Source organism: Calonectris borealis, chromosome 12, assembly GCF_964195595.1.
Source record: "Calonectris borealis chromosome 12, bCalBor7.hap1.2, whole genome shotgun sequence".
In the NCBI taxonomy this organism is placed as follows: Eukaryota; Metazoa; Chordata; class Aves; order Procellariiformes; family Procellariidae; genus Calonectris; species Calonectris borealis.
In genome coordinates this window covers 9779005-9922526 of record NC_134323.1, presented here as the reverse complement: position 1 = coordinate 9922526, position 143522 = coordinate 9779005, and the positions used below count along the sequence as shown (strand labels likewise).

General features: G+C 43.7%; 4 protein-coding genes across 17 annotated transcripts in view; 2 read left to right on the top strand and 2 right to left on the bottom strand.

The window, feature by feature from the left end:
- Nucleotides 1-9512, bottom strand: part of URI1 (URI1 prefoldin like chaperone) — a 42576-nt gene extending 33064 nt beyond the window's left edge. For 2 of the 6 annotated variants that reach the window (XM_075161293.1, XM_075161292.1), the window contains exon 1: nt 9124-9512. Coding sequence is in view for 3 of the 6 variants with exons in the window: in XM_075161292.1 (XP_075017393.1) it covers nt 9124-9195 (72 nt within the window). In the remaining 3 variants the exon portion in view is untranslated. Of the gene's footprint in view, nt 2559-8190; nt 8711-9123 lie in introns of those variants that run through there. The other 4 variants (XM_075161297.1, XM_075161289.1, XM_075161291.1 and 1 more) reach the window with 4 other exon arrangements.
- Nucleotides 9513-58224: 48712 nt separating this feature from the next.
- CCNE1 (cyclin E1) lies at nt 58225-71751 on the bottom strand. The gene is made up of 11 exons (XM_075161278.1): nt 71645-71751; nt 71441-71531; nt 71116-71184; nt 64490-64632; nt 64274-64409; nt 63301-63447; nt 62367-62462; nt 61864-61998; nt 61663-61774; nt 61419-61576; nt 58225-60593 (listed from the first exon to the last, which is right to left on the bottom strand). Exons 1-11 carry the CDS (start codon nt 71656-71658, stop codon nt 60471-60473), a joined length of 1224 nt encoding a protein of 407 aa, XP_075017379.1. The 5' UTR covers nt 71659-71751; the 3' UTR covers nt 58225-60470.
- Nucleotides 71752-72288: 537 nt separating this feature from the next.
- LOC142087253 (uncharacterized protein F13E9.13, mitochondrial-like) lies at nt 72289-99308 on the top strand. Of its 3 annotated transcripts, none has more exons than XM_075161279.1 (8): nt 72289-72379; nt 72552-72627; nt 73785-73867; nt 80889-81069; nt 88621-88771; nt 90885-91012; nt 97115-97210; nt 98065-99308. In XM_075161279.1, the coding sequence occupies exons 2-8, from the start codon at nt 72555-72557 to the stop codon at nt 98229-98231; spliced, it is 879 nt and encodes a 292-aa protein (XP_075017380.1). In that variant the 5' UTR covers nt 72289-72379; nt 72552-72554; the 3' UTR covers nt 98232-99308. The 3 variants fall into 3 exon arrangements, with proteins under 3 accessions (XP_075017380.1, XP_075017383.1, XP_075017382.1); XM_075161281.1 differs by having other exon boundaries at nt 72346-72369; XM_075161282.1 differs by lacking the exon at nt 98065-99308 and having other exon boundaries at nt 97115-98063.
- On the top strand, nt 90925-131636 carry C12H19orf12 (chromosome 12 C19orf12 homolog). 7 transcript variants are annotated; one of them, XR_012675395.1, is made up of 4 exons: nt 90925-91012; nt 127089-127265; nt 130056-130372; nt 131538-131636. XR_012675395.1 is itself a non-coding variant. In XM_075161284.1 (4 exons), exons 3-4 carry the CDS (start codon nt 127106-127108, stop codon nt 130319-130321), a joined length of 426 nt encoding a protein of 141 aa, XP_075017385.1. In that variant the 5' UTR covers nt 121447-121681; nt 122222-122323; nt 127089-127105; the 3' UTR covers nt 130322-130769. The 7 variants fall into 7 exon arrangements, 6 of the variants coding, with proteins under 6 accessions (XP_075017384.1, XP_075017386.1, XP_075017387.1 ...); XM_075161284.1 differs by lacking the exons at nt 90925-91012; nt 131538-131636 and adding exons at nt 121447-121681; nt 122222-122323 and having other exon boundaries at nt 130056-130769; XM_075161283.1 differs by lacking the exon at nt 131538-131636 and having other exon boundaries at nt 130056-130769.
- The last annotated feature ends 11886 nt before the right edge of the window (nt 131637-143522 follow it).

Sequence of the window (143522 nt, the reverse complement as noted above, 5' to 3'; positions counted from 1 at the left end):
CTGGATTAAAAACCAAACCATTAAAGCAGGGGATTACATGTTGGGTCTGCTCTCATTACCACTAGATTGAGCTACTTAAAGGGAAGAGTACGTTGCTGCTTTTAGGGAATGTCTTGTTTCTAGGTTTCACAAGCAGAGTCACAGCAGAGCCGAAGGATCAGCTTTAGACCTGTGATCACTTCCCAGGTGTCCCCCAGCTCCATCGTGCCAATCTGAACACAGGGCAGCTTGCAGGCTAGTGACTCCAAATCACTGCCAAACAACTCATATCATACAGCCAAAGACTTTGTTAGCTGTGTGAAGGCAGAAAAATCCTTTTATCTTCAACATTTTCTCTCTTTCCAGTCTATTTATACTCCACCTTCTCCGGGATCTTCCATCTGAAGAGCTCAAAAACTTTTCCATGAATTTAAGTGTACAGCACTTGGGAAAAGCATTGCACCAATTTTACAGGCTGAGTAACTTAACCATTAACACTGGTCAGGAACAGGGCTAGAAACAGAAGCCAGATCTCCTAACTCAGCAGCCAGGCAATACAATCACTTGCAGCGTTTCCCTGGGAATAGGGACGGGTGAGAAGGATCCTGTAGCACAAAGCTGATTCTTACCTGTACGTGCCCATGGGTCTCTAACCTGTCCCCCATTACCCCACCTTTCCCCAGCAGGTCCTCACCCTCACGTGCAAGGGCACCTCTTTCTTCCACCTCATTTTTCCTTACCTGTTGCTTCTGCACGTGCTCCCATTACTAACAGCCAAACATAATTTTCCGTGGTGCTTCTGATTATCACGGTGGTGCACAAATAGTTCTGTTCTCCTCTCCAGTTCAAGACTATTTTGTTTTATTTACGTAGTTCTCTAAGGTGAAGTGCATGCATGCGAATGTCTCTCTTTACTAAGCAGCTAGGCACTGCCTACAAAGGTGATGGTTTTAGCACACTAAGGGTAATTCTTCTCTCTCTCATCTGTTCTGAACAGCAATAAGGCAAGCTGTCAAGTCAGAATTTTATTTATGTCTCAGCTCGTGAAAAATTATAAGCAACAGAGCTGGTACTGGTATCATCTGTAGACAGTTACCAATGCTAAACCTGCTGTATCTGAGTCACACAGTTATGTTCAAGTCTAAAGAACTAGAAACTGGTATTTTTAAGATGAAAGTTAATTTCAATGAAAATGATGAAAATAAAAATGCTCCATCAGATTAGGAAGAGTTCCTAAATGACTGAGAGGCTATTTCCACACTTGGGGGTATGAATGTGGAAATACGCAGCATGGCACAAAAGCGAAGTTTCTGTTTAAACAAACTGCAAGTTAGGCATCTAAGAGGCCAAGCAAATGTGTGCTGTTTCTACGTGCATACTTGTGTATTTTGCTTCAAAACTGTGGCTCACAATCTGGCTGGTCTTCTGAAATTAAAAGCTAGGGACACAGATCTAATCCCAGCTCTGATTCTATTTCTTCTATATGGCCTTGAGCAAATCACAACCTCTCAGTCTACATTTCTTCATCTGCAAAATGGGGATAATAGTATTAACCTACCCACCTCAGAGTGTTTAATGATGATTAATTAATGTGAGAAAAGCACTCTAAAGATGTAAGAGCACTATATAAGTGATAAAGCATTATTTACCACTTGAAAAGTAATCTGAATAAAATGAGATATGCAAGTAATTTGTTTACATGTAGCAATAATATAATTTGTGACTATTTAATCTTGAATTAGTCTCACTTTAAACATCCCTTTCAATCACATTTCCAGTTACTTAGGGAAAATGACAGTATGGAATACTTTTTGTGGAAGCAGAGCAAGTAATGAGGTGGTAATTAAAGTAAGGGTCTAATAAAGTCTAAAACCAACGATTTGCCTTCAGGAGACTATCCCTGCCATTTGGGAGGACATTAAAGATCTCAGTCTCGACCTTGGTTCTGTTGTTCAGAACCTTCCACAAACTACAGTGGAAGTGTATGCTGGTTTTCTGAAATGCCGATCCATGTTTGCAAGGCTGATGATAAATCCAAGATAATTTCCACAACTGACCTAATTCAGATGATTCCAACTCTGCACAGTTTTAACTGCTTAACCCTGACCACTCAAGTATTTACTGCAGTTGATACATGCACATGAGCTGCCTCCATCTGTAAATGTTTGCAATATCAAGACCCACTCTGCCATGCAACTCATGCATGAGATTTCTCTGTCGCACCCCCAAACCCTAAAAGTTTTCTGATGAAATAACCAGTTCACAATATGACTTTACATTACAGAAGAACACTAATGGGTGGTCAAATATTTAATCACCTCTTGGTAACAAGGATGAAACAAGCCACACGCAAAATAAACATTTAAAATGAATTTTCATTTTTTCCTCTAGGAAACTACACAGTACTTGCCTAAAACGCAGCAATCACTGATGGAGAAAGAGAGAATAAACATTTGCACAATTGTTTTTCCTAAAGCCCCATTTTCAATCAAAAAATGAAATAAAACTATTACAAGTTCTTCAGTCTGTTGGCACACTGTATGATCTAATGGAAAAGGAAGAAAGCATTTCTGAGCTTTCATATTCATTTATTAAATCATATTACTCAAAACCACTACATTTCAACAAATTATTAACATAAATTCCCCTTTGGGTGGAAACTTTTGCCTTTTGAAGAAATGTGTTTGGGAACAATACTGAAGGAAAAGAGAGTCTGAAAGAAATTTGAATCATGGCAAACATTTCTTTCTAAAGGAAAAAATCTTATTTAAAAATATAAGCACAATTTTTACCTTTCTCTACAAGAAAACAAGCGAATATCTACTATTTTTATATTAATTGTGCACACACAACTCTGTCTCTCAGTTTTGCAGAAAAAGTAGTACATAACTATTATTTAACAATAAATAAAAACTAAATTCTGACCAAAAAGATTTTTGGGAGCTTAAAAATTCTACTTGAAGCATCGAAGAATTATAAAGCAGACAGAAAATGCCTCATCTCTTCTTTGCCAGCTGGGAAATTCTGCCCTCTCAAGACTATTCTACGTTGTGACCACTGCTGCGGTTATAGGTCACGTAGGCAAGTAACTTGCAGTTACCTTGCAGTAACTGCACACACACACGTAAGCATGGCAGCCCACTCCCGTGTGACAGCCAGGCAGGCAGAGTCGGCTCACGTGAGCCAGCACCCTTCTTCCTCGCTTCCAGCCGTGAGTTCCCAACACCTTTATGCTCTTTTGCTGTTTGTCAGTCCCCTCTGGGAGTCATTTCAACTCACAAACCCAGCAAAAATCCCAACGGCAGTAGGACGTTTTCCACTAAGTGAGTGAGTTTAATTCGCTCTGAACCAATTGAACTGGTGCAAGCGAGGAACAAACTGGAGTGAGGGCTCATCTCTCCCTGGTAGCAAGTCAGTACCCATGTCAGAGACAGAGCTAAGGAACTTGTAACTTAATATTTTAGCTTACTTCAAGTAGACATATTCATGTGGCTCTACCATATCCAAGCTAGCTCATGTACCAAGACAGCAGCGGACAACTGGAGGAAACAATCCCTAAATCTGGAGCTTTCACAGGGAATGCCTACATGGCAACCTCTCATATTCTTTTGCTCTGTGTCTTCTTTGCTTTTACTGAACCATAGAACTCCCACAATCTAACTTACCAAACATCTCAAGCAGGTTTTGCAAGCTTTGATGTTGTCTATGGTGCAACAACTACGCTGCTAGCAATACCTGAGTTAACTAGCTTACAACTGACATGATCCATGGCACCTGCCTCACAGATGTACCTTCAGGCTGTGGTTCAACATTCAGCCACAGTCCTGAGTAAACTAGTCATCAATCCCTCCCCATCTCCAGCTACTCAGTTCCACCGTCTTATCCTTCCAACCCTGACACAATCTGCTGGCAGATGTTTGCCCTGCCGCACAATCAACCAGATTAGGGAACCACACTGGCTGAAAAATAATCCAGAAGAAAAAAGAAGCAAAAAGTCAAGAACAAAGTTTGTTTTTAAGCTGGATCCCAACCCGGGTCACTGAGCAGTATCACAAATGTGCCACCCTAAAATTGCTCAAAGGCAGAAGCAAGCAGTCACAACAAAACCTAAGATTAAAAAGTTACTCACCAAATTAAAGTCATCTCCTTCCTGGATAACTCACATGATCATTAATTAAATTTTTGAACAAGTGACTGAAACCGCTGCACACAACTGCCCTAACTCAGTATAAGCATGGCCGCGGCTCAAAGAACCAGTGCAGTGTCCCCCATCGCTGGCTCTGCATTTCCCCTGCCACATTCGTGCTGGCATTTGACACAACCATTTTGGCACGTGTTACTGGATTCCTCTCACCTCACAGCACTCTGATCACAAGTGCTGGTACAAAAGCGGTGGAGGGATTTTTTATAGCAGTCAACTCACCAGTCAGCTTACACTAGCAGTGACATTGCAGCCTATGCTAACAGACAAGAGGGACCACAAAACCAGCAACTGCACAGTGCAGCCCAGTGTCCTAATGCCCCACTACAAAAAAAATGAAGTCTCAGTGCAGCTGCTGCTCCGAGAGCCTCAAGATGGCCAGCTCCGAGCTAGCATATCCATCTGCAAGACTGGAACTTCAAATTAAAACAAAATACAAGATCACAGTCTCAAAGGAGGAAAGAAATACATCAGGCAAGGGCTACCCGAGTCAATCTGAGAAGACAGGTTATGAGCATAACTTCTGGAACGAAGACCTGCAAAGATGCTAAAGATACTAAAGATAATTCCCAAACAGTACTCTGGTCACTGCATCTACTCTGTAGATGTCTACAGGAGCAGCACAATTCAGTAACATTTAAATTTTGTGGATATAATCTCATCTACATGTTTTAGTTACCGATGAAGCAGGACATATACAGACTTGCCTACTCCAGAATAAAGGCAACACTCTTTGAACTCTTTTGTGAATGGTTTGACTTTAATTACCATTAAAAACCCTATTTAAGATCTGTTAACTTATCTCACAATTCTTGACACTATATAAATTAGTGGGTATTTAATTCATACTAATAAGAACATAGACAAATATTGACTACAAAAAGCAAAAGTAATGATCAGTTAACACTGGCGGAACAGTAAGTATTACATTGAAAGCTTCCAGATAATGACTGAATTAGCCCTTTTACTTGAAAGCAGCACATGAGAAAACATTATTGGAACCCACTGTTACAAAAAAGCACTGGACAGGGTGGAGTGGATGTCATCACAGGTTTCTGACGAGGTAATTGTCCAGGTACCTTTTAAAAAGGAATATGGCAAATAAAGTTTCAGACAGGTCCTTTTAAAAAGGAGCCCGCCAAACCAAGCTTCAGACACTATGTTAACTTTTCTCAAACAGTTATTGTGCAAAATGAAGTCCTACTGCACTGGTGTCTTGTACCTAGGCCTTCTACAGATTCTGCTAACTTGGATGCAGCCTGGAAAAAGTGCAATACCCTGGGAGACACTGCACTGGAAAGCACACTGAATCTCATCTGCTGAGTCCGCAGGCAAGCAGTTCCAGATTTCCAGTGACTCTTGCAGCAGCGTGAAGTGTACAAGACCCTACTCAGTCTCACTGCTCTGTTTCAGACTGCAGGAACAGCTTTAAAACTGCCAAGTTGCTGATTTCATAGCTCAGATATTACTTGTAAAAGACTTAGACAGAAGCAGCCAGCCCCAGAAGTAACTCATATAGGAAGAAGAGAAAACAATTTAAAAGAGTGTAATTTTATAATTCTGTGATTTGTTTCCCCACATCCCACCTATAAGTTGTTTAACTGTTAAAAAAACTGCAAGTACCCAGGATCTTGAAAACAATTTGGAAATTACAGATCATACAGCTCCACCACTTAAATTCATAAAAATGAAGAACATGTCATAATACACAGTGGCCAATGAGTTACAGTAATAACTGCACTAAATCTAATTGTGCTTTGTTGTCACGATGAGTGACAGGAGAGTCACTTCCTTGTCCTAATTTTCCTGAAAGGGAAATAAAAAAATGTGTTTGTCAGTGCAATACCAAAAAAAAAAAAAATCATATTGCCAGCTAACACCAGAATCCTTTAAATTCTCCATGCCTGTGTTTGCACTCTACAAACGTCTCTTGGGTCTAATTGGTTCTGTAATGTCTCCCATTACGCGTATCTTCATTGCATTGCTCAGAAACTATAGAACATATCAGCCCATTGTAAATTCACTGTCTACACAAGTCTTACCAAATCATACAGATCCGACTTGTCAACTTCCTATCAGTTAGTAATCACAATCCATTTGATTGTAGGAATAAAGGTATATCAAATATTATGTTTAAACGCAGACTCTATAGCATGAGAACCCACCTATTTAAATATTCATTTTATAATTCCTGTACTAACTTGCAATAGATTTAACGCAGTATTTTCAGCTAACATATATTGCTTTTGCAAGTAATCCGTGATACATACATTATATTCTTCTTAAAGAAATATTCAAAACTTTACGTAGGCACTGTGCTTCCAATGATGGTCTTTATCATGAAAATTACTAGATATTCTTCTATAATTTATCCCCAAGATACACATTCTAAGTCATGTTTTTATACAAAGTGCCTTTAGTGGGAGCACTGAAAATTGCTTTTAACAGTTTGGTCTTACTACCACCACAAATTTACAAGATGAAATCTGTCCAACAGGCAAGCAGTCCTAAATAAGAATTAAAATTACTTTTCAGCAGGGGTCCTAAACCTGGAAGTTGCAGCCTCAATCAGATTAAAGATAGAAAGTCACGAACATCCTGTTCTTTTAATATTTTTAAACAGGAAGGAAGCCTCAGTTCACGTGTTCTCCAGAGCAGCTCTTTAGCACTTAAAAGCTCAAACTCGTAGCTGAACCAGGGTTGTACAATGGCCTGGATGTTAAAATAATCAACCATGATTCAAATGTTATCTTTAATTCTGCAGATAGATAACACTGTATTTCACTATTACACTAAAGGTTGCCTTCAGACTAATGGGAATAAATAAGTTTGTTTATACTTAATCAAGCGTCACTGGGACAGCACAACATCACAGTAATTAAAAGAAATACATGTGCCTGCTTAAATGCCAGTATATGTATAGTTCAGGCTAAATAACTTTACTATTTGTTATGACGCTCATACTACGATTACTAGTTTATCGAAGTACTAGATAACTAATTCTCCCTCATCTTTGTGCTAAGACCAAAACATGAGCCTTCAACTTCAGTAACTTTGTGAGAAAAATATGAAACTCTGAAAAGAGGCAGCTGAAATGAAAAGACCTCCTCCATCTTAAAATACAATATTTTCATAACTGAAAATACTGTTGTAATCCAATTATATATATTCATTGCATAGAGGGAAAGTCTACTGTATCTTCATCATGACACTCCATTGTAACCAAGATACGTAGTTCTTTAGTATAATTTCATATTGAAGCTGAAGTGTACAATTTTTTTAGCCAATTTGCAGAAATTATGTAAAGTTTCCCTATGATAAAATATAATTTTGGTACATCAGCCTAACAGAGGTTTAATTAATGGTCTCCTGGGCCGCTTTTCTACTGGAGCAGATCTGTTTAAGAAGAGTCTTAAACTTGCTTACAGAGGGGTCTTACCATGAACTGGGAATAATTCTACGTGGTTATGACAGACATCCGCTTACATAGCAGACGGGTTACTGTCACCAATTATCGGTATAATGGGCTACTCTCCGTGCAGAATGGACGACGCAGAGTATTCCAGATCCTCTTACTGTTCATCCACATTAATGGTCAGTTGGTTACGTAGATCTTTTAGTAATCATCTAGTGTGCTATTCAAAAGTAGACACACCTCTGCACGCAGTATTCCACACAAGGCACATTTTTCATACCACGTGCATGTTATTCAGTTTTCTTACTCTTAACTAAACCAGTGTGTGACAAAGCAATACACACTGAAGATATTGTCCTCCATTATAACTGAGGAGCTTTAATGCATATCTCAGGAGCGGCTTTAAAAAATTTTAATCATATGAGAAAAATGAGCAGAAAAATTGAAAGGCGTGCAGACTCTGGGCAAACCTACTTGTGCCAATAATACACTGAACATGGCCACGAGTTCCACAGTGCACCCACACAGAGCTCACTGCAAGGCTGGGACCTACAAGCCCAAAATGGCACTCGTTAAATTAGCAGGGCCCACTCACCTTAGATCATGAGTGTAATCTCCAGGAAAAGGTACCTCGAGTTTTGTACTACGGCCGCATGTGGAACCAGCCTCCGAATTCTCAGGGATCATTTTTGCAGAGGGGTTTGGCTCTTTCAAACTCATTTCAAACGTAACCCATGTTTTTTACAGCAAGCCACAAACAATTTTTGATCACCCGCTCTCCAAGTTGGCCCGTGAGGTGACACAGCTCTGAGACGCCCGCTGGGCCTTGCACGGGGCCCCCCTGCGGGACCACGTTTTAAAAAGGTGTGGGATCGGCCCTGCGACTGGAAAAGCCACCGGGGAGCAGGAAGAGGGTGAAAGAGAGGCGTTCAAGGGAGAGCCCTGTGCGCACGTTCTGCGCTTACGTAACCCTAACGGTCTCCAAGGCGCGTCAGGGCAGAGCGCAGGGAGCGCGAGGGCAGGGTGCGCTCACCCAGGCCGTCACTCCCGCTAACTCCCGCTCAGCGGCCCGACGTCTGTCGTTTTAAAGGGCATTTCGGCAACAACCGCCGCTGCCGACACGCAAACACCCCGCCCCTGCCCGCCCGCACGCCTCCCGGCGCCCCTTCTCCCCGTGGACCAGCTCTCGCAGCGGGCTGGCGGGGGAATGCCGGCCCGGCGCGGCCTCGGGGGGTGCTCCGGGTCTCCCCGGCCCGGCCCGGCCCGGCCCGCCGGGGAGCGACGGCCGCCACGACCCGCCTCAACCGCCACCCGTGACGTCAGCGCCGTCACGTGCCCGCCCGCCGCACGCAGGCCCCGGCGCGTGCCGCCCGGGGGCCGCCAGCCCGGGGGGGCTCGCCGCCCCCCCCCCCCCCGCGCCCCGGGGAGCCGCCCCCCCCGCCGGCCCGGCCCGCCTCGGCCGCCCCGAGCCCCCCGCCCGCGCCCCCCTCCTCACGCTGCGGCCCGGCCCCGCGGCCGCGGCCCTTACCTTTTCGTGCTCCTGGCGGAGGCGGCCCACCAGCGCGGGGCTGAGCGGCGAGGCGCCGCCGGGGGCCTCCATGCCCGCCGGGCCGGGCCGGCAGTCTGCGAGGGAGCCGCTCCGCGGCGCGGAGGGGGCGGCGACGGGGAGAGGCGGCCGGGCCGGGCCGGGCCGGGCCGATCTCCTCAGCAGGGCGAATGAGTCCTATAGAAATGTTTGTGGAGGGCGAAGCGCCGGCTCCAGAGCCGCATCCACGCGGGGGCCGCCGCCGCCTGGGCCCGGGGCGCCGCTGCCGGGGGAAGCATCTCACACTCGCATTCTGGGCCGCGCCGCCACCTGGGCCCGGCTCCCGCTGCGCCGGCGGGCCGGGGGAGCGCCGGCAGCTCGGTGCCGGCCGCCGCCTGCCGCCGCCTGCCTGCTGCACTCTGGGTAGCCAGCCAGCCAGCCAGCCAGCCCGCCAGGCGGCCCGCCGCGCCCGCGGGAGGCACCCGGCTGCGAGCCGCGAGAGGCGGGCGCTCCCCACCCCCCGCCCGGCCCGGCGCCGCTGCCGACGGCCCCGACGGCTCCCCCCGCCGCAGCGCTGCGCCGGGGGGCACGGCCGCTGCCTCCCGGGCCCCGCGAGGGCGATCGGCGGCCCCCCCGGGGCACGGCCTGGGCCTCAGCCCGCCGCCTGCGCGGGGACCCGGGCTCGGCGCTGCTCCGGCCTGGCAATGCTCCGTCTCCCCGGTGCCCTCGGTCCTGCGCTTGTTGGGAGTGCAGGCCCAGGGCACGTAGGCCTTAGGTTCGAAAACTGAACCATCTTGTCAGGTGTTTTGATCGGTCTACAATAATCCTGCGTAAACACAGCACTGTATGGCTTTTATAACAGGGAGGTGGTGTCGCAACAACTGCCGCCTCTGTAGAGTTTACATTGTCAGGACGTCTGACAGGGAATAAGCAGTAGGTTGCTGTGACCTGAAGGACTGCAAGGTATTTTTAGATTCACTGAAATCACTTGGTGCAGCACTCAGGCTTGCCTACATGGAAAAGTTACTGCATGGGAAGCGAGTGGCAGACAGCCACTCTTGGAGTGCCACAGAGTAATTCACGTGCAGTTAATTAATTAGCTAATTTCGTGAATGACATTAGACATGTACAAAGTAACATGTTGGTAATGGAATGGAGCCATACTTTAATGACATGCTGGATCGCAGCACCACTGAAGACCTGAGTAACTTCACATGGTGCTTGATTGTTTGCTGCAACTCTAGCAGGTGTATTTTAACTTCTACACCCTAAACACCACATAGGTGGGTTCAGTTATAGATAGACCTTGTGTTTAGTGCTGCACCTTTCCCTTGAGTGAACAGGGGTTTGTGAACACCCTGCATATATATTTGCCAGCTGGGTAGAGGGGCTTACAGTCTTCCCTCCAGGCACTGGCAGGCATGTCATAAGATGGCGGTACAAAGGTGCATCTTCCCTGTGTTTAGATCAAGGGTTTCCTTCTCCTGCAAAAGAAACAACACTTCCTTTCCATGAGCAGAACTAACCCTGTATACACCACAAAACAACTGTTTATGTTATATACGTGACACAGTATGTGCTGTGCACTTTTCTAAATCCAGGTTCCCATCCCCCTGAAAGAGCTTGTTAAAGCTCTACAGATGAGGAATTTAGAAACAATTTTCAAAGCATGGTTACTCAAGCTGGAAGTTAGCTTTTAGCCAGACTTTAATACAGCTTCCAATATTGCAAATAAAAATTTGCAACTGCAGCTGGGTAGTTTGGTTTATGAAATAACTACATCCATAATCTTCAAGAATAATTGAAAGTTAGCTGAAATCTCTGGCATGTATTTGTCACCAAGGGATTCTGGATCCTCTGAATGGGCAAGAGGCGTTTATATATTGTCATCAGAAAACAGCTCACCAGCAAAAAAACATCTCAAGTTTAAATGGGTTATAGAAGTCCTGTTATCCTTCTAAACGCTCATAGTAACTAACTCCCTTTTAGTCTGCTTAGAACCTCTTCTAGAAAACTTTTCTGCAGTTAGCAGGGCTTGCAGAGGAGATACTACAAATACAGGTCATTTTTAAATGCTCTAGTTTGATCCCATTTCATCTCAACTCGATTGGAGGACAAACCAGATGCATAACATAAATATCTTAAATAAGATTTTAATTTTTTGCCTGACATAACAAAAAAGCACTTAACAAGAGAAGCCACAAAGTAGGAATTTTATATCACAAGACACTATTTTCTAAGTAGAATGTAAAGGCATGCAATCGTTTCTCTTGTTTCCTGTTCCAAAGACTTTGCCATTTCATGTGCCACTAGTACATCGTTTAGTCACTAAATGTATTGCGTTGAAGACTTCTGACAGTTGGCCAAAATAAGAGGCTACATCATTATCAAAGTAATGACTGTATGCATTTGGTTGTACTAACGATAGTATGGAATAGTTTACTGGATCCTTTTGTACATTTTGTTTTTCATCTGCCAATGAAGAAATGTTCTAATAGTGACAAACAGATGGGAGACAGCATTTGCCAAAGGGGAGCACGAAGCCTGCCTCTGGGTCACATTCTTTTGCACTTATAACCTGTACAAAACCATTGTCACCAGTGAAACTCTATGGAATATAAAATAAATCAAATTGAAATTTGGCCTTCTAAGTTGCAGATTTTTGTTTACTTGTTTACTACATTAAATCTTTTAGATGCCCTACCAGATGATTTTCATAAAACCTTGGGGAAAACTCTGGAGAACTCTGTAATTAAGTGAGGGAAAGGCAAATAAGCAAAACTTACATGTTGTCTTGCAAGTGGATGGCTTCACAGTCAGCAGATACGCCTATTCTGTAGCCGAAGATGTGGCTCCTGGCAGAGCTCCTACCAGAACCCAAGCTAGTTAGATTGGATGAGCTTTTGAGAATGAGAAATCGGTGTCAGATTTTTGGTTTTGGTATAAATGGGTCAGCCCTACCTGTGAGAGCAGAGGATTAGAAGCAAAGTTTTGGAGCGGTCGAGTAAAGTTTGCAGTAGAGAACCTCATACCAAGGCTCTGGGTCAAAAGACATTCTGCTTTGGCAAAGAGGTCTGTGCCTTCCCCCGTACTCTTTAAATGTCGTTCAGCACCACTCCACAAAGAGGGCGGGCACAACGGAAGAGAAAACAAGGAGAGGACAAAAAGAGGAGACAGATGGGGGAAAATGCCCCAGCCAGTCTTTCTGCTGAGAGAAACACCACGACACCTCTGTTTTGCAAGACCAGAAACTTAGGTCTAAAAACATGGATTGCAACAAAAAGTCATCGATGAGGACAAGAGGGTTAAGAATCTGGTCATCCTTGGAGCTCACGCGTGTGTGCACGTGCATGCAAAGCTACGCAAAGAACAACAGTTGCGTTTGGATTGGCTGGAAAATGCGTACCGGGGAAAAGCGACAAAAAGGAGCTCATCGTTACCAAGTTATCCTGAGACAGACCTCACGTGAGAGGAATGCATCTCTGGAAAACAAGACGCGACCTACAAAGACCACCTCAGTTGTCAGCACATGGAGGCAGTCTGACAACGTGAATAGTGCATGAACTCCCCAGGCCAACAGCAGACTCCCTGATCTGCTTTAGGGAAATTTCATACTCCGTCTTCTGGCATGAAATGGACATGCTAGAATTGTTGGGTTTTTTCTTGGCTCCGTCTCTGAACTAAATGTTTTCAGGCGGGTTTTTTTTTTTTTTAACCACAACTCTTACAGCATAGTACATCACTGTGGTTGTAGACAACCTGCCTTCTACATAGCTGACTACAAGACTTGAATCAAGGCATAGCACTAATTCTAATGGACAGTTTATGAAAGATATTGCTGCAGTTGGAACAAAAAAAACCCCAGTATCCTCATGTTAAAGCTAACTCAATCAAAATGCCATAAGACCAGGTCCATCTTCGAATTTTATATAATTCTGGCTGTAACACTCACCGGGCATGCTCATTTTGAACTTTTAGCAACTCTCTTAAGTTCCTTTTAAAGATTAAAAGCCTTTCTTTGTTGCTGTGACTTGCCAGGAAGATAAGTGCAGCAGCAAATATCTGAGAATAACTGACTCCCCTCCACCAGCAATAATTGAATTTTTTCCTATCCAGAAGTTTTATTCTGAACAAGACCACTATTGACTTTTCTAATGAATATTCTTAAGATCGCAGATATGTCCTTTTGGAGCTTTCTCTTGCAAAAAAATTATGGCCATGTGTCTCCCTCCATCAGTAAATCTGGAGGGAAACCCAGTCCCTCTGGGCTCAGTGGAACTACTTAGACGAGTGAAGCTACGCAGTGCTTGCAGACCCATGGTCAAAGCCTGCATCTCCTTCAGTCTAATCAGTCTGAAACAGCCAGTATTTTTTGTGTTTGGATGACGACAATGGAGTCAAACTACTAGACACCTTTCATTGCGCAGGCGTAGAACGAGTAACATTTTTAAATGATTGTTGGTCCGAAACACATGATACTGACATTAGCACGTTCCTCTCTCCCACCTTTTCTCATTAGAGAAAGATAAGAGGCTTCAGGGATGACACCAACATGCTACTCGTTTTTCGGTTACATACTTAAACACCTTAATTCATGCTTAAAATATAGTTTTAGGGGCACTAGGTGACAGCTAAGTATTTATTTGATCAGTGTCACCAACTTATCCTCTCCCTTGCCATCCATCCACCCAACTATCCCATGCTTAACACTCTGATATCTGAGAACCATCAAACTGATGTGCCCTCAGGTTCGTTTTTTTGGCAGGATCATGTATTAAGTAGGTTGACGTTCATTTGTTTCTCCTCTGCAGGGAGAACAAGGGGCCTGATTTTCTGTCACATTAAGGTTGAAGCTACTAGACCTTAAAGGCCATCAATACAGTTTGTTGTGTTTCTACATTGCTAGTGATGAAGAGGTGCCTGAATTTGCGTATTGGACTCAGTCAAGATATACCAAATAGTCAGAAATTACCCATACATATGCACACACATACACATATTACCACATATATCTGGGAGCAGCTATTTAAAAGCTGGGACAGACTGTAAGTTTTCTAGTGGGACCATCTATAGAAATTCTGTTTCCTGATCCAAGAGGCATTTATGTAAGATACATGGTATCTTTGGAAGGCAAGATAGCCAACTATTAGTGCACATTATGTTTTAATGTTATGTTCTTGCTAATAATAATACTAACATAATTTATTTTTATGCCACTATCACGCGGTAAAGCTCCGGGCCCCTCGCAGCAACACATCTCACTGTATCCTAGCTTTTAGACCGCGAGCGCTGTCCTGGTTGGTTTAATACATGAAACTTGGATGCTTTATTTGTATGCTTCGTAGTTGCTTCTGCCATCTTTGATTAGTATCACCTGGAAATCCCAGCTTTTCTGCATGTAGTCACACCCAAGAGGAAAGCCTGACTCAGAAAAGATTAGTGTCACTTTGCTTTCTCCCCCTCATCTTTTCTCTGTAAAGGAGGAGAGCTTTCTGATCACGGCAGTATATTAGTAAAGATAGCCTAGATAGCTGAATACCTTAAGGACCTCAATCTCCTCACATATGTACCAGGATTAAAGCTGGTATAACTCTGTTGACTTCAGTAGTGATTTATACCTGCATTAGTGAAAGGAGAATCAAGTTCTGAGGTTTTTATGAGGAATACGATGAAATTTGTTCTCTTACCTTGTTAAACAGACAGTACCAAAATCACATTTCCATTAAAGAAAAGTTTGTGACATTAAGGATGTCTTTCTCCCAAACTATTTACTCCTGCACTCATTTGCTAAGGTGATGATGAGGGTGGCAGAGCTAAAGCAACCCTTATCCAGACCCGGGGAGCAGATTTAGAGGACTTGCCCACTGCAAACGCATGACTTCTTTTCTACTGGTTGGACACAAACTCTCTTCAGCGTAGGAACTGGCAAACACGCACACGCAGTCTGCACACACAAACCAAAGCTAGTAGCACATAACATTTGTATGAAGGTCTGCATTTCACTTTCCCAAGCTAAAATAAGGCTGTCAGACTTTGGCCCATGACAGTGTGTTTAATACAGGTTGTGCGTCACGTCCAGGCACCTGTACCAGACCCATGAATTCTCAACCAGAAGGCCCCTTGTTAAATACTGTTACTAGGTACATTTTTCTGCTAATTCTTGATCAAGAGCAGGTTATAACCATTATTTTTTGCTGTAGCAGAGACAGCCAGTTTGACACCGTTAAACTCTCAGAAAGCTGTTCCTTTGGTTTCCAATTTGAAGGCCCAAAAGGAGGTGTGCCTGCTAATTGGGTATTTCACACTGTCTTGTTTCAAAGTGATAAAGTGGCATTTCTCCTGAATTAGTAGATTCTCTTTACACTGCAGCAAGCCAGCATCGCAGCCTTAAATTGCTTCCCGAACTTTTTACTCAAGTTTCTAGGGCTGAAGTAAAGCTTGTAACTACAAAGGTTGGGTTTATCATTACTTTCAATTAATAACTTTGTCTATCCTTTTAATTGTAATTTCTTATTCACCTCAGGGAACTATTTACATACATTTACATATACCTATTTATACACTTTAACAAATGTAGTCATATGAAAACGGGGCATTTCCCTGACAAGCTTAAACCTGCTTTCATATCATCCAGCTTCCCCTTAATTTCACCTTTTGTTTCGTTTCTTGATATTTGTTCTGTTCTAAAATACAGTCATCTTTGCTTTCCTGATACCCTACCAGCTTTGTTTAATTCCTCTTAGTAAAATTCCAAATGTTATTGAGCATTACATTGATCTTTACTGAGAAAACAACCGGGATAGGACCATGACAAACTGAAGGAAGCCAGAAACCAGTCTTCTACTTACGCTGCTACAAAACCAAAAGCATTACGATTCACTCCTGCATGCCCTTTCTTAAATGTGTAATCCCAATTACTGAGACAGTCCTCGTGGCTTCAGTGGAAGTACTTACATGATCACAGACTCTCCTTAAGGGAGGAAAATTCAGATGACTTGTCTAAGAAAGTTTCTCTGGAGGATCTGGGCTAAGGAGACTCATAGCACAATTTGAACTCTTTTTTGCATCACCAAATCAAATCTGGCCTTGGTAATAGTGAGAAATCATTACCATCTGAATTCTAATCCATGGCATATGTAATCGGGGCTGGGTGGTCTCATTATAACTTCTAGGAGAGCAAACCTCATCTCATAAACCACCACTGCAGGTGGCACTTAAAATGGAGGTCTCTAGGCTCAGTGGTGTAAATCCAGCACTTTTTACCACTGTTGAATTCACACGGCATCTTTAGAAAAGAAAATGTAACAAAGTCAGTTAGCTTTGTATTTTCTGACCCCTGAAGATTTCCACTAGATTTTTATCATCATTATTTAGAGGAAGAAGAAAAAAAAAAGGCCTTTAAGTGCATATTTTTTGTGGAATGATGTAAGCTACAAATGTTTGAGCAAATCTCAGTGAGATGACCCTAGCCATTTAGGCTAGCAGTCATGGGCCCCGAAGAGGAGAATGGTTCCAAAGATGCCATCTGTGTTTTCAGGACACATATACAAATAGATCTGATTTTATACAACACAACAAATTAGGATTGATTAGACTCCTTCTATGCAAAAGATAAACAGGTATTTCCACATCCTTCAGCATACCAAATGTAATTGATCTAGTTGACTAATAGTTTTGGAGACATTCAAACTATTTTAATCAGCCTGAACTGGGCACCATATCAGTTTACAAGCTGAGCCTTAATCTACGTCTATTTACATGCATTTATTGCGTTACATTGCAAGAAAGTTATTGCCTGGCCATCTTGGCTCATTTCTGTTTCCAAGTACCATGCAAACCTGGTCCACTCTGCTACAGCAATAGCTAGCAGACATCCTTGAGGTGGCATCTCCATGGTTTAAAATTTGGATGGAAAATTATAGCTAGCGCAAAGGAAAGCCCAACCAGCAGCCAAAACATCATTGCCCAAGGTGGCAGGACTGGAAGGACGGCGCTTCTGAACACCCCCTCAGCAAGAGTTTTGATCAGCGGTGGTAGCTCAATGAAGAGCAGATGCAGCAACATTTACCATCCTCAGAAAGCAAAGTACGTAGGACTTCCTGCATGAAGAACCCCCAACTTTGGAGGAGACACGTTTGCTCTTGGCTAAAAATAGCCAGGCTCTCTTCTAAAAGAAGTTTTTGACATGAGAGGGCCATGATAGGGGAGCTGCTGTTTACATATAAAAGTGATGCTGATGAACAGAGGGGATATTATTTAGTTCAGTGAAGAGCAGAGGCTATTTTTACTATTTGACTACAATGTATTTTGAATTTTTTTTTTTCAAAAGCATCTAGAATTTAGGAGACGTATTTATATATAATAAATCAAAATAAGTGAGGAAATGACAGAATAAGGAACTGAAGACTTTCAATAATATGTTTCATTTTAAAATTACAAGAGCACAAATGCACAAAATCTTAAAGGCCTCCATCCAACAAAGCACTTACATGTATACTTAATTTTAAGTCTCCCTACAGTCACGCTTTGCTGGATTGAGGCATAATAACGGTAAACTTCTGGGCCAAATTCTGGACTGAATTCAGTAGATGCAGATGTCTTTAAAAGGAAACAATATGTGTCTGTAGAAAGCACATCTCTAGACACGCATGCCTGATCACTTGCATTCATGTTCTGAAATTGTCAAACGCATGAATATTTGTTTCCCCAGATTTAAAATACTTGCCTTATTTAACACAAAGCCACAGAGGTGCTGTGCTCTGCCAGCAGAAAAAATGGTCTCTGCCCAGAAGACCTTACAGTCTAAAATTTAGGCAGATGAATAGCAGGTAAAACATAGGAAGGGATGAGAATGGAGGAGAATTGGAGCAATAGACTCACACGGTTATTCATTATAGACATATGCATTTTGTGGTTGCCAAGTTATAAGTTTTAAATATAGAAGTTTACTTTTATGTAGAAGTAATAATTATTAACAGAACACAAATCTTAGGGGGCTCTACAGATCATTTTGACAATCCAGAGTGAATGGGAGTTTTGCCACTCATTTCAATAGAGTCAGGCTTTTATTTTCAGTCTCTGCTTTAACCCATGTCTCCCCAAAAGAGAGTGCACGCAAATCTTTGTAGCCCACAGGTCTGCCCTCGGGCAGGAACTCGGGCGCAAACATCTGCTAATTCCCTGCTTCAGAAGGAGGATGTGTCATTCATCACACGGCTCTAAACAGCAGCATGCCAAGCAGCAACAAACCCTTCTCCAGCCTTTCTCCTAATTAACCTTGCTATCATCCAGAAGCCGAGTAGGAGACTCCTACAGAAGAGGAGTTGCTCCACGATACCTCACCTGCAATTCTGCAGTGCTTTTCTGAGACAAAAGGCATGTGGAAACCCAGCAATATAGGACTGCTAGGGTAGGAACGGTCCATGCAGATGGCCGTGCTCAGAGCTCTCGCCCGCTCCCGCACACCCCAGGAACCGCGAATGCTGCATCCCCCTGGCTCGCGTAGGGGAAGGGATGAAAACTGTCAGGCAGCAGCTTTCGCTATTAACTTTCAGTTTTGAAACAGCTGAGAAGTGGAGGCTTTGAGGAAATCTGGGTCTGATTTTTATTTTTAGATAAACTGCCAGGGAAATAAATCACATGATAACGATTTTCAGTAATTTTTATAGGAGAACTGACAACTCACTGTGGTGACTCAGTATTTGCCGAGTACTCTACAATATTGTGTAAGCACTTTAATTTCATCCTTGATTAAAAGAATTCAAGGGACCTGGGCTTCGTTCCTTTAGCCCTTTGGAGGTGTTTGAGCCTGAGGTGGGAAGACAATAGCAATGGCCAGACTGTCATTCTTGTTGCAGGAGACACTTTTAAGGAATCATGCAAAGTTACATGGAGTTAATATTTTTCTAATATTTCAGAACTTGTACTCCGCCTAAGATACACAAAATTCACTTATTACAGAGATAGAAACTAACCTTAATAAAGTCACTGGAAAAGTTGGAGTAGTACATGGGTTGGTCATGCTCTTGCCCAGGTTCAGTGGATCTGCTAGGGAGGAAAAAAGCTTTCCAGAAAGATTATTCTAGTAGAAAAATACCTTTCTAGTATTAGTAAAGAATTCAGTACCCTAAAAAGTGGGGGTTTGGGTTTGCAGGTTTTTGGGATTTTTAACCTTATCTGTCAAAAATATATCATGTTAAGGTCAAAGAGGAGGCTATGATGCCCCTCTAAACCGAGGCACAGGCTCCATGGGCTCCGAGTAAAGAAACTGGCATTAGTTCAGTGACTTCAACCCGGCTCCGTGCTGTCTGAAAGGTCCATTCACAGGGAAGTTAATGCAATATCTTAGCCTGAATTACCTCCTTTTTATCACTACTTCCATGCTATTTAGATATAGATTTTTTAGTTAAATGTACTTGTTAAATTTTAATGTTCTTTTGAAACACTGATGAATTCAAATACCACTATATGCAGCTTGCTGGGTCCAAAGTCACACAGCAGGCGTAGAGCTGCACTCCAGCCATGCTGAAGTCGTTTAGCTACAGCAGAGGATCTTTTTATTTCCAGTATAGGCATGATGTAATAACCACCCAGCTCATAAGCTTTAACTAGTTAGCAGTGTCCCATTTTATTCTTATAAAACACTATAGTAAGCTATGGTTGAAGTGGATCTTCCCCCAAATTGCTGTACACTGATCCGATTCGCTCCCTCCCACCCAGGCAGATCTTCGGTACCTGCAGACGTTCGGCTGTCTGCGCAAGACAGACGTGCCCTTGTCCAAGGGGTTGCACAGGCAGTCACTGTCCCCTTTGCAAAGGCAAGGCTGAAGGCAGTCACCGCTGAGCGCACGCAGCTGCAGAGTGCACTTGTAACACTGCACAAATTCAGGCTTTTGAGAAAATGCACTCTTAATGTAGCAATAATAGGAGCAACCAGATTGGGAATGAGAGGAAATAAATACTAAATTCTTTAGTTGCAAATGTTCTTTTGGTGGGGACAATGCTTTGTTATGCATCCGAAACCCTAGAAAAATCAAGGAACCAGTAGTTTCCTCTTGCATTCACAAGACAGCACCAAATGTTTGTTGAAGTTCAACTGCCGTGGACAAGGAAGTACAATATATGAATCTGGAGATGTTATGGCAAGAAAGGACTGTTAGATCATCTGTCCCAACTTACACAGCAAAAGCTACTAGACCACCAAAATATCCTTGCATTAAGCTTGATATCCATATACTTTGATTAATAGCTTCTACATAACTAAAGAATATCATTCAGAGACATCTTGCGATGGTCTGAAGACACCAAGACAGGTAAAACCCATTGCGAATCCCAGCAGAGAGTTCCAGTGAGTACTTTGAAACCACTGCTTTATTTCTGATTTGAACTTCAGTTTTGAGACATTGGTTCTTCTGACACGTTTCCCTGCTAGGTGAGAGAGCTCTCTAGTACCCTGTGTTTTCTTCCCATGAAGGTGCTTATACATTATAATTGAGTCACTTCTCAATCTTCTTTTTATAATGAAATATGGAATAAAATAGCCTGTGGCCTTTAGAGCATAGGCAGGTTTCCAGAAGAGTTTATGAAGGAGTAGAGGAAGTCTTAATTTGACTACTTACAATGCAGTATCAGTCATCATCTCCCTTTTCAAACTTGCCAGAAGCTTTTGCTTCCTTTTGGAAAAAGCAATATACTCACATTAAAAAGTACGTAAGCATGTAACAGTTCAGATAGCCCTTGGTCTCTCAGCCTGTTTTTGTCGACACGAGCACTATTTATGACAAACCAATTTGGAATTGCACAGTAGGTAGATATTTAAATCTTGTCTCAATCTAAAGCTCTAGTACTACTTCTAGCAGCAGCTTTTGTTTCACTGAAGTATTTTCTTTTCATAGAAGTGGATTTCAACTAATCTTACACTGATTTGAGAAAACCCTTTGCAGATCCCAATGTCATTACAGACTGTTTGCAAGGGCTTGCCGTGATTGTTGCCAACACGGTCATCAGTGGACAGGGGCTCCTTCCCCACCCAGCATCTTCTGGAGGGACTGCCCGCATCTCTGATATGCAGCTATTTTCTGAACACAAGAGCCAGCGTGGTTTGGTTGGTGACTAGCACAAGCACCCGCATGTGATCTTGTTATTAGAGAAGGAATCAGTGTGGAGAAGTGAGTTGCACCCGTGGCAGCACATGCAGCACCCCCTGAGCCGAGCCCGGGCCACCCCTCCGGGCAGCCAGCCGCTGCCGGGGCGGACCCGCTCCCGGGCGGCCCCTCGCACAGCGACCTGCCGAGCCCGGTGATGGTTATCCCGGCCACCCCCTGCCCTCGCTGGTGCCCGCCTGGGGCTCCAGCCCCTCGCACCGTACCCGAGAGCTCCATACAAAAGCCATTCTCCCCGCTCCCTTCCCACTTTGCCGCCTGTGACAGCAGCTCTCCCTGCTCATCACCCGAGACCCGTTTCCCTGAAATCTAGCAGGGGGAGGCTTCCCAGTCTTTTTTCCCCAGCGCCCTCGCTAGCCCTCGCACCTGGCCTGCGACAGCCCTGCGGGGGCCAGGCAGCAGTGACCTGACCGACCCCCGGGAATCGCGGCTTGGAGGAGGAAAACGCTGCTGCGTTCCCTGACGCAGCACCACCACCGGCATCGCAAATCCTGTCAGGGCTTCCCTGTCTGGCACTAAAACCATACCTATTATTTATGGATATCCCTTTTTAAAATTAGATGATTACAAATTAGAAAATACACGTCCTTAAATCTGAAAGTGCAAAAAGGGGTTATAAATACGCTAAGTCATTCTTTTATGTGACCTGAATAATTATGGAAACTGTAAGAGTTGCAATTTAAAAGGATTTTCAGAACACATCATCTTTCAAAAGACACATCAATAGAAGGTCATCTGTGACCCCTGCATTGTGTGGGTTTTTCTGATAGAATAGATAGACCTAAAGTAAGATGACAGCTGCCCTCCCATAATTATCAAGTAGGAAGCTGAAACAAACTGAAAGCCACCCAAAATATCAATATCAAAGTACACTCAAATGGAATCAGCATAAGGATATGCATTACACTTAAATCTCTATAAGATGCTGTATCTGAGCTTAAAGGAAGATGCTGATTTTTAATGCAGACACAATACATCTGTAATTATTATATACTACAATTATAGCAGCGTATGCAAATCTTGTACGTTGCAGTATGAGACTAGGCTGCTCACGCAGATGACTAGTTTGTGCAGTCACGGTAATCACAACGCAAGCGGGAGAGAAAACCGCGCGTGCACGTCCGTCTTCCCACGTTTGGGAGCCCAGGCAGATCCACCCTTCTGTCCTATTAACCATGTGCCCATCAACCTCACATCGGAGCCGCGTTTATATATTCAAAAATCAGGAGTGTCAGTTCTAATGCTAAGGGACAAGTCCCATTGTCTTCTGGCATATCACATTTTCTTTGAAATGACTTGTCCTAGATTTCTAGATTAAAAATAACGAGTATATAATTCATATATACCACATAAATTTTATATTAAAAAAACTTAAAACCATACCTACAGTACTTTAGTACCTGACTTGTATATTTATGTGACTATTGTTAGAAGTGACTAATTGGGTTTGATTAGCTTCATCATTAATATTCTGTCCATAATTTAACATGCTTCAATAAAATACCCTAAAGCAGTATAATGATTAGATTTCAGGAATATGTGTTTTGCAATTAAGTTGCTCTTGATTTTGATATGCAGATTAAGAAATGGTGGTCTCATTTAAAAAAAAACTGCCCTTATTAACTCAGCAGTATACTCTGAAGATTAGGTAAGAAATCCAAGATTTTCTCTTTGTATATGCTAGTTAAAATGTATTTCAATCAAGCATATGTGGGCAAATCAGATTTGATTAGTTTAAGTTCACAGTCATTCTATCTAAATGAATAATGTGTCACCTAACATTGCAAAAATTTGATTAATAGTTTATCAGTTAATTAAAAATGGGGTTTAATTTTTCTTTTTTAGGAAAATGCAAGGTAGATATTCCTTGTCTTCATCATAAATGCAAATTATTTCAGCTTGAATCTATTGTTCCTTGCTCGCTTCTTAGCCAACTGGCAAGAAAATAAAGCTTTTAAAACTATCTCTTTTAGAGAGAAGTAGTAAAACTTTGTTTGCTTACACATATGGCTGCCAGTTGTCTGAGTTCGAGCAGGATAATCCATGCACATCCTTATTCCTCCCCCAGCCTCTGCAGGGACTTCTTGGAGAAGGCCTCAGACCATCTTTGCGCCACCCCACAGCAGGTCCGGGAGGACTCTGCGAGTGAAGCGGCCAGCTGGGACCCACCGAAGGTTCGGGGAGAACAGAGGCGATGCCGCCCACCCCAGGGAGTACAAGCAGAACTTCAGAGGGCAGGCGCTACTGGCAGCCCCCGAGAGCTGAGCTCCGAGCCGCTGACGGTCCTCAGCGTCCCCGCTGATAGGCAGCAAGGGCGCCGAGCCTCCCTCTTCGCAGCTCCTGGGGCCATCAGCCCCTCACAAGCCCGGAGGAGCACAGGGGCAGGGTGGCAGGTGGGAACCCAAACCAGGGGCTCCTGAGGAAGGGAGCTACTGGGCAGACTGGGTGTCTGAGCACAGCTGCTGTAGGGTCGCACCTTGGAAAGAGAGAGAGATATATATAGATACATAGATATATACACACACACTCATTCTCGCTGGCGGACCTCCATCCTGCTTAGCCAGAGAGGGGAGCAGGGCGAAGCCGTTGGTGGTGCCTGCGTTTGTGCGAGCAGCCTATACATGTCTGATCTCTGTTGCCAGCTGGGTATGTATGTGTGTGTATATATATATTCATGTGGTGTATGCAAGTGCCTACTGGGAATACATCTTCAGCCTCGCTGCTGGTTGGACCTGGGAGCATGGAGCTGCAGCAGCCTCGCCTCTCTCAGGCTGTCAGATCCTGCTCGATACATTTTCCTCCAACATTATCTATGCAGAACAACTTGGGAAGGAAGAGAGGGGGGATTTCCTCCTCCTAAAAAGCTTAGAAAGTTATTTACAAACACCAACATTGAATAAATGATAGTGCTACAAAAATCAAGCATGAAAACTTAAAAACTGGCAAAGTTGAGGTTTCCTTTGAGACCTCAGTTTGGTTACTTGGTGCAGCCACATCATATAGTTTTAATTATATTCTCCCATATTACACTTTCTACAGGATTTTACATTATCCAGTGCACAGCATGAATAGCACTCTCTGAATTAGCAAGCGTGAAACATGTACATCTACACATGACATTATCCAAGTACACAATTTAAGATGCTTAGCAGAGCCTCTTTTAAGGATGCTCTTATGAGTCCCCGTTATACCCTAGGGAAAGCAGCCAGGACTTTAGCAGGGAACATAGGACGCTGCAGAAAACAGTCACAGGAGGTGACTCTCATCACTCGGGCTAAGCGTGGGACTGCTACGCAGAGCAGCCTGTGTGCTCCCTGTAAGCATCGCCGTCAGAGCAGGTGAGACGGGCAGGATGGTGGTTTCTCTGGTAACTGCTCAGCAACTACCAAGAAAAGTTGCCTGCTTTTCTTCAAGAAGTCTGTTCCTTTATTTTTGCATTTGAATTTTAATGTTAAAACCAGTCCAGAATATTAAAAATACCTACTGGAAAACAGCCGGCTGAGCTCCTCATGCACCCGAGTTCCTTCCTCCTCCCCTCCGGCACCGTCCTCCCTGTGGCTCATACAGTCTCCAGTGCTCTGAGTATCCAGAACATCCCACCCTTTTTTCTTCCACCCAAACTTTTCAACATCCATCCTTTTCAATCTCGCTGCAACTCAAACCTCTTATTTTAGTCCTTATAATTGACTCTTCTGTTCCCTTGTCACCTACACTTTCCATACTTTATCTCTTTATTTTTCTGCATAAGGCAGCCTCCCAGAACTGATCGAGAAGACTATTACCCTTTCTCCTTCTCTCTATAGCCACTATTGCTGCCACATGAGGAAGAAATCAGCTACTTAATTACAGCGTATGAGACAGATAAAATGCCAATTTCGCCTCCTATTTATAATGATCACTTAATTCTGCAGGCATCCCACAAAGAGCAGAATCTGCATGCTGGTCCCTCGTATTTTCATATTGTTATTAATAATCTGAGCATGAGGGGGGTGAAAGACAGAAGAGATCATATTTGCTGCTGTACAGTTCTACACTAAATATCATAACTGTAACACGATAACCCTGTTTGTGAGCAAATAAATGTATCTATATTAATGAAACTCTGCAAAGCGTCATGCTTTCCTGACATAAGCAGTCCCTTCTGGCTTTATAGGCCATCTTCTGATTGATCAAGTAGAAAGCTAAAAAGGGAAAGAAAAGCCTTATTTGATTATCCATTGGATAAAAATGGAAGAAAACAGTTAACAGTAATTAAACATAAAACTCTCCAACTGCCAGTGGAAATATACAATTACAGTGACATGCTCCCAGATTATATTAGACAGAGGGCTACGAGTAACCCTGAATAATGGATCCATCAAGAAACACAATTCACTTCAATGGAAGCTAGGAGTACTCAGACTTCTAAAACTCAGGCCCGTAAAGACTAACACCTAGATAACTGTGTCCCTAAGATAGACAGAAACTAATTGGTCATGGATAATAATATAACATGCTTGCCCTCCGCCATTAATATGTGGCTATATTAATATATCATGGCTACGTAACGTGGTATGACTGGGATCTATATCAAATGATTATGTCAATGGCCCATTAAGCAAATAGTGTATTAAACCAGTGGAAGTGCATCGAGTGTTTGCTCCATAAATGGGTATATAACAGCAGGTTTAGGATTTAACTAGCCTCTCCAATAAATGAAATACTATATAAGCTGCAGGTTAGCAACAAATTTGCTCTACCTCGTTGGTTTCTATATAGAACCAGACATGAGGAGGCATTTTCTATCCTAAGATTTGTACTGTAGCCAATTAATATGAAATATTTACCTACGAAAAGCCATACAAACATGACCATGTAATTCCCTTTTATCCATGTTCCATTAACATTTCTGATAGAGGTCATCAATTCTTCTTCATGACATTACTTTCACCATGTCCATCTGTAACACTGAGGACATCAAACATGCCTCCCATGCTTTTTTGCCTTCCAATGTTTGAGTTCAGCTTGCCACAGAAGCTAATAATGATGAAAACTCCTGGGCAGGAGCCCGTGCAGCCTGGAAACAGGGCAAGCCTCCCTTTCCCATAGTGCCCCAATGTTGAAAGGCGATTTCCCAGATGAAAGAGGTTTGACTTCTGCGCCCATTCCCCCTGAAGCCTTGATATGAGGACTTCCAAAAAAAAAGAAAAAACCAAATTCAAGTTGTAATGTAGATATTTATCCATCGAGGAATGTATTAAAATTGCAACACTTGCATAGGTCGCCAAGCCATTATCGTCTGGCCACCGGTCCCCAGCCACGCCTGGCAGAAGCTGGACTTGAACGGGTGGCAGGGTGCGAGGTGCCACGTAACAACGGGAAAGTCACAGAAGGAGCCACTTCCCTCCCACGCTCAGCTTCTGGGCGCAGCGTTAGCCCTGACGCTGCTCCGGCGTGCGGGTTCTGCTGTACAGCCCCCCGCCAGTGACCTCCCGGACGTGCCTGGCTTCTCACGGCGGCTCTCAAGAGGACCCTCACAAGAGGCTGGGTTGCTCTGTACCTCCCCAAGCCTTCCAGCCCGCAGCTTTAAACGAACTGCAAAGGAAACTCCTTCCACCTTATAAAGAAAACACAGGACCACTTTTCAAACAAACAGAAAGAAACTACAGTTGAATTATAAAAAGCTTTAAGCATGTCCCGGTGTGCTGACCCACCGAAGCACAGGGCTGATGCCCTTCAGCACGCAGCTAAGTCATGGCAGCAGTCGCTCCCCGCCAGCGCCCAACCTGCCGCTCCTGGATACAATATCAACAGCCACCTTTTTTGTGTATCCTTTAACAAACTCATGTAAATAAAAACCATGTGGGATTGATAGACACTATTGCTCTATAACAAAGACTTCAAAAAACAACACGGAGAGGAGATGCGGAATCCAAGGTTCAGCCCAGTTATTATAAACTAAAGCGGGATTCAAAAATAAACTACCAAGTCACTTGCTACAAGCTGCAGCTGGGGGCCAGGGCCACATCTCCTCCCCCTGCGCAAGCCGAGGAGGAGCAGAGCTTTGGGGTGCACAGCCCCTGCATCCCAGGGCTTGCCTGCTGCTTTTAGCCTGGTTCAGATGCCCATCCCCAGTTTTTGGGCAACTCGGCCGCAGGTTTGTGCCCTGGCCAGGAGGCGGGCAGGCTGCCCTTACCCACTGCCTCCTCGACAGCAGCTTGCCTCGCCGCCGCTCCCGGCCTCGCAACAAGCTGCTGGTGTTCCCCAAACACAGGTCTCCCTCCGTCCACCCACCGTGACTGCTGCCGCAGCGGCTGGCTTTCCATGCGCCTCTGCTGACGCCTCCCCACCTGCCTGATGCCTGCTCCCCCCTCCTGGGGCTTTTCCCAGGCTGGCTCCTGCCAGCGTACACAAGTTACTGCTGTTCTGGTTCTCACACGTTGAGCACAAACTGCTCCTCTCCACATGTGTTTTCTGTTCACCGATACATGGATCTGGTGACAGTAATCCTCTTTATTTTCAAAATGGTTAATGAATTCGGGCTCAATTTATCTCCGCTGAGTGTTCAGCTTTCTGGCCTCTATGAAGTGAGCATAAAACAGAGTTTCAGACACTTCTGTTCACTGTGCACAAGAGTAAAGTGCTTGAAAAGATGCAAGATAGTGAAAAATCAGTGCGGTGTCTTTCTGCCTCACTCACGCCTGCCAATATCATTTTAAAAAAATCAATAGATTGCAATTTGCATTAATTTTAATAAATTTGCATCAACTCAGGCAAATACAGTGAAAGCTTTGTCCCTAACAATTTTAAAGTTATGCTGGAGCAAAATGCTAGCGTCAAGAGCTCATTGCAAGCAGTTGCCTTGAGGGGTCAGGTAAAGCAGGCAAGTGTTCCTCCCCGAACGTGGTGCAACCCGGGCAGGCAGCGTGGGCTCGGGAGCAGGGCCTGCCCCCGCCCCGGCAGCACGCTTGGGAAAACCAGGCACGTCCCTGGGCCGTACAGCACGTGGGTGTGCGTGTGTTCAAAACACTCCCTCGTAGTGAAGGATTTCTTCCATATATCTGATCTAAATCTACCCTCAGGTATGTTTCTCATCTCCCAAATCCATAGCTGATCAGGTATAAAATTTGCTGCAAGACATTGAGATTGCTTTAAAAGCATCAGGTTTCCTGGCTCTCAGTTGTGTTCTTCAGCCAGAGGTGCCACCCTCAGCCTGCGGTACGACCTGCTACACAGCAGGACCGTCCCTACAGAAGGGACCCTCCCACCGGTACAAGGCACCACAAGCTTGCTGGCATGGACCAGGTAAAACCAAGCAGCGCGATGTTGGCAGGGAAAACCACAAGCTCCTCATCCACATCGCACGTCCCGATGTCGGCAGTTTGCCGCTCAGCCCCTCCGCAGGGCAGGCAGACCATCGTGCCATCCCCCGTGAGCAGCCATGCCTCTTGCCTCTCAGCATAGCAAGTCTGAGCCGAAGCGTGACTCCCGCGAGGTTCTTCAGCAGCGTTCTTCTGCAAAAATGGTGTAGGTGACAGAGAGGCGTAGCACAGTGCCCTTAAACCTCAGTCAGCCAGCCACAGGCAACGAGCGACCACGCCAGAGCCCCCACTAAGGTTTAAGGGGGAAGAAAAGAAACCAGAAATACAAGGGTAAAAATGAAGTGAGTAACCACTTTTCTGCAAAATGTGTAAAATATCATTGAGAGAATAAAATCGGCAGTTGGCTGGAATATCAATAACAAAAATCTCACCAATACACCAAGGCCTTCAACATTGCAGCTAGACCAAAGAGGAGCAATACATTGGAAAAAATTCTTTCAAATCCAGTTCAGAGAAGCTGATTTCTGATGTTCTTCAACTCGGAGCTTAGAATAATTTTTTTCCCTGTAGGAACTTACACAAAAATGACAAAGAAGGAAAAATATATAAAAAGCCAAGAAATAATGACTTTTTAATCTTTGATGATATCTACTCAGAGGGTAACTATCTGTGAGGATTGCAAAATTTAACCTATCATTTTCATAGTGACAACAGAATTTATAGATTAAAGATTTATAGATTTTAAACATTTGGAACGAAACCATCTGGCTCCACGATAGCCAGCCCCAGACTCAGTGCTTCAATAGCTAGAGCTCTTCTCACTGAACAAAAGCCAAACCTCAAGTCGTCAACAGCATCTGGCTATGATAAAGCCTTGCTCCAACACCAACTATTCAGAGATGCGCTGCTAAATTAGCAGGATACGCCCGAGAAGTTGAACTGCACAAAGGGGTAGGTGGAGACGCGGTAAGTGTCCTGAGAAGGTACTGAGCATGGGCCTCGCTGGGTCGAGGAGAGGACAATTAAAGCTGGGTAGACACAGACTAAATTTTTAAAATCTGCTCTCACAGGGGTCAAACGCGCTCTCTGCTTCCAGCTGGGGAGGAGGCAGCTCCTGGGAGCAGCCGGTGGGAGGGTGCCATGCCAGGGAGGGTACCAATGCGGCACCCGGCTCCACTTGCCTGGGAAAACCACCTCCACACTCCCTCGCTATCCCCATGCTGGGCTCGGAGACCCAAACCACCCCATTGCCCAAGTCTCGGCAGGGAAACAGGGTCTCCGGGGCCGGGGTGGCCAGAGGCTCGCTCCCCACCCACCCAGGGGCCCGTCACGCTGCCCGTTTTGCAACCACTTCTGTTCCTCAATGGTAAGGTAGAAATAAAAAACTTGAGACAAATCTCTGGCATTTTATAACGGCATTTGCACTAACAAATGTAGACGACACATTTATTGACATTGTAACAACTCCTCCAGGACAACAACATTTTTAAAAAAATGGAAGAGTAAAGATAAATCTCCCATAGATATTGCAATGAATCTTACACTGACATCCTAACAGCTCTGATTCAATCCTTGAATAGGGAAGAGCTCATTAAAAATATCTTCCCCAGTCACTGCATGGGGCCGATGGCTCCTTCAGCCCAGCCCCAGCGACTCCCGCGTGCAGCTGGTGATGCCAGACAGGAACAATTTATGGTTTCATGAATTTGATGAAGTGACATATACACTCAGATTAGTATGTTTGTAAGAATTGTAAAGGTTTCAGGCCCAGATTTTGTGAACTACAAGTTTAATTGGCCCACGATTACTATGACTGCATATGCAAATTAGATCAGAGCAATTTCACATGTAAATGGCCATAAATTGGGCACGCCAAGCCTGCTGCAGACTCGCTGCTGCTCTGCCCGCCTGGCACATGAGCCAGCACCACCATCTTGCTGGTGCTACCCTCGGGACCCCATCTACGCAACAACTGCTTCATGTCATGATCAATACCGCAGACGGTTGTAAAACGTGGCTGAAAGCTTAAGCGATGGGCTAAGGAAAGCGCAGAGCGATGCACGGCCAGGAAACGGGAGGCGAGAGGAAGGGGTTGCAACCCGACGGGTGAGCCAGCGCCGCTCCTCCACGGGGGCTGCGTCTCTCACCGTGCGAAATCCTAACCCAGGCCTCTGCCAAGGGCTCGCCTCTGCTGATAACTCACCAGCAACTAGAAGTGAACTTTATCCTAAAGTTTTTCTTACAGATTTGGCTGCTCTCCAGAATTTTCACAAGTTTTCCAAACTTCAGCGCCTTTCCCCCAGGATAGTCCCTCCCTCCCTCCCAGGTCTTGGTTCAAGGCAGCAAGTTCCCACAGTTAATGGGAACCCCGAGCTGCAGGTGTGGAAGTTTAGACCAAGCCCTCCAGACAAGGTGACTCGGTAGATTTGAACCTAGACTGCTGCGTTTCCATCCAGGGCCTGGAGGAGACAAGAGAGGAGCTTAAGTCTGGCACGTTCACTCCTGTCCAGGCAGAAGGCACCCAGCAAGCTCCAGTTAAGTCATTAACACAAGCTTTGCTCTTGTGTCAGGGACAAAACTGCACAAGGACAAATGCTGTCAATCATTATTGCAAATGCAACAGCAATTCAGACAAAAGAACCGTTGCTGTGGGTTCAAACTGTATTTCTGGTGGCAGAGGAGAGCGGCTGGGGCGTGGGTGCGCTGCAGGACGGCACCTCACCTTTCAGCAGAGCCAAGCGCCTGCCCAGGGGTGCCCACCCTCAGGGCCGAGGGGGAGATGCCGCAGCAGCGCCTGGGGACACCGCGGGAGAGCCACCCCGGAGCCGCTGGCTCCCGACGCAGCAGCTCCTGCTCTGTTTCCCTAAGTATCTCATTTGCACATTGTATTTGTTGTTGTTCTTTTTAATGAGGAAAGACTTCAGATCTTCAGCTGTGGACTTGGAGCTCTTAAAAAAAAATTGAAAGGATAAAAGCCTAATATTAATGAAGAAAAACAGAGCTATGCAAGCCTGAGACGACTAATAACCTATGCAGAGCTATAAACTGATAAAGATTTGCTGGTCTCTAGTAAGAAATGAAGCACCAAGAGTTTTCATATAATACGCTCTTAAGGAAGACTCCAGCATTCAGTCTATCTGAACAAGATGCTTTAGGCTTAGTTTCCTGAAGACTTTTGTGCCATTTATGGACCATTTCTGCATGTAAAACAGGAAATTAGTGCACTAAAAATGACTTATGCACCAAATTAGTCTGTTTTCATACCCACAAAATCCCAAAGCAGCTGTATTTAACTCTGACCCAAGTATTCACCTCAGGGGTGAATTACCTAGAGAAGCTGGAGTCAGATGGAAAAGCATTCGCAGCTTTAGAAAGCTTATTTTACATATTCACCAATAACTTCGTTTTGTGGAAACAAGTGCAGATTTGGTGCACGTTGTGCCATGACCCAGGGTGGCAGGAGCCATTCCCATAGCACCAGATCCCCACAGTGCTGCTCCACCTGACCATTTCTGTTATTCTCAGGTCTCTCCATTTTAGGTGAGTCCTAAAAATATATTCCAACTTAAAAAATAAATCCAGAGTACCCAACCTCAATAAGCCGCATACATAACAGTGCCACGCTGTCCATTCCCTGCTGCTGGGCTGCAAACCTCACCCAGGGACAGGTCTCGAGATCCCACATCAGCCTCCTTCCACACCATCCCATGCCTGACAGTAGGGGCTGAAAGGTGCTTGGGAAGGGAAGCTAAACCTGGGCCGTGCTGTACAACAGCCTCCTAAACCGGGGGACCTTTTCCCACCCATTTTCTGGGCATTTTCCAGACATGTAGAGATCCTCCCAGTTTCAGCAGGAGGCACCACTCAAAACTTTCCTGTAACTGTTGCTCAGCCTCTGGGTGTGTGTTAGCCTTTGGGAGGTCACAGGCAAGAGCTGAAATGGGAACTTGCTTTTTTTGCTCCTTCTAACTCAATGCAATCTCCTCTGTTTACATCTGCAAGCTAGACTCAGCAAAAACATCCTGCGCAGATGAACTGTACAAGTACATAATAAATAAATAATAACAATAACAGTTTGTGTTAATATAGCACCTCTAATCCAATTATCTGAAAGCTCTTTGCAAATACTAATTAAGTCTTGCAACACCCCTGTGACGTAGGTTATTATTATCCCCATTTTACACATGATAAACGGGAGTCACCAGGATGCTGCTGCTCGCCTCGAGCGCCGGGTTAACAGCACGGCCAGAGCAAGCCCCAGCTGGGCAGAGCCTTCAGCCTGCGCTCCAGCACCAGCTCGCGCTTTGCGTGCACATCATGTCACTCTGAAAAAAGGGGGGTTTGGGGAAAGACTGTCACACTACAACAGCAGAAGGGTGGGAAACTTCCCCGCCATGATGACATACCCCCAGCGCCAGCCCTCAGGCACAGCGAGCACCAGGCTCCCACTTGCTGCGTTCCTGCCCCAGAGAGCCCCACCGAGGAAAGATGAGATCACACCTTACCTCTCCAGCCGCCAGCACGGAGCAATAATTGTTTGTCTTGGGTCTACTCCAAAGCAGGGATTGTAAAACAAAGAGGTGTAGGGCAAGAGCTCAAGCCCCAAAATTGCTCACAAGAGCACAGGACTCTTTTATGGGCAGCTTTGGTTTCCTCCAGGTGCCATGAATTTAAGCATCCCCAGAAAAATCTGTGATTTACGACAGGTGGAGCCATTTGTGTTTAGCTAGGAAATGGCCCATCACAAAAGGTTAGGTCGATGGAGGCTGGAAGGGACCGAGTGCCTCTGAGCACCAGCCTTGCCCACGGCAGCCGGGGAGGCTCAGGCTCAGCACCGGCGCTCATGCAAATAATCTGTGCCAATGCCTTTTACGTGTCTCAGCAATTTCAATATTCACTTTATTCATCAATCCTTTAAAAGTGATTCTAACATCAAGAAAGCAAATGATTTTTTAAGTTGCATTTTATGAAAAAGTCATCGTTAAAAAGAAAAGCAATTGCTGCCCACTTTCAGCTGGAAGCAGGTTGGGTTACTTTATGTATTGGGAAAGTTCAGAGGCAAAACACCTCTGAAAATGACCCTTTTCTTCTCTCCCCTGACAGGGAAACACATGTGAAGGGCTTTGCCTTTGTTACAACTATTTTACACCCACAATTAACTGCTGCTGGCTGGAAGAGCTGCTGCAGCTCCCTGGACCAGCCATCCAAGTTGGGGACACTCTGGGGCATTTTGGGCAGGAGTGTGGCTGGAGCCAGACCTCAACTCATTTCAACTTAGCTCAATGCCAACGAAATGGTTTGAAAAAGGAAATATTTTACATTCCTGTTGTACCTTTTCAGGAACATGCTGGTTTTCACCCCAGAAGAGCGTTTTGTCAAACCCATCCCCGCTGTGCACTGAGCCATGGGCTGCTTCGTAGTAATGGGGGGAACCACCCTTTTGTCTGCAATGAAATCCATCCGCCCCGTTTTTAACATCCAAGTAATAAAATTCACACAGCTAAATGAAAGATGTTGTTAATTATTTTACGGACTCATTGCCAATTCATTCTCTCCTGTGTTATACTGAGGTCAGCTAAGTGCCCCCCCCGTCCCCTGCTTCCCCAGCAGCACCGCACGTGCAATGCGGACAAAAACGGGCAAGAAGGTGTATTGCTTTAAGTCAAACAAGATAAGGTGTGTTTGCCAGTTGATTACTAAACCTGGGAAAGATCAAACGGCTCCAGTGGAGGAGAACTGGGTACAGCAGCTCGTAGCAAGTGCTGTGGCTAATTCCAGACCAAAGGGGAAGCAGGATAAGAGGAAATTTATGAGTAAGCTCTTGAAGTAATGAAACGAAAGTAATGCTGATTGGCCTCATTTACAGCAGTTCAAAAGCTGATCGGCATCGCTGAAGTAGTGAACGATCAACTGACAATCATTTCCGCGGCGAGGAGCGGAGCTGACCCCAGGACACAGCGCGGGGGGTGCGGGCATGGAGGGCCACAGCCATCGGCCCCCGTGTCCCTTCCCAGCATTGCCTGGAGGTCCCGCTGGCCCTGCCGGGGCACCAGCCCAGCTTCCTTGGGAAACAGGGTACGCAGTGCTGCGTGATGACCAGAGCAGCTCACTGGCTCGGGTTTTTGCCTCTGTAAAATGTGGGGCAAGGCCGGAGAGTGGGTGAGTGCCCCAAAGATACCTGCCCGGAGACGAGCACCGTGCATGGGAAGCGCTGCCCTGGTGCAAAGAGGAGCCCGTGGCCAGCCGGACTTCGCAGGAGCAGGACGTTGGCCGAGGTCCCACCAAGCGCTCGCCCTGTCCATGGAGCTCGTGGGGCCGCCCAGGGCTGTGGCAGCCCGGGCTGAGCACGGGCCCTGCGCCACGTGGTCCTCCCTGCTCGCCCGGCGTGGTCGGGGCTGTGCTCAATCACAGCAGACGGTAACCAAGAAATCAAAATAAAAGCCAGTGGATCTGCAATTATTCTAGAGCCTATTTTTAGAATTAAGGAGGTTTCTCTCCAAGGTTCATTGTGTGCTCATCCAGAAATGGGGCAGGGAGAAAGAGCGGCACATTTGTTACTAATATACCTTCGCTTCAAGACTGAGTTCGACCCGTGTCTGGGTCAGAGTTGTATGGGAATACATTATTTGTGAACATGGAGCCATCTGGAAAACATGTGATTCCACTGAATTTGGACAAAACCATCTGCCCATAGGTTGCAGCGACGCGCTGATGGAACATGCAGTTTATGGAAATGTTTGTCTCTTCCTGGCTGATGTACTGTGTTATGACTAATTTTTGTAGGCCACATTGCGTTAAGTCAGGATGTGCAGTGAAAACAACATGCCTGATAAAATCTTATGTGAGACAATGAAATGTAATATATACATTTTGAAACCGTGGAGAGAAAAATGGCCTTTTCCACCTACACATTGATTCAAGTCCTCACGTAAGCACAAAATCGCTGTCCATAAACGTATATGGCCAAAACCATGGTGTTTCCAGTAGCATTTCACATACCTGGAGGAAAACAAAAAAAAGGCAAACCCCAAACGAGTGAAGTGTTTTGAAGCTTTGTATTTTGATATTAAACACAGTGAGCTAGTTTAGTCTTGTAATGCGGAGAATCCTAACCCACAGCTGCACCAGCTGTCCTACAGGACACATCGGTTGTGCCTCTCTGAGTCGCTCCCGCTCAGTGGGGATCAAAACCCAAACTTCATTGGCGTGGAAAACAAAATCCCGTGAGACGACCAGGAGTTCCCCGGAGTCGATGCGGAGGCACGGCGGGACTGGGTGGCTGGGTCAGAGGCAGGTGAGGCTCTCCGAGGTGCGGCTGCTCAGCGAGGAATTTCCCGCGAGGGAAACTTGGTATTTTGGGGTGGTGGGGATGCGGCGGCGTGGGTCTGCGGGTGCAAGCGCGGGTCTGCAGGTGCGGCGGGGAGGATGCGGGGCGGGCGCGGCGGGAGGGTGCTGGGGCGGGCGCGGCGCCGGCGGGCGGTCGCCCCGCGGCGGGGCTCGGCGGGGAGCGGTGGGGAGCGGCGGGGCTCGGCGGGGCTCGGCGGGGCCCGGCGGGGCCCGGCGGGGCCGGGCGCGGCGCGGCCCACGAGGTGGCAGCAGACCCTTTGCAATGCGGCGGCGGGGCCGCCGGCGGGCGGGGGCTCTGTGGGACGGCCCGGCCCCGCGCTGCGCCCTGCCCGCCCGCAGCCGCGCTGGGCAGGAGGGCGGAGGGGCTGCCGCCGGGTAAATTGCTTCGAAAGGGATTTACACCGCAGCAGCACAGGCCTGCCACGGACACGTCTCCCGGCAGGGCTAGGGCCACCGGGGAGCGTTTCCAGGCGGTGACTCGGGTTCCCTGCGAGGCGTGCGGTGCTCAGAGGCAAAAAGCGCTGCCCCGCCACAAGCCCCCCTCTGCCATCCACCCAGCAGTGCTCCTTCTGTTCTGCCACATCCAGCTTGCTGGCGGGCTACTGATACGATAAGAACCTTCACGCTGTTGAGATCTTTTAAACGTAACAACAGGAGAAAATTGCATCTCCAATATCTTTACTTCCTAGGAACTGATCCTCCAAGGGAGGCGGGGTGAGGTGGGAGCAACCTGCGAGGCTCTCGGCCCGAACGCGACGCCGGGCAGTGAAGCACTGCTGCGGCGGTGACGCTGCTGGAGCACAGAAGGTCCCTCGCCCATCTCAGGTGCCACAGGCAGAAAAAGGGTCTTCACCTGCGGGGGGAAAATTAAGGCATTTCCCACGAGGTGTGTACAGGGACTAACACATTCTGCATTAGCCGCCCTTCTCAGGGAGCCACAGACATGGGTGTGTTGGGGCCCGCGTGGCGTCACGGCCCGGGCGGGCAGGAGGCCCCTGCAGCAGGGTGGGACAAGTGGGGCTGGTTTTAGCTACAGCTACGAGGCACGATCAGCAATGCAAACCCAGACAGGGCACCATCAAAATTCAGCGGCTGGTAACCGTATCTGGGGACCTGCAGGGTGACGGCAGATGGCTGAAGGAGTTTTTCTTTATAAACTGAAAATGCAAACGTGAAATCGCTGTCCGCACTGATTTTTCCCCCCAAAGAGCTCACACACTAATAGAGACTGCTACACATCTCCTCAATTAAGCAGTCAAGACGTGCTGAATAATAAATGAGCACAGAAAGGCCTCTGCTGCAGCTGGGACCGAGTCCCCTGGTAACTGCAGCGAGTGCAGCGGGTGCACGCTGCGCTGGCAGAGCACTCCCAGCCCCCGGCTTTGCCAGGGAAACTCCTCTCTGAAGAGCCCGGCTTTCTCGCCATAGCCAGTGCCTTCTCCCTCGCCTGTCCCACCCAGCCTCTGGGAGCCCACAGTGCTGGCGGGGAGGACCAAGCCCAAAGACCCAAGCATCCCACCATCCCCGTCTTTCACCTCTCTGCTCACAGCTGTATCCCCGATGCATAGACCGCTGCCCACTTTAAATGAGTTATGGGGAGTTATATGTATACATATGAGAATAGTGTAAAAGTTAATTAAAAGATATGACCTACATCAAGCAAGACCATCAAGTGTCTGTTACATGAAATGAGGTGGATGAGTCCTCCATCCTGCTCAGTTTTAGCATTTATTTTTGGGCAAAGCGTGGGCACGATGGCATTTTACTCCCACCTTGGTGGCAATATACCTTTGTTTAAAAGACTTAAGGAGCAGAAAGGAATAAATATAGTTTGAGGTTATTGCTTGGGTGGGCAGGAGAACATGAAAATTCAAAACATCCCAGCAGCCTGTAGATGTAGGCAAACTCCTGGCTGTTCAGGCAACTGATTGTTCAATAAATGCAAACGGACAAAGCGAAGCATCACTGAACTTGAGAGATAAAGGTCCTAACAATAGAGGCTTTTTACAGTGTGAGTCCAATTTTTTTTGCCTATTTATATAAGTAAAACCCAATTTGAGCAACTGGAGCATCAGCTCTTTATAGTGAAAGATAATTTGGCTGGAGCAGCCAGTAAGATCGTGTAAGATCCTCTAAAGAAAGCCCAAAATACGTATCCTCATTTCATTAATAAATGGCTGGAATCCAAGCATAAAAACGATGTGACTTTAATGGTTTCTTCAACTGGTAGCCACATTCCTTGTTAGCAAGAGATCCCATGTGGGAACATTAAAATAAGACATCCCCACACAGGCTGGGAGTGATGAAACACGACCTAGCAGCTTCAGCACACATCAGAGGATGGAGCTTGGTAATAAAATATTCAAATAAGCAATTCAGCCCTAAATGTTTCTGTACCTGCTGGGTGTCCAGATTTTGAAACTGGGATTTAAAGATCTTTATATTTCTAAGTGCCAAGTTTCCATAAGTAAATATGAAACTGAATGTCAAAAGCAGATAATTATGACCCAGTTTGTAGCTGGAAGTCTGACTGGATAATTTAAACCTGCATTTTGGCTTAGACCAGGAAAACCATCAAAATCTAGCATCTCTTTGTGAATAAGTCTTTGTGAAAGTTGGCATGCCACAGGTAGGAGAGGGACCACGTGATATGGTAGGTTCTCATTTTTTGCTTCAGTAGGCTCATTTTTTATTGAATAGCAGAGTAAATATTTAAGCAAAACTAGCGTAAACTGCTGGCAGGTATGCCATGCTAAGTAGCAGTCATTTACTTTTAAATAATTAAAAGTCAATATACAAGCATAACATTCTTGTTGCAGTGCGGCATACAGTGCCACCGCTCTGCCTACGTGTCACTTCAGAGCCTGATTTACTAACAAAACGTTTAACTCAGCTCATTTTGAGAAAAAAAGAAAAAAGAGGTTTTTAAAAACCAGCCCTCTCTATTGTGTATGTTTGCAGGTATTTTGGCTACAGACCCCCGCTATTTCTGGGTAAGGCTGAACCTGCATTACTTGTGGGGTTGATAAGGAAAGCCCTGATTTCCTTTGCATTATGCATAGTGGAAGTGTCAGGATGGCTCTGATGGCGTTTAATTAAATATTTGGCAGTGTTTAATTAATTAAATATTTAAACATTAAATACTAAATAGGATGTGATATCTGCTTAGTGGACATTATGTCTCAATAGCCATTAGTCATTAAATAGGACTCAAATTGGCCCTAGAAGACTCCCCTTAGCTAAGCAAGGTCTTAAGTACATGCACTTTTGGATCTTCATTAATAAGTAATAGAGGCCAATTCAGACTATGTAGCAACACAGAGATCCCTATTAACGGAAATGTTAATGTCTCTGTTTGAGACCAAGCTCTCCAGTCCAGACAGCCGATGAGATGCTCAGAGCAGAGGGGTGGGATGTGGCCCCTCGGGTGATGTACGGGGCAGCGGCCGGGGCGGGAAGGCAGCGACCGGGGAGAGCCCCACCACGGCCGTGGGACGCCTGCCGGCACCCTCGCAGGGAAGGACAAGGGCACGGCGCTCGGATGCCTGTGGTCTACCAGCCCCACGATGTCTATATGGGACTATTTTGGGTTAACTTCAGGGGATTTTAAATTAATTACACGGTTTAGCGTTTGCAGACACTTATGCTCGCTGCAAGAGCCCCGCTCGCCCGGGGAGCCGTGTACAGCCGCCTCAGCGTAAATGAGAATCAGGCTCCGTACACCCACCCTCTGCCAGATTCCCACAAGCGTTTGCCACGGGCTGATCCAGCCAAACGTTACCACATGCCAGCGCTCTAAACCCCTGCTCTTCCCATAGCATCCGCAGAACGGCTCACACACTGAAAACTAAGCACGTGCATAAGTGCTTGGATGAAGCGAGGTCTATAAAAAAGAGGGGGACTGATGCTTTAAAGATTTTTCCGTAAGATATTTTTAGCAGGGAAACAACATTTTACAGGCCCTTGTGGTTTTGAATTTGCTGTTTCATTATTCTCCATTCCCTAGGCGACTACTAGTGGCAAACACTTCATACTTTTCATCTCAGTGAAATTTTGGTAAGATTTATCATTTTTACCATTAAATCCGAATACTGCACTCAAGTACGCATTCGCAGTTCCCTTCAGCGCCGCTTTGCTCAGCAGCGGTTTCGCAGCCCGCACAGGCGGTGCCCAAGGGACCCCGGCTCCCGGGGGAGGGTGGGCAATCCCGGCACCCACCCTGCCAGCGACCCAGGGCTTTTCAGGGGGTGATAAACTGGTGGTAATTTAAAGCAACTCTGAGCTCGTTTTAAATGATGCTAAAGTCAAATGAAAACCCGGGAAGGGGATTCCTAATCGGCTCAAGGTTCCTTTTCTTTGGGGATCTGCTGTAACATGCCCCGTGCCTTCAGTGGGACTTCTGGAGGGGCATTGGTGGCCAGCCAGCAGGACGGCTGCAGGGGGCTCAGCGTGCTCCCGCCCCGCGCTTCTCCCTGGCTTCAGCGTTCATAGATCTTCCATGCCTCCTAGGCTGCATACACGCCGATAATCAGATTGCACTTCTGCCTAGTAGTTTTTAGTTGAAATATCATTGAGTTAGCTCTTGAGGGATTTGTGTCTGGTGACATATATATTGGTATTGAAGTCAGAGGTCGCCTATTGCAAAGATCATCTTGATAGGATGATTATGAAAAAAGCCATGCTGGTTAGAAGACCCTAACTAGATTTGGTCTTCTTCCTTCAGCCTCACATTAGCGACTCCTGGTTTCTCTCTCAGTTTTAGTGATCCAATCTTTCTTCTTCTGAATTTATCCCTTGGGAGCTTTCTACACAGACATTTTAACATATCACGCTATTCTCTGCAGAAATCATTTGCTCAACAAAGAGACTGGATTTTTTTTAATTGTAACATTAGCAGTGTTCAATAGCAGCCACAATGCCTGCACCTATGCCTGGCTCAGGCTGGGAAGGGCTGGTCCTGGATCAAAACCATCTTAGGAGTGAGTCGGTCCTTTCACCGTCATGTTTCCACCGCACACAACTCCTGGGCAGCTGGGACTGGCTTTGGAGGGGACGACGTGTCTGCTGGGAGCAGCGCTCTGCAGAAGATGTTCCTCCACCATTTTGCTCCAGCTGCACCTTCTGTATGTTTTAAGAAATTGTCAGCGATGGGATAGGCACTGTAAAGCAAGCAAGCTATCAAATATTAAGCAGCACAGTCAGTCGCTGATCTACCAGCTAACTGCCAAACGCGGGTTTATTTTTCAGTTTTAATGCTTCTTGTTGCACAGTGTCAAGTTGTCAGAAGACACCGTCTGCAGAACACAAAACAAATATCACATCCTAATTATTCAGACAACCTGCTCAGCATCCTCTGCCCACACCACCTTCCCAGGCGAAGCGAGGTGAGCCCGCCCGAGCTGCAGGCTCGCTCCCCGCGCTCGCTGCTCTCCCAGTTATTTCTCCTGGTAGCTTTGCATGCTTGTTGTGTGCTGCTAAAAGGCTTTTCAGTTCCTGACAATTTATAAATATGTATTGGGCCTGAAGGATGAGGGTAAAGCAACTGCTGTTTCTTTTTTTAAAGAAAATTAAACATGACAAACTTAGTTATTCATGCAAACCATCCGCCTGTTATCTCTGATTATGCAGGATCCAAATGGTGAAGCTGAGTGAATGAGTGCATTCATCAAAGTAAACTGTCAAGAGGCAGGAACACCAGTTTTAACCTACCCCTACCTATTCTCTTTTGTACTTATTTTTCATCATCTTCAATAGGCACTGCAGTTGCTTGGTACCTAGAGCACCTATTTCACGACTATCTCTCTATTTTAAGGGGATTAATTAGCCTCCAGAGAACGGAGAAGAAACCCTGTGTGTAGCACTCCCATGCTTTAAAACATCACTCCATCGGGATATTTTAAGCTCGCAGGCCAGAACATATGGTATTTCAGGGACAGAAGCTGGAAGCACAGTGCACGTGTATTCCTTCACACACCCAGCGCGGAAGGAGGTGAAGTGTTTTGTTAAGTCTCGGTGTGCGTACATATGTACGTATGCGTGGGAGAAATAAGCAGAAATAAACTTCACACAGCGAAAAGTGACAGATTTATTTTCACCCATCCACCAGCCTGCCCCACAGCAACAGTGAAAACCTGGGATACGTAAACTTGAGAAAACACGAAAGATTGTATCGTACTTCTGAAATTTGTGGCAAGCGCCACAGTTCGCTTGTCTGTTTAATCCGGAGAAGCTGCCTCAGACATCCGTTCTTATGTTCAGGAACAGCTTTGATGTCTCTTCCGAGGAAGCTCCCTTTTACCTGGCCGGGGAGGAGGCTCCCGCGCTTGGGGCCGGGTCCCCTCCCGAGGCGGCGGTGGCCACCGAGCGGGGCTGCCTGCGGCACGGCCCCGGCCACGGGCAGCAGAAAGTTCTCCCTGCAGCCACCCCGGGAGTCGAGGAGAGCCACCCGCTGTCCCTCCAGGCACGGCCTTGCGTCTCCTCTCCTTCCAACGGGCGTCACACCAAAACACTCGCCGTTCTCGTTACCCTGCCTGTTCAGCAGCTTGCCGGCTGCTGTCACAGGAGGAGACTCAGGTGAAGATAAAATCGTTTTGAGCACACTCACTTCAGGGAGCTGGCAGGGTAAAGACAGCACTGAGGCAGCGCGTTATGATGCTGCCCGCCGCAACCCTGTGCCCTGTCATCTCTGCCCGCGCTGTAACAGCTCGCAACAGAAACCAGACTCCAGCACGTGCGCGCGGGGAGAGGCCCACGCTTCCCCGGTGTGCGCATCTAACTCTCAGTAATGTTTTTTAATACCTTTTTATTTATCTCAGAGTGCACATACACACGGGGAAGGGCCAATTACTGTTTAATGTGGCACACTTGCATCATCAGTGCAAAGTGTGCAAGTTAATTAATTGGTTACAAGTCGTCTTTTCTTCTTCCCCCCAAAACGTTAACATTGTGTTGAGCAGTACCTCCTGCCCGGACCCGTGCTCAGGAGACGGCGGAGGGCCCCCGCCTGTGTCCTGCACCGCCCTTCACCACCACTCATGGTCCCACTCATGTTGGTGCAAGCCAAGGACCAGAATTTTAAGCTTTTGGTGGCACTGACAGCAGCCACCAGCACTGTGGTGCTGTGCCATGCCAGTGGGGCCAAACTGGCCAGGGATTTTCAGGGTGGGCTGGAGGGCAAGGAGGACTTCTTGCAACTTGCAATCCCTTCTGTGGAACAATACGATGCTTTAGCACCAGGCGAAAGCCACAGCACTCTCTCCCCCGTGATTTACACTCTGGTTGAGTCAGTGTGACAACAGGACTACTTAACGCTACCCTCCGCCCCCACTATTGCAGAGTTATGACTTTAAACGCTGAATATGAATCAAGAATTTCCTTTCCATTCAAATCCTCCTTCTGCCCTTCTTATCTGACTCATTTCCAAGCTGCCCACTGACCTTCATGCTAATTGATCATTACTAATAGATAAGCGTAATGCAGCTTTTGAACTGTACTTACTGCGTGCTCTATACTTCTTGATTGGCACAGACTGCATTTTTTTTTTTTGCCTGGACTAAGATCATCTGAAATTAAATCAGAAGTGGACAATACCACTGCACGCTGGAGTGAGCTGCCACGCTACTACATGCATTACCTGAAACGACTGGAAAAGCCCAATTCCATCAGCAGTGGGGATTTGCAGGAGGGTGGGTGAGGGGGCTCTTCTCTAACACCCCCCCGTAGCACGCTTGGTGTCGCTGAGCCCTCTTACTCACACCACCACCACTGCCGCCGCACCTCCCGGGAAGGTGCCTGGATTCACTGCGTGGAGCGTAAGCGCTTACCGGTTGCACTTCCCCGAAGGCCGGGGTGCCACGCAGCACCCTGCGCGTCCGGCGGGCTGAGCGATGTCTGCCTTTGGGTACAGTGAACTGCAAAGAGTTTCAGTGACTTGTCAGGAGTTATCGGGAGAGGCCGGGGCACAGCTCAGAACACAGTTGCTGCCCATAGCCTCCTCTGCAGGTATCAGATAATGCCAGCCCTCTGCGATGCACTAATACTGAAGAGCACATTTCACACACAAACGGATTATTACTGGAATCTTATAGATAAAGCCATTCATCTTCTGAAGCCCTTGGGAGTCTGAGTAGTTAATACATATCACAACAGAAAGATATATAAAGCAAGCAATACAAAGACACAGCGAGAAGCATGTATAGAAGTGTTGAAGAGAGAAGAACTGGAGCAGAAAAGCAAATCTGCACGAGATACACAGTTCAGCAGACGCTCATGCAAGTTGACCAAATAAACCAGATCTTTAAGCACTTTCGGGTGAGGTCTTCAAAAGTATCAACATGAGCTAAAAACTTCAAACTCCAATTGTTCAGCCAACAACTTTCTTAGAAACACTGCCAACAACACAGCAATGATCAGCCCTTATTATCAGATTTGCACAGGCACGGGAGCAGTCGCAGGTGGAAGTAGGTGCTGGTGACTCAGGACACCCAGCCCGCCTCGCCCAGGTGTTTGCACCTCTGCCCCTTTGTCCAGCCACAGCGACAAAAATAAGAGCAGAAACCCTGACGCCCCATTTTCACCAGCGCTCATACCCTGGTGATGAGCAGGCTAAGAACCCATTTCAGGCAGAATAGAAAATTAATGAGGGAATAAAAGAGGTTGAGTCACACATCTTACATCTCAGATATGCCTTGCACAAATCGGCCATGATGAATTTTTGTATGAAGTCTGGGTAAGGCTCCTCGCTGGTCAGAATACAGATAAAGCATGCGTGGGCTTCTCACATGTTAAACAGAGCTCGTTAAGGGAAAGATGCTGTTTATCCTTTTAATTCTGACCATATCGTTCACTCGTCATCTTATTTAGACCCTATTTTTCCCCAGCCTGGCAGGTGATATGATTGCCTCGGCCTCGATACAATCACAGCTCACGCTCTGCTCGACAACCCAGCAGCAGTGACCAGAGCTTTTGTGCCGGTGCAGCTGGGAGAGCCGAGTGCCTGCGCACAGAGATCCCACCCCATCAAAACCACGCGGCCGGCATAAAAACAAAACCAGGCAACTTTCAGTCCATGAATATACATCTCATTCAAAGCAAAAAGGAGGCTCTCCAGCAGCAATGCCAAACACGCAGATTAATGACAATGGCCTGTGAAAATGGCCTTGCTGAGTCCAAACACGTTCTCCCTAGATGCCAGATTTTGTAAGTTAGCGAAAATGTTGAGCTGTCTGTTTGCTCTAAACAATTATGTCAGCTCTGCAAGTAAAATATGTTCCCTCGCCTGACCTCCCCTTGCTGCTAGGTAGGGCAGCATTTGGCTGTCTCTTGCTTTAACACAGACATCAGGGGACAGCTGGAGAGTTTCCTTGGGAAACGGAGGGCACAGCCAGCGCGGGGAGAGGCGGAGGGACCAGAAGCACCGACAGGCTCTTGCAGCAATGTGTTTCATCTCCTGCTGCATCACAGCCAAGCCCTAATACCCCAACTTAGGTGCAAGCCCTGGTCAGGTGTGGGTTTAGTTCTTAAACTGACCTGTTTTGGGAAGGCAGCCCTTCAAATAGAAGACGTCTGGTGCCACACTTTATTAAAAATATAGCACTAAAGCAGACAAGGTGAAGGAGGCTATTATTGCTGTTCCCACCTCTCTCCCCAAAAGGGGAGTTGCTGCAGAAAGAGAGACTAAATGATTTATCCCAGGTCACAGTAGAAGTTTGTGGCAGAACTGGGAATTGCAGAGGCTCCCCTGGGTGCCCGCCCAGTACATTAAGCACAAACTCAACCTTCTTCTCCACAGCACCAGGTCAGGGGCCGGGTCAGGCAGCCTCCGTTCTGGAACGGCCCGTCAGTGCCTGGCACTGGGCTGCCGAGCAGAAAAACGCTCGCTGTCAATAGCGAGGGCAGAGCAGCAATATTTATATCGGAGCTAATGGAGGCAAACACCGATCGCTTTCTTATGATTTACACGAACACGCCATAGCCAAGCTCAGCCGAGGAGCCAGTCCCACCGCCACCTTTCCAAAGGATGCTCGGCCGTGCCCAGGGGTGCTACACCAGCACCCCGTACCGATGGGACCGGGCTAGAGCCAGCCTGCCTGGATACATTCTCGTGAGAGCAAGCGCTCTCCCCATTCCGTAAAATGAGTCGCACAAATGTAGTTTACCCTAGGGCTGATGCTTGATGTGACACCACACCAGGGTCCCAGCCTGGAAGAGGCACGGGAGCACCGCTCGGACAAACCTGGGCTAGATGGCAACAGCCTTGAGTGAACCGCAGTGGAAATAAAACTAGAGGGCAACCTAGTGCCGGTGCTAGCACACGCACATGTCCCAGGTATTTCATTGCCGTTCTCTCCAGAGCCCATCTAGGCAGCCTTCTGGCATGCGGAAGATCCGGTTTGGGAAAGCCAGAAACGTACTGGGGGTTATGCTGAAATGGTTGATTACAGCACAAGCCAATTTTGAACAAATAGGGGGAAAAAAGAAGAAAAAAAAGGGGTTCTTCACTGCCGCTGCGCCGCAGGGACTGTGAGACGGCACGTCTGGAATCCCCAGGCCACGCAGCCCCTGGACACGCGGGTATCTCGCAGCACGAAGGCTCAGCCTGCTCTGCAGGTCTCTGTTCACACAGAGTGCCTGTCCTGCAGCAGGAACCTCCTGCACCTTTCAACACTAACCCATAGAAGTAGCTTCTCAGGATGCATCTGCGTATAAAGCCAATAGCCACCTTGACTCAAACACAGCGAAAAAATGTATGCATGAGAATACAGAGTGGTTATAGAAGGTATTTCCCACGTTATAATCATGTGAAGAGAGAACATAACTGTGTAACAAATCCAAAAGCTATGACACTTTTGTCTCTGATGTTTCCACTTCCAAGCTAGCAGCAGGTCACAGGACAACACAGCTTGCTCTTTCTAACATTCAGATGCAGCTTAGTATCAAAGAATCTTTCACAGTGATCACAGTCCAGGACAATATATCTAATTCCCTCTAAAATAATTTGGAGCTTCACTGGGTAGAAAATTGCTATTTCTGCTCCAATGGCAGAGAATTCCATTTTTAATTATAAAAGTTTCTGTTATGCACAATTATAATATTCTTTAATATTCTCTCTCACTCTTAGTTCAAACACACTATTAGCTTTTTAAACTACTGCTATGCATCGAGCGGACACAGGTCACTCCTGCTGCCGAGGAATGCCGACGTTCCTGCCTCTTGAATCAACTCAGAGCGAGTAACAGAGGATGAAGCATCTTTTTTGTATGTTCCAGGACAAATTATCCTAACAATCAATGACTGTTCGGATGCAACCTTCAGTCAGATGAAATTAAACACCTTCTCCAGAGCGCAGATATATGGACTGATAATGCCTTGTGGAGACATTGCAACCTAAGAAGCAAATTCAGTGAGCAGGCTGAGAAAAGCCACATGAGAATCCACAGCAGAAGTCGGTGAAAAACAATAACCCTTTGCTACTGTCTGTGTTTGCAGGATCAGGAAATAAAGGGATAAATTCTCGTGTCCCAAACCAATAAACACAAAGTTATCTTTACGCAATAATTAATCATCCTGTAGAATAAATCAGCTGAACCAAAAAAATTAACCTGTTTCTGGGGAGATAGCTATTCAAGGGCAACAGTTGGAGATTTGCAGCTCAAATCTGTCCCAGTTGGACGAAATGAGAAGACTCCAAACACACGGGAGTCGGTCCAGACCCACATCCTGAGGATTAGTGTTTGTAAAGATACAAAGATGATAAATCATTGCTTTAATCTGCGGTTGCATTAAACAGATTGTTTCCGTAAGTTTAGTACCTGCTTTTTCAGTTCCGACTGGAATTTAGTACCTTTGCTGATCAGAATCGATAATTTTAACGGGTAGTTTAGAGTTAGGTGCAAGCTGCATTGACACTAATGAAAATTAGTTGCTTAATTTGCCGGCCACGCAGGGCAGCGTGCCAGGGGAGGTGGTGGGAAAGCAGAGGAAGGCTGCTGCGCTCTGCGCCCCGTTCCTTGGGGCATGGAGGGATGGGATGGGGGCTGACGCAGACAGGCAGCACGGGAGGGCGAGCAGGCAGCGGGCTGTGCGGGCCCAGCAGCACCGGCGACGGCCGCATCGCTGCGCGAGTGGGCACAAGGGCGCAGAGAAGTTCCTCACGTGCGGCGCGGGGCAGAGCCGTGTCCCTGCCTGCTGCCCAGGGAGGTCAGAGCACGCGGCACAGCCAGGCCGCTCCGCAAGCATCGGGGCTTTGCATGCACCAAGCAGGTCTCTTGCTCCTCGAGGAGGAAGCTTCTCCTCCATACCGGTCAAACACAAACCACAGCTCCGCGGGCGGGAGAGGAGGCAGGGCTGCACGGGGGGATCTGGCAGCGAGCTCCCTGCCGCCGGGACACCCACCCCGTCACGCCAGAGACCTCCTTTGGCGTCTGCTCTAACAGCGGCCTCTGCTCACCGAATTGAGGAGGCATCAAAACTCCTCGTATCTTCCAATTAAGCTCTTTTGGTACGGATCAAAATTAAAACGCAGTCACCATGCAGGCACATTTGAAGCCCTCGCTAGCCAGCAACTAAAGGGTCCAGGCTGGCCCTGTTTCCTTTGAAGCATGCCTGCTGGCATGTAGGTTTCTATGTGCTCACTTGCAATTACAGCTCTTTTCAACTTCTCTCTCTCTTTTTTTTTTTAACTTAAAGAGATTGAGAGGAATTAAAATACCCTCATCAATCAGATTTATCAAATAAAACTGTAGAGGTAGGGCCAGCTGCAGCTACACATGTCAAACTCAGCTGCAGATATGAAAGGAAAAGCTGTAATTCATAGTTAGGGTGCTCAGCTTTTTGAGGGTTTAGCAGCGAAGATAATTCCTATATTCTATATTCCTATATTCCTAAACCTACAGAGGTGCCTGACGGAGCTAGGCAAGGGCACCCCAGAATGGCACCCGAGTTGGGACTCTGCACCCTGTGAAAGGGGGTATCTGCGCTGCGCCTGCTGCTGGGTGCGCTCCTTCGCATACTGCTGCCATGTCCCTGTTCTCGGGGCTCGTGAAGGACTCAAGAGTCATTTGGTTTCTTTCCTTCTCCTTGTACAACACGTGTGGCTGAGCACGTGGATACATCATTTATCTAAGGCAGTATGCGCAGGTTACTCTGGTCATAAGAGTTCAAATGAAAGAAGACAACAATGGCAAAAGTTCTCGTTGACTTACATGGGTCAGTATTTTATCAGCCTTACCAAGTTTTGCCTCACCGAGGTCTCCTGTTGTTGAACGCTATTAGCTGAGTGACCGTGCAGCCAAAAAAATTCAAAAGCCAGTAAAGTTTCCAGATGCTCGGACAAGGATCTTCAGGCGTGGATGAGAGGTGCCTTGAGGGGACAGGAGCTGAAAATGATGATGAGGAATAGATGTCATGGGAACGGATAAAGTCAGAGGTCTCCCCTCTTCTGCCTATCATTACTGTTATTACGATGTAACCCCCCCAAGTGCCGCAATTCTGGAACACAAATGATGCCCGTGATTCTCCTGCAGGCCTTGCTGGCCGCTACTTTTTGCAAAGTCCCTGATCATGACCCTCCTTCTGCTATGGCAAAGTGTCAGGGGAGACTCAGAACCCGCAGGTACCCTCTCCTCTCCCTCTGCTTTGCCACACTGCTGTCCGGATGGCCAACTCCGTGCAAAGAACATCCCAGCGATCACTGACGCTTGCAAATAACGATCCTCTTCCTGTTAAAAACCCCAGGAAATGCAGCGACAAAGACGTGCGTTTGTGCATAATGAGACACACTCAGGGATGCAAAAGTGTGGAGGCGCTTCATGATTTTCCTCATAATTATTTTAACAAAAAAGTTGTAAAAACTAAGAAGAGAAGGGATAAGGGGCTTTCTCACCCCACCTAACCGCACGCACAAGCCTCGCACATGGGCTCTGCCCTGGCCTCTCCTGCATCCGAGCTTCCACCGAGATGCTCTCCGACACAAAACATCACAGCCTGCCTTTAGGCAGATGTTACAGCGCTGAGCAGCATCTTGCGTGGAAAGATAAGAGCACGACATTCATTTTCCCTTCACACCACCCCAGCAGCTTTGCCCTGCAGCGCGGCTGTGCTGCGGGGCGGCTCCCGGAGCCCTTCTGCACCCCTAAACCACCGCCCCGCTCCACCAGCCCAGCAAGGCTACAGCTTCCACGGGGCCCCGGGCAGCTGCCGCATCGGAGCACGCCTGCCTGCACCCCGTCGGACCCCCTCGCCCCTGTACTTCTGTGCAGCTGAATGCAAAGCCACTAATGCTGAAAAATACCAGTTGGCTGTGCTGAAACCGAAGCCTGTTGGTTTTTCCACCATCCAGCAGAAAGTGGCAGCAACGGTACCAGCCGTCTTTGACTGCTCCCAGACAAATCCCTTCTACCAGCGGCACAGAATCCCGTACCGACTCACCCGGGTTCCCGGCAAAGCTGCTCCTGCAAATGCAGATGCTTCAGCGTCGACCAACTTCTTTAGCAGAGGTTTCCAGACTGCATCTCACATGGCAAGGGTTTTCAGTCATCGCTCGCTTACGAAATCGAGCTGGTTTCTTAGGCTACTGCCAGACCCTCATGTCCTCCAACAGACTCCATCTGCTGGTTTTTTAGACAAGCAACTCCTACAAGGACAAAATATATCGAGTTAAATAATATATACTTCATCTTCTGTTTCTCTCAGCAAAACTGTGCAATTTTGGAGATATTTTGTAAATTCAGATTTATGATGATGATTTTTCATACTATGGCTACCACAGTGACCACAGAGAATTTATTGAGGTAATAATGTATTTAAATAGCCAATTTTCAAAAAGTGGAACCATTGCAATGGATTAACGTTCAAACCATTAATATTCAAACATATTAAGTCACTTAGAGGATTTTTGTGCGTGTACGCACATTTTGGGGTATATTCTCCCCATAATACGTGAAGAGAAGATATGCTTTACTGTTGACATTTAGCACATTTTCTTTATTGCTTTTCATTTCATTATGAGTAAGAGTGTTATTTGTCCACCCAGCCTTCCCTAGGACGAACACCATTATTTCTGTTTGCAGAGGCAACCAAAAATTAAAGGAAATATTTTAGATGTCAACATTAAATGTCAAAACCTGATTTTAAGTAATTACTAATACCCTGCATTTTATTCAGAAAATCCCTGTTAAAAATATTCATCTGGGGATATTCAAATTTATTATGTAGAACAACACAGCGTTAACGCGCTAGCTTCTACTTAATGCTTTGGTTCATAGCAACAAAGATGCCAATGGGAAATCATTAAACAAATATGCGATTTTTGCAGCATAATAGGTCTATGTTTGGTATCATTTGAAAAAAACTCACCGAGCTCAAACTGACAGAAAAAAATGCAATGATCAGGCAAAGTACAGCAACATTATAAATGTTAACAGGTTTCAGAAAGTGATTTTATGTTAATTCAAACATTAATGCTGTCCGAGGCTGCTGAAAGGAGCGTGGGGCTGCGGGAGGAGATAGACGTTGCCGGCAGGGGAAAGCACAGGGAACACAAAGGGCCGCCTCTTGGTGCGGGTGGGGGAGTTTTGTTAATTATATTTCCTTTAGAACCCTAACAATAACATGTCAGTAATCTACACATTCTGTACTTAATTGACGTTAATGATTTGGCCGGTTCCTGGTCGTCGCCGGTGAGCCTCCCCTCGCCGTGAGAATCCCGGCCATCTTGCGTTCCTCCAGCCCCGCGGCGCAGCCCCAATTAAGTCAATGAGCGCGAGGGCTGCTGAGCTGCTCCCGCTATCCTCACAGCCCCTCTCCCAGCCCGGTCCCACCCAGACATCTTCCAACCCACGCCCTGCATCCCTGAAGGAGCACACGGCCCCCAGTGCACACAGGGATGCGCTCCTGCTCCCCCCACCCCCCAGAGGGATGAACACCCAGCGCACCCGGCTCCCCCGCCGCAGTGGGCAGAGGCGGAGGTGGAAGAGGTCCGCCCGGTTCCCCTCTGACACCAACAGCTGGGGGAGAGTCAGGGATCTCTCATGCTCGTGGGCAGCAGGTGCCAGAACACACACAGCCGTCCCAAACCCAGCGTCCGACGTGCCTGCAGCTGCGATGCGATGACCTGCCTGTAAGCACGCAGCAAAGTCAGATACACAGTCATAAGCGGTGAATTGATGCCTCTCAAAACTACCCCCCGCCTGGGCAGCTCTGGTATCTCTCCCCTTGGTGCCAGCCAGCAATGTGTCCCAGACTCCCGTGATTTCCTTTCTCCGGAGTCGAACCTTTCCGTTACGTCGGTCCCAGGACATGGGGTTTCTGTTCAGGCAGGCTGCTGGGGAGCGAAGTCCACCGGGCAGCCGGAGGATCCAAACCCGCGGCAGCTGCCAGCACACCCCAGCCCTGCTGCCACCGGCAGGCAGCCCTCGGCAACCGCCGGGGAAACCTGTGCTCTTACCGTGGGTCAAGAGCACACGCAAGTTACAGCAATGACAGAGCCAGGTTGTTCTGGGCAGTCATGCAATGGCTTCTTGGTACATTCAACCAAGGTATTTCTTGTGTCATCCCAGTGCCACGGTGCGTACAGACGTCAAGCAAATTTCTCCGTGAGCACCAGACTAACAGACCTGCTCTTGTGCATGGCGTTTCTGAGCTACTCTTAGCCTCTACTCAGCCCCCTTCAATGCCAGATGTACATCGCGGCTGCCAGTGCTACACCCCCGATTCCTTCTTCCCCTCTTCCCGCTTGCTTCCCACCTTTCATCCTGCCAGCACGGAGCCCCCGCTGTCACTCATCCAGGGCTCCGGCCAAGCACAGAGCACGGTGTCTGAGCCTGTGCCTCTCCTTCACGTGGAGGATCAGCAGCCTGTCTGACTCCTTTTTCTTCTTACCTATATTAACAAAAGTCAGATCTTCTTGAAGTTGTCCAATAGTGGAAGCCAACAGACAGGGAAGGGAGAAGAAAAAAAAAAAACAAACAACCAAACAAAAAAACATCCCATGAGTCCAGTTTTGATAAGAAATCAGGCTGAAAAATAAAAAAATATCACAGTGTCACTGCAAGAAAACACCACCCTCCATTGGGAGGTTTCAGGACCAGCCATCCAGCAGGAGCACCTCTCTCACTCCCAGCAGAACAGGGTGGCCCAGGCAGCAAAACATTCAACAAATTGTTCTGTTGCCAAGTCTCAGGGGAAAACATTTGCTTAAAAACAGTCAGATGAATTTGGAGTTATCTATAGGGCACTTTGTTATGTTAATGACTGTTACCAACTGTCTCTTCTTTATATTAAAGCGTTGACTCATTGTCAGTTGGGGCGAGACAAGACAGCTTGCTTGTGCCTTGCAGTCCTTTTGCACTCACCCAAACTACTCATGTGAAGACACTTTAATATGAAGAGACACTGTCTGTGGCCATTATTAATCTCCAGATTGAAGCCCAGAATACTAATAAAACCTTGCAGGATAAGCTAACCTTTCCTTGGTGCATTCTTCATTCTGCAAGATTTTGGCCAAAATAAAAACATTTTTCTTCGACCTCACGAGCCTGTGGCTGACAACCAGGCTTCCCAAACCAAGATTTAAAAAAGTTTTCACTTGCCCTCTACTGTGCCCAAATAACATCATCATGCTGGCGTAGGTAAGAAGGGATGCCTCTTGCGAGCCCAGAAGCATCAGCTTTACAAACATCGGAAAGCAACATTTTACGGATCTGGCTGAGATGAGAGCGCAACTCGTTTATTCTCAGACCAACCTTAAACTGAAGCGTAACAGCCAAACTTCACCGTGAGCTGTACAGTCCAAGTATTACATTGACATATGGTAAATACTTGGAAGATGAATGTTGGGGTGGAAAAAAAAGGTTATCTTAATTCTTGTCAATAATTCTTAACATGCAGAAAGAATGGGCTGAGGTGCTGAGCTGCAGAGGCTGGCATCTTGGTAGAGTGCACCCCTCAAAAAATCCAAACACCTTACATGGAATTATAAAATAAAGCACCATATTACTCTTTCCTGTCTGATGTTGTTACTCTGGGATTCAATCTAAGAACGCTCAAACCATTTACCCTAGTTACACGCAGGGCACGCAATAGGTAAGTTCATGTAACTAGAGTCTGATCATGATAACCTGGCCAATCTCAGCTGTCCTTACTTCTTCTTTTGCTGGGGGCGGATCTCAAACCTTTTCCTACACAGCTTTACTACATCCTTACTGTCATTGCAGTGAATGCCTAATTTCCAGCCGAGCCACTTATTTTTAATTCTACATGAGGACTCTTCCATCCGTATATAAGAAAAAAAGTGACGATCCTAGATCCAGAGCCTAGCGGGGGGTGCTGCCTGCTCATGCTAACCAGCGGCAGTCTCACCCTCTCAGCTTTAGTGGATTTTGCACCCTTACGCCATCAACGTGCATGGTGGTTTCTTTCGAAAGCTCACATCTGTACACAAGTTATTTTGGATCCCTGACCCTACTGAAAATAAAAGAATCTGCCTCCAATGGAAGAAAATACGACGTACCAAGATATGCTTTTAGTACCAGGAAAATCATGTCTGTGGCATGGCCTTTAGCTGCATGATTTTCCAGAAAATGTTTATGCTTGTTGCTTTTCTCTGTCAGCTCATGAATAAACCCAATATCATTTCAGTTTCAAGGAATTTTACTGTATATAGTTTGTAAAAAAACAAACATTTGATCCTTTGATTTTGCCTTTATAGCTTAAAAGTCCATTAACATATGTGGCTGAACACTTTTTTTTTTTTTAAAAACAAAGTGAAGACCAACTGCAATATTGCCAGAAAGACATTAAGTGATTTAGATTTAGAAAACTGTTTCCCCACCACAGCCACCGTCCATAATTGCACTAGCTCCTCCTCTTTCCAATGTTCATGGAAATTTAAGAAAGCTACTAAACCCTTATTTCTCTAGCCAAACCCAAGTCAGAAATGTAACATTTGAGACTCAATACACCACAGGAAAACGTGCTGATAAAGGAAATCCTTCCCCCTCAAACAAAGAGAAGGTCTTGTTGGGCGACTGCAGGTTCTTCTCCATCCCAGGAGCAGAGGCTGGCGCACATGTCTTGGAGTGCAGGCAGCAGTCAGTAGAAGGCTTAGTCTCATGCCGAGGAGTAGGGGATTTTCACCCCTCTTACGTGTCAATAGAAGTCTCTTCAGTTCAAACAAGCAGATATTTAACTGAAATGCCTGGGAAGAGGAAGAACAGGTCTACCCAGCCAGAGTCCACTGGCAAAAGGAAGGTTAGGGTGAGGCTCTGTGCATCATTTTTCCTTATACTGCAGGCGACCACGTACTCTAAGCCAAACAGAAATAGGCCTTTCATATTTTTCCTCCTTGAATATTATAGCAGCCCTGCTGAAACATCAAAAATCAGTACATTATAAAATGTCTTTGCTTTCTTACTATACCAGTTACATGAGAGCGTGTTCAGCTCGGTAAAACAAAACTAGTTTGCAAATAGATAGCAGTTCCAATAGACAGCGTGCTCCTCTGAACTGCCAGCAGCTGTAGGAGCAAAGCCCCCTGGGATCAGAAAGGTTTTCCTTCCTTCCTTGATAGCCATTTGATCTAATTTCCCTTCAAACATGCCAGTCTGCAGAGTTTTGAAAACCCTGGTTTTATTCAGTCTGCAAAGAATGCTTTATTTCTTTTTATCATCTCAAATTCACCATAAACAGAAATAAAAAGCTTCATATACAATCTTACCCTTTTGGCCTTGGCTTGAACTGATTATTTCAAGAGACTGAAAGGAGACAGATTATGTAGTATTGCAATATTCTGCAGTCTTAATTAAATGTTTGATGAAGTATAAATTGTGTCAGTAGTGGACAATTCAAAACTTGAGAGAAACAGGTTTTATACTTTAAAAGTAAGATGTAATGTGACTTGTTTGCAGGTAACACAGCTGAAAGAGCCCATCACCAAAATACTTACTGTTCAACAACCCAAGCCAAGTGATTTTTTTGCTGGAGTCTTAACTTCAAAGCACAGACGTTTCACAAATTGGCTAGAAATCAAGTGCTGTAACGGCAAGAAATGGACATTAAAGTCTTCCCCCCATTTGTATACAGTCATCACTTCCTGCCACCTCACAGACACAAAGAAATGAAAAACAAAGAAAAGCCTCTCAGTTACTCCACCTTGACTGCCCACCCCACCCTCGGCAGGTTTGCACCCTGCGGCACAGGCGATGCTGGCAGGGGCGAGGGCAGGAGGAGAAGAGGAAGGAGAGCCACGCTGCTGCCTGCCACAGGCATCACACGACGGAGCTGCACCCCCTATTTACATGCTGAGTCTGAGCAGGAGATCTTCGGAGAGATTACAAAAGCCCAGGTCAAGCTGATCTCAACCCTGACAGCAAGGAGGAGCTGTGCTTAATCCCCAACAAATTCAAGGCTAGACAAAGTCTGGGTTAAGCCATATTATTTCACAGTATATGCTAGTGTCTCCCTTTTTTTGAGGGGAGAGGGTTGTGAGGGAGAAAGGTCTGGAAGATGAGGGAATGAGTAATCTGATGCTTTAAATGCATGTTGTTAAATACCTAGAGGAAGCACGTTCCCAAAATAAGAGAAGATTTATGCCAACAAACAAGGTAAAGCGGGTCCATCCGATGTCAAGCTGTGTACTTGCCAATTCCCCCACCGCAGTACATTGGCCCCCTGACTATTTCCTAACACAGTTTACCTAAGCTTGCAGCGCCCTGACTGGGTGTTACTCCCATTAAAGCCTGGAGGAAAGCCAGTTCTAGCCTTTGGCAATTCCCAAGCTAAAGTTCAGATGCCCTGATGCCACCCCCGAGAGGCGATGCTGCAGTAAGCCTTGTACGCTTGCACCGAGGTCTGGCTTCACAGCCTAGTCAAAGCAAGAGCGTTTTACCCAGCCACCGGAATTCAGTGCTGTGAGACAAGCCAGCCGCGCTGGACGTGAAGGAAACAGCACCCGTGAATCGAGAGAAACTCGAGCCAGGCTGTAAGAGCTTCCAGGGCCTGCAGCTCCCACGGGATGCCCAGCTGAATATTTATGCGAACACTCCACTGAACTTGCGCCCGCTGCTTACCTCCACCTCGTGCAAGCAGGGGTGTAATAAAACCCCTTGTGCCGTAATTCCTGAGAACCAAAAGGAGACGCTGACCTCAGACCTAGAAACTGATAGCCACAGGCAGACCATCCGACTGCTCCATGGGAGACAAGCTCTGCAGAACTATTTCTATGAACTACTGTTAGGTAACTACAGCATCTTCAACAGCTTAGCATCTGGCAGACTCACAGCGTGGACCTCCACATCTTCATCCTTTCTGCTCACCAGTGCTCCTCCTCCCTAACCCCAGCTCACAACTGCAGCCTCAACTCGCTCATTTGGGGCCATTTCCTTCAATACAGTCACAGGTACCACCAACTTTCCATTTTATAGTAGCAGCAATAGAAAATTAGCACTGCATTAATTTCTCTCATTCAAAGTTTCTCTGATGCCCCCAGCTTTCAGACCAAGGTGAGGTTTTGATACATAGTTATGACAAACCTTCCAGGAGCAGGAAGGTAATCACATGCCACCTGGGTTACTGCAGAATTCAATTTACTTTGCAGCATGCTTTATGCTGGTCTGTAGCTATTAAAGGGAGAGACAGTTTCCAGTGGAGGAGCGTGCGGCAGTGCAAAGCTAAATTGCTTTCTTAGCGTTCCCCAGCGCCTTTGAGCCCCCCGTGCTCCTGCGCCAGGAACAGCGGCCTCGGGCACTGCCCCGGGGCCGTCCTCCCCTGGAGCCCTCTCCCCACCTCTCAGGGTAACGTGCTTGAAGTCACAGACAGCTTGCAGGAATACATTATTTGAAACTAGCTCCTCTTTGTTGCACAAACTTCAGCCCACTTGTAAACACACTAAACCTTTTTCTCTCCTCTGGTCAGGCAGAACTGCCCACTCGCTTCCCTCCGCCTGCCGTGAATCTGTCTCCAGATTGATCCAGGACCAGAGAGAATTTAGAAGAACAGGATCCTTAGGTAAAAAAATATGGAGGGAACTGCCTTTTGGTTTTGTGGTTGTTTTTTTTTGTTTGTTTGTTTTTCTAAATAGGGACAACTATCTTCCTTAAAATGAGCTGCACCGTTCCTTCCTAAAACGGTTTTCAGCCTGTGGCAACCAGTGCATAATTTTTTCAAGCTACCCTAGAAAGACAGCACACTCAGACAGACGTAAGTACCCACATGTGTTGCAAGACAACCAGAAACAAAGATTCTTAAAGCATGAAATAAAGATGAGAAAGTAAGAAAATGCTCTTAAGGTAAGTCACCCCTGCTGGAAAGTACTGCATTTCTGGTGCGCGATGGCATTCCTACCTGGGAAGCTGCAAAGCCGTGATCTCCACGCTCTGAACAGACTGCTTCCCATCGGAATAAAGCACGTTGACCTTTCAGGAAGGGGGGGAAAACAGAGTTATAAAATCAACAGGATTACCACCTAAAGCAGAGATCCAATTTAGAAAGAGGCCTGTTATCTGAACAGTTTCATTCATAGATAAATATGTATCTCTCAGATAGAGGTTTCCCACACAACTGAGAACACATGGAACACCTGCATTCACCCTTGAATAGGTATTAACCAGAAAGTTATATTTAGCTTAAACTGAAAGTTAGAGTTCATCATATCTGTAATGTTATTACAGAATATTTTCTTGAAGAGTTAAAAGTCAAAGAAACGCAATCCCCATTTATAAGGGACCAGTTACAGTTTAAATATGACTTTTTTTTTTTTTTTTAGAAACAGCTGAAACACATACTAAGCACTGAAAAGTAACAGCAAAAGGACTAGTACTGAAGCTTGGCTGTTGATTTAGGAATTAAGCCTAGAGACTACCTTTCAGGAGCATTATTGTTCCCCCCTCCCGGTTTTGTGTTCTAAATTTAAGGTCAAAGTACCAAAAAGCTGTCTTGACAATTCCTCCAATGTTAGAAACTTTTTCAATAATAGGCAAATATAACATTCCTTTTTCTAGGATATGTAGTTCTCTGAGAAATTAAAACCTCTCTGAACTGGCACCAGCAAACTTCTTCAGCTAACATTTACACTTGTTTTGTCAGAACAGAACTTATAACCATTCATTGCAAGAGGAAAAAAAAAAAGCCAGCAGCACCAAATAATTTGCTTACCATTAGTTACCATAGGAATTTTTATTACATTAAAGCTTTAACATTTATCAGAATACTGGGTCAGGGAAGAGCAAAACGGAGAATAACTTAAAAAAAAAAAAGCAGCCTTGCTGGGAACTAATATTTAGAAAAATTAACCAACAGCAGAGTAGGAGCTTCCTGAAATATAAGTGTTGTAGCATTTAAGTTATCTACAGGAGGACATGATGAATCCTGGTAGTCTCACAAGTTTTCAGTGCTGTTGAACAGTCCTTCAAAGTGAACATCATGAGAAAAAAACAGTCCTTCAAAGGGAATATCATGAGAAAAACAAACAACCACTTTTTACATTTATTTCTCTATTTCCCTTTTCTCCAGAACCATGACTTTCCAGAAAACGTCTTACTGTGACTTCTCAGATTCTCAGACCTTGCAAAGGTCACGAAGGACAACTCTTCCTGTAAAAAGGCACACACCGTTCCAGAATACAATTTTGCACAGAAGACAATTAATTGTCAAAGACTATGCCAAAATCCTGAAGTTTATAGGCTTTTCCTACTGATCATTTCTTGCTATTAAGCGTAAAAATCCAGACAATCCGATTCAAGAATTTCCCAATACACTGATCATTAGAAAGCGTGTTGTGGAAGGATTCCCCATATACTTGTCATGTTTATTATCCCCTCCCTAGCCACCTGCACCTGGCTAAGGGAAATCCAAGTAGCCCAACATGACAATTTTTTCTTAGTATCCAAAAAGGAAGTTTTAATTGATAAGCCAGTAGTGGTAAATAAATAAAGCGATAGTTACTACATTATTCATCCCCAATTCCCACACTACTAGTGGTCACAGTCTGAAAAACCTTAGCTGACCATAATTAAAAGAAAAATAGGAATATACATAAAACCAGCTGTCTTAGACAGCATTTTTATTAAAAATGGATACACAGAGACATAGCAGCATTTACAATAGTTTTTAAAAAGGCATCAAGTTGTAAGCCAACCATTTGAAAAAGAGGCTTTGAAATGTTGTCTTCCACAGCACTTTTTGCCCATTTGTCAGCAGGGGACAGTATGACTGCAGTTTATCTGAAGGACAAACAGGCACAGTAACTAATCAAGCCCTTTTTCTGAACCGTTGGTCACATCAAGCATCACCCTCCATAGCAGCATTTGGAGCACTCTTCGGTGTTCTTTTAAGTGGCTGGTGTACTCGATCCATTTCTTTAAAATATTTTAATGTTCAATAAAAATATTTCAAATAGAAAAATTTTTCTGTCACGAAAAAGTAAGGTTTCCTTTTCAGATTTCATAAAAGCTTATGAACTTCACTGGCAGCATTTCCATAATGGAGCAGGAGTTAGAACCAGCAGAACAGGCACTTCAGCAAAACTGTCTGTCAACAGTTTCTATAGTCATATTGGCTTCAGTCCAGAAGACTGTTTCTTACTACTTTGTGGTGGTGTAAGGACACCAGTGGGGAAAGGTGAAGTCCTATTTTGCTCAGCCAATATGGCTTGTTTTGCTTGAGCTTTGTCCTGAAAGCACAGGAAAAGGAGGAAAAAAAAATATCTTTACTTTGGTATATGCAACAGATCAATATAATTCAGTGTTTCATAACTTGATAGATTGAAATCCATATCTGTATCTAACCATCCCTACCAGTAACTGATAAATCATGCAGTACACAATAGTTAGTGAATGCAAACCCCAAGAGATCAGTATTAACTTTTGGAATCTGATGATCAGCACTATGGTACTTATATCTTCAAGAAAGCAAAATTCAGAAGCAACTGAACAGGAGGAGCTTTAATTTCTACTACAATTAAATAACCTAAACAGAAAAAAACCTCCAATAGCTTAGATTAACTACAATTTGTTGGGCAAGATTTTGATCCTCTGCAAGTTTCTCATACCAAAAACCACTCTTGCTCAACTTCTCGTCAACTACCACTATCACATAACAGTCCCACAAGATCAGCCTCAAGTGATCAGTATTTTCTCTTTTTTATCAGACAAGGTTGTGTTACCTGTATTTCCTATAGAGAAAGGTCTGACATACAATGTTTGAAGTATTCCAAAGGGTAGAAATGTGCTTCTGATTTCTAGGGTAATTATTTGCCGTTTGAGATGAGAGGCTTAAGTCAAATCACCTTTTTAAACTAAATACTGAACAAGTCAGTCCCAAGACAACTCTCTGTCCCAAGAATTTTGGAACTGGAGTACAACCTTATATTTATTATTATCACTTAGTCTCAGTCTGATAATGCTTCACTCAAGTTTACTCTATGTTCTAACCAAAGAAGAAAGATGATTTAGGAGATTTTACAAACAGATTTTGTCTTCATTATACACATACATACCAGCAAATCCAAGCTGTTTATGTGCGTCTGTATATTGTGCAAGTCTTCAGGAGCTATACCTCTAAAGTGTTTGAGTTTGGTGCTTCCTACTTCCCTTATAGCCATTGCAAATGGAACCATCCATTTTACACATTCTTCTATCTCACACCATTCATAACCTGGAAGACAAGACATATGCTTATCTGCCCGAATGAAGACTTAATGTTTGTAAACAAATTAGACTTAAGTTTATAAATGCCAATACCTGAAACTTTCTGCATCAGCTCAGATGAGGAGAAATGATACAAAGCAGAAGCTGCAAGTACTCCATATGTATATTCCAAGCAGCCAATATCCAGCACACAGAGATCCAAGAGCTACAAGACAACAGATGTTTAATAAGTCTATCACAAGAACACTTTTTTTTCCAGGTGAAATAGCATTTGAAGGAAGAAATCAGTCTTACCTCTGCTATTTGTACAAATATTTGCTGTGGATATTGTGGCAGCAATACCTCATAAAGTTCATTTAAATATGCAACTTGCATGTAAATGTTTAGCCATGATACAACCGTCAGTGGATTTAAGTTCCAATTAAGAGCCTGAAAGAGTAGACATGCACAAGACTTCAGTATTAATAAAGAGTTCCTAACTTAAACCATGCAACTTCATTTACTCCAGATCAGAAGCTGTAATTCCAGTTGGTCAAGGCATCTTTGAAACATGCAAATCTAATCCTCTCCTGTACCTCCTCCTGCTGATAGGGTGGGGGAACGATTCATTTTGTTAATACGCAGACTGGTGGATGCTTTAAATCACTTGTTACCTAGAGAACACTGTGTTCTAATTAGAAAGAGAAATTGTGCCTCTTAGCAGCACATAAGATTAACTGAGGCTCTCTGCTTTTAGTCTGATTATGCTATACGTTTTTAAAAACTAAAGTAGAACTAATTCCACTTTGAAGTATTACCTTCATAATGATCAATTCCATGCTAAGGATTTCATCTTCTGTACAAGCTCCATCTGTAACATAGGCAAACTGGTGCAACTTTGGTGGATAAATTTCCTGAAAGATAGGAGATGAAATATTTGATTTGTGGAATAGGTTGTAACTAGTCTCACGTGCTTAAAAAGAAAAAAAAGAAAAAAGAAAAAAGAAAAATAACAACCCATCACTACTTCAGCATTTCAAAACAGAGGGGAAAAAACCAAAAAAGAACCAAACCGCGATCGTAACTTATGGTGTTCTCCTCTGCCTTTAATATACACAGATTTCTTGTTCAACCTTCCTGCTCATAGCCTTCACCTTTCACTTTTGATGGATCAAACATGCATTATGTTTGACTACAGCACCACTGAGACGGTATCATAATTGACATCAAGATTTTTTTATACATCCTAAAGAAAAGGCCTTTTATCCCTTGCTTGAGAAGAACAGATTGAAGAATAACAGCCCTCTTAAAAGACAAATAGTAAGAACTTAAAAAGCACTATGTATTTTAATAGTTCAATTTGATCCAGTAAATAAAGAATAGCTCAGACTATCATCCAGTAGGTACTCCACTGACAACAGAATTGCAACAAGTGGTCTCTGAATACAGCAGCCAGCCAAAAACTCATTTAGCAACCGCAATTAAGAACTTCAGATTTATTCTAACACTGAAAAGACTATCCTTTTAAGATTAAAGAGGTATACTGTGATGTTAGCTAGTCTTAATTTTAGCCACTTCAAAAAAAAAAAATAGGATGAATTTTGAAAAGAAAAAAAGGATCTTTTTTTTCTCTCTCCCAGCTGAAAAGTCATAGCAAACTCCATAAAGATTGCCAAAATGCGTCTAGTATACAGTAAGTGTGCTGCCTGTCCATTCACATTTTTATGTTTAAGTAAACCTGGAGATACTTACCTCAAGCTTTGCTGCTATGAATAAAGAAGATATACCAATAAGCTGCAATAGTGTTTTTACAACATTCTGTTGTGTTGCCATAAACCGATCAAAGAAATCTTGTGCTAAATAAAAAGTTTCTCTATGAAGCTTGTAGACTTCACAAACCTGGAGAGACATCAGAGATTACAAAGGTCAAGAACAGTGTTACAGAGTCAAAACCAGATGCTACAGATGTATTAAAAAAAAAAAGCAAGAGCTAGACATAAAATTCATATTGGCTTTCCGCTTCACTGCTATTGTGAAGTAACATGTTAACTAAGAGCATGAGTTAAACAGTTTCCTTTGACACAAGATGACTGCCACTACAGTAACTCCCAAAAAAGAGATCAGAGTGAAAACCCTTTCAGGAAATGCAAGCACATGTTCTAACAATGTCAGAACATCAGTTCCTCGTTTTTGTAAAGACGCATCATTCCAACACCTCAAAAGAGAAAATTCTCACAAATACTTTAGAATTAAGAACAGAGACTATGCCACCAAGTCATCCAAACAGCAAAAAAGACTCGCGTACAGACAGAAGAGTTGTAGTACATTCTACACGCCAATAACAGATAGACAGGTTGTGAGATGCATCTGGTCTCTAAGCCACCACACCTTCCTTTTTACAGTGACTTTCATAGTCATTTGTGCAGCTTTTATCTGCAGCGTGACCTTAAAAAGCTTACATCATGGAGCTTTACGGACAAATTGATTATTACCCACCATCAAGCTAAATGAGTAACAGAATATATTGTCAGTTTGTACACGATCAACTCAATCCATTACATATTCTTTTTTTAAGTTTGGTGCCATTAATTGACAAACTTTAAGATGAAGACGAGTGTCTAGTGCTGAATGGGTTACGCAAAGATCATGAAACGTACTCATGACAGTTATTAGTACGCTTCAACAAAAGCACACTTGAAATACTCACAAGCACAGAAAAGCTTACCTCCATTAACCAGTCTAGAAGGATTGTTCTCATTTTAGGTTGCAGGAGAGGGTGCCTTTGCATATAAAGTTTATCCCTCACATACGTCTCTTCTTTGTTTATCATGTTTTTCCATACGTCATCTCTGTTTGCCCAGCTAAGACAGATCAACATGTTTAGTGTTGAATCATAAGGTAAAAGGGAGGCAGACAAGCAGCAGCAAAATGGCACACTTACGCTAGAACTGGTAATGGTGAAGCTCTAGTTGGAACAACACTTAGATGTATAAAGTGAGAGTAATCGACACCAACTGGATCATCATCTTTATCCGGAGTAGGAATCAGCATATGGGCATTTTTGTGAACATTATTCCAGGATGGCTGTTAAATAAAATACAAGATTTTTACATTATGGCTTTTTAATCATTTTAGCTATAAATAGAAGACAAGACATTGGCAAGAAACTATGACAGAATCGATGATTACCTTTTTAAACTGCACAGAATCACAGAATTGTTGAGATGGGAAAGGACCTCTGTAGGTCATTTTGTCCAACTTCCCCTGCTCAAGCAGGGCCACCTAAAGCCAGTGGCCCACGAACATGTCCAGATGGCTTCCGAGTACCTCTAAGGATGGAGGCTCCACAACCACATGTGCCAGTGCTTGGTCACCCTCACACTAAAAAAAGCATTTCCTGATGTTCAGACGCTTCAGTTTATGTCCATCTCCTCTTGTCCCATCACTGGGCATCACTGAAAAGAGCCTGGCTCCATCTTCTTTACATCCTCCTTTCAGGTATTTATATACATTGATACGATCTCCCTGAGCCTTATTTTCTCCAGACTAAATAGTCCCAGCTCCCTCAGCCTTTCCTTATAGGAGAGATGCTCTGGTCCCTTAATCATCTTAGTGGATCTTTGCTGGACTCTTTCCGGTAGTTCAAGCCTCTCTTCTACTGGGGAGCCCAGAACTGGACACAATACTCCAGGTGTGGCCTCACCAGTGCTGAGTAGAGAGGCGTTGCTTATTTTCACAATAGAGAAAGTTTGCAACTAAAGCTGAAGAACATTTACCCTGTCCTCTTTTTGAAGGACCACAACTGTTTCTTGGAAGAATATCCAAGTCAGAGTCTCCTATTGTCATGTTATGTTTTGTTTTTACCAAAAATATTTTGCATGAAACCAAGATGCTTGCCTTCAGGTAAAGAACAGGCAGACAGAACTTTAAAACCCAATTTGTGATTATAATTATACAAATACAAGGTCAGGATTTCTGGTAAGGAATATGTAGATGCAACGCCTGAAGTCATGGTTCCATGCAAAGCAATCTTGACAAAACAGTAGTTTATAGAATTTTTCTTACTCATTCATCTTGCAGTGCTAAGATGAAAAAAACAAAGCACTTATGGTCCAATTGTTTTCAGAATAAAGCAAGTACATGTCAAGCAATTGCCACTAAAGTATCAAGTTGACCATTTCATATACAGAATTTTGCCAAGGTCTGCAAACATCTGCAGACATCCGACATTTCACCTGTCACATCCTTTTACTTTTATTTGGACCAGAACTTAAGTTTAGGTTTACTTTTCTCCTGGCTAACTCTGTTAAACAAGATCTTGGTGTATGCTTCACACAGTTCCCCAGGAAAATACTACTTGTTTTATTTTGCGGTAGAATACAAGAATACAAAGCCAGCCCCGTGTCATCATGCCTAAGCAAATTAAAATTTGGCACTTCTGCCTAACAGTGAAGTCAGCCATCTTGCCGCAAACTCATCTGTTTTCTGCAGCACTAAAAGGACAGAACTCCCTAACAAGATTCCTAATGTGCTTCAAAAAAAAAAAAAAAAATCAGAAGAATCATTAGATGCTAACAAGCAAAATGCTCTACATGAAATTTTGCCTCTTGCAAAGAAGTTTCCACACCTGAATTTTTGGTACAAATGACATCACTTTCCAGCCAAAATGGCTACCTCCTAGCACAAGCTTCTGAAACAGAAACCACTGACTTGAAACAAAAAGCACATTTCACAGTTCACTCACAGCTAAGACTGCTTTGTACTTTGAGTTACTGACACACAGATGAGTAGTTTTTCTTCTTGGAGGTCTACATGCAAATCTAAGCATAGCTACATACCCAACCATGCTACAATTTAATTTGGGTGGGGGAAAAAGAGGAAATAGTATCTTTATTTTGAAAATTACAGATTTCTTCTGAACTGAAAGTTTGAATAAAAGGGTCATATCAGCATTGCTTTAAGTTAATTTTTGTCCTCTCTCAAAACTAGACTTTAGTCACGCTTTGTCCTCCAAACTGCATGGCAAGCCCAGCTGCCAACAGCCTTTGGAGAAGTGCTGCCTTATCAGTTAATCAGCAAACCAACAGAAAAGCAGTAGATTATATATCTATTTAAAGGTGCCTACTACACCAGCAGCTTCTGAAGGACAAGGGATCTGCTCCACTGAGTTCTCAACCAAAGTAGATACATCGCATACTACATGGCAGCAACAACAATTGATTTAAGAGACTTCGCCACTCCCTATCTTCTGTAAGGAAATATAAATCAAGGGTTAAGAGCCTCTTCGGTGTTTTGAGAAGAAGTGAAAACAAAGTTTTTGACTGGATAATGTCGCTCACCAAGACAACTGGGGAAAAGATGCCAGCAACAAAAAAAGCATATCGCTTAGCTAGAGACAAGAAGGAAACGTGTAGGGCCCTCAACAGCAAGAAGCTACCAGGAAGGGAGAGAGGAGTCTGAATTACCATAAGTGAGGGAACACCACAGCTCTGGCATGGATTTTGGTTGAGGGAATGAGCACATTAATCAGACTCTTGAGTCTTTAAAGTAGATTTAGCAAGAGGTTCAACCAAAACTAAGAAACAATATCAAGAAACTGCATTACTTCACACTGCAACTGTAAGGAAATAGGAGCCACCACTGAAAAAAGAAACAGTTTAAGGTGGGGAGGGTGTGAGGAAACCATGAAGAGCTTCCTTTGGGTTTGCACAGAGCCAACCCGAAAGCAGGGAGCTGCCAAAAAGCGACAGATGTTACAGAGAATCTGTGCAGCCTAATGGAGGAAATCCTACAGTCCTGGGCTTATTTCTGAGGCAAATAGGAGCTGAAGTAGGATGCAAGCCAAAAATCAGTGGGGAAAACTCCCTCTTGAAATCTATATGGAGCCCAGAAAGAAATCTTGGTGACACCCACAGTAATATTCCAGATACAAGAATAGGAACAATTGATCAGAGATACAGATCTGTATCTCAGACCTGAGAACTAGATACAGATTGGAGTAATTGAACTGAGGACATGAGAAGGCTCGTTAGGAGAAGGAGCACCAAGAAGGGCAGAAGGTAGGTGACCAAAGAAGTCCATCAGAGCAGTCAAACCCATACAGCTCCAAACAAAGAAAACCCAGGAGTTCAAAGTTCAAATGCTCCCACACCTCAGTTTTCTGCAGCATGCCATCATTCACTGATATATGAAACATTCATTTAAACAGATCTTTTGGACATCCTTCAGGCATATAGGCCAGACACAAAATGGAGCAGGTAGCAACCACTGGGATTTTTGGTTACAGGCAGAGCCCTCAGTGAAGCAGCCACACCTAAGAATACAAGCTGCTGAGACACTCGTGCATCTCGACGTGAGCTGGGAGCCACCAGAACAAGCTTCCACAGACTTGGGGCGAGGAGGGTAGCAGGAAAGCAGAGGAACAGGGTGACCCAGAACTGCATTCAAACAGCAAGGTCAGAGGATTTTCAGCATGGAAATCGAAGGCAGAGGAACAGGAGGGGGATAGGCCTGTTTGCCTCACCCTAAAAAGCAGCACCTCGTAACAGAGAGACATCAATATCAGCTACTAGACTGCAGCCTTAGTTTCCCCATTAAAAACAATAAGACCTATAATTCTAGCCATTTTTCACTCACAGGATGCATTAGTTTGAAGTATAGGGTTTTTCTTTGCCATCAGAAAGGGATTCCAGAATTAATAAATAGGACAGAGAAGAGCAACTCACATTATTAAGTTGTTCCAATTCTTTCTGAATAGCATAGGAGCTTCTACTACTTTTAATTTTTTGAAGAGTCTGAATATTATTCTGCCCCAGATTTGGGCCAAGTCAAGCCCTCAACCTGGATATAGTTTACATTCTTTCTGTTGTCTGAAGACTTGCAAGTTGTTTTTTGGGGTTCCTGTTTTGTTTTGGTTTTTAAATCAGATCTTCCGAAGATAACCTAGACTAATTAAAGAAACTTTTGGGAGGATATTTTTCAAACCAGTTAGGTGGAACATTTTGACAACAGTAAGACCGGATTCTGGAAAACTGTCCAGTGAGAAACTGATCAAAACTATTTCCTGAGCATTTACTCCGTCTTCATTCCACCTGAAGACATTAGTCAGTTTCATCTAAAGAAACTAACTTCTAGATTCAATTCTCTACTCTAGATGGAGGTGGCCATGTAATTTGTACCACAATTGCATGGATGACTCTAATCTAGTTAGATGAATTTTGTTTTACACGGAGCCTTGGAAGTGTATCCGTCCATAGAAAGCAGCCAGAATTAATATGAGAATTGCTCGCAGAATTACAGCAGTGCCAGTTCTCTAAAATCAAACACAGAATTTATGCAATATTCTGCTGTCACAAACCTGATGATATAGCCACCCTTTCATCACATAAAGGGTAACGGCATCCTAATTAAGAACTCAGGCCTTATGTTCAACAGAAGCAAACTAATGAATTGACTATGAAGATGCTGTAAAGTGGGATGTGACTATGATATTTTGCCTTGTGCACAAACTAGTGTCAGTAAACAATTTATTTAATGTACAAGTCATGTGGTATAGACTGCAGTGGATTTATAGCTACTTGCATTTTAGAATTGTTGTGCCTCAACAGAATAACTATCTCGCTGGCTATCATACAAGCCTGCTATACTGCTGCTGGAACCGTAAACATATTCTCATTAGTGGCCCATGGCAATTTATATCAGAGAATAGCTTGTGTCACACCATAAACTGAAGAGCTGCTGCTGTGCAGCCAAATGTTAGCTTTTTTAAACAGATCTGTAACAATCTGGCTACTTTGTCACAACAAATAACCTTCTCTATGTAGGGACGGATACACAGGTACCATTTTATTTATGGTTTACAGAATCAAAGGGCCAAATCCCACCAGTATCCTAAGCTTAACTTGAAAAATTCCTAAGTAAATATTTTGGATGCCTACTGCCTAAATTATCTAAAGTTTAATTTACCTATCATTCCTGAAGTAACATTGAATAGCTACCAGGCCAGGAACACAAACAAGAACAAAAAATTGGAAGTCTTTATCTACTTTCAAAGTTGAAGGTCAATGTACGTGAAATACATTTCAAGTTTCTTTCCACTGTCTTTCTGGGAGATGGTAAAATGGGGTCCCTGTGGAGGGGTTTTTAACAGTACCTTACTATTATGCAATAAACATGCACAGGAAGCCCTTGCTCCGCTCAAACAGAATGAATCTTTTGGTGAAGGAGAGCTGTGGTGAAGGACAGGCAGCTCTTCCTTGTCAGAAGTGAGAAATTAGTTTAATATACTGCACAAAAGAAAGACAGAAGGGAAGGAGAGATCCCCTCATTAAATGCTCACCATTTGAGCCCTGCTTAATATGTTGACTGATAACTAGTATACACAGTTGCAACAAGCAGAGGCCATTCCAAACAATGATGCCCATCTGTTATGGTAGCACTTTAGTCTTAGAACTTCCAGCTGCCACTTCTGGTTAGATGTACCACATTATGCATAGCTTTGCGTACCAAATGAGTACTGTCTGCACTCCCTGATCAGGACTTTTGCAGCTTAAGTATCATCCTGCATGTGCATTAACAGGGTGAAGTGCTAGTGACAGTGACTGAGCAAGCATGTGTGTGCGTGCAGAAAAAAAAAAGGGAATAAACCTATTTCAGAAAACAGGCTACTCTCCGTTTTATTTAGAGTGGGCATCTCAATGTACAAAAGCATCATGCTTTCAATACCATACACCAACATAGATGCCAACAGCATCTCGGGTTCAAAGATTTTAGAAAGGGCACTAAGGGAGCAAGAGGACACTACTAAAGTTAGTTTTGCGTTTGTAACTCAGATCATTCTAAGTGCCTTAGTGAGAAAACTGGCAATGGTCACTACTAACCTCCACTGCAGGCCTCATTTCCACAGCTAAGTGACTTTACAGGAATTTTCCCTCTGTTCTGCAGAGAAATTAAGCATATTTTACTACCGCATTAGCGCCTAGTGTAAACTTCAAAGTTCCAATCGGGAACCTTGTACTCTCTGTCAGTCTGACAATGACACTTGTCAATACAAATAGAGCTGATGGTGGAATGAATGGGGGATCTTTCCTCTCTCCCAGGTGATACTTAAGTAGAGACTCGACTGCAAAGAGAACCTTCTCAAAAGATGATTCTGTTTGTATGCTTAAAGTGTCTCATGCTTTGGCCTGCAAGGTACAGCATGTAAGCACATGACTCACTTGCAACTCTCTAGAGAGGTCATTGCAGAGTCCCTCCATGTAGGCCTAAATGCGTATTAAAGCTTTGGTAAGGTACGCCCTTGCAATCCCAGGACAGTTGGATATACTGAAGTATTAACATAATGTTTTAGACCAACACAGGCCTCAACTCTTGCAAAGACTCCGAAGCAACTGTATGACCTGAAGTGTTTTGCACTCTTCATCAGCCAGGGTTGATAGTCCCCCTTGCCCATGGCTATACAGCATGTGGTAGCTGTATAATAATGTTCGTAACAATAATGAGGTACTGCAAAACAATAATAGGGTTAAGTAAGATTACAGGAGCATGCTCTAAAACCAAATCGGTTACCTGGTTTTCATACTGCTTTTTCCGAGTCATCTCCATTTTAGCAATTTCTTCATCAGGATCCTGTAAGAACTACAAAAAGCAATACATAATTTCAGGAGTACAAACTGCGGGACAGGCGACCGTTGGCCACTGTGACTGTGCACCCGGTCCCTCAGGATCACAGCCCCGCAGCAGACCACCACCCGCCCAACACCCGGACCACCACATGGCCCCCAGCCACCCAACAAAAGGAGGCGAGGGCCCGGAGGCCAAGCCCGGCAGCGGAGCAGGCGCTGGCCTGCGGGCACCAGGGTGGGCCGCCGGGCTGGGCCAGGCCCGCACTCACCGTGGCCACATCGGCTTTCCTCTTGCGGGCTCGCATGGCGCACTCCGCACCGCCGTCCCCCTTGGCGGGAGCCTTCTCCTCCGCGCAGTCGCTGCCAAGAGAGAAGAAGCTGAGGGGGCGCCGGCCGCGGGGAGCCTCCTCAGGGGGGCCTGACGGAGACCTCGGCCTACAGGGCCCGGCGCACGGCGGGGCCGGCGGACTCACCTCTCCCGGCGCATGGTGCCCGCCTGGGCCGGGTCGGGGCGAGCGGAGCGCCGTGCGGGGAGCGGCCGAGCAGGCCCGGGCCCCAGCCCCCACAAAGGGCCGCAGAGGCGCGGGCGCACGGCGCGGAAAGGGCGGCCGCAGCCCCGGGCCGGCCCCGCCGGCTCCCCCCGCCCCGCGGCCGGGCACCCCGGGAGGCGACAGGGGCGCCCGCCGCCCCCTGCCCGCGCACTCGCTCACTCACCGCCGCGCCGGCCGCCCCGGACCTTCCCGGACGAGAGCGGTGGGCGGGTGGGTGCCCGCCCGGCGGCGTTGGCGGGGCGCAGGGGCAGGGCGGGAGCGCGGCGCGGGCGGGCTCCGCTGGGCGCCTCCTGCCTCACGGCGCGGCCGCTCCCGTCCCTGCGCACAGCGCGGCCCGCGCCGAGCGGGACATTTAAACGCGCGGCGCGGGGCCGCCTCCCCGCCCGCCCGCACACGTGGCCCCGCGCGCAGCGCCGGGGGCCGGCGCCCGGCCGGGGCGGGGTCTGCGGGGGCCGCGGCGGGGCGCCGCCGGCCGCCGGCGGGCCCTGGGGGAGCGGCGCAGGGCGCCGCGGGGCGCGGGATCCCGCGCCGGGGCCGGCGGGGCGGGGCGGGGCCGGGCCGGGGGCGGGGCCGGCGGCGCCGACGCGGAAGCGGCAGCAGCGCGCGCGGCCGCCGCAGGTGGACACCGCCGGGCTGGCGGCGGCGGGGTGAGCTGAGGTGAGGGGAGCGGAGCGGGGGAGCGGAGGGGAGGGGCCGCCCCGCCCCGCCCGCGAGCGGGAACGGGCCCGGCCAGGCCGCGGCGGGAGGCGGGCCGCCGCCATGGCCGGCCGGCGCCTGCCCGCCCCGCCGACCGGACCTGGCCCCCTCCCTCCCCTCCTCTCTCCCGCAGGACATGCGGCTGCCCGGGCTCTTCGGGCGGCTGAAGGCGGCGGTCGTCGCGGTGGTGCACGTGGGAGCGCTGCCAGGTAAGCGGCGGCCGGGCGGCCCGCCGAGCGCGGCGGCATCCCCCTGTCGTCAGCCCGGCTGCGGGCCCCAGCGCAGAGCCCGCTCCCCGGGAAGCCTGCCCCTTCAACCACCGCTGCGGGCCCCTCATGAAGTGCCGCAGGTTTGGGCATCTCCCCCTTCCAGCGGTAAAAGAGGCAGGAGACACTTCCATGTGGGGAGCTGGACTGAGAAGAGCCGGGTTTGGTGAGCTCTCCGCTGCTGCGTTTTGAGAGGCAATGGTTATGAAATTACGCAAATGAGCACTGGGACAGGATAGGTGTTGGGTAGAGCTCTTGCAGGTCCTGAGAGGCAAGAGGAAGCTCAGACAACAGGCAGGGTTTGTCCCACCCTGACCTCCTCATCCACCTCTCCGGGAGCTCGGGGTAAGCAGAGCTGATTACAGCTGCCGACCTTCCCCTTGACAGGCTGGTGCCCAGAGCTCACCGGGCTCCACGTTTTCCCAGAAGCAGCCTCCAGGCACTGTGGCCAGCCTTCCCCACGCTGTGAAATCAGACCATCTAACAAAATTGTCAGAGGCTCTTCACAGTCCCCATTTCAGACTCTCAGTGCCTGGCTTTAGGAGCCCAAGTATCAGAAAAGACTTTGGAGTTGATCTTAAGGGAAATTCACTGAACTCCAACAAAATCCACAGGTGTTCATTTCTGCCATGAAGCACTTATACTGAAGATCAGATACAATCAATCTTGCAGATTAGAGTTTAAGATAGCTTTAACTAATTTTGAATTGACTGGTGTTTAGCACAGGTATGCAGACTTAGAGGTCGGTCTTGCCATAGGTTGTATTGCGTGGAGCATCACTAATGCAGGATAAGCTATAATAAGTACAGGAATAACAAGCTAAGAGCAGACCTGGTGCAATAAGAGATTATAGCAGATACTCCTCAAGTTTGTTAATTAGGTTTAGGAGCTGAATGGTTACAGCAGATCTGTCAAGTTCCACTAAGGAAAGAGATGCCACTAAGGCATGTCACAAGGAAATACAGCAGCCTTTTAGCAAGTTTACCCTTTTTCCCCCCTATTTCAGTATGCCAATCCCTATAGTTACCCTACCTGAAAGCTGTTACTGTATGTGGTTTTGGGCTGTGTGTGCCCTGGGGTAAGCAGCATTATTCTTGCAGGGACACCAAGAAGTTCTCTTCCATTGACCCAGATCATTGATCAAGCTTGTCAAGAGGCAGAAGTTTACAAGGATGCTGGAGTTGTAAGTTTTGGGTTCCTTCTTCCTATGGCAGCATTTACATAAAGCTGCTTCTGCATAGCCAATATTTTAAATTGAGTCTATAATTCATCAAAAGCATCTTAAACCACATGGCTTAGGAAGATGTTTAAAACCACATCTTTTATTTCAACATAGTAAGTAGGCCTTCTAGATTACAAAACCTAAAATAAGTACCACATGCACCCGAAACAATTGAAAAAACTTACGATTCAAATTGTGCGGTTCAAGTTGCTTAAGTTAGATTACCATCAATTTCTAAGAATCAAGTCAATTTAAGGGGGGGAAAAAAAAAGGAAAGTTGACTGCAACACAGATGGTTGCTGGCATTCTAGGTATCTGGCTGTAGAATGCTTCATCATCCAGTCTGACAAGCCACTGTATTTTTAGCTCTGTACAACACTCTGGTTTCATGGAGTCATGGAGGAATGCCATGCGCACAGCTGAGGCACTGCATACCTACCTCAGTCACTCGTGGGCTGCTCAATCGCCCCACATTTGCGTTTGTACCAAAACAGCACAGATTATTCAGGGACTGAAAAAAAAAGCTTAGGCCCTTTTCTGCCCTCTTTAACCCTTCTATCCTAGCCCCCTGGCAGCAAACATGCCTGCTTTGCGCACCTAGAAGAGAAGGCCCAAAAGGCCAGCCTCAGCCAGAGGCAAGAAGAGGCAGGTACTACTGACCGAATTGCTGTTGGACCTGAAGTGGTGTAGTAATTTTCATAGGTCAGTAGATTTTAACAGGGTGTATGTCCTTTTGAAAGGTCAGATATGTTTTAAACATTTCATTGCACCTTGTCTTTGGGTGTTGATGTGCTTTTTCTTTGACCTGCTTACAGTACTATGTACATTTTCTGACATGGTAACGTGGTGTCCTAATGTCTGAGGTTTGAAAATGTCTTAAATGAATAAGTAGTCACTGCTCTGAGCTGCTGTTTTCTGCAAAACTTTACTTACAAGCCCACTGAAACCTTTTTAATGGCATAAATTAGAGTGATGCCTTACAGACTGAACAAAATTGAATATAAGAGCTTAGTCTAAATTATAGAAGAGCAAGGTCAAAATGCAAGACAAGTCACATGAAGCAGGTTATGGGCAGAGCACTAGTAAGGCTAAATTAGGAAAGAATCCCAAGAACAGAATTGTTTGAAAGGATAAACAGCAGTGCAGAAGAATGATGTTTGCATAGGCGGGCTTCAGTGCCTATGAACCAGATGAGCATGTGCAAGATGTCCACCCAGTTAGAATAATCTCTAACTGCAAGTTGTACAGAATGAGTAAGTTTTCTTCCTTTTCATGCCTGTTGAAAGAACAGGTGTGCAATAGCGCTGTATTCTGTACTGTGACTTTATATTTTGTCTTTACAGTTACAGTATCAACGTGAGGTATAATGTGATTTGATCTACATCAGAAGTAGTGGCAAGTACTAGTCTCTGTCTTCCTGTTAGAGGAAGTGGTTACACAAGTGATCTGTAACTCTTAAAGCCATTGCCCCACATTCCAGTGCTTGTTTACCCGTTTCCCTTACATACTAATTACACATTGAAACCTTTAGCAGCAGGGAGAAAACACCAAGTATGCCTAAAGGTGAGGGAGGGTACAGAAGCAGTTACTTTCACTGCTGACATGCACAAAGCTGGAACAGTTTTAAGACAAGCTTTAAAATCAGTACTAACACAAAATTTTAATTTGGGTTTTATACTTTATTGTCTTTTCACAGTTGTAATAAATTCTGCTATTCCAGGTCTAACTGGTTTAACTTTTCTCCTACTGCATTGCAGTCTCTGAACTTGAATATATTTTTAAACCTACCTTTCAGATGGGCAGATAAAGTGAATGCAGTCATTTCTCTGTACATTTGGACAAAATTAGGGCTTAAAGTTATGCTTAGTCTATTTCCTGTAGAAGTCACAAGAACATCAGTATACATTCCACACCAATCTTCATTCTAAAGGTCTGTACACAATAGTGTTACAGCAATATGACAAACAAATCCTTTAGTAATGCCATAAAGGTCAGAGATAATGAGGAGAGCTTCCATAAATATCAGTATGATTGCCTAACACTTTCTGCAATTCACTTATTTAGTTTTTCCTGGTACTGTAAGAGAAATGCAAGTTTTCATGATAGATACTTCATGAGCTTCCTGGCTTTTGCACAGAGATCATCCCTCTTCCAAACTAGCTATCCTGCTTCTGTAATGGGAATATATTTGAGTTTCCCCCTCAGTACTCCAAGGGAACTGTTAAGCTGCCTGTTTTTCTTGTGGAAGAAGAGCGAGAAACTTAAAGTTTTTTTCCACGGATGTTTCTACTGATAGTATTACCAAATACTGCCTACAGTAGCCTTTAAGAAGATATGTAACCATCTTGCTGCTACTAGACGTTTACATATTGTCTCAACTTGCTTGAATTGGTGTTAACATTTAAAAATAAAGTATATGGTCTTGCTCACTCAATATGCATTGCACTTGGAAGTAAATCCTGGTATATTCAGAAAAAGGTCTGGCACATTAGCAGCTTAACATTATAAATATGAAAGATTTGTGATATTAGAGCACAGTAATGAAAACAAGTGAGTGCTCAGTTAGGAAGCCATCTGTGCTCAAAATGTATATGCTTTGTACTTGTCTGTTGCTAAACAATGAAACTCCCTACACGAGATTTTATAAGCAGCAAGTATGAGATATTACGATCCCTCCAGTTTGTATCTGCTTTTGTTTAAGAAAAATGCAAAATATATATTCAAGTTAACTTTTATTCATTCTGATCAGCCTGGGTGATGCTTACTTTGTAGCCAGAAAATAGAGCACAAGTTCCCTCTAATTTCATTGGTATAGATCACTTTACTACTAGTTGCTGTTATCTAGCTGTAGGTACTTGAGCAGCTGACATTAAAGACAGAGATACATAAGTAAAACTATTTCTTTAAAAAAAAAATTCCAAAGTTATAAAGCTTCATTGAGTTGCAAATATTATGATGCTTCTCACCACACAAAATTTTAGGTTTGCTTCTTTTACCAATACTGTGTCTGGAGATGGCTGTTCTGATCCTCCTGACCCTTCTTTTGCCTCTGTACCTGGAAGGGTAGTTGCTAGTACATGTTTTACATTGATGTTTTTTAAAAATGAAAAGTTTCAAACTTATTACTTTTATAACTACAACGATAGCTGGAATTCAAATTACTTTAATAACAGTTGAGACAGAATAAACCAGTATTTCTGCATAGAAACATGTAGATAGTTATAACTTGGATTACAGATGTTAATATTTCAGATCTTAGCTGTATTACAATAGAATAAAAAAGCAGACAAACCTCCCCACAACTATCTCCTTTGGTGTATATGCAGGAGAACCTAAGATACCTACTTACCTGTATTAAGGCAGCAATCTCTTGCTCTGGAGGTAGAGTTTTTGGAGGAACTGCTAGGAAGCTGTGCCTAGACACAGCAAATAAATGCTCTACAAAGGCACCTGATTTCCTTTATAAGGGGCACATGACTGTGGTGGGAAAGGCTGTAGTGCACACCTGAGCCTATATAATAATGGGTATGGTGCAAAACCCCCCTTTCTTCCTGTAGGAAAGAGTAGTTGTTTTAAGCTTGTTTAAGTAGTTGTTTTAAACCTTTCTGTTAGGGGAAATGCTGGGGTTAAAGTTGCTCTAGGTAAAAGTTACATTAGGTAGATGCTGAGTTAAAGCTTGTATGATTGTTATACCTGTTGTGGTTTATAGTGTTGTGACTATTTTTGAGGCTTTTCTGCTGTGATATGTGTGCATGCAGCTGAAGTGTTTCAAGAGGTCATTTCTGTAAGTAGAATAAAGCTAAGGAAATTATTTTTCTGTATAATCAGAGAGCTATTTAAATGACCTATTTTCCAGTAGCTAACTGTGATACAAGAGGCACTTTGCACATATGTAGCACTGCAGAAGTCATTCAAAGTAAAAAGGAAATATATTTCCATTCAATGGAAAAGGAACACAAAAGGTATTTGCTAGAGTTTTATCTCATACTATCCAAATAAATTCTGCTTTGGAGAGTGTAATACAGTAGCTGTTCCCATAGACTTCTAAACTATAAACTTAAGTTCCAAGAACTTTAATTTAGCATAACTGTTTTCTTTCCACCATTTTAATGAGCTGTCTGATAGTACTGAAGTCTGTTTTATATACATATCAATTCAGTAAACACAGAAATCTGTGGTGTTACATTTTTATATAAAATATGAAAGAAAGCTTTGAGTTAATGCATCTGTAATTCAGCTCTCTGTATTGCAGAACATATGTTGTTCTTTTTTAATTAAACAAAACATAATATGCAAAAGAACATAGTCTATCGGATGGTACCAAAAGAATAACACATTATTAAAGTAATATCAAAAATATTCACTGTAACTGTGGACCTTGAGGCCATAGGAAGAGACAACTGCTGAAAAGTGAATATAGTAAGTTTAAGGCAGAAGAGAGAAATGTTGGAATCCTCCCATATGCCTGCATTTTGAACTAGAATTCAATCAGATACATTTAATGCACAGTAGTATGGCGAGGGTTTTTAATTAATTTTTAAATGAATTAATGTATGTCATGGAATAATTTGCTTTATGCAAATCCTGAGCTGTCAAAGTAGTAGCAACTCACAGAAAGCTCAGTTTCACTGTGGAATTCCTGTGGAATTCTGCCAGCCTGTTCTCCTGGTTTTTTGGCTACTAGCGTGACTCTTCAGGAGCTGAGCATCTGAAGCCCCATTCCCAGGTGCCTTTCTTCCTGCATGTCCTATTGAGGTTGATTCTTGACTGCCTGAAAGCCTGGGGCTTCTGGCTTGCAGATACTAGCTCCTTGCCCTTATGATAAGCTTGGAGTTTCCCAGATATCCAGGTTTTGGTGAAGTCTGCCAAGTAGAGCATTCTTGAGCCAAGGACCAAGGGCTTCCAGGTTTTGTGGTCTCAAGGAATTAGCTGGTTTTGAGGATTCATTGCATTTTTTGTGTTTGTTTTCTTCTGTTAAAATATTATAGTTCTACATTAATCCTTTTGCCACATACTGCTATTGACCAACTTTGCGTTCTTGCGTAGACTGACCTAGTGTATTTATGTGTACAGAGGGCAAAAGGCTAAGGGATTTCTCTTTCCGTTGGTACCACAAAGGATTCAGTAGTTGTGCCTGAGGTACAAGACCATTTGGTCAGTTCAGGTTTGTTGGAACCGTCCTGACCTCATTCCAGAGAAAACGACTAGAAGTTGGTGATTTTTTTTCATTTCTGAAAATGCTGTGGGTTTTCTGAGGACTGGTTGTCATCTTTGTCATATGGCTACCTCCCATCTCAGGTAGAGAAGTGTGGATGTTAAATTATGCATTGAATTGGACATAGAAACAAAATCAAGGACGGATGTTTTGGTTAGTTGTCATATCTGGTATTCCTTTGCTTAGTTGAGGTTTTCTTGGACTGGAATTCTGTAATTAAATGTGCTGATGAATGGCACCAAATAGTGCGTAGGTCTAATGTTGAGTGCTCATAATATTAGATCACTTTTTCCATTAATAGGTTGTGTCTTTTTGTTTTTAAGGTAGCACGTATTTTGTGTATTTAAATACTCAGCTGTAAGTCATTTGGTAAAGACAGCTGTACCCTGGTGCACTGAATGTATGTGGGTCGTGTGCTTGGACTGACCATATTGTTCCACCGGATTATTTCCATTCTCAGTTTTCCCCATCCTCCATGTTAGGTGTTCATTTATGATGTCTGTGGCTTAGCCTGTAATTCAGCTATTAAATGCTGACTGCATTTTATATACTGTCTTATCTTTTACTGCCAAAAGGGCTTCTACACTACAACAAAGATTAAAGAAGCGTTACATATGAAAGTTTTTAAAAAAGGAAACCTTTTTTTCCCCTTCCTGATTCTCTACGTTATTATTAACCAAACTTCTTTGTTTAATCTCTAGTTGTACTTCATTTTTTTCCCCCAAATGTTCTTCTTTCTGTTCTGGCTCAGTTACAATATCTTTGAAATGTAAAGCGCTAATTTTAAAGGATTAAGTTGTGTGATAAAACTCCAGAGAAAGCAGAATTTATTTTCTATATATACAATTAATTTGTCTATTAAACTTTTTGTATTTTTAGATTGAAGGTGGTGAGAAATTTCCAGCTTCTTTAATATTCTCACTGCAAATGCAAAATATCAGGCTTGAAATATGTTTCAAAGCTATACTTCTACTCTTGTTATTAGTCCTTGACAAAATTATATATGATTTGCAGTTGTTGAAAACTTTCTGGCATATACTATACAATGATTGGAAAAGTACAAGGTACCAGATAATGTACAAAGATTTTCAATAAATCGCATAAATTATATCAGCAGAGTATTTAACCATCACTCCATTGTTTGTAAGAGTATGTCCGTGTGGAGTGAGAGGCATAGTAGGTAATAAATAGCAATATCTTCCTTCAAGTAATTCTGAATCTGGAATGGGAGAAATATCAATAGTTAATACTATGGTATTAGGCACACTGTAAATAGGCACAATAATAGTAAAAAAAAAATTCCTTTATTTATCCAAAATAACACTTATTTTCTGACATTAATTGAACTGAAAATTGCCTTGATTATCTCTAAATCCTCCATTATCCAAACATACTCAATATCCTATATTCCGCTTGGATAATTGAAGTTTGACTTTACACTATTTTTAATGAGGTATAAGATTTAACTCATTCGCCTATAGTTCACATTTTAGGATGGATCAAAGGAAACCAAACTGATGAATGTATAATTAAAATCACATTTATTTCTCTTCATGATTTCCCTACAAATACCGTGCTGTTGATGAAAGCACTTTTATAAGTGGTTGTACGCATCAACACAGTTTACTGTAGATAATCCTTCCTTTGAAGGAAAACCTTTAAACTCCTGTGTCTCTTAATACAAAACAGTGTAATGGTAAACTAGCCATGTTTTTTAAGTTCCTTTTTTTCCAGTTTAGTCATATTTCTTTATAATAATCTCCGCAGGATGGCGTGATAGTAGAAAACATGCATGATCTTCCTTACACGGTGTGTCCTGGGCCTGAAGTAACGGCAGCAATGGCAGTCGTTAGTGCTGCGGTGAGACAAACCTGCCCCCGTCTCGCGCTGGGCGTCCAGATCCTGTGTGCTGCAAATCAACAGGCGATAGCCGTTGCTCTTGCTGCAGGTAATAGAAATGACTCATCAGTTATTACTGTTGTTTGCTATGGCATTTACTCTCTGCAAATTGTGCATTGTACTAACATAGATACCATGAAAAATGAGACATGAAAAGCTCACTGTACCCTGAAAAAGCAGAAATTAGATTTTGAGAAAGATGCCTGCTTGATTATAATAGATGATACTTCCGCACTGCTTCAGTAGGAGGCAGCTAAAAATCCCAGGGCCACTGCCGCAGCTTTCTAGGTGAAACCTGTCTAAATATAATGATTAGTTTAAACCTACTCATGTCTAAAAGCCACCTTTGGTGTAACTCTATTTACTTCAGTTAAATTATATTTGAGGATCAATTTAACCCACTGTGGTTAAGCATCCTGTTTCAGCATCTAATTATACGTTGTTGCTACTACTGTTATCCATTAAAACTAACTTTTTATTGCCTTTTCTAATGAATGGATGGAATGAAGCTTTTTATATAATAACAAAAAATTGAGTGTACAGCTAGCCAAACTACTTAAAATTAAATTGCATTTGGGGAAATTAAATATAAATTAATCTATCTTTATTGCATGAATCCTAGACTTGCTAACCTTTCTGCTCCTACTGCTTGCTGAATCAATTTTAGTTTTTCATATGTAACATTCCATGATTTAAAGATGGAAGCTGGTTTAATATGGAAGGCTTGTACTTCCTAAATACTTCATAAATTGAAGGTTAATGCCTGTTTTTGCCCAAATTGCATATGTAATTACAGTAAGGTTGCACATTTCTGAACGTACAAATTTTATAAACAGGCAGAATTTTGTAAGAATGCAAAACTAAAAGATGATGGTGTTAATTGAAAACCATACTTCAGGTAAAGTAACCTAGGCTAACTTATCTGCAGTGGCAGTTTTAATTATGTTGAATATGTTCTGAAAGTCTTAAATTCCTTTTTTCTTGGGGGAAATCTTGTTAGTAGATGTGTTTTGAACTCAAATTTGGTTTGAGTGCTTTAAAATCAGAAGTTGACACTTTCAAGGTATCTAGCTACTTGACAAACCGACAGAACCTAATTTTTATTGCTGCAGTAGAACCTATATGAAAACCTAAAATAAAAATACTGACAGAATCCAGTTTCAGTTTTTAGGGATTGTATGCATGTAAGATACTTGAGGTACATAGGCATTTGCAAAAATATTTACACATCTTGTTTTTAAAAGCAATAGTCAAACTGTTAGCGAGTTATGCATCCTTTTAGGAGCAAAATTGATCACTAAATAAGGGCTATAGTGTGGGAACAAGGTATTTCTCTTACTTCTCAGCAATTATTAATGAAGGAGAGAATTCCTGGAGGGCTTGGGTTTTGCTCAGCTCTACTACTGTTCTGCACTATTTGCTCTGTAACTGGAGAACACCAGCTAGGAAACGCCTGTGTTTAATGCATTTCATTGCACTTCTCTAAAAATGATTGTCTCAAGTTCACTGAACAGGAAAGCAAAAATAAAAGAAAATCACTTTAAGCAAAGCCATAGTAAAGTGAGTGCTGCTTTGTAGGTAGCAAATCTTTGAGTAGTTTTTCAGTAGCCACTTAGTAGTGACTTTAATGTCAATACAATTTTAATAGGTGGCTATTAATAAAGCAAGCCCTGTATGCTTTCACTACAAAAAATACTTGCTGAAGGTGTTTTAGCTAAAAAGCATATGTAGCATCTCCTGCTACTATGCAGTCATTTCATTTTCCCTGTGGAAACTCCTATCTTTGATAGAAATAACCGTTCTGAAGAGAACTGCACATGGAAATCCTACATGGTCTCTAGGAAGGTAATGATTTTATTTTGTAAAGGGGGGGAAAAAGTCAGCAGGTTTACAATGTAACTAGAAGGAGCTCAACATCAGCAACACGTGGTTATGCTGTTTGGCAAATAGTAACAGATGAAATTACTGAATTTTCCTAGTATATTGACAAGGTATTAGATAAATCTGAAAGTAGCAGTAATAAATCAGGTGATGAGGCATGTGAGAAGGTTGAGAATTTTTTTTCAATTTATTTTGGTTCTTTAGGGAACATTTATTTATGCAATTAGGCACCTAAAGGAAGGAATGCCAGCAAAAACGTGTTCATGCTGGGTGCTGCAGCACAGGTATGGGGCAGTGGTAGGAAAATAGTGGGGGATCTTGAGGAAAAAGGGAACCACTGTGTCTCCACTCTTCTGACAGAAACAAGCAGTTCTTCATGTTATCAAAAAACAACTACTGAGCCAAAACAGTTGTTGCCAACACCCTCCCAGCTCTAAAAGGTTATTGCAGACTGATACAGTAGTGCTGAATGCTTTGGTTCAGCGCACCGAGGGGCTTGAAGGAGGCGGTTGCCCAGAGGCATCCATCCGGCAGGCCGTGGCATCCTCCTGCCGTGGGCCTCGCGCAGAGCCCGTGTTCCCCCTCCGTCTGCCCCACAAACCAGCGTCGCTGCATCTCATCTTTTGCTTTGGCTTTTGAATTTTTTTGTTTTTGTTGAAAGCTGCCGGATTTCCCTCCGTTTATAAGGGCAGATATGGCAATGTTAGCCCACTCAAAAATTAGTGTCATTATATACACAAATAGTGGGGAAGATTCATGTCACACCTTTCCTTAATATTAAAGTCCTCTGCTGCTCAATTTTTGTACTCTAAAGGAGGCATTTTAATTTAAAATACAGTAATGTCCCTAGAGACATAGAACATAGAGACAATACACAGTAGTACAGTTTTGTATTTATATTTTTGACTGGAAGCCATCTTAATCTCAAATACTTATTCTCAGAAAAACAACCCTTCTTAACAGTTCATTTTAATGACATCCTCCAAAGACTGTATTATCTTCCTTCTTTCCTAAAATGCTCTTTGTGGAGAAGAAAGTCAGAATTTGTTTGCTAGGGTTACTTTTCAATTGGTTCATTATTAACAGGTGTACCATGTGTTTTTAGAGGTGTATAATTTCCTGTTTGTAGTTTCTGATTTAATTAACTACATCTGCTTGAGGTTGAAACAGAATGATGTATATAAGCAGGTTCCATGAGCATTTGTAGAGGAGATAAAAACACAAATGCTCCCTTATTTATTTTTGTTTAGCAAATATTACTGGTTATCATTTCTCAGTGCTCAGGAATGTCCACAATATGTTCACTAAGTCTGGGTCAGATTTAGGCATAGTGTTTGGTTTTCCTTACTTATTTACCAGTGTGTCTTGTTCCCTGAAGTTAACCATTGTGTTAATTTCATGTGTTCATGTTGTTTGTTGTTGATCTACTTCCAAATTATGTGGCTTTTCTTTTATTGAAAGTTTGCTAATTATGAAGTGCTATTCATATTAGAGGGCACTGTTGCATCTAAAGGAATTGCTCAAAAGCCCTCAGCTGCTATTTGTGTTTTTCCTTGTGTTAGTGAGGTGTTCTGCTTGGCTCTAATCTATCAGTGTAGGTCTTTGCAGAGGAGATGCAGAGCCTTTACAATACAGGCTGGTGATACTCCTTTTATTATTTTGCACATTCTGCATGCTCTCCATTACCAACGTGTAGCAGTGATTGAGAAGAAATAAATAACTGGCCCATCACTGACCTAATGGAGACAAAGTTAATGGTGAGAAGAAGGATTTCAAGAAATATTGCCATTGTGGAATGTTGGCCTGGCCATCTGCTGATCTTCAAGGCATGAAATAGTCCCCATAGCTGTATCTCTGTAGTGATGCATGTGAACATTTCTGATATTTCAGATACCCCTCCCTGTTGTATCTTGACTCCACGGAGTGGAAAACCTGGGCACATGGGCCAGAGGCAAGTTATGCTCTTGTCTTCTGGCCAGAGCTTCAGTCTGGGTGCCTGGGAGCAAGGACTGTAGGGTCTACTGTAGAGTGCAACTTTCCTACACCTGGGCGAGCCTGTGTTACACTCGTGATGAATCAGGGCTCAGTTTTTAAGTTTATCTTCTCTAATCTCATAAACTTAGAATAGAATAGTTCAGTTGGAAGGGACTTAAAATAATCACCTAGTCCAACTGCTTCACCTGACTGTGAAACTGCCTTTTTTTCTTTTAAGGATCATGTTACTGAAATCCCATTTCTGAATTAGTCATCATCACTGATAATGACACAGTTGGTAGCTGATTAAGTGAGGCTTCATCAGAAGATATCCCAGGTCCCCACAGATCTCCATTTATAAATACAGCTTTGCTGCCTGAGACCCTTCCTTTCCCTCACCCACCAGCAGAGAGATCCTCCATGGGAATCACTTGCTACAGCCCATGATACTGTTTAAGGTGGGATAGAATTGGGCAGAATTGTGTACTGCTTTTTTGTTTTCCTTTTTAACTGCCACCATATCAATGCCAGGGGCGGGGGGGAGGCAGCTAGGCTCAGAACTGCAGCAGGGGTGTGCATGCCTTGGGAGCATCCACAGGTGCTGTGGAGCAAGGCAGTGAGCGCTGCGGACTCTGCTGGAGACGCTTCTCCCAGGCCTGCAATTCCTGCTGAGCTTGGAAGGATCTGCTGCAAGATGATGTCCTGAGAAGTAAAGGGTCTTTGCAGCACGGAGACTGTATGCCTCTAGCATCAATAGCAGGCAAAGTCAATACTCCCCTTGAGTTTCCATTTTCAGCACAAAATCAGTCTTTCAGATTCTTTTTGAATTAGGAAGGCAAGAAGAGCTGGGAGCCAGGATTTACTGTGCGTATAAAACCAGATCTCGCCAGTAAAGTTACCTGCAGCATCTTGCCTTTGTGACAAGGCAAAGATGTTTGCCTGAAGTCCAAAATTCAGCAGCAACCAGGAGCTGCTGCTTTGCAGAGGCTAGATCCCATTTCTGTGAAAGCAGTAAATCCTAGCTCCCAGCTCCTTTTCATTTTATAACTCAGGGAAGGAACATACCTGAGAAAGGGCTTCTCAATGGTTGCATCCAGTTCACTGTTTTGTGGTGTTAAAATGTAGTGATATGCGCATTTGCAGCATTTAAGATGGATAAAATAAAAGCACTGTTTCCTCCATCAACTCAGTCTTGCAATATTTTCTCACACAGCAGAAGTGTTTCATTCTCATTTTTTTCCTTTTAATCGCAAATTATCATGGGAAGGAAAGGAAAAAAAATAAAGCTTTTCTCTACAATTAATAGACCTCCACAGCTGCTTAGGTAAAGCTGTGTAAGTAGGATTAAAGTAAGTGGAGTAACACTAACTTCTGAAAAGGAGACAAGCCCTAGTTCCTTGAACAGGCCCTGCAGCAGCTTGATTCCATGCTCTTAATATAGTCTTGGAAGTTCTGTTTATTAGGTCTCATTGGAAATTTCCTTTTCTTGTTTTCCAGTGAGATTACAAAATTTTTTTGTTCCCATATAAGTCAGAAATGGGACTGCCTATTAACTGTTCAACGGCTATTACTTTTCAACTTGCCAAATATGAATGTAAGCAATAGTATCATTCTCACAATTTTATGAGCGTAAAAATGAATTCATTAGTGGAATCTGATTATGGCTTCATAAAACAGAAGGGTAATGATTTGGTGCCTGCACCTATTACAGTTGGTTAAAATTTGTATTTTCATAACCCCCAAAAACCCAGATAGAGAGTGCAGCCTTGTTAAACTAAGTACAATCCTAATGTTTAGGAGAAAGTCTTAAATTACTAAGTTAAGGAAATGCAAACCAAACATCAACAAACAACATGTAAGCAGTGACTTCAATGAATGTAATTATTGAATGAATAGCCCCTGTCCTGAGTTAGATGTTATGATTGCTGTGAAAATGTAATATATCTCTGGACTCTTCGATAGTCTTACGATTAGAGGAGAAGTAATTTTTCTTATTTATCTCTGAATGGTACTGTAAACTTGGGTGATTTAAATAGAACCTACAGCTTTTGTTCCTAGATGCAGAAATCCCAATCTAGCTATTTGCACTGTGTTTATTACCCAAAGTCTACTAGCACCTGTAACTATACTTGTGGCGCACTCTTGTCTTTGGATCCTGAGAATACTCCATGCTTTTCACCCGCTAATCTCAAGGCACAGGACAGCTCCTATGTGATTTGGCATCCATCTCTGATGTTCTTGTTAGCTGGAGTCTGTGTTGCTAAGCAATACAGGCTCTTCTCTATCAGGCATAAGCTTCTGTTTCTGCAACTTCAGGGCTTTTGGAATGAAACTGAAATTTTAAAATAAACAGGCACCTTGTCATTTGGTAAATACATTTTAAAGATCGTTTATGTTTATATTTGAAATGTGTTAAGGTGAGGCCTCTGTTGCCTATGCAGTTCTCTGGAGGGTGGGATTGCATCCTTGATGGCTGCTTCCACGTGCGTTGGTTTCCTTGGTACGATGTCGGCTCCAATTAAATGTGCAGCTGACTCCAAAGCTGGAGCAGCAGCAGAGCTTCAGAAGGGCCGGGAAGAGACCTCTAAAGTAAACTGGAAGAACAGCAAAAGCTGCACAGGATGAGTGCAGAGCTTTTACACGTATGTTAAGTGACAGGTGAAATAAACTTCAAGGCTATGAAAGACTGGAGAGAAGAGGGGAATACAATAAGGGAGTCAGAATTCAATCTTGTGCCTCACAGCTGTGGGCTTATTACACCATGGCCCAAGGCATCAGTATTTCAACACAGGTATTTCAAGGCCATGTGGGGGGTCCCTGAGAGTAGGTGAATGGCCTGTGTGAAGTCATTGCTATTGGTAATCTTCCTCTTAAGCATCCATCCCATAAAACCTTCCTAGTGCAAAAAATGAATTAATATGGTGGAAACTGTGTTGCTAAGACATGGTAGAGTTGATGGTCGGAGTAAGTTTGGAGTAGAGTGGAAAATGTTTCACTCTTCCCAAACCTTATCTTTTTGTACCTTTGGCACAGCTCTAGAAGTAATTTGTTGATGTGCTGCTGTGTAGAAAACACAAGCTACGTTCAGATGGACAGTCAAACAAGTATATAATGTGTCACAGGCTGTGTTTTCTTGCCTAATTTCCTGAGGAAAGAAGACTTAGTGCTGTTCCTCTGTCTATGTCCACGTCTCTCTCTGTGTCCACGTCCTTGATGCTTTTTGACCTGATGGCCAACTTCAGGCATATTTAACAGGGGAATAGATGTTGGGAAAGAAGTAATACAGTCCAAGAGTATCTGGAAAGAGGGGAGAGACCCAAACTAATGAGCCTTTTTGAAGAGAAGACACATCATTAGGACAAAGGGGCTGTGTTTTGACCTACCTGCTCCTCTGTCGGCACGTGCCCAGGGTGTGCAGCTGCCTGTCAGGACGGGAACAAACTGATAGGGGCTGAGAAAGAGAAGGGAACCATGGGGATAGGGAGAAAACTGGTGGGCTCTATGGGAGAGAAGGGAGTTGAAGGTAGTAAGGTGGATGGAAGAAGTCAGAGAGACTATGGGTGAAAATAAAGAATGTCAAACTTAAATATGCGGATAAGCAAGGTTGGTTAGTCCTAGAGCATATGGAACAACTTCTGTTGGGATCGAATCAGAGGGGCAGTAAAGTGGAGTTTTATTTGGTTTTAGTCTGTTTTGGTTTTCAGTCTTCAGTTTTAGCTAAGATATTGCTAATTTTTTTTTTCAGGTCTTGATTTTATCCGGGCTGAAGGGTTTGTGTTTTCTCATGTTGCTGATGAAGGGATTATAAATGCCTGTGCAGGTAACCTGCTACGATACAGAAAACAAGTTGGAGCAGAGAACATTCAGATTTTTGCTGATATTAAAAAGAAACATAGGTAAATACAAGCAATATTTTATGCAAATAGGAATGTAATAATGATCTTATATTTTTCTCCCTTTTCTGATTTTTTTTTTTAATGCCTATTTAGTATCAGGAAAGTTAATGATATAGGCAGAACTTTATTGTTCAAGCAAGGTCTTGCAGTGCTATTAGGGGATATGTTTAAAAATAAATTTGCACCTGTAAGCTGCAGGTTGCTGCATCTGTGAAGTTTGCAGTTGTTTAACCTTCAAGATTTATAAATGTAGACTGTAAAAGTTTTGCATCTGGTATTAGGTTAGATTTTGTATACTTTTATATATGCCTATTAGGTTTAAAGAAATTTTGTTTCTGGAGGCTAGGCATCTAAGGTTATTTTTAATTATGCAGGCAGTTGCCATATAAAAGCATCCAAATCATAATATTTTGGCATTTTAAAAAGCTATTCTCTTTCTTCTCCTTCCTGCCAATAATACTGGTTTCTTCTACTTAAATCAGTGCTGTCTATGTACAGATTATGTTCTATGATTATCAAACAGAAGGAACTTATGACAGATGAATCCAGTTTCGTTTCTGCTGATACTTTATCATAACTGTCACATGGTACTTTCAGCTATTTAGATGTCACTCTGGTTTTTTTTTTCCCCAGAAGAACTGCTCAAGTGTTATGTATTATACATGCTAAATAACCTAATTAAAATGTTTGTGTGTAGTATGGGGGTAATCATGAGAATAACCAAGTCTGGAAGATCTTAAATACCTAATAAACAGGTGATAAATTTCAAAATAGAAAGGAAACAATGCAGCGTGTTCAAATTAAGCTTTTAAGGTCCTTTCAGAGTGGTTTCTTTCTAATGATTTCTTTGTGTGTATATATATAAATAAAAATACATTGCATTAGACTTTTTTATAAAAAATTGATTGCATCGTGATTTTTTTTCTTTGTCTTGACAATTGATGAATTGATATTTGGATTATACTTCCTGTTGTTCAAAGGGTTTGCTTTTTAAGAAAGGAAAAGAGGTTTTTATTTCAGGCAGATTCATAAGCTGAGAAGGAAACGTTAAAGGACTTGTTGGTTGAGTCTTTTAATGTACAAAAATATGCCTGCCACTGAAAGCTGCTAGCCTCCTGTTCTTTAAATGGGGAGAAACTATTTTTGTAGTTTACTTGCTATGTTACGCTACGCTCCACGTGCTAGTTTTAGAGTGCCTATTACTCCTAAGCCCTGTTTCAACCTCATTGTATGTGTTAGGTACTTAGGCCTGCCTTTCTCCAGCTGCAGAAAGGGAGTGAGTGTGCTTCCTTTTGCATCCATTGCAATGAGTGGAACGCACTGCACACATGTGCTGCCTCCGAATATGGCCAGAGCGTGCCCCCCGCCCCAAGAGAGTTGTCCATTCAGGCTGATCCAGGAAAGAGGTTGGCCATAGCCATTGTTTTCTACTTAAATGGAAGTATCGAAACAACACAGTCAGGTGTTAAACCAGCAATGGCTGGAATTCTTTCAAAGTTTAGAACCATTTAAATTAAAACCTGCTATTGCTATAGGTTTCAGACAAAGTGCATCACCGATATATCAGAGACTGCTGTTGAAAAGCTAGGTTGCAGGTAATTGATGTTTGTAGCTGCTGTGTAAGATGATTCCTATGGTTATATCATAGGTAATAACTATACTTGCTGTTAGTTGGACTTCGTGAAATGAAGTGGAGGGTGTTAGTTCTGTTCTAGGCAACAGAATCTGATTATGAATGACTGCACATCCACAACTCCCACTTGAAGTCAGAGAGCTGTGTGTGCTCAACATTTCTGAAATACAGGTGCTCGGTATGTAAGCGGCTGTCTCAATTGACAGTTCACACTTAGCAATCACTCTTTAGAGACAGGAGACCCAGAGCAATAGACCATCAATTACGGTTCCCTGATGGAAAAGGTTGGGTTTTTTCCTCTTGTTCGTATTGCAATTTTACTTCACATTTTAAAACAGGACACTTCCCCTCTCTCCAAAGCCTGCCTTTGGTTGTTCTGACAGCGGGGAAGATGAAGAAACGCAGTCTAAACATTCAACAAGATGGATAACAAATGTGTGTGCCGACAGTAACCACAGGGTACGTTCCTGCTGTTTACAGTGCTCACGCTCTGACGGCAGATGTCAGCGTGGCCGAGACCGCGTCGGCTGCCGAGCTCTTCCTGGCCGATGGGGTTGTACTGACTGGCACGGCGACTGGATTGCCCGCAGATCCTCAGGAGCTGAAAGGTGAGAGCTGTCGTACGAAGGTCGGACAACAGGCAGTGAATCAGCCTCTGGATTAATGTAGAAAGAAATCTATGCATCCGCTGTTCCTTAAGGAAAAAAAAAAGAGGGAAGAAAGGAAACTCTCACTGTAGGGTTTGATTTGATACAGCAGAACTAATGTGATTGAGGTGCTATTCAGATTGGCTGTCATATGTTTCTAAGCAACAATTTGGCGGGACAAAAATGAAAATTATTTCAAGCTTTTATAACAGTGAATGATGCTGAGGCTTCAATGAAAAGAAATGTAAAAAAAGTACGTAAAATATGCAAAAAACCAACTGTTCCATTTCTAAAAAGTCTTAATGTAACAAAAAGCTACTTTATAGCCTTATTAGAAAACTAACTATAAATCTTTCCACTGAAGAGTGAAGCATTTTTATCTTTCACAGTGAAAATGGAAGTCCTGCAAGGAAAGAGGCATTTTGATAAGGCAACATTCCAAACAGAGGAATATCAGGGAAAATACTGCTTATAAGATTTTCAGAAAGAATACAAGTTCATTGGTAGATAGAAAGATATTACATCAAAATAGTTTTTAAATGGTGTGGACTTTTTATCCAGGGAGAGTCATTTGACCTATGAGCTCTGACCTTTGCAAAAGTTTTATATGATTCTTCATATTTTTGTATTGGCATAAGTTTGGGCTGTCTTCATGAAAATGGATTGCTCCCATGCTAGAATTAAAGTTCTATCGTGGGGGCATTCGATTTTCATCATTAATTTTAATTTAGATTAATGGCTTCAATTTGAGGGTCTCACTACATAAAATAGAATGTGTATTTTTTTTAGGTTTTATTTTTGCCGGCATGCTTAAACTTAGCATGTTTTGAAGTTCCAGTGCAGAGTGAATTGTGTTCAACTTACGTTAGCTGATGAGGGTGAAAGCCATGCTTTACTTGCCATAGATACCTGGACCTCAAACATCTTTTGAAATAATATGAAATCATTCAGTGTTTTCAGGGTTTTACCTATATCATACATGCTTAACAGCATTTAAAATGAATGTTGAACTTGTCAAAATGGGTTTTTATTTCATACATATTAAACTTTTTGCCAAATAGCTTATAAATTACTATGCTTAAATCACCAATGTTAAAAAGAAAATGATGGTTTTGTGTGAATATTGAACTCTTGAATTAGTTGGGTCTTTTGGTACAGTAAACTAGAAATGATACATGGAACAGGTGACCCTGAAAACTAGACATATTTTCGAGACTGCAAAATTTCGTTAATCTAGAGCTCCATCCCTGCCTGCAATTAATGTCTCCACCACCCTTAATGCAGATTAAATAATAATAAAAACAATTTGATAAGTCTCAGGGCAAAATCCTATGTTAAATTCTGCTTTCACTTATGCATGTGCAACCTCCATTGATTTCCTGCATCGGAGAGCAAAACCTGACCTCTAGGCCCATAGGTTTTTTTTCACAGGACTCCAACCAGACAGCACCATGGCTTCTGCTTTTCTTTCATGTGAACAAACAAGTCAGTCTCTGTCTTGGTCTCTTTCTGGGTCCAAAGAACAAAATGAATCAGAGTTGGCAGCTGTAATGAAGTACACATATTAATTTTGTGTTTGGATTTCTGTTATGAAAGCAAGAATCTGTGGATCATGGATTTATTTTACTTAAGTCACAGGATTTTGGACATTAGCAGGCCCTCTTATAAGAAGGATGTTGACTTAAAACAGTTAAGATAAGAACTTAAAAATCAGTATTCCAGGGTATAAGGAAATGACAAATTAGGCATATCTATGTCAGCAGATTCTTAAAAGGAATCAGATATACAGTCTACAAAGTTGGTGTTGATGTTAGTGAAATTTTGCATTTCACGAATTTATGCAGCCCTGGAAGTGCTGTATTATGATGATACACACAATTGGGCACCTTTCATCACACTGCAAAGCATCTCTTGAAAGCAGAACCAAGAGACGGATGAGATTTTTGTCATGTCTTTTTTTCAGCTTTGTTGTGCAGTAATATAGAAGTGGTTTTGCCTTTGTGTTTCTGTGTTGAATTGACTGATTTGTGATGGGGTGTGGGAAATGAGTGTTTCCCTGTCAAGCCAGAGAACTGCGTTCAGTAGAGTTTTGTTTGTAGTTTGTGTCGCTGCCTTCTCGTAGGCAACCATCAGCATCGCTCCTCGCCGCGGCTGGCAGGCTTTGTGCTGGGGCTCTCTGGGCGTACCGGGCACCAGTGGTCGACGGAGTACAAGGTCTAAAAATCAGACTTCAGATTACTAAGGAGCAGGAATTATAGCTGAGTATTTTGAATTACAATTAATTTATTTAATAAACCATATTTTCATTTAAGATGTTATAGGATTTTGTTCCAGTTTGCTACATTATGAAACGTACTTTGGTTGGAGAGTGAATCTATCAGGTTTTCTTTTGGGTGTAACTGCTGAAATACCTGCTCCACATCCAGGCTGTATTTTAAGTGATCAAAGCTTTGTATAATGACTGCTTAGTTATCTGTGTTGAACCAGTGAAAATAGGGTACATCATGAAACTCAACAGCTGGCTGTGACTGTCACCTCCTCAGTTATTGTTCATAAAAGGGACATCAAGACTGATTCACCCTCTCACCTTTTGATGGTACATTTAGGTCAAAATAGAGGCTGCTGCCTTTGCAATACCCTCATAGAGATAAACAGGAGATGTGAGTCTCTGATCTTTACTTTTTATAAGCCCTAGATTTAATGACAGAGAAAAAGTCATTTGAATTAAAAAACTAAAATGTGTTACAGTGGAGCATTACCATAAACACAGTGTTGTGTATGGTACTGCACACTGCAGTGATCACTGCGTATGAAAAAGCTGTTAAAGAAGAGTAGTCGAGCAAGTTATTGGCACAGCGGTGCTTATTTTTACACTGCTCTTCGCCATTGTTTTCAAGCTAGAAGCATTTGGCCTTTATTTCATGTAACTTGTGCATACCATAGTTCAAATGCTTTCATTGTGCTTTGCAACCAAGCACTATTTCATTTGATTTTATTGAAGACATGTCTGCAGATGAACTGTCACAAGAAAGAGCACAGTGCCCTCTAGTTACAGTTTATTGAAATAGAGAAATGTGCAAGTTGTGTAAACTTCAGGATCTTGTTACTATAACATCACAAAATTGTCTCCTTTTCTCTTTGTGTCAAAAAAAATATAATCAGGAGAAGAAAGCTGAGAGAGATTTAAAGCAAAGCTCTGTGTTTAGAGACGTCTTGACAGTGACTGAACATTGCCATGCAAAAGCATACCTCACCGCTGTTGCTTTATTTTCTTTTACAAGTTAGAATTTGTATTAACACAGCCAATAGACAAATCACCTTCTACTAATCAACTTCAGGCCTTGATGTGCTTGGAAATGACTTAAAAAGTAGCATCTGTAGCATACGTAATTAGGTAACCCAGTCTCATTGCAGACTGAGCGTTCCCATTGCCGTTCTTCACATTGTCAATCTAAATAAATCTCCAGCACAGGAGATGTGTGTGGACTCTGTGTGTCATGTACGGAACACAGCAGGAGTTGGATACCTTGCTACTTTGGGGAGCTTTGGGGTTTTTTGTAGTTTCACAGCAGTCTCAGGTTTCACTGGTTTTTACTCATTGCCTAGTAGGACTAAGCTACTGTCTTACACCCTTGTGATCGTGCTCTGTTTAATTATTTGGCTCTTCATTTTTCCTGCTGATGTGAAATAATTGTAAAACAACTACCTGCTAATGTGCCTCACGCACTTGTTGTAAAAACAAATATTGACTTGGAATGCAGTTCCTCTGGGAATACAGTAAAGTATTGTTGCACAAATCTCCGGTCAGTTGTAGCACCTTAATTATGCATTGCTATCTATGTAAAGGAGATACGATATTTCCAAGAGCACGTAGATACTATATAAATAAAATTCTGATTTTTCTATAACAGGATTTTAGTAATAATGTTATAAATAACTAAAAATGAACTATTTTGTTACTGTAAGCAGGATGATTATAAGAATATAAAATATGTGTAGAAATAACTATCGTTTTAATCATATATGCATGATCCATCTGATTTGTTTAAAATTTTCAATAAGGATTGTGTGGAATGGTTTTATTTTTGTGTTAGAATGTTTGTAAGAAGGAGTTACTGTTCCTAGATGGAAAAATGGTAGGGCATGTAACCTAAAAAGAGATTCAAGAGCATTTTAATTGATCCCCTTTCTTTGGTGAAGTAGGAAGGTGATAAATAATTAGTCTTCCCTGAAGCATAATTAATAAGTTAGGCTTCTGATGAAACTTCATTTTAACAGTGTTTTGAAGCAGACTTTTATATGTTGCATATATGCTTTCCCTAGTTACTTCAAGCCCTAACCATCTTACATCAGCTTATCACCAATTAAAGCAATTTATATGTTTTTACAGGTCAGAAATAATGCCTCACAACATTTCTCTAAGTAAGGGGTGAAGCATCCAGTCCTGTGAGTGATTCTTAGGATGGTCAGTTTGAAATGAAAGGATGAGAAGGATGCTTAGTAATTTTTGAACTGAGATTTTTAAATTTTTTTTTTCCAGAGTTAGTACTGACCCAAGTTCTGCAGAAAATACTCTAATAACCTTTTATTTATCTATGGGGAACCTTTCCATGGTCAAAACAGCCATCCCCTTTTGTTTTCATTCTAAAAAAAGCGAATTACGGTAACTGAGCCATAGATCAGTTTCTGCACAGTCAGGTCTGTCAGAATGCATGCATTTCACAGTGAACGTGATCACCTGAACCACGGACTGAAATCCATCCCTGTGTGTAAGGGATGAAGGGCATCTGTAATATTTTGAGCCCTGTTTTGACGTTTTGTCTGTTTTTTCTCCTTTTGGAGCCAGGTAAAGGGTCAGATAATTAATTAACACGTACTGTATATAGAAAAAAAAAAACGGGTTTTTGGTTCCATTGCCATTCATAGAAAGAGAAGTAGTCTTTATTAGTACTATCTTCCGCTTTCTGGTAAACTCACTGGAGCTATCAGTGTAGACTATATGACCACTGCTTGCTTTCCTACTTCCAAGTCCTGAAATTTATCATGAAGTGGAGAGCATGTTCCTTTTCCGTTCCCTGTGAATAAGGCCCTTCTTGTTTCTTCACTGAAGATCTTCTAGTAGTTGTCAACATAGCATAAATGCATCAAGGAGACCTGGCAGAAATACACACCAGTCCAACTACTGTTATTGTGATTTAAACCGATGACTGAAGAATTGTAATGAGCACAGCTCTGCTGAATAGTTCTGCCACTGTAATGATCTCACCAGACTTGCAAAAAAGAATCTGAGCTGATACAATGAATGGAAACAGGAATGGCATCGCATCTTATTCTTGTAGCTGTATTTTGATTACTTCATGGAAAGATTGGGGGAGGTGATTAAGGTGAGGGAAATCGCGAACACAGTTAAGACTCCACATGGGGCATGGCAGCCCACCTGGTCACTCCAGCATCAGCAAATCCTTCATCAAGGCAATGGACCTGGTTTGCCTGGAATCTATACTGGGTGCTACTGCAACACAGTAGTAAACGATAGCTCCTTTCCACGTATGTGTAGTACCTCATGGTCTGGTGCTGCTGTGCAAAAACTTTCTGCATCTAGCATCTCTTCTTACCAGGGATGTGGAATAAAAATGAATTTGAGATAATATAGTAAAATGCAGTACATTCTCTGCCAGCCAATTCAGTTTAATCTTGCTTAAATCTTGTTCCTTGAGAATAAAGAGGGGTACAGGTATGGTACCAAGACCCAACTTTCATATCTTCCATAGCACTGAAACCGTCCTCTGATATGCGGCCAGGAATATTCTTCTGCAGCGTTTCATACAACAACAGAATGCAAAATGAAATTTTGCAAAGTGAGATTTTTCTTAACAGCTGTTCAGAGCTAAAGATGTTTTTTTCTAGAGAAGTTGTTTCATTCTATAGTAGAAGTAAGAAATACCGTGATCATGAGTTTCTTGATACTTGCCTTTCTTTATTGTTGAAAAACTACGCCAATTAGAGTCGTGATAGAGTTTCAAAGATGGGACTTAACCCTAATTTTGGTTTTCTTCTCTTCAGAGGTTAAACATGCTGTGAAGATTCCTGTGCTGATTGGGTCTGGAGTGACTCTGGAGAATGTGAGGAATTACTTGGATGCGAACGCTTTAATAATTGGTTCGTATTTCAAGACAGAAGGTTATTGGGCAAATGGTGTTGATCCTGACCGAGTAAAGAAATTTATGGAACACATAAGTAAACTGAGAGAATGAGTGTGTCAGCAAACAGTATTTTTTTGTGTGTGTGTATAACTGCAGTATGATACATTGTATAGAGTTAAAGCACAAATGTGTGCTTGAATGGCTAATAACATTAAATGGAAATGCACATCATCTCCATAACTAGCTGGGAAACATGGTGACACTTTACAACAAACTGGTGCTCTGGTGTTTGTTTCTAGGCAGCACATTTCTGCCACACTCAAAGCCATTGTCAATGCAAAACCAACTCTCCAAAGTTGGTTTTTTCTCTGAAAAACCATTCTCTCCTATAAGTAAAATGCTTATGGAGTTTAAGAATTTGTAGTAAATATTCATCACAGGTGAGCTGAGTTTTGTTTTGTCTGTGAGTACAATAGGATTGCACTAAGTTTACAGCTAAGAGTATTGTAAATTGGACAAGTTAATTAGCCTTTCAGTTTCCCCATCTGTAAAATGATGATAATAGTACCTACATCACACAGGGGTTGTAAGACATAATAAATGGATGAACGTACAACACTTTCATCTCCTCAAATGAAGGGTTCTGTTAAAGTTCAAGATCATTATTTTTTCATTAGAATTGTGCATTTATTACAAAAATGTAATAATTGTATACTATACAAAAACTTAAGATAATTGGGAAATTGATTTACTTACAATACTTACTAGAGAATAAATGTAAATATTTAATTACAAGTAGAGTTGGAATTTAGTCAAAATCTTTTTTGCAAGAATTGCAAATTTTAATAAAGGTTTATTGTTATTTTTCAGCAAGCTCCTATAGCTTTGTACCTCTCCAGACTAGAATTAGTGATGTTAAAAACTGCCAGGTTCCTTCCAATACACAAGGTGTAATTATGATTGAAACCTTTCTACCAAATCTGACAGGTAAACACAGGATTTTCATTTTTCCTGTAAAACGTAGAGGAAAAATATGACAGTCTCACTGTGTATGTTGTAAGAGATTACCCTTGAATTTGATCTTTTAGCTCTAAGGAAGTTTAAAATAACCCAAAGAATACCTGTTATGTCATGGCTGTATAAATGTGGGCTTATGTTTTCATTCCTTGGGACTGGGAGCTAAGTTTGTCCCCTGGGATCTCTCTCTGTCTTTCCTTGACATCTATGCATCAGGCTTCTGCTGATGCTACTGAAAGTTATATTGTAGATATCAAAGCAAGTACACAAACACATTTTTTGTGTCAGCTGGCAGAGTGCCCATGCTTCTCTGACCAAAAGATGCATCCTCCTTCCAAAGGCAAAAAGATTTTCAAGAAATTTAGTTTCATTAACATAATGGTGATTCCAGAACATCACAGCATGAGATTAAGTCTTCTGACATTTCTTTTTTCTTGACTAGTCTGTCTCCCACATGACTCCCATCAAAAGCAGTGAAATGTCTTTGTGTGCTGACCTCCTGGAAAAGAAATTCTTTAGACTCTATGACAACCTTGGCATTCTTCTGCTTTTCTCCCTTTTCCTCCTAAATATGCTGACAAAGTTTCAATGCATAGAAATCCTTCCAGGTGCCTGTTTATTGTGGCTGGCGCTACTTTTTCAAAGTCCACATTTACACAGGCGCTTTAATCTGCCACGTGTTTGGACTTCCATCAAAACGAACAGTTCTGTCCCAACCACTTGTCCCCACCGTTTCTCTTGTGCCAGCAGTAGCGTTCATGTGGCCTGACAGGGGTCAGGAAGCTGATTCTAGCTGAAAGCTAACCCAGTCTTGTACCAGCCACGCTCGGGGGCACGGGGCGGGAGGGATTTAGGTCACCTTCCTCATTCCTTGCACCTGCAGCTCTAACTCCAAGCTGCTGGTATGGGCAGTGCAGAATTATTTGAGGATCATGAAGATGTCTTCCACACACTCATTCACCCACAGCATATTTACCAGGTAAAGCACTGATCTGGTTTAGTTCTTTAAGTTGTTCTTTAAGTTCTTAGCCTGAGTAATGAATTCTGTCTTACGTTCTCTTTATTGTGAAAAACACCACATTAAATAAAAAAGAATGAATTCAGGTAACAGTAATATCGGTGTGCTTAAATCAGTACATATTTTTCACCTTTGTGTATTTAGGACTGTTTTCAGGCCTTTCACAAGTTGTATATATTTGCATACAGCATTGCACAGAAGATTTAATGATGGTTGTCCCAACAGGTATTTCTAATACAATCGTTACCAAGTTTGAAAGTTATTTTCAGTAAACCTATAAGCTAGGAAGGCTGACATGTAAGCAATGAGCACTAGCCATAAGAAGAGTAAACATCTTCAAGTAGTCAGCTGAAAACTACAACCGATACACTGATAAGGATTGTTCAGTGATGATAACTATGTTTAAAGAAACTGATTACAGTTGCCAAAAGTCACATTCATCACTGTGAGTGTGAAAATATAACGTGTTACCAGCATGTTTCTTGAATTGGTTTCTACTCATTCACATCCTAAAAACTCAGAAGTGACTGGGACTCGAATGGTTTTTCACCTGAATAAAAGGGGTGGTAAGTGAGAACTACTTCAATGCTGTATGCAAGGTCTAAATGAAGTAATGTCATACACAGTCGTCTTTGTAAGACAAAACCCCTGATGAGTTGGCATAATACTCATAACATGTAACGAACACTGTAGACAGCACTTTCACTGTCAGGATTTCATTTAACACACCACTGTGTAACACTTACGGAAGGAACAGGCTGTAATTTGGGTCTGTATTGTTACATATGAATAAGTGCAGAATTTAGGGAACAGAAGTAAAGGATAGCTGATTTTAAAGCCTGGAAATGTGACTGATCGCCAACTCTTTATCATTCTTTGTGCCAAAAGTATTTGTCTAGCAGCATTAAGCATCTGCTTGCCTGTTTCACACAGATGCTGTAAGTAGAATTTGACCTTTTGTTCAGAAAGTGTTTGAATATTTAATGTAAAAATATTAAGTTATCAGGAAGGCTGTCTCTTTTGGGAAGAGTGTTCAATTTTAGTACAGCCCAAGTTGTTAAAGTACTTTGGAGCATGAACAACTTCAGAGCAGAACAAAGCAGGCAGTGCTAATGTGTAGAAACTCCAGAAGTAAATAACAGCTGTTCAAGAAGACTTCTATTAAATATGTATTAATTAATTTGAAGTGCATCACTTAAATATGTGAAGAGATTATCTTGTGTTGATTTACATTAAAACACACAGCACTCGTTAGCCTCATTACAGTATCCTAAGTATATCCTAAGCTATCACCTCATCTTACATTGAGCATTTTGTTGGGTGTTGATTGCTTTCGATTTGCCCTTTTAAAATGTCACTTAGTAGCCTCCCTTTCTTGTTGGATCGCTTCTTTCTCTCAGGTTTTGCTCTTGCATAGTTACTGTACTTACTGCTGTCCGTTCTGTGCTGAGCAGAAAAAACTTAAAAATAGATTGTGAAAATACAACAGTAATTGCCCACAGCTCAGTTCCCTAATGTGCCCACCTGAACTTCAGGTGTGGTTCTTGCTGTTAACTTATGAACCAGCAGAGAGAATGTAAGTGTCCGTTTGTGTAGCAAAATGGCTTTACATGAAGATTCAGTATCACCGTTAGTACAGGAAAGATATCTAGTAAAATGGGGTCTCTTTAATGAAATTATAGATAAATAAAACTCACTGGTAATAATAGACTTTGTGGTCTAAATCAATGTATAAATCGTCATTCCATTCATAAAACTTAAATATTTTTATCTGGACCTAATAAGACAAATGGGTTTTTACCTATTTCGGTGCTGGAAATATGTAAGTTTGTAAGATTTATGGATGATTTTCCGAGATTTTCTTCCCTGTGTCATTTAGGCAGATGACCCAGTTGCTAGGCTGTTCTTTCATCCCATTATTTTGACTCTGCAGACTCCTTGATTACAAGTTGGGGTCCAGTTCTTGTTTCCTGCACCTATTCCAACAAACTCCTCACTGGGGGAAAACTGAGGAATATAAAGGACTTGCAGGCAGGCCCTGGCAGAGCAGCAAGGGGGAAGGAAACCAAAATATTTGGCTTTAGCAAAATCTCGAAGTCCATGACAAATTGCTATGTTGCATGGTTCTCTTGAAAGAAGGGCATGGGGGTGTTTGCTGTAGTTTCAGGTTGTTTGCAGCCTCTTCAGTTAAGACTGTGTGAGTTCACACCTAGGTTATGTTTCCAAGATCATCTCTGCTAGTATGTGTGCTTAGGGAGACATTTTTTCCTAAATGAAAGCTGAAGTTTTGCAGGATAATTATGGCAATAAGGGGTGATATCTGTAGCAAAATCCAGGCTTGGAATTCACAGCTCCTTGGTTTAAGAGCAGATTCAGATGTATCTATGTTCAAAAAGAAACCATTAAAGGTTTGCATTACAAAACCTTCACTCCCTGCACCTTTGCCCTAACATCCATCAGTGTTTGCTGTGCTGAGTACCTTAGAAGTTGAGCTTAGGAACAGAACTGTCTGTAGCTTTTTTTTTCTTGCACATTTGCGGTGCTTATTTATGCAACCTAAATAATATATTGTTCAGAAAGGGTGGAGAATTGGGCTGAAATATTCCTTTTGTGGGCTAACGTGCCATGGTGTGTAATAGAATTGACCCTCCCCTCCACTCCGTGGTCCCTGCTGCAGAAATACCATCAGAACTTAAAATCCTTTGGAGAGAGACAGAGCTGGATTCCTGCCTTAGATGTGTCAGGGAAACCTACTCAATTAGGTCCTTGCTTTTATAAGAACCAGTGCTTGTACTGGGGCTTGCAAGCACGTTGAGGCATTATGGAATGTCTCTCCATTTTTTTTTTCCCCTGCTCTTAACCATTGTTCAACTCATAGTGACAAGGATGCTTGTTTTAGGGATAAAAAGCCTATTTCCCTTAGGATGTCTGTTAAAGACCTGTGTTAGGACTAATAACTTCTGTCACATTATTCTCATATGGTGAATGGTCAGGAATCTTCTATTGAAAAGTCCATACTTGGTCAATATTAAGTTGAAAATGTTGCGTAGTTTCCTGACTGCATTCATATTCCTGACTTCATCTGTCAAAAAGACTGACACTCAGTCACTCAGATCCAGACAGACCTATTAAATACTTTCCTTGGATTAATCTTCAGCTGGCAAAGTTACTACTTGCCGATCGGCTATCTCAGACTGATGCCTTTAGGGCCCTGAAGTATTCCAGCCTTCACAGATGACTCCCTTTCTCCCCTGTGCTTTGCTCACAGACAGAAAAGCATTGCTCCTTCCTGTCAGCCTCTGCACGTCTGCAGCAAATAGAGGAAACAGAGGCAGCAGCTGAACTAAAAGTAAGGCCAGATGGTTTCTAGTGAAATGTTGAGAGTAATAGATGCTTCTTCACCCCAATCTTTAAATGCACAGATAATTTTAGGGAGAAAAAAGTCTTTGTGCAATGCAAATAGGAAAGCCTTTCACATGAGGCAAAAGGGTTGCAATTCACAACATAATCTGTTTTGTTGCTTACAGTTTGAAGCTTTAGAAGTAGTAAAGGTAAGGAGAGCCTAAGATGTTTCTTGTTAAACACTTAAGGATAGGAAAAGATGTGTGAGGGTAATTATCTTGATTAAAAATCTGTTGATCTTATTAACAGGTAGGTTTCTTTCAAGATGTCAAAAAGGCATTTTGCTCATTTGGGGTGAAACTACTACTCTCTGTCTACGTTCAACTTCCCTCTTTCCTGTCACTGTCAAATTTTCATTGTTTCACAAAGTAAATTCAGTGTCAGACAGCGAATGTTAGTGTTTCATAATTTCTTTTTCCAGAGGATGTCACTCTCCTTGAAATGAATGGGACACAGATGCTGTTTGGTGGTGTGGATCACTGGGTTATTGGGTGTTTTGTATATTAAAATGCAACTTCTACTTCTGTCCTACTACCTGTGCAAAGGGAGGTGGAATATCCAGTGTCGGGGGTAGGAGCTGATGAATCAGTGGGTATTTAGGACCTTTTTATTACTTAGTGAACAACATTAAGTGTGAAAGTGTAAGTTAAGAGTACAAGAAATTTTAAATATCTAAATTTGCCAAATCTGATACGAAATTAAGTATTCAAGGTAGTAATTAAACTCAGAATTGTTTGACTTTGTGCCGCAGTCACTGTATTAACTGTGCCATGCCATACTGCTATCAGAATGAGGTCACAAAACAGAGGACATTGAAATCATGTTTCATACAAATGTAGGCGGAATCCCAAATTCGACAGTGACAAGGATGAAAAGGAAGGCAGCACAGTAAGGGCAAGAAAAGATGCTCAAGTTTCCCGCAGTTCCTGCCTCATTGTTTATTCCAGTTTCCTGCTTTTTCAGTTTGCCTCTCAAGCCTTTCTTGTGCATATACATAGATTATAGTATGCAGAAAACTAAGAATAAGCTGAAGGCAGAAACTGACTTAATGAAGACATTCTTGTGATAGAGAAAAGATTTTGTTGTCCACAGATGCGCAAAGAAAAATAGAAAAGCAGCTGCCCTTAGAAATGGAGTAAAAGTAGAGATGAGTGCCACGTCATGATGCTTTAGTCAAAATCTGATGTGTTGAAAGTCTTTAAGAGGATTTGTACTGTTGTACAGGGATATAACCAAGAGGAGAAACAATAAGCTTCTGCTGGAAAAATACTGCAAGTCTCATGTCTTAGATACTGTCCTGAATAGTGCTGACTTTTGTCAACTTTCAGCTGGAGAATAAGGATAAAAGGAAATGGCTTTCAACCATTCTGTTATGGATGACAATATTAATAATCAGTTTCATGTTAAAAACTTCTGTTTCCTTAAGATAAAGCTATAGAGGTATAGTCGTGGGCTGTCATCTTCCAGAGGAAGATTCTGAAGGGCAGAGGTCCTCATCTCATTAGTTTCCATCTCTCCTCTGTGGAGGAGTTAGTTTGTCTTTTCTGAAAGCCTTTGTGGGCAGGGACAGCATAAAGGTGATGGAAGAAATTTATGTGGCAAGTGGGTGGGTAGCTGAGATGAAGTGGAGCTGAGATACAGCAATCAAGTGAAGGCTTCCTGCGTCACCTGGCCTGCAGAATTAAGAAACTAGGGATGTAGTTGGTCAGTAATGAGTTATTAAACTACGGAGTATCTGCACTACACCCATGAGGTGGTGAGCACCGGAGTTTGGGTGAACTGGGATGGCTTATTTTACTCCTCGCACTGTCTATTTAAGCATCAACTGAAGCATTCATGAGAGCAAATGCAGCTGGTGACATTTGGGCTGTGGAAATTATAGTTTGTGATACTTTTCTAATAGTAATTTGAGAGCTTAAAGAATTATATGACTAATATTTCAATCGGGCACCGAAAACCTTCAAGTTTCAGGAAAGAATTTTTTTTTTCACATAACCTTGATTGAATAGCCCAAAATATTATAGGATTCCTCTGAAGCACTAGCCATGGCTGCAGCACCATACCCGGTGAAATAGATCAGTGGTCCAATCTGCTTTGACAACTCCTGTGTAACTAAAAATAGGAGAAATAGAAGAGAAAATTTGTAGGGCTGGTAGTGGCTTGTATTTTTCAGTAATTTATCAAGATTCGAGAGCACAGATTTCCTTTGGGAAATATTAGTTCTTAGGTTTACAAAGTGCCTCAGTTGTAAATACCCATAAAAATGACAATTTGGTAGGTCGTATTTATTCTTAAGCGGGTCAAAGGACATTAGCGTATTCCTGCTATATAAATCTGTCAAGTACAGAATTTCTTTATGCTCCCAAATCACAAAAGCGCCTCTTACAGTCAAGGAGAAAATGTCGCATTATTGCCAATCAAGGACAACAAGCAAGCATATCGATCTCTACCCAATAACTTTTGCCCTGCTCGCTAAGTTTTTATCACTGAAACTGGACACATCAAGGGATTGAATTTAATATATACATACAGTGCTGATTTATTACAGGAGGAGAAATACAGTCTGGCCTTACTTCTAGCTCAATATTTTAACACTTATTTTATTCCTTGCATGGAAGCTTGCAATGACTTTTTCTACAGACAAAGTGTATAACTTTCAGATATCCCTGGATGTGCACAAATCTTCAGCTCGCATAGGTACATTGACTGTTACAGGTGTACATGCATCCTGCATTTGGTGGTCTTACAGTCTCGAGTCTTGATTTTAAGAGTTTATGTATGTGGAAGTTTGTGGCAGGGTTGCTGTTTCAGAGAGGCGTAACTAAAGATAAGCTTGGGGAGAGAAGAGGGGAGATTGGAGGGCGTATAGGCACAAAAGGTCTGGGTGCTGCTTGCTGAGCCTGCTCTGAAGATGCGTTGGATTTCACCTCATCTGTGCAGCTGCGTATGTAAAGCCTTATGTATAAGGGCGGTTTACCAGTCGCAGATATTGGAATGCAGCAGAGGCGAGCATCGTCCTTCTTGGTGTCTTTTGTTGGTAAAACTGTGTATTTTTTGGTCATTTTTTGTTGATAACTGCAGATCACTGCAGAGGATTTCGCCCACTCCACAAATGCAGCATCTTTGAACTCTCTATATACAGTGATAACCATGGCTTATGGTAGAGGAATGGTCAATGAATTACTTCTTGGAAGGCAAGTTCATCTACAAAACCGAAGGAAAAGATCTTTACCACAGAATTACAGAACAGTGGAGGTTGGAAGGAGCATCATCTAGTCCAACCCCCTGGCTCAAAGCACGGTCAGATAGAACAGATTGCTCAGGATCTTTTCCAGACAGGTTTTGAATATCTGCGAGGATGAATACCTGCACAACCTCTTTGGGTAACCTGTTCCAGTATTTCAGTGGTCAAGGATAAGCTACTGAGTTAAAAATGCAGGCCATGTAAGTCAGCAGGAGCAGATATCTGCTAATTTTGTTATGATAAATGTATGAAACGAGTATTGTAGAGAGCAGCCAGCTCTCTGTTATTGTGTAATTATAAGTCCTGCTGGCTTTTTTACCTATCTGGGCAAAAGACATGAGTTTTGATTGCTCTTTGGCCTCTTAAGAGCTGGGCAACCCTTCCATAGAATAAATGGATGCAGAAGTAGGTGATGGATTTGCTGCTCATGTTCATAATGATGTGGAGAGAGCTGGAAAGGCCATACCCTACTCTCTGTTATTTCCCGACGGAGCAGGCAAAGGGACGTATGCTGAATTTCTCCGGACGTGTCCATCCCCAGCCAGACATTTTGTTGAGAGGTTATATTCAAGGATTATGTATGTTTGTCAAGATTTCCAGACGTCTAGTAATCCCAGCCTTTTCTCAGCACGTGAGCAAATCCTTTCTACCGTGCATGTACAGCAAATCTGACGCTCACTGCAAATGCCCACTGCACATGGTGTGCACGCTCGCAGTAAATCTGATGTGGCTGGGGCTCTTGTGCATGTGCCCTCCTGTGGATTTTCACAAGCACAACAAATTGGATGTGTCCCAGACATTTTGGATTTACTGTGCACGTTCAGACCATCTGGGCAACACATGTACCACAGGTCCACAAGCTTTAAGGGTTTATCACAATGCATACACTACACAGCTCCTGGTGATGCATTTCGGTATAGGAGGAGTTCAGAACAGATCAGAAATCATGCTTTTCACTAGGAACTTCTAGGAAGAATTCTACCATAGGAAGAAGCTGATTTTTGGTTCTTCAGTCTCCTGATGTCACAGATAATTGTCCAGTAAGCCTTGTCCTACCTTCAGTGTGCTTTCCTATTGCACAGATTTCAAAAGGATCTGAGAAGGCAGTGGTTTTCGATTTTGGGGATGTGTGTGTCTTGACTGGAACATATTTTCTTCACGAATGTGAATTCAAGCCAGAAGAGGAGAGAAAAAGAGGGTGAACAACTTGGAGTTGAGAGGAAAATATGACCCAGGGTACGCATTATCCATTTCCAGTGTCAGGTGGAAATGTTGAGCTTTGCCAGCCGCCTTCAAATCACCTCTCAGAATCAGGCCCAGAATGAGAAAGTTACAACTACTTCCATGCCATTCTCACCTTTCCAGGTAAATACAGAAAGCTGTAGTTGCCAGAGCAGTGATGAATCATGACTTCCTTCCACCCAAAGAGCCTTGGGCTTTTTCCCCCTCCAAACATTTAACTTACTTGCAGGGCTGACAGAAAAGCTGTAGATTTTTTTTTTTTCCAAATATCCATTTGCCTTTCCATTTATCTACTTTGATCTAAAGTATAGAACCTGATGGATGCCCTAGGTAAATCAAACATTTTCTGTCTGCCAAAACGGTTTTGCAAATGCTTGTTTCATGCCATTACCATTTTTCTGTTTCTAGCAGTAAATCAAAAAGTATCAGCCATTCATCCACTTTAAAAGTAATGCCTTTCCTTTGCATAATTACACATACCCAGTGGAGATCTGTATGCACAGTAAATCTATTCCTTTAAAAGGTTTTGCCTTAAGTACCACAGTGACATAAATTGGTATAGCGCAAATTTATTTATTTAAAAGGTTTATTCTTTTAACTGATCGGATAACTGTTATACCATTGTTTGATTTGGGTGAGGAGGGCTTTTATTAATGTATCAGATTTAATTCTGCAGCAGATGTTTATGTAGAAAGGTCTCACTCCTTACAGGACTTGTAGCAATTGATATGTGTGTGTAATTTATTCTCATTACAGGTTTATTCTTAACTGGTGTTCAGGGGGTCTTCGCTGTATCTCCAGTAGATCCTTGAGAATTAAATAGTTTAACGAACGTAATGAGCAAACCTGAAAGAAGTACACGTAGAGAAGTGTACGTATTTGGACATTACCTCTCCAAATTTGCAAATAACATTAAGCACAGTATTAAAAGTGAGTGAGAAATTGCCAAAAATAAATGTCTTCCAGTAATAAGTGCCCCGGACAGTATTTTGGCAAAGTAAAGATTAAAAAAATGGATCTCTTCATCATTCTTATGTAAACTTGCTCATCTTTACAAGTTGTGCTTGTAGCTCTCAGGGGTGTCAAACCTCAAGCAGACAAGCCCAGCTGGTGGAAGTCTGGGAGTGAAATGATGAATTTTTTAGCAGATCTAAGTTTATTTTTAGGCTTTATAGAATTATCTTCCACTTCCCTGTGAGTGAAATTGTAGAAAGTATCTATAAAAAAAATTAAATTAAGAAACTTTACCAGAATGGCAAAAAGTAGCAAAACACCAGAACCTAACTACAGTTGAGCATGTAAACATATCTGCATTGCATTTGAAATTGAGGCTACAGTATAATCCTGCCAATATTTACATGTATGTTCAGTTTAATGCATGTGAGAATTCTTCAGATATGCACCCAGTCTGAGGATACACCAGATTGCAGGTTAGGTTGTGACATGAGTGATGTCATGGAGAACTGATCTAAATTTCTAGTGTGAGTGTATTTTCCGTGGATTTATTTTCCATGGTACTGGACGTGAAAGTGAAATTCAAGGTGGCTGTATTTTGTTAGGTTATGCAATTAAAAACATGCAGAAACATTTTGGGGAGAGGATGGTTCATAAGAAAGTTTCAGGTCTTGAATCTTATTTGGTTAATAGAGGTAATTTCATTACACAATCAAAATATTCAACCTTATAATTTCACGCTATCCATTTCAAAATGTTATCTTTTTTTGCTGGCATTACAGAGCTGTTGACACTCTTTCCTACAGTTGGAAAGGAAAAACTGCTTTAGTATCCAGGCAAACCTGGGAAAATGCCATGGGCCTGGGATGAGAAGATGCATATGATAATTATAGATCTAGTAAGGGCTGTATATTGGAGGGAGGAAGTTTATTACATGTAGCTCTACATCCCATGTCCATTAAGGTCACTCTTTTGAGATTTCATTTAAAGTGGATCTGGCTTTTTGGGTCTTTTTCTAACACATTAAGTAGATCAGAGGTTGCCAACTGTCCTTTTTGATCAGAATTGATTGTGGTGGTTGCAATCATACAGCTTCACAGCGGTATTGGGGAAGAGTAACAAATGCTGGGAAGGGGAGCTTGGGGAAGCAGAGGAAATATCCCTTCAGACATGAGGGAGCAGGTTTGGTACTGGTGTTTTTGACTTCAGTTGATTTACATACTCTGAAAGTCCGACTCTGATTCTTGTTTTAGGCCAATTCTAGCCATTGCATTTCACACTAATACTGATCTGTGACAGCAAATAGCAGGCTTTCTTTAGTATTTAGGTTGATGCGTAAATACACAGTCTAATCCTGCCCTGAGTAGGAAGAAGCACTCTTAACTGGTTTGTAATGATTCTTGATAATTTTAAGGGCAGGATTGTGTAGTTGCCTGTGATAGAGACTGGATTAGTAAGTGACAAAGGTGCCTATTTGAATCCCATGTCCTAGAATGTGCTCACGGGAGCTGCGAACTGGGAGCTCTGGAGACTGCAGCCTTCCCCACTGAAACAGCCTCCCCTCTGTTCTGCAGTTGGGAACCGGAGGAGCCACCTTAAAGGGTGAGAGGGTACCTCAGCTCCCAAACTGGCTCAATCTTTGTCTTCCCATGCTGTTTGCATCGATGCTAATCAATGTTAATTATGGTAGTGGGGCTTGTGATGTACTCATTATAAAAGCCATCCTATTTTTCTGTGCTTGTACAGTCTGTAACACAATAGAGCCCTGATTGGGGTTTCCTAGATGCTACAAATAGTAATACAAATTGTTATAATAATGAATACGTGGTTCATGGTGTAAGACTACCAAACTCGGTTCATACAGCCCGCTGAAGCATCACTTGATAGTTCTGTTTGCTGTTACCACTAACTACGGCATACTGGATATGTCTTGACAGTTGGGGCCTCTCAGTAAACCGTTTAAGCTTTTGTTTGTGTTTAAATAGGTGCTTGTTTTTAAATTTGCATTTGAGTCTGTGGTTGTCAGTGTAAATATATGCTTAAAGTTGAGCGTGTGCTTAAAAACTCTTCTGACTCAGCGTCCTTATTGTGCTGGGTTCATTATCCCGCCACCACTCCATGACTATACTGGGAGTTGACCAGACGGTGTGCCAGAATATATGTTTCTTTCCTAGGCTGAAGGTTATAGGTGCAAGAGCGGGAAGATGCTTCCTCCCAAGAGCTGAGCAGCTGGTTGGGTGTAGGTTGTAGCAAGGGTCCCCACCTCCTGCAGGGGCTGGAAGTGGGTGGAAGCCAAGAGCTGGGAGCTGATGCTTTCCTTCCTCCAGAGGCTGCGGTCCCCTTCCCGGTGTCACTCCGTGCTGGGCACCCTTTACTAAGACCTGATACCTGAGAGGTGCAGTTTCCTGTGATGAATTTGGTTTAGTTCTACTGTTATCCTCACGGGGAATTTCAGCACCATTGTTTATATGCATTAATTGGTATAAATGATTACTATTCAGCCCCTGACTCTGCATCCCCAGGCCTTACCCTTGCGAGTTCCAGTGACTTAAATAATGTCATGATTTTTTTTCAAAGAAAGTTTTCCACAAAGAGTCCGTTATTGCTTGTTACCTGGTCTGTTATGGATATTGGTTCTAGTCCCATTTTTTCAATTCCTACCAGACTGCATGCCTGGATTTTAGTTATCTATCTGCAGTTTAGGCATGTGATTATCTGCCTGACTCTAGTTAGTTCTCTGCTGTGTACTACACTGTTTACCAAGCCTGTGTAACAAAAATGTTTTAAATTGTTAAGGTGTTATATTACCTCTCTTGAGTGTGTATGTTTTAAAAGGAATTTGAGTCAGTGTTGAGTTGCTTCTATGTTTGTAATTAATTTAAAATATTTAAAATATTTAGTATAGCAGCTAGATTTTTCTCTGTTAACTGTGCTTTACTGAAATTTCATGATCTACAGCACACCCTAGTGATATTTGGAAATCATGAAGGTAGACCCAGTCAATTTTACTTCCTTTGTGGTGAAGCAAAACTTAGGACGCCACTAAGCGAAGTCCAGGAAAATAAATGCCTTTGTATCCAAGATGGGAAGTGGGTTTATAAAACAAAAAACGCCTTAGAAATTGAGACTACAGGATATTCTTCTGTGAAAAGAACATCTGTATAATGAGTTCATCTGATTTGCAATCTGTAATGTTGGACGTATTTTACAACAGACCATGGGGAAAAGCAGCCCAGGGTTATGTGAGAAGAGAGGAGAATATTTCTTGGGTTCCCTTCTAGACTGGAGAGAGCAACCAGACATAAATAAAGCATTGTGGAGGAAACTGCAAGCAGTCTTCACAAGTCAGAAGCCCGAATGATCATTTACTGTCTTACGGCCAGAACATTATAATTTATGCTAGATACTTAATGTGTCCTTTTGCAGATGGTTAGGTCACTTGGTTTTTCATGTGATGGTACCTATATTTAGTTTTCAGTGGCCAACAGGCCCCATATGATTCTGCAGAGGGATGTGCAACTGCCTAACTTTTTAGGCTACCTTGCACTCACCTTTTTCTGGATTAGGATCTGTATTTCAATCGTGATTTTTTTTTAATTCTCTGAATGCACAGAATGGCAAGGGTTTTGAATTAGATGGTCTTGACCCCCCTGATAGGGTGAGAGGAGAAAGCAGGTTTGAGAAGGACTCTGAGAAGGAAGTTTAATTATATAGTCAAGAAGGGAGGCAAATATTTATCAGAGGTGAAATCAAATTAGAGGTGTGTGGATAACACTGAATGGAAGTGAAAACAATATGAGCATCAGAGAAGAACAGTGTAGGCCTTGTAAGTTACAGTGGTTGAAGTTAAATCTCATGAATTCTCAAAGAGAAACAGAGAATTCATCAGAGATGCGAGTTAGCAGTGTCCTAACCTCCCAGCGTGTGAAAGCTGTAGCAAGTATCCGCTGCAGATGCTGTCGAGCACTCAAGCGGCTTGTGCAAGTTCAGTATGCCTGTAGAGTTGTTGTTGTCATTATTCGCTGTGTGTGCTTAAGCCCCAAACAACTAAGCTGTCTCCGAAAAAGCAGGTTTGGCCAGTGAACATTGCATGCCAGCAGACAAGCAGTGCTGAGGCTGTTCTTACTTTCGTGAAGGGCCATGAAGCCCTGACAAGTGCAAGGCAGCGTATACCAGTACCCTCGACCAGCTTGCAGCTCTAGCTTGGCTCAAGTGGAAGATCCAATCCTGTACCTCTGTTACATCTACAGAACATTAATGGTCTATGTAAGGCAAAGCTAAAGGTGGAGTCCTCCTTTCTGGCTCGGTCACGCATGAGAAATCTCTAGTATTTTGGGGAGAGACAAGTTTCCTCTCAGACCTCTGCATTTCACTCCTGTCAGGTAATCCAAACAATAATGGAAATGAGCATTTTGTTTTATGTAAATAAAAACAAAAAGTTTGCAATAATTTATGGTATTTATTTAAATGACATGCAAATTACTTTGTGAAACTTAGGGGGGAAAGCAGCACAACTGAAACAGCACAATTGTTTCCAAGAACATTCATTTCAAATCCACATACAATATTTCATTCATGCTTAATTATTTCCCCAATGCTAGTCTAAGCATTACTAGTTCCCTTTGTCTTTTTGCTTTTGCATGCAGTGTGATTAGCAAAACTGCTTGTGCTCTACCAACTCCTGCACATATGGGGTTTAGCCTCATTGTTCAAGGGGTGGAGCAACAAGCAATATGAACACTCATGCTGCCAAATTTGGCACATGTGAGCCCTCCAAAGTATACAGATATCACCCGTTTCATTTAAATCCCTGTCCATGTTTTGCATTGCTACCGTAATGGCAACTCCATTGTCTGGGTGTATTATTTGAAGCAGCTTTTCTCCCATTGTTTATGCACTGTAATCCTTGAGGTTTCTGTAGTCATCGTGAGCAGCTTACTTGAAAGAAATCACTTAGCTCTCGCAGATCACTCTCTCTGAACCTGCTGGCAAAGGAATGGGCCATGACTAACGCATGAGACCTGTGATCTTTCTGAAGAAAATCTCTTCAGCAGAGTTTATAATTTGTTGCTTTCATGGGACTCTGTTCTCAGGGTTTGGACTCAGTGTTATCTTTCGTCCCCCATGGATTTTTCTCCGAGGCATGATGGGAATGTAGGCTGAAAAAAAGAGTAATAATGCTGGCTGTGGATGTGTACCCTAACAACATTTTACACACGTTTCAAATACTGGCAAAGGGAGACATCTACTGTTTGACAGAAATTAAGGACAGTTGTTTATTCTAATTGCAGCAAAATCTTAGCCTTTTATTCTTCTGTGGTATAGAGATTGGCACATCCTGCTGTGAGTCTTTTCAACAGACTTTTGAGAACTTAATGCTTGTCTACTTAGGGCAGAATGAAAGATCCCCTAGAACTTATCATAGAGAAGGGGCTGCCCAGTTCTTTCCCTTTCTAGCACTCAGTCATCTGCTTGGTCAATGCCCTCTACTCCAGTGGCACTTATCTCTGAGGGTTGTGTGTATGCATGCTGTTGTAGGTAAAGGCATTTGGTATTAGCTGTTCTTTATAAATTATGCCTGTTACTGGTTTTGAATGCGCATCATTTTACTCCTGAGACAGTCATTTATGACATTTTTAAGGCAGTGGTTCCCCAACTGAGGTCTGCAGAAAGCCAGCAAAGGGTCTCTTTGTAGTTTGCAAGGAGTTTCTAGTTCTTTTTGTTTCCAAAGTCTAGATCACATTATAGGACAACTATAAATATGGTATAAACACTGTGCTGCTCTTCATCTAGCTTAGCAATAGCTCTTCAGACAACCCTGTTGTAGCCACATAGGCATTATGTGATCCCAAATGATGACACCCTTGTGATTGCAAGTGAAGCGGAGAGGTGGCCCAGGAGGCGGTACTAAAATATAACGTGCTAAACCGTGTAAGTCTGAAAATCCCATTGTAACACATTTGAGTATTTGCAGTGACTTCTGGAAGCTTTGAATCTGGTCCATCATTGTAGAGCGTGATTCAAATTCACCTTTCCATCTTCTTGCCTCCAACCTATCATATGAGGAAAAGAAAATCAGCAATGCAATCTGTACAAGCTGGCCTTTTCCCTTTCACCCTACTACCTGCGAGCTCCCCTCTTGCCTGCCACATCATCAGAACTCAGACCCAAGAAGGCTGGAGAGAATTGTTCGGTGTTCCCAGAAGAACAGGAAACTTAGTCTAACAGCTTTGTAAAATTTGGGCTCTCATTCAGCACTTGTGAAGTCAGCCAAGGACCCTTGACTCTGATGGGACTTAAGTCAGCTTGTTTGTGCTTACTCTTTGCATCTCCAAAGTACTGTATGTTTGGGGACAGAATTATATGTAGCTGAACATTTACTATTCTCAGAGTCCACAAGCACCAGGTTATGGTACAGATTTCTCACACCACTGAATAGTATCAAGCATGGAAATCTATCACCGATGTTATTCCAGACACCTTCAAATGTCATCCTTCCATCCTTGATACTAGAATGCTTTGTTCCATAACTGAATTTACAATATGCATTTTAGATCTGATTTTGAACTTTGTCTACTTTATGTATGCCCTTTAATTAGAGATTTGAAGAAACCTCAGATGCACTTTTCTTAGATACATTCTGCAAAAGAGTGATGAGTGGAGGAAGTGGTTGTAGAAGATTATCTCTTTTTTAGCTCCTCTCTGGAAACCTTGCAGGTATTTTGTGTAGCTATTTTTTAACCAGAATTTTATTTCCACTTCAGTGTTCATACATGCTATAACATGTAAACACGTAAACTAATTTCAGGACACTGACGTCTATACTTAGATTTGCTGTAGCTTTTTCTGAAAAGGTCACAAAATGACTACTCTGTACCAGTAAACACAATTACTGAATTAGGCTGCTGAAGGGGTAAAAAACCAGCATAAATTACTACTACAATAAGGGTCTAAAATAGCAGAAGATAGGTATACCATTTGCAGTTAAGGATATGCCTTAAATATCTTTAACAGCTTGCTTGGATACTGCTAGCTAGCAACATGTGCTTTATTCCAAAGCACCAGCCTATATTTTTGGATCATCTTTCAAGACTGAGATGGTATAAGGCAATTAATAGTGTTTTGTGACCTTCTGCACCAGTAGTCCATCTTTTTGGCATTGAAACTGATTTTGCCCAATTTGGCATTTTATCACCTGAGAGTGTGCAGGGAGACCAAAGCAGCACCTTTTACAGCAGCAGTGGAATGATTTAATTCAGTCACACTGTTCTTCAAATTCACCGTTTCCTACAAGCTGATGAGGCAAACCTCTTCTTTGCTTAATGTCACATAAGGTACATTGAAAGGCTGTGAAGAGACAGATGTTCTATATCTTCACTTCATATGCAAAAACCTGTTATATCCTTTATTTGCATTCAATTAGAAGTCAGACCCTGATGAATATCTAATGTAGGAAATGGGGAAAAGATTTGCCATCAAGCATATGCTTTGCTTGTAGTGGATCTCTGTAACCTGCTATTGTGTCTTCCTGTAGCAATTCAGTCATTTTTACTATATTATTTACCCCTGCATGCATAGAGGTGTGAAGAGTGTTAATAGGTGAAAATTGGAGTTAGGTTCCTTGTTTTAGAAATGTTACCTTTTCTCACTGCACAGAGTTCTGGAGAAAGCACCGTTCCTTTTAAACAGCCATTCTGCAGTTGCAAAATTTCCCTTGCTAAGTGTCTCTGTTTAAGGACTTAAATGCTATAGCATTACTTTTTTATTCGTTTTCTCTTTCAATATAGCTTTTGCCTTGTTTGATCTTGTGAAGCTTATCATTTTCTTGGTAATCCGGAATATAATATCAGGAACTCAGAAATTATAAAACTGTATTGTTGTCAAGAAGGGAAGGTTCAAATTAAATATAATATGAAGCAGAAGTGGCAGACTCTTCCCAAACAGATGCTGTTATTCCTGTGACCCTATAGGAGGATGCATACCGGGGTTTTATAGTATCCAGGGAGAGATGTAGGGTGTCTAGACCCCTAGACATTAGACAGGGATAAGCAAAGCAGCTTTTCTTCACTGCAGCATAGGATTTCCCAGACTTCTGGGGGAACTGATAGAAATCTCCTGAACTTGGATATGATTAGAAACCTGCTTTGTTACATCTTCCATTCCCTTTCTTCTCTGTGGACCACTCCCATCACTTGTTCTGGGGAACACGTGACATTTCTTTCTTTTTCCTCTTTTGTCTTTGCTTAACATTGTAAATTAAACCATCCTCACCCATATCTGAGTTAACACACTGACACGAAAGGGAAATCTCAAGAGTGTTCTTAGGTGCTTTGCAAACTTAGGCAAATGGATCTATATTACTTGCACATGCCTCAAGTTTTGAATGGTTTTTTCCTGCCATTGTGATAGTAAAAAATTTAAAGATTTTAAGAAAAAAAAAAAAAGTGCAACTAGATGAAATGATGAAACTAAGTCTGTCACATACTGTTGCATAATCCTCGTGTTTTCTCTGGGAGTCTCTGGCACAGAAGAAAATTTAGAGAAACAGCTTTTTCCTGTCCAACAAGATTAAGTGCCTCGTCTTAAAAAAATCTGTCATGGTTTCCAGTGAAGGTAATAGGTATTTCAGATAATTGCATCAGGTATTTCTGGACAGTTCCTCCAGACTGAGCCTGCTCCTGATGGGCGTTTTCTCGAGACCCCGTAAGGAGCAGGCTGAAAGCCAGAGTGAATAATTCTGTTGGTAGCAACAGCCCATCTCCAGCTGAAATCATTCCTGGCTCCCCTTGGCCTATCTCCTAGTATGTCAGAAGCTGTGAAAATATGCAGTGAACCCAGCACGCTGAGGACATGCTGAACTGGCTTATGGTTATTTTAGGTTCTGCTGTATGTTAGGGAAGGACTTGACAGAAATCTGCCAAGTGGCTCACCAAACCAGAATGCCAATGCACCATTGCTGTAGTTGACTTCTGATGCTTGCTTTTGACAGATGACTTGAGGATTTTGGGGGGTGAATTTTTTTTCCCTTCTTGATTTTTAAAAGTATAGAGTTCCTAGTAACCTGAAGAGGAAAATGATGTAAAACATTCTGATAAAGGAAATTATCAGCATTAAATGCTGATAAAGGAGACAAAGAGAACTACGATACAGGAATAGCAGTAACATCTAGTACTTACAAGAACCCAGCTTACTGCAGTGGATACAGTGAGATTATTGTCAGGATCCAATTTGCAGCAGGACCACTTTGAACTCTCACTCCACTCCTAGAATTTAAAAAGCATTGAACGTTTATTTCAGGTACTAATTATTTGTTAAGAGCAGATGTTGAAATGCACACAAATACAAGCTAGAATAGCAGTGACAGATCCAGCCAGAATACACCATCCTGTACAAGAGAATACAGCCAGCAGAGCTGTCCCTTCTCGCATTTAGGATGACTTTTTCCCGAACGGCAAGCGTGTAGCCGAACCCCTGCCACGGCGAGGTGTGGGCAGCCAGCAGATGGAGCCCGCCGGGTAGCAAACGTGGTCGGGAGAAAATCTATCGCGGGTCTTGCTGCTTCAGTAAGACTGAAAATAGGACTTCTGCACTTTTTTTTTAGCCCAAACTCACAGAATGTTTGGTGGAATGTGTGGTGTGCTAATTCATCTGCATTGGTTAATGCTCACCAAGGAGAATAACCGGCATGCCATCAGATCCTGGCTGGTAACTAGACACAGAATCAAATCTTAATCCAGTTGATTGCAATAACCAGATTCCCATTGACTTCAACAGTCAGAATTTCTCTGAGAGTGTAGGATCATTTACAGCAGCGTGTACATCCTTAAAGGATATGCTGCACTGTTATCTCACAATTTCATTTTAGTAACTTCTACCATAGAAAAAAATAGACCTAATAAATACCTGCTGATGTAGCCCTAATAACCTTTTTAAGCAGAGTAGTGAAGTAATGATTCAGTTTGGGATAGAGTGATAAAAATTCCCTCCTTCGATGGTTGGCAGACTTAATTGCTTTTAATTTTGTTCCTTGGAAAGCTGCTTACAGCTGGAATTTGGGGTGTTAATTTTTAAAATGTACATGGCATTTTGGTTCTTTGCTCATTTTAGGAATTACATTTGCTTTTTACATCCAAATCATAAAAATCAAGAGCACCAGTAGACCTGTAACATTTTGAGTTGTTACACAGAGTGTTATTTTATGTGATCGTATAAAGCATGGGGAGGTTAAGAAGTCCCCAGTGCAGCCACAGGAAAGGGACAGAAATTGTGAGTTATATTCCTTTTCCTCATCCTGCTTTTTCATCTTTTCAACAAGGAACTGAGGGGAGATGGTTTACCTTAAATCAGAAATGAAATCATAATTAAAGGCTTAGCTGACAAAACAAAAACCTCTGTTAATAATCCATTCTTAGGAAATGGCAGCATTTTTATCATTAGGCAGTAACTTCTCAAAGATCGTACTGGTGTTAAGAAACAATGTGGTATTTCAAGAGCTATATGTGACACAGCCGTTTAACGCTGCTTCAGTGCATAGCTTGTTTGATTACAGATGGTGCTGTATCGGACTAGCACACTGCACTTTACCGAGCTGATGACTGAAATAAACCTGGATGAAAATGAAAAGCATGCAAAAAAATTCTTAGACGATATTCTCCGATGAGGGCCAGGGATGTCCTCATGGCGTTCTGTGGCCGTTCCCCTCCTCCTCTAATAGCTCAGCTGGGACCGGGAGGTGCCCTTCCAGAAGGGCGCACCTGAACACGCCGTGACAGCTGCCATAGCCTTCGCAAAGGCCGTGTCCGCGCACAGGAGCAGCGGATGCTCCCCGGGGCGTGCTGCGCTGTTCCAAAATGAGCACCAAGCTCCAGGAGAGCGGCTGCACCGCGCCTGACCTCCGGCCGCGCCGGGCCGGGCGGGGAGGGAGCGCCGCGGCTCGGGGCGCACGGCCCGCCTCGGGGGGCCTGGGCCGGCTTCGCTCCCGGTGCCGCCGCGGGGGCAGGCGGGAGGAGGAGGCGGCACACCAACGCCTATCGCCTCACGCCGCTCCGGGCTACGCGCTTTCCCCATGGAGCAAGCGCGGGAGCTGCTGTAGAGGCCGGCTGCAGCGGCGGGAGCCGGGCCCGCTCCCCGAGGCCTGTCGCTGCCGCCCCGCTCCCAGGGCGCCCCGGCCGGCGCGGAGGTGAGGGCGGGCGGCCGCCACCGCCGGAGGAGGGCCGCGGGCCCTGGGGCGGGCAGGGGCTGGGCTGCGCGGGGGTCGCCGCGCCGCGCCCCTCCCCCGGCAGCGGCGGCGCCGCAGCCGTTTCCTGCCCGGCCTCCGGTGCGCTGGGCGCCGCGCGCGCTGCCGGCGGAGGTAGGCGGCCTGGAGGCGGGAGAGGGAGGGAAGGGCCGCGGCGGGGCTCGGCGCCGGCTCTGCCCGAGCGGACCGGGAGCCGCGGCGGTGCGTGCCCCTGGCCGGGCGGGCCCCGCTGTCCGCTCTGCTTCCCGGGGGCTCCATCCCGGCCCGGTGTCAGCGGGGCTTGCGTTTGCGGCGGCCGGGAAGATTCCGGAAGAGGCCGGGAGCGGGGCCGCGGGGCCGCGGCCCGGCGGGTGCCGGGGCTGCCCCGGGGAGGGCGACATGGGACGCGGGGGAGCCCGGGGGGCCCCGGGGCCGTGCCGTGCCCTGGCCGCGTCCCGGCGGGCCGCCCGCCGCTCCAGCCTCTGGGGCCTCCCCGGGACTGGAGGGCGGCGTTTGGACACGGCGGGAAGGGCCTTGAAAATCTGCAGATCGGATTGAACTCTCCTTTAACTTCTGATTTCTTTTGTGCCCAAGCTACATGGCGGCTGTATCGTCGTTTCAGCAATAGGAAACCTGAAATTGGCGCTGTAGGAAAATAAATAAAAAATATCTGAAGTGTAATTAAATTTCAGCTGTTTAAGAGTTTATAGTTACATTTTATGCTCAGCCTATTTTAGCCATAAAGATTTTAATAAATTTTAAAACATTCAGAACATGTTGATTAATTTTAATGAGCTGAAGTTTATGTTTTTGTAGTGAGTCAGGAAAAGCATCTTTAATTCTCAAGCTTATTTCAAATTTTGAAGATACCGCTGCAATGTGCTGCGCCGAGTATCTCTACAGGGGAACAAGCTCTGCTATTTATGTGTTTTCCAAGTGTCAGCCCTTTTTTCTTTCTTAATTGAAAGTCTGATCGTTTTGGCTTCAATACCAGCTAGCTGATGCAAGTTGACCTCTGACTCTTTCGAACACTGCTTTCACAATGGAGAAGCTGGCTAGGAAATGAAAAAAATTTCCACTCTTAATTTATAAATTAAAAAGATATTGAGTAGGTCTAAAAAAGTTTTAAGGGCTGAAGGACTTACAACCAGTCTTTTGCAGATACTTAGCCATTTTCCAGTCCAGGTAAGCAGGATATCCTGTGTCTAGACAGGTTAGGCCCCAAATTTCCTTTCATCTCAGTGGAAGGACATAATTCCCACTGAATATTTATCTGCATTTTAAGGCATCCAAGAGCCTTGTAAAATCAGCTCCTTGGTTCCTGGAAGTAGTTTGTTCATATAATGAGTAAATTTGTTGCCTCTTTTGTTAAATAAACCAATTAAATGCTTTGATAAATGTACATGCTTTGATAAATACACAAAAGAAGAAAGTAAGCGACACTCTTAAAGTCGCAGTTCTTACAAAACAATATTAAAATGCTCTTTTATGCATTTCAATTGAATTCAGAATGACTAGCAAATAGATGAGTTTCTTACCATATTCTGATGTAATTGAAACTCAAACAAAAATGAGCATTTGATTTGTATAGTCAGCAACATGATTATATTATAATAATAAATATTTGTAGATGTAGTGAATCCTCGTGGTTGCGAGAGAGGAGTACCAAATACAGAGATAACAAGTGGCAATCAGGATCTTTTAATCTTTACACCAATAAGTAGGAATGAACCCTGCCTTAGGAAAATAACTGAAAATTACAAATGCAGAGCAGGGTTAAAACTGGTATATTTAAACAAAGTTTTATTGGCTGCTGATGCCAATCAAGATTTAAATCAAGTCACCTGCTTTGCAGATTTTAAATACTAGCCTGGGCCCTAACAGTAGGATTTTCAGAAAGTGGTGATTTAGGAGCACAAATGCTACTGAAGCCAACAGTATGCGTATGATCCAGTGAGAGGCAGTCCTCCTTTGCAGATAGGAATATCTTGATTCCCTGCGTGCCTACCAGCTATTATTGAAATAGTTAATGACTTCTGGCCTGTTTAATCATCAAATCAGATCTTTGTGCACGCTGTTGTTTGTGAAATTGTGTTCTTTAGTCTGCCTCAGTTGCTGAGTACTTTGCATTTGTTTTTGCTCTAGTGCAATCTCATATTTATTATAAAAAGTTGCAGTACCAGGAGAGCTGTTGCTGTACAGTTGAGACAGAAGAAATTGTCCTGGGTTATCTCCTGGGCATCTCTGCTTTCAGAAGTATTTGCTATTGTCTTGAAGTTCCAGTTCGAAGATCTACACAGTTCATGTGTCTGCTTTCTAGCAGTTGTATGGAGATTCTCACCCCATGTTCATGCTTATCACCGTATGCCGTCCACCAAGATAAAGTTAGCTCCTGGTAAGAAGACTTAGACCTTCATTGCTTGGTGGATTTGGAATTTGTCCTGTAGGTGATTTTTGTTATACGTACATGCACATGGTAGAGATGTTTACTGAAGAGTATGCTCCGTTAACTCAGTAGGAGGTTGTAAGGAGCAGTGAGGGCAGCTCAGCTGTGGGCCAGGCTGTGTACTGGTTAGAATAGCTCCTGTGTGGACATTTGGGAGGGTGTTCATTTTTCTATAAGTGGGACAGTGAACACAGGGGATAAAATGGCTTTTGCCTCTCTAAAGTCATCATTGTGATGGGGGAAGTAGGATAATGAGATGGGAATGTTGAATAGGAAAGAGCTGAAATGAGGTTCACACCATAGATGAATCTGGGGACCCTCTCTGGTTGTTTGCATTGAAAGGACTTTCAGTGAGTTGGGTACAACGTGATCCTTTTGTTGTTTTAATTCTTTCTATGGCATTTTTCTTCTTAAGAAGCAATAAACTCGTTCTGAGAGGAATGTACTTTTTAGTAAAACCCGTTGGTCGTAGGCTCAAAGGTGAGATAGGTTAAGCAGGCTCATTGCTCACTTTGCTCCCCAGTCCCTGGGGTGAAAGAGAGAGCATCATGTAATTTAGTCAGAGAGAAGGACAGAGTCTTAACATCTCAGGTGAGTATTTGGGGAGACCACAAAAAGAAGAGGAACATGGCCACTGAATTGCAGTAGAACAAAAAAGGAAGGTGTGTTATACAACAAAGGTTGATTTCCCAGCGACTTCATTTTCCAAAACTCTTGGTATTTGTTTTGTTCTTGAAGTGCTGAATATTCTCAATATCATGTGAAGTCAGTAGGAGCTGTGGAGGCTCAGCAACTCTGAAAGCTGGGCCCCATTTTATGGATGTCATTGACATTTCTATCCCTCCATTAGTGCAAATCCAGTATTTTACATTCCTAGTGTTTCTTAATGTCTGGGTGGACTCCGTAGAGAATAATTTGTTGCTAGCATCAAATTGCACATTTGTTTACTGGTCAGTTACACAAAGTTTATAAATATTTTTGGCTGTCTTTTGGTTCTGCCTCTGACACATAAAACTTACAGGTTCTTTTAATCTGGAGTAGGATTCTTGATCCTTTGTAGTTCACTGGCATTTTCAAATCCGCTTATCTTCCTATTCTGCCTGCCCAGTGGTTCTGATCATTAGGTTGATGTCAACCGCAACTCTATGCTCCGCATTCTTGCAGTTGGCTTCCTGCAGACCTTATCAGTCTATGAGGTGTTAGAGGTTTGCAGCTGCAGAGCTTTATAAGCCTTTTGTTTGATTTTTCTCAGCCTAAAGCTAGCTGTCTGCTGACCTTTTGGGGGGGTGGGGGAGGTTGGGGGTGGTGGTTTGGTTTTGGCGGGCGCGTTTGTGGCCGCTTATCCTAGTAGCAGGTTAAACTTTTCTGGAGTTTCTGTGCTGCAACTTGCTAATGTACTGTTAAATATCCTGCTTTCATGGCCTGTAGTGTATGGTTAAAAAATACATGTTCACTGAAAATTGTCTGATTGAGCACCTTGATTCTTCATGAGAACCTGAAACTGTCAAAGAAGTTTGTGATGGTGTGACTTCGTAAAAGATCTCTGGAACGTTGGTCCACTCATCTGTGTCTGCGCCGAATATGGGAATCTCTGGGATTACGTTATGTGTATGTGTTGTAATACGTGGTTTACATTTTAATGGCTCCCACTAGTGCTCTATATGTACAGTTTAAAAAAAAAATTTTATGTGCTGTGCATCAGCTACTGTATTCGCTAAAATTCACTACAGGACTTAAAATATAGTGAATATGCTAAGATATCATAGAAATACTTTTAAGAGTTAGAGAAAATGAGTGCTCTTTGTAACGTCTTTGAGAATTTTGAGTGTGACACTCACATTCGGAATTAAGCAGGAATGGCTCTGCTGTGCCAAGGACCTTCTTCAATCAAGCCAAAAAAACCCAAATAAGTGTTAATTTTGTGAGTGGAAGTTCCCTTTGGGGAAGTTGTGAGGGCAGTAAAGTAGTAAAATAATTTACTATGGAAAAAATACTTAGAGTTGCTTGAGTTTCAGCATGTTTCTGCTTTACCTTGAGACTAATACGTTATCGCGAATATCACCACACTTTGTATGCCACCAGATAGCAACGTGATTCCTGTTTTCATTATGGTCTGGGTTTTTTTCACTCTTAAGCCAATCGCACTTTCAATGCAGTCATGAAAGAGTTTTTATTTATTCAGAGAAACTGCAGAGTAGCTGATCACCTTTGCACTGTTTGAGGTGCCACATCACTGTAAGGAAACTTCCTAGCATTGGCAGTGTGGTGGGTGGAGTAATGTGGGTGCCAGCTTCTACACACTGCAGGAACCTGATGCTTCAGCTTCAGGTTTCTTTGCTCAGAAAACATCATTTCATGTATATTACAATTAGATTGGTTTAGGAAATTGTGGAAGTCAGTCAGTTTGATTGGGGGAAAGCAGATTACATTACTCTCAGCGAGGGCTGTGTTGTCAGCTCTCCAACTTGTGTTGTCCCATCCGTGCCACGGAGCCTTCATGCTGAAGAGGTTTGCATGAGAGGTTTGCTGGATTTAGCGCAAAAAGAAGAAGCAGCAAGTTCATTTCAGCCCTCAGGCGGTTGGGTTAGTCCGAGGTCGTGCTAAGAAGGTGCAGGACAAGCACAAATCGGTTCACTGAGGGGAGGAACTGAATCCTGCAGCACTGAAGGCTTCTCACTGCTGGTGTGAATGTTACTCTGAGTGGCAATCTGCTCGCCTTTGGTTAAGAAGGTAAAAACAAATACTTAATCTTCTCATTTTCCAGGCTTGGCAGTGTGAGCTGTACCAGTTGTATATTTTGGGTTTTTTTTCCCTAATGCTCTAGGACTAACAGAGCAGCCATTTGTTTATTAGTTTGAGCTTGAATCATATTGAATGAGAAAATTTATAACTCTGGAAGCAGAGTGTGTCACTCTGCTGTCACTAACCAGCATGCACTGCCGTTCTGATACACTGCTGTGTCACAGTGCTGTCAAAAACCCTAAAGCAACGGTGGTAAAATGAAGAACTTTGATGCTTTCCTTAGACTGGGATGAAGATGAATGAAGTAGTGAGAGAAATGCAACTATTTGATGAATTTCCTACTGTGACTCTCCGGCTATGGACCATATGTAGTGCCTTCCCAAAAACCAGATTTTTGTTTAGTGTCAGCAGTGCTTGGATACTGCAGTGGCACAGATGATTTGGAGTCAGACATTTTAGTGCAAAAGAAAGCTTTGACTTTCACAGTAGTTAATTTTTAATATGAAAAATTGTGTGATACCACTCCACTGAGGAGATCTATTCAAGAAAGACTTGAAGACAAGTTGGCTTGAGCTGAGAAAGTATTGCACACGCACTGGGATAAAAAGTGTTCGAGGGACTGGGAAACCCCTCACTCATCTGTTCAATAGTGCTAATGTTACATGTACAACAGTAAATCTGTGCCTTCTGTGGATGTGTGATTATGGATTATGTTTTTAATCACATAGAAAACTCTCTCTTCTCCCTCCCCCCCCCCCCCCATCCCTTCCTCAGTTGGTATGCAGAATGGGAGGTACTTGCTTAATGAGCAAGCTTTTTCTTACAGTTCAGTGCTAAGTCCTCAGGCCTTATTTACTGAACGCCCCTCCAACTCTGCTATGGGGATGGAGTTTCTTAATTTCACTTCATGGGTTTTTCTCTGATCTCATTGGTCTGAATCAGTGTCTTTCATTAGTATTGAACCTATTTTTTGCAACATGAGATGAGGATATTTTTAGTGTCTCTCTCTGTTCTGGTATCATTAAAATAGTTAAAAGTTGAAAGTATTCACTTGCTTTGCCAAACTGAAAGCCAAAGATGGATTTTTCAGTGCTTGGTATTGCGTAACACTGTACTCAAGCAGAGCTGCATTTGAATTCAGTTGTTATTTTGAGGGGTCAGCATTTTTGCAAATATCTCTCTGAGATTGCAGGATGGGTGCCTGGAAAAGTTAGAGCGTAGTAACCATTTCTAAAAGTGATTCAAGTGACTGGCTTAACAGCAAGCAAACACTAGGTGCAAAATAAGGGGTAAAATCTTTTTCTTCAGGTAGAATCTTTTCTTTTTTTAAAGCAGAGAAGCTGTACTGTTTCTTCATGCAGCCTCCTTCTTTGCTGACTACATTTGCTGGCACCTGCAACTCTGAGGCATGTGTTTGCTTCTGTTATGCCTCCGGATTTACCTGCCCCCAGGCAAGCAACCTGGGGAAAAGAACAGTTAATATGCAGAAATTCCAGAAAGGTGACCTGTATTAGTTGGGGGTTTTGTTCGGGTTTGTTTTTTTTTTTTGCTACGTAATGTTCATGTGCCTTTTCTCGGGGTTGCGTTCAGTGCAATAGCGTGGCTTCCCGTGCCTTCAGGATTGGGGGCTGGAACCTTCACCCCGGCATGCCCCGCTGCCCTTTTAGTCAGCAGTGGCCGCGGCAGCAGCAAAGGGTAGCCACGCTGTCTGTGGGCCTCTATGGAAACGAGTGGGCTTAGATAGCCAGCAGCAGCAAGTGAACGAGGTGGAAGAGGTTTGGTCTCGGAGGGATCGTTCTCGGGGGCAGGTGTCTGCCCCGTGCTGGGGACTTGTCACTGCGTGTAAGGGGTTGAGGTCCCATCTCTCTGCCTCCTCGTACACGAGAGTCGTCTCGCATGTCTGCTCTGAGTCCCAACCGCCGTACACATACACCCCTGCACTTCTGATGCTCTGTCTCCAGAGCTCCCCATTTATTCCCAGTCCCAGGTCTCTCTCCTCTAACTCCTTCTGTAATCTGTTCCTCGGGCTCTTCTTGCTTGCTATAGACAGCCTCCCGCCTTCAGATATCAGCGTGGAAGCGTTTAAGCATGTAACAAAATGGGGAGAAGAACTGATATGTGAAAACAAACAACTGATTTGTGGCAAGAATTAGGACAAGGAGAAAATACCTGACAGATTTGTCAATTATAATCTGCCAGTTCCAGTAGAGTGAGGCTCTACTTTGTCTTTTTCCCGGAGCTGTGCGTGATGCTGAACGCACGTGGCAATTGCTCAAGGCAAAGGCAATGTACTGTAGAATTAGATAGAAACTTTCTTAAGTCTCTCACTGCTGGTACTTGTCCTTGTTTGGTCTTCTGAGTTTGTCATAAAAACAGATTTTTCTGGTCTGCTCTGTGGTTTCATTTGCAATTTCAGTAACCTTTAGGTTTTTGCAAATAGGTTTGGTTTTCCCAGAAATGAAAGTGATTTTTCCCCCCGCCCTGTATTGACTGTGCCTCTGTCCTTTTAGTCTCACAGACTCCTGAACTCTGATTTTTTTCTTAAAATTCGTTTAGCAGCAAGATTTATTCCCTGTTGCAGGGATCAAAAGGTAACTTAAAACGTCTTTTCCAGGATCTTAACTCGCCAAGATGCCCATCAGTGTTGATGATGTGATGCAACTGTTCTGCCATCTCTCTCAGGAGAAGGGGATGAAAGCTGCTGTCAAACACTCTGGTCGAGGAGCACTGCTGGCGGGCGCAACAGCATTTATTGGGGGTCTGATGGGAGGTCCACCTGGAATCGCTGTAGGTAAGTGTGTTTTGCTTTAGGAACAAGAAGTGTGGTTAACTTCCTAAGTGAAGAACTAGGAAGTCTGTGTAGTAGGTACGGATTGAAGGAAAGGGGTGTGCAGCGCTGAGATTTCACGTAGCTGGGCTTTAACAAGATGCCGTTTTATATGTCGGCTTTTTAGAAACGAGGTGTGAATCAGGAAGGCGTGTGTCAGTGTTTCCTTCTAGGGTGATAGTGACCTTGCTGACTTGGACTCCTGTGCAGGAAAGGGGAAGCCATCCAGAGGTCTGAGGTTGAGATAGTGGCACCTTTGAAACCCTTTGAACAAAGTGTTAACAAATGGTTTGCTTTTGGTGGGTAGAGCCCTGGTTCCCATCGGCTGAGGTACACCAGTGTCCGCGGTGTGGGACAGAAGAGAGAGCAAACTAACAGGCTGTGAGCTCAGGTGTGGGCTTCGCTCCAGCGCTGTGGTGGGGAGTGAAGAGGAGAGGGGTGAGGCAGGGGCGAAGGAGGCAACGGTAGCAGTCAGGGGGGATGTTGGTACCTTTCTTCTGTGGCACAGAAGAAAGAAAATTGGGGTGTAAAATGAGAGTGAATAAGTATTATTAGTCAGCCTTAGCAAGGGACAGGATCATCTTCCTAATGATCTTATTAAAAATTATGTTTATTTCTGTATTTTAAAAGTACCTGCTATCCACTTCTTGGTAAACTTGTTTTTTTCCTCTGGAATTCGTTATTCCCTGTCACTTTGCTTTTTTTCCTTGTATGGAAAATTACAGGAACGCCAGAGTCTAATCGTAAGGAGTTGTCTCTCCTCTGTATCTCTTGAATTAAGTTGTCTGGTTTGAAAGCTGCCTTGTCACTGAAGTCATGTGGGCCTTGGTCCTTGAATGCTCCTTACTCCTGCGAGCAGTTCCAGCAATTTCGTGGGCTTTTTGGTATTGGAGTGAATTGCAGTATGCCTGCGTGAGGGTTACCAAGGTTGAGTTACAAAAAAAAAAACAAATAATATGTGAGGAGTGATAACAGAAAATGCAAAATGAAGCTGTGTATTTACTCCCGTTACAAGTACAGAGCTTGATTAATAGCAAAAAATAATATTTTGACAAACGTATGACTGAAGTTATCAGGGACAAAGAAGTGAAATTAAGCTTTTGCAAGAAATTTGTAAGCTCTAAATCAGAAGTAAAAGTAAAAATGTAAGTGGCCTCATTCTTGAGTGAGGTGATGAGAAACACTGAAGCTATGCTTGGATGTGTTTTCTCATTTTGTTTGTTAAGCCTTCATAATGTCTCCCAGTCAAGCTTGGTGTTCTTCAGCCACTGGTGAAGGCACTGGAACAAGTATACCTATTACTGTATACCAGAAGTATACAATAATAAGTATAATAAGAATAATAAGTACTAGCTATACCAAAAGCCGTGTCCCAATTACAGTGCAACTAAATCAGAAGACCCTCATTTGACTTGAAAAATTGCAAAGGTAAATGACCCTGGGTCTTTAGTGGGTTTTAGGACAGAGACATTTGCAATCAAGTGCACTTCCACTTACACAAACAGCCTGGATAGGCGTGGGACTGCATAGCAGGGATTGTCCTTATTGCTGCCTTGCCCCAAGAATTAGAGGATGAATTACCTTCCATCTGCAGTGGTCACTGGAGAAACTTGCAGCATATCGTGCTTCCTAAGGACTACTTGCTCTGAGAAGAATGGATTGTGGATGTGTTGCTTGGGGGGGGAAGTGCGATCATGTAACAAATCTTGTCTCAATAAACTAGGAACTTAGACATCAATACTTCTAGTGGCTTTTGCATTAAGTGCCCCTAAATCAGATATTGATATTCTCATAAAAGTTCTTGAAGATGAGTTCAGCCATCATAGGCTTTCAAGTATTTCTGTGGTATCATGGGAAAAATTGCCAACTGAGTAAAATGTGCAAATTAAGGAATTTTTGTCTAATGAAAAACTGCATCGCTGTGAATGCATAAATGGCTTCTTAGGAGGAGTCGCTGGGGTGGGAATTTTGGAGGCAGAGTCAGTTCTGACGCCCCTCCATTGTGAGGGTTCTTCCTTCCACCAGGATGTCTGTGTCTCTGGGCAGCGGTGGCTTTCATTGGAGAGCGCTGTGTTGCAGGTTAGACTGGTAACTCTTTGAAAGAGAACAACTTTGTAGGAGTGTAACGCTGGTTTCTCAGCAGCAGCCACAATCACATCAGCTGTAGAGGATCCCTCTGCTGTTACCTTGATGACCTGGAACCAGTCTAATTACAGGAGCATTTCTTGGCCAGCTGGGGTAGGCGGTGCAGGTGGGGTGTTGATTTGGTAGATGAAAGAATGAATGTGTCTAACCCCACGAAGCTGGTGGGTTTGGTCTCTGTGCGCACCTTCTGAGGGGTGGACTTTAGAAGCAGAAAGCTGGGATTGTTCTGGGAATCTCTAGTAAAAGATTATGAGTTAATGGCACTGATAAGGCAATTATTGGTCAGGTATTTTCCTTGGGTACAATTCTATTTAGTAGTAGAGCTTATCCTAAGTGCCCTCAGGAGTGTTATTTTGTTTCTGATTTCTAGCCTGAAGCTACTAGCTTTGAGTGTGTAAAGAGTTCCTTTGTGATTGCTGTGGATGTAAAAAGCTTTAAAAATCCTTCTTGGTGCTTTGAACATCGTGTATAAACCTAGTTAAAGTAGACACATATGCAGCTCTGCATTGATTTCCAATAAAGGTGGGAACATTGTTGATGAAGGCTGTGGATAGAATTTCAGGTTTTAGCATTAACTGGAAAAGAGTAACATCTCTCTCTCTTTTCTAGGAGGAGCATTTGGTGGATTGCTTGGTGCCTGGATGACTACTGGACAGTTCAGGCCGGTCCCTCAGATTTTATTGGAATTGCCTCCTGCTGAGCAGCAGAAACTCTATGATGAAGCCGTTGTTATTCTCAGGCGCTTAGACTGGACTGATATTGCTCAGCTGACTGCTCTTGTCATGGGAAATGCTAGTCTCCAGCAGAAGCTGACAGCAGTGCTGATAAATTACCTCTCCAAAGAGCTAAGAGCAGAGATACAGTATGGAGAATAAACCTTTCCAGAGCAGGCTTTTTACAGTGTAATGAATTTTACTGTGACAATTGTGATTCTTCAACATAGCAATTATTAGTCATCAGTACTAATTATGAATGTAGGCAGATCTAAGTCTTATTTTGGGTTTGGGGGTTGGGTTTTGTTTGGTTGGTTGGTTTGGTTTGGTTTGTAAGGATAGTATTAGATTACTGCATTATCCTAACACTGACTTGCTATGTAATTTTGAATTACTCTGCACTAGGACTGAAATAAAAATCACTGAAGGGAATTATGCTTTTCTTACGCTAAAGTATCACTAGTTAAAATTTTCAAAGTCACTGTGTTTTATTTAGGAGATTTAATCCTGTTTGTGTAAGTGCTTTAATTTTCTTCTGTGAATGACATATAGGTGCCAAAGTAGCTAGGGCACTTTGAAGAATTTTACCTACTGTCTGTTTAAGTCCTGCGTACGTTATTCTACTGTGAACTCAAAGATCTCAATTCTTACTTTATTGTTTATCGCATTTTTATTGTAATTCTTGAGTGAGTTATTCCTTTCTGTAAGAAGTGAAGCCAATGCCTAAACAGGATTTAAAGTAACAGGTAAACAAACTGTGCACAATTAGTAGTTCTTGGTGACCTAGAATGGGAAGGCATGGCAAGAATACACTTTTTAAAAAATTTAAAAATGAGGAGCTGAATCTGCCTTTTTTGTACTACCCCTAGGATTAGGGTTGTCATTTCAGCATTGGTTTCTTGACTGAATCTGAACAGCTGGTCCTCTGTTTTCATTAAAATATTCATAAGAAGCATCATAGTGGCCTGTGTTTTGCTTTAAAGTAAATGAACTCTTTAAGAACTGGATACTGAAATTCGGGGAAGGAGGTAGCCCTGTACTGGTCAGCCAGCAGTTGGCAGCAGCGGTGGTGGTGGTGTGGGATGACGTGCTGGCTGCAGTTAACACTGTAGCTCCAAATGCAATGTTGCCGAATATCCCAGCCAGTTGTTCACCATTTTTTCCAAGGCACTTGTAAGACAAGTTCGTATGGAGAAAAATGTGCAAGTGTGCCGCCTTTTGTATGTAAAACCAAGTGAAACTGCTCTGATAATTTCATTTTTTCCCTAAAATCTCTCTCTTGTGTGTGTGGTGAGGTTTCCAGAAGTTGAGATTTAAATGGTGAAGCTTTAAACTCAGAAGTTGCTATTGTATATATTTGATTAATTTACTTCTACAGGTACAATTTGCCATTAGTGAATTCAGCGTACTTTCCTGCCTGGAGCGCAGGGCAGGGCAGTGGTTGTTCTTCTCATCGTTTGAAAACACTTTTTCAGTGACGTGAAAGACATGGAAGTGAATGGTAAGTGGGCACTCCTTACCCTGTCATAGTTTCATAATGCCAAGCCTGAAATCAGCGTTTGTTCAGTTTCATTGACGGATTACACACACTGCAACTGGCTTTTTAAGACTTTACATACTCTGTATATCCATTTTAAAATACTGTTTTTATGAAAGCAGTTATTTTTATTTGCAATTTTCTGGTTATTTCACCAATTAAATTCACTCTTTCCAAAATAACTCACTGCTAACAGCAGCAGATGATTGAATGATACAGTAGGATGGAGCCTGCCATCTTATAATCAGCTGTTTGAACCCAGACATGAAGGAACTTGACATCTGATTGTAAAGCACGCCATAGGAAAGATGTTGGTTTCAATTAATTTATAATAGTATCCAGTATTTAAGCAGATCATTAGCAGATTTCAGAGTGGTTTCAGACATCTATCATGACTCTCATTTTACAGGTATTCATAAATTGGAGCCCAAACATAGGTAGTGAATTGATTTTTATCACTCGTATCAGTGACATAGCCATGAACGGAGCTTAAACTATGTGAGTCCTAGTCCTGGACTCTATGTTACTCTATTTCTTACGGTATTCTTTGAAATGCTTTTTATTATACACTTAGGAATGATAAACTGGTTTTAATGAAGATCTTTCAGCCTTCTCTGTCGTATGAAGGGGGCTTGTGTCGTATGGGTACCAACAGAAGTTTGGTCCAAGTAGCTCAGAGTTCTGCATGGGCCAGTCTAGCTCATGGTAAACCCCGCTGGCCCTGAGCTCCCGAGAAGCTTTAGACTCTGTGCTGCAGAGTAGCATGCTCTTAGTCATAATAAATTTAACTTCCATAGGTTTTCAGATGACCGAAGTAGAACCAGGAAGAAGCAAATTGAATTCTGTTTGTTCTCTGTGTCATTATTTAACAGGTTTGATGCTCGTGGAACTTCTTGGAAGGTGGCAGGTACCTATTTTCAAAGCGGTAGCAATAGGTTTGCAGTTTGGTCTGAAACACGTTTCACTGCTGGTAATAGAACAGGAACAGAACCCAGCTCAAGTGTTCATCTCAAGTGAGTTTGGACATACGAGAATTGGGAAACCACTTCTGATAGAGGAGACCCTGATACATAACTACCGAGGGAGAATGAACACGGGACCCTGTTATTTGTATGTTAGTGGTTTGTGTCGGTTCATTCTGTTGAATGCTGCAGAAAGATCAAATTCCACCTTTATTGCTCTGACTACAGCCCTATGCTATCATATCGAGGTCACCACGATATTTGGTATGTAGTCTTATGCGGGGATTTGGGCAAGTTAAAAGAACCCTTCAGCAGATTTGATCATCTGAGGAAAAGACCAGCTGCATGAGAATGTACTAATACCCATCTGTTGCTGTTCTTTGGTAGAGACATGGCTGTCCACCGCTGCATCCCTGTTGGAAACAGCCACAGGCTGGGGATGGCATCTTCTGAAATCCATTCCAGTGTAAGGCACAGCCATCGCCTAGGAAACGAGGTAACGCAGCGCCAGCAGTTTCGGGAAGCAGCTGAAGGAGTCACTACGGGGAGATGTACATATTTATATAAAGAAATCATCTGTGATGCTGGTTATTAACCTCGTTTGGTTGTAGATGTGACAGAATCAAGCTAGATTTTCACTGGCAGATGGTGTATTTTTAGTTAAAAATTCTTTTTTTTCTATGGTTTTTTTTTTAAGCTGTCTGATTTAAAAATAGGAAGCAAGCGTGATTATAAAGTGTTATGTTAGCAAAGAGAGGGAATTTTTTTTTTTTTTAAAAAAAAAAAGCAATCCTGAATTCAAACATAGATTAGTAATTGAGATGTGCCATCTAGTGGCAATCAGATTGCTGCTTTAATTCAGCCTATCAAGGCTGCCTCAGTCTATGGATAACACAGTTATCTTTTTCCATTAAAAGTAGGGATAACTACTTTTTTTCTCTCTTAGTCTTGTTAAATTCCTGGCTTTAATGAATTTGTATCAGATTACAAATATCAGCCTAGCTACAGACTAGGCTAGAATTCAAATACATTCCCTGATGAAGCTGCTTTTTGGTGATTATCATACGTGAGCTATGACTGCACAAATATTTACTGCAGCTGCATGTCACATTTAATTACAGGGAGAAAATACACAGTCAGGCAGAGGAGGGTGGTTTCACCCTCATGATTACTGAAGGACAAGTGGATTTTGTGAGCTGATCAGCAGCCAGTTTGCAAAGACTGATTGACCACAGGTGAATTGGCAAGCCAGTAAAGAATAATTGCTTGTTTTTTGGGACATTGCATTTCTTTGTTCAGTTTTATCACCTTCAAGTCTGCACCTGTAGCAGTTCTACCTGCGCAGCCTTTGGAGTGGTGCTCACGTACGACTGGCCCATGTGTAACTGCTGCTCACATGGACTCTGCAGGACCAAGGAGTATTTGGTTGTGAAAATTCTGTCTTTTGCTAGTCACTGTCACGGCGCAGACTTCCTAAAGGTCCCATTCCCAACGGCATCGCAGAGGCTCCTAGGCTTGGTCCTCTGGAGGAGCATGAGAACTGCAACAGAGACCTTGAAGTATGGTGGCACACCACAGTGCCTGCTTAATTAGTTGCTATAGTTCTCATTAACTGGAGGTTTTACAGGGTTTTGGTGAGATCCTTCTGCTGTGGAAGAGGGCTCCCTGTATTGACCCACTGACTCCAGAGTGCACAAAGAACTGTAAAAGCAGAACAATCCTGAGATCCCATTAACTGACTAATGTTGAGTTTACAGCAGGCAGTGAGGACCTCGCCAGCAGCGGTAATCTGCCCAGAAGGTGATCAGGTGGAGAGCTGCTTTGAACCTCAGAGCTGAGGTTCTGCTGAGTAAGTACGTTCCCCCACGGAGGAGGGTTTGGTGGCTCTTGGCTCAGCCTGTTTGCATGGTCTTGGTCACATCAGCTCTCACCTCTTACTCCAGTAGGAAAAGTAACATGGATTAGCATTACATGGGCAATTTTTCTGAGGACAGCCCCTCTCCTTCCAGGGCTGCACACCCGCACCTACGGAGGGCTTTGCTGGAGAAGAACATTCCCAAATGAGGCAGTCTCCATCTCTCTGAGGTCTCCTGTGGGCTGCTGGCAGGAGGGGGTGCTGTGCAACCCTCTGTGTAGGGTCCCTGCTGGCCAGGGGAGGCCGGTGGCTGGGGTTCCTCTGTAGGCTGCTGCTCCCCGGCCTGTGCCCGCTGGCTCTGCAGAGCGGGGTGGTTTGGAGAGGTGCTTTGCTGCCTGGCTAAGGGCAGTTTGTTCAAGGAAGCCGACTGATCTCCTGCAGCAGTCGTTTGCTGGATGACTTTGGGCAGCCACCCAGCTTCCCCATTCAGCTGCTTTTGTGTGAGGTGGTGATACAACACCCAGCTAGTGACGGAGGGCTGCGCAAGGTGGTGACTACTGACTGATGGTAACAGCGGGGTGTGATACTACCAGCATTTTGTTTATTATTTATAAACAAAATTATAATTTTATAAATATTAATTAATAATATTATTTATTATTTGATTTCTCGCCATATCGTTTGAGATGATTCCAGCGGTGTGGTGTGTTGTACTGTCCACTGTAGCCCGATTACAGGCCACTGTGCCCTGGCAGAACTGCTTTCCCCTCTCATAGTTCACGATTTACAGCTCCTCCATACGTGCTTCAGTGCGTGGGGCACGGGTGGGTGGAATGGCTGCAGTCACCTGCTCCCGGTAACACTCACCTCTTTAGGGAGGAAGGCTTGTGCTGCAAATGACTCAGGAATGCCAGGATAGCTGCTCTTTTGAGGCAAAATTCTGTTTAGCACACACAGGATAAAGCTACTGAGAGCCAGTGTGTCCATATTTCTTTCAGATGATAGCAATTTGATGACTGCAGTCCGACAGTGGTTAGCATGCCTTTTCTCCCTTTCAGTTGGTTTATAGGAAATCAGTGTTACAAAACTCACTGAAAGATCTTATGGAAGGGGAAGGGGATTGTATTATTCAAAGTCATTAAGCAAATTGATTTTACACAGCCATACTCTCGTGGCATACCTGCTCAAATGGTCTGACCAGGATTGCTTGTGCACAACATGGAGGACGAGTCAAATCCTCGCTTCATCTCCTGGGTTCTTCTTGATTGTCCATGATGAACTAAGTCTTAGCACAAATCCATTATATCCTTTAGGATATCCTTTGTATGCTATTGCTATTGTCTTGCTATTAGCCCATTGGGTTGTCAGAAGGAGGACTGACATATGTGATTTGCTGCAGCCTCCGCCGCTGTGCTGCTGTCAGTGCGGGGTCTTCTGTTCGTCTGTGCTGTGGTCTCACCCGCGTGGGGCCTCCGGGGCTCCCCAGCAGCAACGCATTCCTCCATTTGATGAAGTGGCATCCCTCGCTATCCGTACAGGCCTCTCTTTTCATTGTTGTTCTGGTGCTTTCACACACACATATTTCCGGTCATACAGCACTTACACCAATCTTAATATTTCTGTTAAAAACTATGCAGATTCTTGTGGAAATTCAGATTTTCCATTTTTTCCTCACAGTGTTGCAGCAGCGCCAGTAGCGCTCACTAGTGAAATACAGGCAGACTCAGGGGTTTAATCCTGCGTAGCTGCAGTGGTAGGACCTGCTGAGCTCAGTTCCAGCAGCAGTTTAGCAGCACTGGTGCAGGCAGAGGTGTAAAAGCAATGCATTTTTTTCCCCAGAGTTAAAGCTCTTATGGAGAAAGCACTAGCTTCTTAGAAAGGCTGTCATTGCTTGACCAGCTGATGTATAACTCCAGACTAATTGAATAGCAGACTCTCAGCTAGGTTGGAAAGCTTTTAAAGAACCAAAGGCCTTTGCATTGGAGTGAACTAAAGCTATTAGCCCCTAATTAAAACATGAGGTTTCATCTTTACCTTTCTAGAGATCACAGAAATCTATGTATTTTTCAGGCTGTAAGCCAGAAATCAAACATTCATCACATAATTGCAGTAAGTGTGTGCTAATACTTCTCATTAAGTGTGATTTATGAATTCCAGAAGAGCCTAAGAGGTAAATATATAAAATTATTCTGAAGTCTGCAGAAATGAAGGCATTCATTTATTTGGATGACTGTTCAGCAGAAAGGATTTAGGCAACCATTACGCCTTTCAACATTCAGTGAAGACGTTGCATTTGAACATCTGTACCTTTGCAATTCCTTTGAAATGGTGTGGTTCATCTAGTGTCGCTGCTGATCTTCCAACAAAGGCGACGCTTCAGCTGTCAGCAGGTACAGCAGCGTGGCTTGGTGGAAAGCCCATTTTGCTGGGCCTGGGAAGAAGTATCACCTTCGCTGGCTCTTCTGCTTGTTTGCTGGGTGACCTTGAGTAACTTCCCATCTCGTTCCTGAATGTGTTTTCTGTTAAACACTTTGCAATCTATCCATAGGAAATGGTGTGGTACAAAAATGTAGTAGCGCTATTATGCAGCTAACTGCGCTCCGATCCTGCAGCCAGGACACGAGCGTCGAAGGAGGAGGAATGTAATAAATGTTCGTACGGGCTCATAGCAATGGGGAAGAAGAGGAAACGGCTACTGTGAAATGTAGCTGCTTTCTTTGTTGCAGGGGAATGAAAGATTTACACTGGTGTTTGACCTCAACTAATTATACCCCGCACAGGAGTGTCTAACAGGATGCAAATGTTTTGTATTCCTTATTTCCTGCTCAGCCTCAGTGGGCAGGAGTGATTTAGGGTGAAATTAAATCTTTCCCGTGCTCTGGCATGCTGCTTTGGAGTAGAGCACTCTCAGATATTCCCTTGTATGGGTAATCTAAGACAGTATGAAGGGTTTGTTATTTCTGTATCGGCCAATAAGATGTGATGAATAATCTATGTAATTTGGGGTCAAAACTGATCTAACAAAACAAAAGCTTCGAAGGTCTAATTTACCTCACCCCGCTGCAGCTCCCTGAGCAGGTCCATGTGTTGAGACGTTGTTATAAATTAATTGGAGAATCACCCAGCTGAGTCAGAATCAGCCCCTAAACAGTTAGAGAGGTAGGAGGGTTCCTGATGAGAGAGATCATGGAGCCAGGGCAGGGGTGTCTGTTCCTCCCCAGGCACCGGCATTCCCTTGGAGCTGGAGGAGACCCGCATCTCCTGCTGAAGCGTGTGAGCCAGTGGGTAAAGCCTATCCCGGGTGCAGAATTGTAGGTAAGCACATTCTCCTTATATTTGTGAGTGTTTCCAATGTGATTTTTTGTTCTCGCCCAGCTAACTGTGCCAGTGGATAGGTTTCTGCCCTCTCCCTGGTGGGCAGTGATGTTTGATAGTAATGGAAGCTTTCTGCAAGAAGAAAGGCAGGCCAGGGCAGCTTTGAGTTTTAACTGCTGTCTGCGTTTACTCAAACCTCTCTGGCTCTAAGAATCCTTCTCTTTCAGGCCAAAATGAGGGGGGCATCTAAGTTCTCTACCTTGCCCTTGCAGGTTAATTTTAAGCCCTATATAACCAGATCTTCCAAAATCCTAAGTTAAAGACTTGCTCTCTTTAGAGCCGCAAAGGATACAAAAGATGCAACCGCTGGCCGTGGGAGAGGTGGAGTGCAAGAGCAAATGCTTCGCATTACTCAAGAAGGCAGGGGACAGGGCAAAACAGTTTAGCAAATTCTGCGTTGAAGCGGAAGACTTGCTGGAGTATCAGTAGGAATCAGCTGCCTGCTCTGTGCCTGTCCATGAGCTAAAGTTCACACAGCAGACTTTTGACCAAACTGCAGTTTATTAATTGCTTATGCAGGAACAAAGTCCGTAATAAAGTGCTAAATAGGATGCTGGCGAGGCAGGCTCTTGGATCTGATTTTGTTGGTTTCCATAAAAGGGACTTGCTTACTTTTTCCTAGCCATTCTCTCCAGGAATCTGTGTATAAAAATATTTGTTTCATAACCACAGCGAACAGCCTCCCATCGCCTGGCAGCCGTCTGCATACTTGAGGCTTTCTGCCGTCTCTGCCGTTCAGCTCTGCAGGAGCCTGTGCTGCCGCTGGGTCTAGTCCGAATTTCGGGCTTTCATGTCCCCAGCCCGGCCCGGTGGGACTGGGGCTGCTGACAATGGCGGCAGCACATCCCATGTGAGCGTAGAGCAAAGATTAGCCTTCACGTTGTGCCACTAATGATAAGTAGCAATGAGGATAATAAGGAGCACTCTTGTAGCGCTTTACGTCTTCAAAGTGCTCTGCCGATACTAACTAATTAAGCTGCCGCGCAGCCTTGCGACAAAGGTGTGGGTTTCTACTGTGCATAATTTAACTGTACTGTATTGTTATGCAATAAACCAAAATTGGATGGTGTCTTCAGATAGCAATCAGGAAATCAATTAACCAACTACCGGCTGCTTACACCCCAACAACTGAGCCAGCTTCAAAGCTGCCCGGTGTCTTTTGGTTAGCCTTGGTGCATCTTTGGGAACCTCAAACATTCATGCAAAGCGGCACGATGCCAAGCGTTTAACAAAGTGGCTCCAGTGTTTTGCAGCAGCTCGGTTTCCCTCCGTGCATATGGCCTCCGCCATCTCCTAAGCCTGCCCAGAGGATGCAGCCACTGAGATAAACCGGGGCACTGCTGTGCTTAACTGAAGAGCCCTGCTTTCTGTGCTGCTGGCACCCTGTCGTACCTACGGTATCGTACTGGTGTGTCCTGGTCGCGAAGGAAAGCAAGGTCACACACGTGCTGTGCTGACATGTCAAGTAACGGAGCGGATGCTCTACTAAAACAGCAAGGTTTCAAAGCCTTCGGGGCAGCGAGGCCTCCTGCCCGCAGCACTGCAGCGCCTGCCATCAGCTCCTAGCATCGACGTGAGCCAGCGGTCAGTAGAACGGAAGGTATTGGTTAGGATTGGTAAATGCCCCCAGAAGAAAGATAACCCTGATTATATGGTCACGGTGCTGGGCTCCGAGTGATCTATTTTCTCTCAGGAAAGAGCTTGAGGTCACTGTGGACAGATTTCTGACAATACAAGCTCAGTGCTCAGCAGCCGGTCACAAGGCAACGAGAAAGTCAGGACGGACGGGGAAGGAAGCCGAGAAGGCGGCAGTAAACGTTGTTACGTCACTGAATGAATCCAGGTCGCAGCCACATGTCGAATAGTCTGTGCAGTCTGCTCAATCCACTCTGGTTAGTCCTTTTTGAGCCAAAAAGGGCATTGTAGAGCTAGGAGGGATACAGAGAAGGATAACGTGGTGTGGGAGGGCATCTGTGGCAAGAGAGATGGGCTAGTTTAAAACTGTTCGACCTGGAAAGGACACTAATGGGGAGAGCTTTGGTCGCGCTGTGAACGGCACAGAGATGAACAGGAGGAACAATACGGTGGCATAGGAGGCAGGGTGCACCCACCGAGCTGGCGGAGGTGAAGGGAAGTGCTTGTTCACACAGTGGAACAGTGAATTGTGGAGCTAATCGGCACAGGATGCTCTAGGTGCCAAAACAAAAATGTGTTCAGAAAGCGATTAGGCAGGTTGATGGCAGTGAGGACTATTAAATAAACCGGTCCAGAATCGGTCACTGCCTCGAGAACATTCCCACCATGGGCTGACAAGAGACTGAACCGGTGGAAGTATCGCTCTATACGTGCCTCTAACACACCATCCCTCATCATTTTGGGGTAGGTGAACTCTGGCTCTGGTTTATTAAGACTGCTTTCCTATGTTATCCCAAACATATGCAGCGCGCAATTTCTGCAGTGTTGTGCCAACGTATGTGCTATTGCAAGTAAAACGTGACACGTGTGCTGCCAAAGCAATCGCATGCATTGTGGAAAAGGCACGTTTGATATGTAGAAAAGGGTTTTCCTGCAATAGAAGACCTGCCTGTTTGCCTCTGTGCCTCTTATCCCGCTGAGGAGTGGAGCCTTCCTCCCTGAACACTTTCCTGTGTCCAAAGAAGTGAGTAAGCAGAGGTAGGAAACGTAACCTCTCTCAGTCCGTCAGTTGCAGTCAGTTATTTCATAGTCTTGAAATTGCAGCATCAGCTTAAAAATTAAACCAAATGTTTTTATTGCTTCCACCAAGCAGAAATTGTCTCCGTGCCACCAGAATCCAAATCACCAGGCAGTATTTTTAAAGCAGGAAAGCTCCTTTATTCACGCTCACGTACAGTGGAAGTTGTATTAAGATAAGGTCATGCTATTGCTTTGTTTTGCAGAAGAGAAAGTTCTTTTATAGACAGAGATTACATGGGTCAAATGCTGATTGAAAAGTTCTTCACGTTTTCTTTTTGCATGTTTAAGTGTTCTCACAGAACTAATTTAAAGTTTATCTAAAAAAAAAGCTCCTTCTCTTCCCCTGTCTTGCTGTTCTTCCCGAACCTGCGGCCAGCAAACCCTCAGCTCGCAGAGGTACCTGTTGTGCAGGGCTGGTTCAGCTGGGAGGGACGCCCTCCCCTCGGCGTCGGGCAGCTCCGGCGTGCTCCGCGTCCCAGCGTGCGTCCCACCAGCACAGCTGGGCGAGCCGGCCCCAGGAAAACCCAGCCTCCGAAACACAGGAGACAAATTCTGGTGGGGGAGGATGGGCAGGGAGGGGAAAGCTCAAGTGCTGCTGGGTGGGAGGCAGAGCTGTACTGGAGATGGGTCGGCCTGCTGTGCTCCAAGCAGCTGTTAATACCACATCTGGCTCTGGAGCTGCCTGTGAAAGCTTGCGTCTGGGGAGCTGCATCGCTCGTGCTCGGGTAATGACCAGCTCCTCTGCCTGCTTCCTCCATCTCCCAAGAGGAAGAGGACTTGCAATCCTGGGGGCTCCCCCCCCACTTCATGGATTGCAGATGGTTCTCCTGAGTGGTGAGGGTGCTGAAACAGGGGAAGCTGTGTGGAGGAGTAACCCTATTTTTACCAGTCTGTCTCTAACTTGTAAGGTCTAAACCAGCAAACATATCCTTTAGAATCCCTTCTGTGACACAGCCGTGTGCTGGGCTTTGGCTATTGCGTGTCCCTGAGGAGAGAGAGAGGAGATGTCAGCTGGCGTGAGGGATGCTGCTTTAGCGATTGCCAGTGCTTGCAGTGCTGCTGCTCCAGAAAGGGCTGTCTTTGGGCTCCAGGGGCGTGCTGTGAGGGGTGCCCTTGCTCGGGGGCTGCATTACAGACCCTGTTTTTCTGAAGGTGACATACCTCTGACTGCTGTATTACAGGGACAGCAGCGGTACTGCTGAAGTCTTGAAATGGCAAAGTGTCTCCGTTTGTCATCCTCCCCAGATTAACACCGTAGCTCTTTACCAGTGGATTTTGTAGAACCTCTCATCGTTAAGGCTGTTTCCTTGCAAACAGATGGCTGCAGCGTGTGACGTCCCGAGTGCCTGTTGGGACCCAGCACAGACGCCGGGGCTTGCTCAGCCTGCTGGCCTGAGTGTTGTATCTGCCTTGAACGTGGTACTAGCAGAATGAACAAATGCGGCTGCAGCCTGATACCCTGCGGGACGAGTCTTCCCCCGGCCACAGGATGGGTGTGACTGACACCAGCCTGTCTCTGTTGAGGTTTGGGGGGTAAGGCATCTCCCGTGCATGAACCGCAGCAGAAAGCTCTCCTGCAGAGGCCTTTGCAGGGTTAATGCACAGCATCACTCCTCCCTCTGCTCTGCTGCGGTGATTCAGTAAAGCCAGCTGTGTTAGGAGTGCGTCAGGGAGAGCCGCTGGATCCTGCCAAGCCAGTGAAAAACAGCCTCTCCTCGGAGAGGAGACACCCCCGCAAGTGGTGGGAGGCTCCCTCCTGCCGCCGGAGCTGTGCAGGGGGAAGATGCTCGGGCAGCTCCCCTGCTTCTGTGGCCCCAGCCATAGAGGCCGGACCGCAGCGCTTGCTCTGGCACCGCTGGGGAGCAGGGCTGGGCTGCAAAGGGCGTGCAGAGTCTTACGGGAGCGTATGAAAGACCTTTGGACTAAGAAAGCCACGCACAGTGAAACCTTGCTGGGCTGCCTGGCTCTTAGAGGCTGGTCAGTAAACAAGCATGCTCAAAGCCATTTTTTGGAAGGAGCTAGAGACTCGGTTTGGTTTGCCTGAAACTTGCTGCTGAGCAAACGCTCCTCAAGTCAGAGGCTTTGATGGAAACCAGGTAGTTGTGACCTGGGTGCTGGTGGCTCAGGTTTGTGGGTTTGGGTTGCTGGCTCGCACCAGAGTGTCTGAGCTGGTCAGGCCATTTGGGCTGTCAGGACGTTGAGGACGACTGTAAGGGGCGCTCCCGTAAGCGCCGCTCTCCTGGCGTGCGCTCCCGGGCACGGGGCTCGTCCTGCGGCAACGTGCAGGGCCAGTGTGCCATGCACAGGGTGATGGAACGGATGAGAGGAAATGGCCTCAAGTTGCGTCAAGGGAGGTTTAGATTGGATATGAGGAAAAATTTCTTCACTGAAAGGGTTATCAAGCACTGGGACAGGCTGCCCACGGAAATGGTGGACTCGCCATCCCTGGAGGTATTTAAAAGACGCGTGGATGTGGCGCTCAGGGACATGGTTTAGTGGTGGACTTGGCAGTGTTAGGTTTACGGTTGGACTCGATGATCTTAAAGGTCTTTTCCAACCTGAATGATTCTGTGATTCTACGTGCAGCTCGGGCAGGCCGAGAGGTTTCCCCCAGCACAGACGCTCACCCTTGCTGCCTTCTCGCCGTGCTCTGTAAGGCGGCGTCGCAGGCCAGTGGCTACCTGGGGATGTGATGTGTGTTAGGGGACGTGGTTCCTCCTGCGGGCTTCGACGGGAGGGGGAGCAAACCTGCGGAGAGGCCTCGGTGTCACACTTACTTTTCCCTCTGATGTCTCTGGAAGATCCTTTGTATATGAAACCACTAAAGGTCTGGGTTTATCTTATGTGTAACTCTTCTGATAAAAGCCACGTGTGACTTTTTTTTCTTGTTGCTGTCTGTTAGAGGAAAAGAGGCCAGTC

Excerpts from the sequence above, each read along its gene's own strand:
- CCNE1 (XM_075161278.1), bottom strand. Across the intron at positions 63,448-64,273 it reads TTCTAGACTGGTTAATGGAG|GTTTGTGAAGTCTACAAGCT; the intron begins GTAAGCTTTTCT and ends ATGTCTCTCCAG. Across the intron at positions 61,775-61,863 it reads TATTTGTACAAATAGCAGAG|CTCTTGGATCTCTGTGTGCT; the intron begins GTAAGACTGATT and ends GTTGTCTTGTAG.
- LOC142087253 (XM_075161279.1), top strand. The coding sequence starts at position 72,555 with ATGCGGCTGCCCGGGCTCTTCGGGCGGCTGAAGGCGGCGGTCGTCGCG. Across the intron at positions 81,070-88,620 it reads AGCCGTTGCTCTTGCTGCAG|GTCTTGATTTTATCCGGGCT; the intron begins GTAATAGAAATG and ends TTTTTTTTTCAG. Across the intron at positions 91,013-97,114 it reads AGATCCTCAGGAGCTGAAAG|AGGTTAAACATGCTGTGAAG; the intron begins GTGAGAGCTGTC and ends TCTTCTCTTCAG.
- C12H19orf12 (XM_075161283.1), top strand. The coding sequence starts at position 127,106 with ATGCCCATCAGTGTTGATGATGTGATGCAACTGTTCTGCCATCTCTCT. Across the intron at positions 127,266-130,055 it reads TCCACCTGGAATCGCTGTAG|GAGGAGCATTTGGTGGATTG; the intron begins GTAAGTGTGTTT and ends TCTCTTTTCTAG.